Raw genomic sequence first — 144,179 nt, 5'->3', positions numbered from 1 at the left:
TAGATATTTAGGACGTGCAGAGTTTTATTCCAGCCAAGCACTAAAACACTTGTTTCAACTAAATCGAAGACTTGACGATTAGTTGAATCCGGTTATTTACCTACTAGCTCTCAACGACCAAGCTTGACCACTTTTTTTCCAGCTACTCTCATGACCAGGCAAACCCCTTGTTGATGTATTTACCCCCAATTATCTAGCTTGCCTAGTGCTGGCATGGAACAAAATCCTGCACCCATTCACCTTTGTACTGTTTCTCCAAATCCATGACCAACGCAGCCAGGTAGCCGTGGTTGGCCGACAGCAGGGCCCTGATCCAGCTCTCCTGGCTGGGCTGGTCCTCTGCGGCTAGCTTGTAGGTGCGCAGGCCCGGTTCACCGCTCCACACCAGCGAAAAGGCAAACTGCTCCTCAGACTCGCACAGCTGCACTGAGCAGCCCTCCAAAACAATGACGCCAAGCAGGTCGCGGTGGTTGGGCCGGTCCTTGTAGAAGAGCAGGTTTGCCTTCAGCATGAACCAGCGCTTCTGATAGGAAGTGTTTCTCTCACCCTGTATATAATGGTACAATGGGATGTTTTGTCAAAACATGCGGTTGTTCACAGTTCAACAGGTCTGATGTCAGTATCAAATAGTTATTGTAGTTGAATCATTCTGAATTAAAAATAAATATGTACATAATATTATTTTCCTTAAATCTAGCACAAATGAATGTGCTCTGGAGAGAACATTTTACATATCTGGCATTAGTACTGTATCAAAAAATATCTTTATCATATAGAAAATACAAATAAAAACTAGTTTGCTTTATGTGCAGGCCTTGAATAGGCACTCTTCCCGTTCCAAGCTCAGCCTACACAGTCAAATACGTGCGCCTGTGCAGTTTATTGGTCAATTGTCACTGAGGGGGTTTCGACTAGGCTGAACCGGGGTGCACTGGGTCATGGCCCGTCAAAAATTGCACTTCTGCTTTATCCCACCGCTCCTAAAACAGTGCCTTCAGAAAAGTACCTCACTTTTTCCACATTTTGTTGGGTTACAGCCTGAATTTTAAATGGATTAAATTGAGATTGTGTGTCACTGGCCTACTCATTAAAAAAAAAAAAAAAAAAAAAAAAAAAAATATTACCTTTATTTAACCAGGCAAGTCAGTTAAGAACACATTCTTATTTTCAATGACGGCCTGGGAACAGTGGGTTAACTGCCTGTTCAGGGGCAGAACGACAGATTTGTACCTTGTCAGCTTGGGGGTTTGAACTCGCAACCTTCCGGTTACTAGTCCAACGCTCTAACCACTAGTCTACGCTGCCGCCCCGAGGTCAGGAGTAAAAATGTGCTTAACAAATCACATAAGTTGCATGGTCTCACTGTGTGCAATAATAGTGTTTAACATGATTTTTTTTATGACTACCTCAGTTCTGTACCCCACACATACAGATAATTGTAAGGCACCTCAGTCAAGCAGTGAATTTTAAACACAGATTCAACCACAAAAAACAGGAAGGTTTTCCAATGCCTTCTGGTTGCCAGCTCACTTCCAGACAGATTTTTCCGGACACACCCAGGATTCGAACTGGCAACCGTCCTGTTGCCGGCTCATCTCTCTAACCGCTAGGCTGGCTACCTGCCGCCCGGTCATATTTTCTATATAAATACATGAATCTGCGCCGCCAGGTCATGTTGGGGCCATACTTGAGAACATAAGCAACCATTTAACTTAACGGTTTCTCCTTCTGAAAATGCGTTATGCCACGCACGTAAATTGCCTCCCCTCCTCCATATTTAGAAACGGGTGGCTGTGTGTTTCTATTTGACAATAACAGCTGGTGCGGGATGTCTAATATTAAGTTATTCCTCGCTTGAGGTATAGTACCTCATGATGAGCTGTAGACCACAATATCCACCAGGAGTTATCAATATTTTTGTAGCAGTCTATTTACCATCAAAAAATGATGCTAAGACCGCACTCTACGAGTTGTATAAGGCCATAAGCAAACGAGAAAATGCTCATCCAGAAGCTACGCTCCTAGCAGCCCGGGACATTAATGCAGTCAAACTTAAATCCGTTTTACCTCATTTCTATCAATATGTCACATGTGCAGCCAGAGGGGAGAAAAAAACAAAAGAAACAACTCTAGACCACCTTTACTCCACACACAGATGCAGACAAAGCTCTCCCTCACCTTCCATATGGCAAATCTGACCATAATTCTCTTTTTTATTCCTGCTTACAAGCAAAAACTAAAGCAGCTTCCAACCAGTGACTTGGTCAATACAGAAGTGGTCAGATGACACGGTTGCTACGCTACAGGACTGTTTTGCTAGCCCAGACTGGAATATGTTCCGGTATTCATCCAATGGCATTGAGGAGTACACCATATCAGTCACCGACTTCAACAGTAAGTGCATCGACAACGTCATCCCCACAGTGACCGTAGGTACAGATCCAAACCAGAAGCCATGGACTATTTGCATTGCCCCCCTTCTACACTGCTGCTACTCCCTGTTAGTATTTATGCATAGTCACTTTAATAACTCTACCTACATGTACATATTACCTCAATTACCTTGACTAACCTGTGCCCCCGCACACCGACTCTGTACCCCCTGTATATGGCCTCGCTATTGTTATTTTACTGCTGCTCTTTAAATATTTGCTACTTTTCTCTTACTTTTTAAAAAGCATTTTCTTAAAACTGCATTGTTGGTTAAGGGCTTGTAAGTAAGCATTTCACTGTAAGGTCTACCTGTTGTATTCGGCCCATGTGACAAATACCATTTGATTAGCTTGAGCCTACTGACAAGTTCATAGAAACAGCCCTTCTCCAATTCTGTAGCCTACTAGAAACCAGAAGTTTCAACGTTTATAAAATTAGCAAAGTCGTCTTTGAACTCACAAAGTCGAGCCCAATATAACCGTTACTCATTTTGAGAATTAGTGCTCACACATGCCATCTCGTCACTTCACAATAGAAACTTTATACCATTTGAAAATTCTCATGTTCTATATAATTAAAATGTGTGCTTATGAATTTACCATGCTAAAATGTGACTACTTTGTTACAAGTTCGCTCACAGAATTAAGGGTTTGTTATGAAATCATTTCCAATCCATCAAATTCATCATGGTATATTACTGGTGGAGTGAAACCCACCCCCCGCAAGTTTAATGCGCCTGTCTGATATGCATTTTGAGCAGGAGAAACTGTTTAAATGTAAAATGGTTGCTTATGTCTGCAAGTCTGAATTGTCAGCAAGGTAGAATGGTGCATCGTTCAAAAACACACATCTTTTCCATTCCTCTACTGCAGAAAGAGCCTGCAGAGTTCTGTCATACTATCCAGGTCTGTGCCCAAAGAATTTAAGCTTCTACTTTTAAAAAATCCACCTTTCCAGAAGCAATTCTCTCACCATTGCTGCTTGTTATAGACCCCCTTCAGCCCCCAGCTGAGGTGACCTACACCCCCGGCCGTCCTACAATCTAAGATAGAAGCCCTCAATCTCACGCAAATTATCAAGGAACCTACCAGGTACAACCCTAAATCCGTAACCATGTGCAGGCACCCTCTTAGATATCATCCTGACCAACTTGCCCTCTAAATACACCTCTGCTGTCTTCAACCAGGATCTCAGCGATCATTGCCTGTGTGCATAATGGGTCCGCGGTCAAACAACCACCCCTCATCACTGTCAAACACTCCAGCGAGCAGGCCTTTCTAATCGACCTGGCCTGGGTATCCTGGAAGGATAATGACCTCATCCCATCAGTAGAGGATGCCTGGTTGCTCTTTAAAAAAGTGCTTTCCTCACCATCTTAAATAAGCATGCTCCATTCAAAAAATGTTGAAGAACAGATATAGCCCTTGGTTCACCCCAGACTTGACAAGCACAAAATCATCCTGTGGCGTTCTGTATTAAGATTGAATAGCCCTGGCGATATGCAAATTTTCAGGTTCGCCAGGAACCAAAATACTCTGTCAGTTAGGACAGCTAAAGCTAGCTTTTTCAAACAGAAATTTGCATCCTGTAGCACTAATTCCAAGACGTTATGAGACACTAAAGTCCACAGCGAATAAGAGCACCTCCTCCCAGCTTCCCACTGCACTGAGGATAGGAAACATTGTCAGCACCGATAAATCTACGATAATCAATCATTTCAATAAGCATTTTTCTACGGCTGGCCATGCTTTCCACCTGGCTACCCCGGCCATAATCTCAATAACCCCTGCAGTAACTTGTCCAAGCCCCCCCCCTTGCCCAAAGATTAGAAAGCTGCCGCGGTCATCCCCCTCTAGACCCAAACTGTTAGACCCATTTCCATCCTGATCTGCCTTTCTAAAATCTTCGAAAGCCAAGTTAACAAACAGATCACCAACCATTTTGAATCCCACCGTACACTATGTAATCTTCTCCACTATGCAATCTGGTTTCCCAGCTGGTCATGGGTGCACCTCAGTGGCTCAAGGTCCTAAACGATATCATAACCGCCATCGATAAAAGACAGTACTGTGCAGCAGTCTTCATCGACCTGGCTTTCGAATCTGTCAATCACTGTATTCTTATCGGCAGACTCAACAGCCTTGGTTTCTCTAATGACTGCCTCGCCTGGTTCACAAACTACTTCTCAGATAGAGTTCAGTGTGTCAAATCGGAGGGCCTGTTGTCCGGACCTCTGGCAGTCTATGGGGGTTCCACAGGGTTCAATTCTCGGGAAGACTCTTTTCTCTGTATATACCAATGATGTCGCTCTTGCTGCTGGTGATTCTCTGATCCACCTCTACGCAGACGACACCATTCTGTATACATCTGGCCCTTCTTTGGACACTGTGCTAACAAACCTCCAAACAAGCTTCAATGCCATACAACACTCCTTCCGAGGCCTCCAACTGCTTTTAAATGCAAGTGCATGCTCTCCAACCGATTGCTGCCCGCACCCTCCCACCCGACTAGTATCACTACTCTGGACGGTTCTGACTTAGAATATGTGGACAACTACAAATACCTAGGTGTCTGGTTAGACTGTTATCTCTTCTGTCAGACTCACATTAAGCATCTCCAATCTAAAATTAAATCGAGAATTGGCTTCCTATTTTGCAACAAAGCCTCCTTCACTCATGCTGCCAAACACACCCTCATAAAACTGACTAGCCGACCGATCCTTGACTTTGGCAATGTAATTTACAAAATAGCTCCCAACACTCTACTCAGCAAACTGGATGTAGTCTATCACAGTGCCATCTGTTTTTTCACCAAAGCCCCATACACTACCCACCACTGCGACCTGTATGCTCTCATTGGCTGGCCCTCACTACATACTCATTGCCAAACCCACTGGCTCCAGGTTATCTATAAGTCTACGCGAAGTAAAACCCTATCTTACCTCAGATCACTGGTACAAATAGCAACACCCACACGTAGCATACGCTCCAGCAGGTATATTTCACTGGTCATCCCCAAAGCCAAATATCCTTTGGCCGCCTTTCCTTCCAGTTCTCTGCTGCCAATGACTGGAACCAATTGCAAAAATCACTGAAGCTGGAGTCTTATATCGCCCTCTCTAACTTTAAGCATCAGCTGCCAGAGCAGATCACCAATCACTGCACCTGTACACAGCACAGCCAACTGCCTCATCCCCATATTGTTATCTATACTCTCGCTCTTTTTCACCCCAGTATCTCTACTTGAACATCATCATCTGCACATTGATCACTGCAGTGTTAATGCTAAGTTGTAATTATTTTGCCTCTATGGCCTATTTATTGCCTTACCTCCCTACATCTGCACACACTGTACATAGATTTTTCTATTGTGTTATTGACTGTGCATGTGTTTATGTGTAACTCTGTGCTGTTGTTGTCGTCGCACTGCTTTGCTTTATCTTAGCCAGGTCACAGTTGTAAATGAGAACTTGTTCTCAACTGACCTACTTGGTTAAATAAAGGTGAATAATGGCCACTAACAATGAAAAGAAATGTCTTTAAAAATGGAAGGTTGTTGGGAGGAGGCAAGATCAGGTGGGACCATTCTAGCCAATGAGAGGGCAGACACATGTGAACAACAGGCACAACGGTTTCCACTAGCTACCACAGCCAGAAAGTCAAAATTTGCTATATTGTAAAAATATATATATATAAAAAATAAAAACATTTGCTTTTTGGTTTCAATTTAAGGTTAGGCATAACACATTTAAAAAAAAGTTAAATTGTAGAAATAGGTGGACTTTATGACTGTGGCAACTAGTGACGACCAGGCACAACTCTGATATAAAGTAGTTTTTCTCAAAGTTACCAGGATGTCAAGTGTCCGACTTAGATCAATACACTCTTAACAACCAAATCATTACGAAACTTCTATTTGATCAAATAAGCCACACGTATATATAATTCGACACTGACCTCCATACAAAAAGTCCTTGCTTCGTGAGTGAAAAAAAGCCACCTGCTGGAGAAGACAGATTGTGGACACAGTTATCCCTCTCGCTTCGCCTCTTCCTCTCTGGCATCACTGCTTGTGAAAGCGTCTCATGCAACTCCTTCCCTGATAAATATTTTAGTTCCAGGAACCACTCTGCTGCAGCCCCAGTAATGTCCATCTTCTTGGACTTTCCCTCCACTTTAGCCGTGCCAATGATCACCGTTACATAAAAAATAAAAAAAATCACAAAGTCCACCTTCTTTACATGTAACATCCTTGGAGCCTGCCGGTAGAAGCTAACGAACGCTGCAGTCTGCATTAAAGGCCTACCCAACACCATGGAGTCCTTAGGAGTACCTTGAGTTCCCTCCACCCGTTTGACAGCCTCTGCATATGAAATGCTCTGGATGACCCTGACTTTGGCAACTTCATTATTTTTCGACCTCGTCAGGCACTCCAAAAATATACTACATGCTTTCCACCACAGTTGCAACACTTCACAGCTTCGTCTTCAAAAACAAATCACCATGAGCTTCTTTTCCACAACTTCTACATCTTGGATTCCTCCACCTGCAGACACTCTACATGTTCAAACATTCTACACAGTTTACACTGCAACTGCCTGGAAATAAAAGCTCTTACAGAAAAGTGCACATACCCCAGCTTCACTCAGGTCGGGAGGGCCTCCACATCAAAAAAACAAGAATAGACAAGCTCTTCTTTCTTGCCATTGAGCCAACAATTCATCCTCCATGTATCAACCACTACAGGAACACTCATCAGCTCCTCGATGCCCACTCCCTCCGAGACTCCAGCAATTACTCCCTTGACAGTTTCTCTTCTCCTTAGCTCTGCATGGCCATCAATTTGCCTGATACCCAACACATGCTTCCTCTGTTCAGCAGAAACACACACACAAATCAAGACCAGCCCAGTCCTCGTGACCCCCACCGACTCCACACCTCTCTCTACCATCTTAAATACTTCTAAACGGATTTGACAATTCAGTCCCCAATTTTCCCAGAAACCAGACTCACAACAGATATGAGGTATTTTCAACATTAAAAGTCTTCTTTCCAATCCTAACTTCTTTTCCCATTATTTTGGACAGAGGTCCATTCTTCCTTATTTCCACTGCTATCCGATTCATATTCCACATCCCCCTCTGCCATCCTTCCTTAATCAGAGTGTGCCCTCATCTTCTCCTGATGTGCTATCATATTCCATTGTTTCCCATCTCTGAGCACACCTGCCCTAACATTTCATCATGCTTAGGGTCATGTATAGAAATGCAGGGCAGGCCATTCATTTGGCTACCATGGCTATGCTCCCATAGGATGAAAATGCCCCTATCCACAGGGCTTGAGTGGTCACTGAATGGTTTGATGAGCATGAAAGCGATGTAAACCATACGCCATGGTCGTCTCCGTCACCAGATCTCAACCCAATTGAACACTTATGGGAGATTCTGGAGTGGCGCCCGAGACGCGGTTTCCACCACCATCAACAAAACACCAAATGATGTAAGAGTTTGAGACACTTGTGGAATCTATGCCACGGTGCACTGAAGATTTTCTGGCTCATGCTGGCCCAACGCCATATTAAGTCATGGCTTTTCCTTTATTTTTGGCAGCTACCTAAAGTTAAATCGAGACTTGGTTTCCTCTATCACCCCAGCTGCCAAACTAACCTTGATTCACATGATCATCCTACCCATGCTAGATTACGGAGACATCATTTATAGATGGGCAGGTAAGGGTGCTCTCGAGCGGCTAGATGTTCTTTACCATTCGGCCATCAGATTTGCCACCAATGCTCCTTATAGGACACATCACTGCACTCTATACTCCTCTCTAAACTAGTCATCTCTGTATACCCGTCGCAAGACCCACTGGTTGATGCTTATTTATAAAAACAGATTCTGCATCACTCCCCCCTATTTGAGATGGCTACTGCAGTCCTCATCATACACCCGTTCTGCCAGTCACATTATGTTAAAGGTCCCCAAAGCACACACATCCCTGGGTCACTCCTCTTTTCAGTTTGCTGCAGCTGCGACTGGAACGAGCTGCAACAAACACTCAAACTGGACCATTTTATCTCAATCTCTTCATTCAAAGACTCAATCATGGACACTCTTACTGACAGTTGTGGCTGCTTTGTGTGATGTACTGTTGTCTCTACCTTCTTGGTCTTTGTGCTGTTGTCTGTGCCCAATAATGTTTGTACCATGTTTTGTGCTGCTAAACTGTTAAGTTGCAACCATGTTGTTGTTATGTGTTGCTGCCTTACTATGTTGTTGTCTTAGGTCTCTATGTAGTGTTGTCTCTCTTGTTGTGATGTGTGTTTTGTCCTATATTTATATTGTATTTATTTATTTGTTCTTATCCCAGGCCCCGTCGCCACAGGAGGCCTTTAGCCTTTTGGTAGGCAGTCATTGTAAATAAGAATTTGTTCTTAACTGACTTGCCTAGTTAAATAAAGGTTAAATAAAATTAAGTCACTTCGTTTTGCCCTGACTTCACCATTGGCTTTGAATGGGCATTTGATACACCTAATTTAGTCAATCTGCAATTAAAAGGCAAGGATGACAAGCAAATGATTGTGATAGCGGAAATTATAGAATATACAAGTTAGTCTGCAAGACATGAGGAAAGGCGTGTTATCGGGTTACCTTTTTATACAGGTATCCTTCTTTGTCGACGGGTGAGCTGCACGACTGAAAATGAGTGAGGATCTTCCCGGTAATCTTCATCTCAACACCATGCTTTTACCATAGGAGTAGCTGGAGTTGGGCTACATAAGAACAAGGAAGTTAGTAGGGCACCCACCACATCACTGAAGCACATTCTCTCACTGCGGAGTTTACCTTGGAAAAAAATATTTAAATGTTTTTTGATTATCAAATGATTTTGTTGTCTAATGATTTAACGCCGTATACGTTTGAACTTTGAGATAGTAATACAACGTTTGCATACTTCATTGCTGTGATGGTGAAATTACGCATCTTTACAAATATTAGGCTTATTCAATATGCGCAAATTAATTCGGTCGATTGTATAACTACCGTTCACAATCCGTAATTATTATATATTTTAATGCTTTGTTGCAGCTATGGGGAGCCGTAAAACAAAAACGCATAGGCTACTGTAGCGTTCATCATGAGAAATCCCCTTAACGTATCTGCTTCCGCATTTGTAAAATAAAGGCAAATGGAAGTTTGGTAATATCATTGGGCTAAAAAGTCGTAGGCTACTTCTCTTCATCGAGAGGTACACATGTGTGTGCCTAGTAAAATAGCATAGGGTAAATGGGGTTGTTTTTAACTCACCTCTCTGTAGAATAACGTGTGAAGGCTCACCAGGTATTGGCTAGAGAGGATACAGTTGTTGTCAAATTGATGTAAAAATAAAATGTTGCATTTTAGCTAATCCTAACCCTTTTCTTAACCTTAACCTAACTCTCATAATCTGTTACGTTAATTATCCTAACGTGCTACGAAAAGTCAATTGTGACATAAACTGTATCCCTTCTAGACAAAACCGTCCCACCAGCTCCCTGGGTGTTGTCAAACACTTCCTGGTAACTAAGGTGAGCGCTCAAATGAGCACATCGTCCACGTCAGCGCCTCATAGGTAACATGGGCCCACGCCCCTCAACTGTATGCTGATAAAGCCAGTGGTGTAAAGTTCTTAATAAGTAAAAATACTTTAAAGTCGTTTTTTGGGGTATCTATACTATATGTATTTTTTTACAACTTTTACTCCACTACATTGCTAAAGAAAATATATACTTTTTACTCCCATACAATTTCCCTTCTACCCAAAAGTACCTCTTACATTTGGAATACTCTGGCAGGACAGTAATATGGACTAATTCACACACCTATCAATATAATGTGGTCATCCATTTAACATTTACATTTAAGTCATTTAGCAGACGCTCTTATCCAGAGCGACTTACAAATTGGTGCATACACCTTATGACAACCAGTGGAACAGCCACTTGCATCTAAATCTTGTTGGGGGGTGAGAAGGATTACTTACCCTTACTTACCCTATCCTAGGTATTCCTTGAAGAGGTGGGGTTTCAGGTGTCTCCGGAAGGTGGTGATTGACTCCGCTGTCCTGGCGTCGTGAGGGAGTTTGTTCCACCATTGGGGGCCAGAGCAGCGAACAGTTTTGACTGGGCTGAGCGGGAACTGTACTTCCTCAGTGGTAGGGAGGCGAGCAGGCCAGAGGTGGATGAACGCAGTGCCCTTGTTTGGGTGTAGGGCCTGATCAGAGCCTGGAGGTACTGAGGTGCCGTTCCCCTCACAGCTCCGTGGCGAGCACCATGGTCTTGTAGCGGATGCGAGCTTCAACTGGAAGCCAGTGGAGAGAGCGGAGGAGCGGGGTGACGTGAGAGAACTTGGGAAGGTTGAACACCAGACGGGCTGCGGCGTTCTGGATGAGTTGTAGGGGTTTAATGGCACAGGCAGGGAGCCCAGCCAACAGCGAGTTGCAGTAATCAAGACGGGAGATGACAAGTGCCTGGATTAGGACCTGCGCCGCTTCCTGTGTGAGGCAGGGTCGTACTCTGCGGATGTTGTAGAGCATGAACCTACAGGAACGGGACACCGCCTTGATGTTAGTTGAGAACGTCAGGGTGTTGTCCAGGATCACGCCAAGGTTCTTAGCGCTCTGGGAGGAGGACACAATGGAGTTGTCAACCATCCCTACTGCTTCAGATCTGGCGCAATCACTAAACACAAATATTGGGCTTGTAAAGTGTGTGTTGGAAGTGTGTCCTTATCTGTCTGTAAAAAAAATTAAATGTTGCAATCTGGTTTGCTTAAATTTGATGTATTACTTTTACTTAAGTGTGACAATTGAGTACTTTTTCCACCACCACACATAAGTACATTTTAAAACCAGATACTTTTACTCAAGTAGTATTTTACTGGGTGACTCACTTTACTTGAGTAATTTTATTTTATTAAGGCATCTTTACTTTCACTCAAGTATGACCATTGGGTCATTTTTTCTCCACTGAAGCCAGCATTGGATTGAATGAACTGTATTCACAATGTCAGGTCACACTAGATCTGAGGTCATGTTGATAAGGGACTCCTTTGTCATGGAGATGTATACCCCATTGTCTTCTCTGTTGGTTTATGCAAATCTCATCAACCCCCATGCAATCTTGTTGTAGCCTATGAAATCATACTAGGTGTTTATCCTTTGAACTGTACAATTAAGTTAATGATTTGTGATAGTTTCTGAATGTGTTGCAATTGCCTCAAATGCACACAATGGAAGTTACTTAGATGAAACTGCTTATGTTAATGTTGATTGCAGAAACAGTCATGGGAATTAATTCCATGCGGTGTTAAATGCCATGTACTATCCTCACGAGTTTGTAATAAAGTAAAGGCACATGCTTGTCATGTGTCCATTTCATTGTCTGAGTAGTGACTGACCACCAAACACCATAAGGCTGTGTTTACACAGGCAGTCCGATGTTGATTTTTTCCCCCCACTATTTGAGTAAAATAACATAATTGGGCTGCCTGTGTAAACACAGCCTAAGAGTTGCACAATTCCCCACTCTAAGACTAGTGCTATTTTGTAACATGAGGTAGGCCTATCTTTATGACGACTATAACGTTAGAGTATGACATTCTGAGACGAACACTAAAATAACCCTGTTCGTGTTTTGTCCCAACTAGCCACCAGACCAACTGAGCTAATTGATCAGTTCAATGCTTGACTCAACTCAACACACCTGAGCCCTATACTAGCCTGCTCCGGGTCAGGCGAACGCAATTTATTCTGAAAGGTTGCGCTCATCATCCCCTTCATTTGAGGAAAATTACGGATTAAATATTCTAAATCCAATGTTTGTGTTAAATGGTTGTTAATACCTATCAAATGTAGTAATGACAGAATGCATTTAAAATGTCACACGGTAGAACCTTTTGTATTAATTAATACAATTATTGTATCGCATTGTATCGATAGGAGAGGGGAGAAAGGTGCTCATGCATTAATAATACGCACACCAAAACCGGCATTAACGATAATAAAATAAAGACCGCACTTCTAAGACTTCTCACACCATATCCTGCTGAATTTGCAAGCTAACCTTCATTTAATTTCGGCACAAATGAAAATGTATCTGTTTCGGCATTCTCAATGAAGAGTTCGACATGCACACGCAGTTATAACCCGTATAGAGTTAACAGTAGGCAGGCGATCAATATCCACCGTCATTACGGAAACCATCTAGCGTAAGAACCAAACGGAAGCAAACAAAACGGGGCGGGACCTACCGGAATTGGTTGAATGGGAAGTCTTGAGTTTTCCGTTTGCAAAACAGAAACAGCGTAATGATTACACCCCTGACTAGTTTAAGAAAACCATGAGTCGATCCAGCTTCATTCGTAGTTATATCCGAAGAGGAAGAGACGCCCAAATCGGAGGAAAATCTCTCTCTCTCTAGCAGGAGTTGTTTTTTAGCCCACCAAGCAAGAAGTTTCATAATACTGACATGTTTTTAATCAAGCATATTCATGTCATGAGGCTAGTAGCATAGCATCTCTCTCCATTGAATACTGGCCGTTGATATCAAACCAAATCGAATATTAAAAAATAGATTACAATAATGAGCTGTATCCACCAATTCAAAAGGATAGGCAGGAGCTAGACAGCCCACCGTGCTGCTTTGTGAACGACTTCCATTGTTAGGGTGGAAAGACATGTCAGTATATCCATACATTTTGGTATATCACTCTGGGCTTCCAGGTAGGTTAAAACAAAAATATTACATGCCATAGGCACTACAGGACCAGGGTTGCCTACTCCTCTGCATTAGAGGTCGCAAGCCTGTTCAATTAATTATATTTACTTGTTCTGACACGTAGAAAGAGAGTCCTGACCCAAGTCCTCAGTTTGCTCACTTCTCTCTTTAATCATCATGAACACAATGTTGTAATGCTCGATTTGTCACACAACATCCAAGTCTTTCCTGTATGTGTACAGAGGAGATACATGTTTCAGTGTACAAAACATTATTTTGTTGCTTACACCGCACTCTCTTATTCAAAAGCCAGTGATAAGAGGTTTGCCTATTGAATAATGAACACTCCAGTGGATCAAAGGTATGCCATCCACTTATGGTCAAAATACATGTTACCCATTGACTAAATCGATAACCTGAATAATACAGCCAATCCACCCATGAGTATGACCCAGTCACTTTACTTTTTCAGCACTGCAGATCTCATGTTAATTTCAGTACCACGCACTGCATGTGCATTCATTCATATGCACTGTATGTGCATTTATATAGTTTTTTCTCAAAAGATTGCTTTGAACACCTAGTTTGACTGTTGATCTCTCCATGCCTGCTGCAGGTGTAAGGTCTCTCCGATGTGGATCTTCTGATGCCTCTTTAGGTTCTCCCCACGGCTGAAGCTCTTGCCGCACTGGCCGCAATAGTATGGCTTCTCCCCTGTGTGGACCCTTTTGTGCTTTTTGAGGTCCCCGGCCTGACTGAAACACCGGCCGCACTGAAGGCAGCAGTAGGGTTTCTCGCCCGTGTGACAGCGCTGGTGGATACGCAGGTTCCCCACCCGGCTGAACGTCTTGCCGCACACAAAGCAGCTGTGCGGCTCATCCCTCCTGAAGTGTTGCCTATGGTGTTTCCTCCCGTCCCTACTGTTTTTCCCAAACCCAAACCTCCTCCCGACGCTGTTGTGACTCGAGTGGACGAATACGAGTTCGTTATATGGTCCAGTGCTCACATGAGACTTGTGAGCATTCATTGTTGGGTCGTAGCGTGTGGAATTGCAGCTTAAATCGACACAATCAAAGGTCTCCGGGATAGTCAACGGTTCGGGTGCTGAGCACTCGGTGGGCTCGGGTTCCGTCTTGATAACAGTCAGATTGATGCCAAGCTGGGTGTTTCCCTGTGAAGTGCTATTCAAGTCTGAGTGCGAGTCATTTTTCACACCCTGAGGCATGTGGACCGAAACGGCTTCATCTGATTGCCGTGCCACCTCCTCGTGATGCCCGGGTAAGGTTAAGGTAAAGTTACACTCTGTCTCATAGTGTGCTGTTTGATCCAGCTCCAGTGCATTGTACTCCTCCTCCTCCTGCCTTAGTCTCACAGTCTGTTCGAAAGTGAGCGCTGGTTTCTCATCTACCTGTGTGGGCTCTGGGCTGTCCTGCCTCAGACTAGGGCTCCAACCCTGCTCTGACGGTTTCTCGATGGCCACTCTTCCACGGCCACCAGTCGCAGGAAATGTTGCAAGTTGAGCAGCTGCAAAACAAAACAGTGAAAGGGTGAACTTGAGCAAGCGGCAGAAAATGCCATCTTATTGATTTGATTATGTTGGCCAGCGACCCACCACCACCACTGAGACACTATCCTGACTCACCTGTGTTCTCTCTCTTCATCTTGTCCTGCATTTCCTGCAGTCTTCTCCTCAGACTCTCATTCTCTCTCTGAGTTCTGGCTGTTTTCTCCTGGTACTCTGACACAGTCTCTTTCACCACCTCCAGAACCTCATGCACTGCCACCGTCAGCAGCTTCGCCACACGGGCATTCAGACGCTCAATTTTGGACATCCTGAAAGGAACATAAACAGAGGAGTCTGCTGGTCTGGACCAAAAACTATTGCATTACTTTCATGATAAGCAAACAGTGCAGTGTCAATTCACCTGCCGCTAGATATTGATAGGAGGGATTGACTGTTATTGAATGAAATATTGAGCAGCTTACCCAATTCGAACAGAATGCTCAACCAATGAGAATGCTCATTGGTTGGTCACCCTCTTTGGTTGTACTTCTGTAGTGTAGTGTTGCACAGTATACTGAAACTTCAATACTAGAACATGGAAAAACGGTTCGGTACTAGAATTGGTTACTTTCTGTACTTCTGTCAAATGTGTCTCAAGTCGTATAATGATTGAGAGGATGAAGTCTATCAGCGCAGCAGATGTCCCATTCTGCAGTGAGCGCACCGTTCATGCCTCTTACCTGCTCCATTTACTCATTGCTAGCTCCTCACTCATGCTGCACAGAAGTTACCACACTTGAATAATGCAACACGGCATGTAGAAATGTTGAAACTGTTCACGAAACAATGTCCATACAGGCTAGAATCCTAATAATGCAAGATGATACCGGTAGCTTCCAGTGGTAATTGTAGGTTAACTTTCATTGCTAGCTTACAGCTGAAGCTAACATCAAACAATTCACAACCCTAGCACTTTGTTTGTGATATAATGCAAATCATTGTGCAAAATATGCTGATTTCAAAGCTGTGTCACCAAAAACGTTATTAATTCACTTAATCGTCTCTGCATCACATCCAAAGATACTTTCCCACCGTCTGTAACGTCTCCCTCAGACTATATGGACATTTTTTCTCCACCTTTATTCAACCAGGTAGGCCAGGTGAGAACAAGTTCTCATTTACAACTGCGACCTGGCCAAGATAAAGCAAAGCAGTGCGACACACAACAGAGTTGCACATGGAATAAACAAACGTACGGTCAATAACACAATAGGAAAAAAAATCTATGTACAGTGTGTGCAAATTAGGTAAGACATGAGAGGTAAGCAATAAATAGGCCATAGTGGCAAAGTAATAACAATTTAGTAATTAAACACTGGAGTGATAGATGTGCAGTAGATGAATGTGCAAGTAGAGATACTGGGGTGCAAAGGAGCAAAAATATTAATAAATAGCAATATGGGGATGAGGTAGATGGATGGGCTACTTACAGATGGCCTATATGCCTCGTCATGAATGACTTAATTAATGGATTTTATAAAAGAAGAGATTGTAAATGTTGATCAGTACAATAAAATAAGTCCCAATTGGGAGGGAAACAAATTGTCATCTGTAGCCACATTAAATATTTTTGAAAGTATTTTCTTAAAACTGCATTGTTGGTTATGGGCTTATAAGTAAAGGTCTACGCTTGTATTCGGCACATGTGACAAATAATATAATATAATAATAATATATGCCATTTAGCAGACGCTTTTATCCAAAGCGACTTACAGTCATGTGTGCATACATTCTATGTATGGGTGGTCCCGGGAATCGAACCCACTACCCTGGCGTTACAAGCGCCATGCTCTACCAACTGAGCTACAGAAGGACCACTACAATTGGATTTGAATAGTGAAAACAAGCACAATAACTCAATGTATACACTTACTCATTGAATATGCTTACACCTGTATTGTGAATAGGCCGCCTAGGCCATCTTGATTTACCATGTTTACCAATAGAGGTTTACCATTCAAATAAATGATTACCGTTATGTAGTTACATTGGTAAAAACAGTCAAATTAATCATGATTGTACAATTTATTAATTGATGCATACATGGCTGTCTCTGAAAAATGTTGACATAAAATTTCAAATGTAATGATATTGAACTCAAAAGATATCCAACGATAAAACAGCAGTAACGTTAGCTGAGTTATACGTCTGGATCAAGTGCCATGGTATCGAGTTACTAAACCTGGTATCGAAAGAAATTCTGATATCGTGACAACACACTCTAGTGTTGAAAACCCAGCCAGTGAGTGGGATACACTTTGTGTATGACACTCAAGTTTACACAAAAAAGTCAAACAATAGATACCTCTCTTTGTTGACCCTTATCCGCCGACTCGGTGTCCAAAACAACAGACAAGTTTGTATGGGGAATGGGCTAGCCAGCTAGCGCGTTAGTTAGCACAGTACACCACAGTCGCCAGAAAAAAAACGTGTCCAACCTTTGGCTTACAACTTTTTAAAGTAATGTTGATAAAATGTACATTGTAAACGAAATAATCCTCGTATGAATACAGGTTAACTAATTGAACTAAGGTTCATGTTTTGGTAGAAAAAAAACACGCAGCAGCCTCTAAGTGTGACGCCCGCTGTGAAGCAGGCAGGAATAAAGAAGTACTTCCAGGTCACGGATATTCTTCGATGAGGTTGAAAAGCGATTGTCATCCAAAAAAGGTTGCATTACCACCACCTACTAGACTGGAGTACAACTCCCTTATTAAACTTGGTTTATTTTTAATTTCTTAAATAATAAAATAAACAAATTCTCTACACTTACTAAAAACCCACTCCACTATTTAAATCTATTTAGTCCTACCCCAGGCCAACAGCCTGAAAGGATGAGAAACTACCACTCAATACACCCTGTAACTCTTCTGACATCACATTTCTCTTCTGTTTCACCACTCACACCACCCTGTCTGCGTCGCACCAAATAACGAGCGTCACAAAACCTGGTCACAGATTTTCTTCTTCTTTAAATTTGTATTGGTGGATCGCAACTAAATGAAAGGTGCATACACCACCACCTACTGTACGGGAGTGTGAGGATGATCACAGACTCCCAATTCATCTGTTTCGTCTATTGTTCTGGAAAGTGAATTCATTACACTTTGTGACACAAAAAGGGAAGGGAAGAAAAATTCCCCTACCATCTAACCTTACAACCAATAAAACCTCACCACTATTCCACTACCTGACCCTATCTGATCCTACACCAGGCCGGCATTCTGGGAGGCCGAGACATTATCGTTCAACACACTTTGTTACTCCTCTGCAGTAAAATATCAATAACCCAAGTACTTCTCTGCTGCTGCCACAACAACATCTATTTTCTGTTATTTACATTCCATTTCTGTGTTACAGTTGATAACCATGGCTATGAACGATAAGAAGCCAACCATACTGAAGCACATGTTATTCCGATCATTCCCTGCCTCAGCAGAGAACGTAGAACCTCTTACATGCCGACCAGACCGGAAATGTCACGTGCGCGAGCATAGCAAAATAAGTGTCCACATACATGATATTCAATCATTGCACCCACGCTGCTCGCACGTATTAGCAAGCATCAGCGTGGTCAGGCACTAAAATAGAACTTGGTTCTATTTGTGACGCTCAGCACGCTGCAAGTCCTGCCTCTCCCATCTCCTCATTGGTTTTTAGGAGCAAATACCCATGTGCCATCTGCTCATTGGTTTTTAGGAGCATATACCCACATGGGTGATTGAAAGATGAACTGAGGTCCACACTCCAGATGGTTGTGGTAATGCACCTTTTAAAGTTGTTTGCCAACCGCCACATAAATTCCAAAGAAGAAGAAGCCTGAAGGAGGAAAGATTACTAGAAACAAATGTTTACCCTTTTATCTGTGGATTAATTGTCAGAGTAGAGGACTTTGAGCATTTCAGGTAAAATAACAACCCAATGTTTATATCCCAGGATAAATTAGCTAGCAACAGCTAGCTAGCTAAATGCCCATAAATGTTTAATGCTTTTCAACCTGTCCCCAAATGAATATAATTGATTCAGAGTTTCTTTAGATGTTTCAACCTGTGTGTCCTGATCAGTTTTGGTGTGGGGACAAAATCAACATGCATGCGATGGAGTGTGCGATCAGCATGTTAGGATCCCTAGCCCTGGACCCATATTCCTCTACTTCTTCACTGTTTCCAGAAGGGTTTAACATTAAAAAATGTTTTTCAAAACATACACGTAAAAACGACAGCATTACTAAATAAACTAAAGTAAATAAAGTAACACAATAAAATAACAATAACGAGGCTATATACAGGGGCTACCAGTACCGAGTCAATGTGCAGGGGTACAGGCTAGTCGAGGTAATGGAAATAATTTGTACATGTAGGTAGGGGTAAAGTGACTATACATATATAATAAACAGCGAGCAGCAGCAGTGTAAAAACAAAGGGGGGCTAGAAGCTATTGTTCAGCAGTCTTATGGCTTGGGGGTAGAAGCTGCTATGGAGCCTTTTGGACCTAGACTTGGTGCTCCGGTACCCCTTGCCATGTGGTAGCAGAGAGAACAGTCTATGACTTGGGTGACTGGAGTCATAGATTTTTTGGGGGACCTTCCTCTGACACCGCCTAATATAGAGGTCCTGGATGGCAGGAAGATTGCCCCCAGTGATGTACTGGGCCGTACGCACTACCCTCTGTAGCACTTTACGGTCAGATGCCGAACAGTTACCATACCAGGTGGTGATGCAACCAGTGCTCTGACAGTGTAACTGTAGAACTTTTTGAGGATCTAGGGACCCGTGACAAATCTTTTCAGTCTCCTGAGGGGGAATAGGCTTTGTCGTGCCTTCTTTGCAACTGCCTTGCTGTGTTTGGACCATGATAGTTTGTTGGTGATGTGGACACTAATGAACTTGAAGCTCTCAACCCGCTCCACTGCAGCCCCGTCGATTTGAATGGGGGTGTGTTTGTCCCTCATTTTCCTATAGTCCAAGATCAGCTCCTTTGTCTTGCTCACGTTGAGGGAGACGTTATTGTCCTGGCACCACACTGCCAGGTCTCTGACCTCCTCCTTATAGGCTGTCTCATCGTTGTCTGTGACACTGTTGTGTCGTCAGCAAACTTAATGATGGTGTTGGAGTCGTGCTTGACCATACAGTCGTGGGTGAAAAGGGAGTACAGGAGGGGAATAAGCACTCACCCCTGAGGGGCCCGCGTTTTGAGGATCAGCATGGCAGAAGTGTTGTTGGGGGGCAGCCAATCAGGAAGTCCAGGATCCAGTTGCAGAGGGTTGTGTTTCGCCCCAGGATCCTTAGCTTAGTGATGAGCTTTGTGTGCACTATGGTGTTGAACGCTGACTACAGTCAAGTAACTTTTTTTAAACCTTTATTTCACTAGGCAAGTCAGATAAGAACAAATTCTTATTTACAATGACAGCCTATAGCGGGAAAACCCGGACAACACTGGGCCAATTGTGCGCTGCCCTTTGGGAGTCCCAATCACAGCCGGTTGTGTTACAGCCTGGATTCGAACCAGGGTGTCTGTAGTGACACCTCTAGCACTGAGATGCAGTGCATTAGACTGCTACGCCACTCGGGAGCCCAACCATATAGGTGTTCCTTTTCTCCAGGTGGGAAAGGGCAGTGTGGAGTGCAATTGAGATTCTGTCATCTGTGGATCTGTTCAGGCGGTATGCGAATTGGAGTGGGTCTAGGGTTTCCGGGATGTTGTTGATGTGAGCCATGACCAGCCTTTCAAAGCACTTCATGGCTACTGACGTGAGTGCTACGGGGCGGTAGTCATTTAGGCATGTTACCTTCACATTCTTGAGCACAAGGACTATGGTGGTCTGCTTGAAACATGTAGGAATTACAGACTCGGTCAGATAAAGGTTGAAAATGTCAGTGAAGACACTTGCCAGTTGGTCCGCGCATGCTTCGAGTACATGGTAATCCGCCTGGCCCAGCGGTGAATTTTAAAGGTTTAAAGGTCTTGCTCACATCGGCTACGGAGAACGTGATCACACAGTAATCTGGAACCGCTGGTGCTCTCATGTATGCTTCAGGGTTGCTTGCCTCGAAGCAAGCATTAAAAGGCATTTAGCCCATCTGGTAGGCTTGTGTCACTGGGCAGCTCACGGCTGGGTTTCCCTTTGTAGTCCGTAATAGTTTGCAAGCCCTGCCACATCCGACGAGCGTCAGAGCCGGTGTAGTAGGATTCAACCTTAGTCCTGTATTCACGCTTGCCTGTTTGATGATTCTTCTGAGAGCATAGCAGAGTTTATTATAAGTGTCCGGGTTAGTGTCCCACTCCTTGAAAGCGACGGCTCTAGCCTTTAGCTCGGTGTGGATGTTGCCTGTAATCCATGACTTCTGGTTTGGATCTATACGTTCGGTCACTTTGGGGACTTGAGGAAGCTGGTGGCTGAGGTGGTATACTCCACAATGCCATTGGATGAATCCTGGAACACACTTGTTTTCTCAATCTAAGTAATATAGATGTATGTATGAGCATACAGTATATTTCCATTCACAAGGATACACTGTGTAGTAATGAACATTTTAAGCAAAAACAATGCGCCAGAGTTAATGCAGGAGCTAGAATGCTTTTTAGACCACCACTACCATGCACCGTTGGACATGAAACATGAAACATGTCAAAGGCAGCAGCTGCGCTTGCTCCGTCATATGCCTACCGCGCAAAAAGTAACAACCAGGGCCTTCTTCATCCAAAACCACTGGCGAAGGAGAGTCTTTCAGCACGGAGGCTATGGACATGTCAGGGACTGCTGGAGGCTATCAACAAAAAGCTGACGAAACTGGAGATGCTAGAGACAATCCAACAGAGCATCTCAGAACTGACACCTAGTTTGGAGTTCAGCTAAAAGGAAAAAAGACAAACTGAAGAAGGAGAACAAATCTTTGAAAGGTGCTGTACAAAACATTTAGAATGCAGTTGAGACAATTCATCGGGAGAATAGAACACTGAAGGAGTCACTGCTTGATGTACAATCTCAAGGAATGTTTCATGGATTCCTGAGATAGACTAAATCTAACCAGATGATAATGTGAAGGAATTTATGACTGAAAAGCTGAAACTGCCCTCCAATGTCGTGGAGAAAATCACATTCTCCAGGGTGCATAGAATGGGGAAACCCTTCAGAGCCATACCTCACGCAATTATTGCGCTCTTTAAACATTTCCAACAGAAGGGAATGGTCAAAACCAGGGGCAGAGAATTAAAAGGAGCCAACTATGGGATGAATGACCACTTTCCCCATGACATAAACCAGAGATGCAATGTACTCTATCCTGTCATGTGAGAACACAGGGGGCCGGAGTGACAGAGTTGCAATGGTTGTGGATAAACTGTACATACCGTTGAAGTCAGACGTTTACATACACCTTAGCCAAATACATTTAAACTCAGTTTTTCACAATTCCTGACATTTAATCCTAGTAAAAACTCTCTGTTTAGGTCAGTTAGGTTCACCACTTTATTTTAAGAATGTGAAATGTAAGATTAATAGTAGAGAGAATTATTTATTTCAGCTTTTATTTATTTAATCACTTACCTAGTGGATCAGAAGTTTACATACACTCAATTAGTATTTGGTGGCATTGCCTTTAAATTGTTTAATTTGGGTCAAACATTTCAGGTAGCCTTCCACAAGCTTCCCACAATTAGTTGGGTGAATTTTGTCCCATTGTTCCTGACAGAGCTGGTGTAATGGAGTCAGGTTTGTAGGCCTCCTTGCTCGCACACACCTTTTCAGTTCTGACCACAAATTTTCTATAGGATTGAAGTCAGGGCTTTGTGATGGCCACTCCAACACCTTGACTTTGTTGTCCTTAAGCCATTTTGTCACAACTTTGGAAGTATGCCTGGGGTCATTGTCCATTTGGAAGACCCATTTGCGACCAAGCTTTAACTTCCTGACTAATGTCTTGAGATGTTGCTTCAATATAGCCACGTAATTTTCCGCCCTCATGATGCCATCTATTTTGTGAAGTGCACCAGTCCCTCCTGCAGCAAAGCACCCCTACAACATGATGCTGCCACCACCTTACATCCGGTTAAAATTAACCTTACTAAAATAAAAACACAGAATCTGGGAATAATTTGTATATCACTGGTTAGAGGATGACTTGTAGAAGACAGCCAGCTACAGTTTGGATTGTTGCATTTTGTTTCAAGTGGGTCGCCAACGTGGAAAGGTAAACGCAACAAACACTATTTTGTTAATCACTCATATCGATATCAATTTGAAATCAGTAGAGCGGGGGGCAAACATTTGAGGTGTATGAAATGTTTAAACAAACACTATTCAAAGGCCACAATGAATCTGAGAATAATTTACATGGTTAGAAGAGAATTTGCTAAAAGACAGTAATCTAAATTCTAGAACAGGGGTTTTAAACTAATTCCAATGAGGGCCGAGTGTCTGCGGTTTTTGTTTTTTCCTTTCAATTAAGACCAAGACAACCAGGTGAGAGGAGTTCCTTACTAATTCATTCTTTACTAACCCACAGACTCTCAGCCTTAGGTGGAATGAGCTTGACACGTGTTCTAGAATGTCGGATGGAAGGCTGCCAAAACAGAGAAGGAAACAAATCAATTGCTTTGTTATTTCATTTCAACAAATCACGACCCGCCATAGGATATCAACAGTGACAAGGATTGGTTGTTATTTGAGTGATAGTTTAACTCTCAAATCCATGAATTGGTACGAGGCCAGCGTCTTTTATACAGGGAGCTTTCAAATTTTCCACGCCATTTGAGTTAGAAAATTTAAAGTAGAAGACCACCAGTCCATACCATAAAATCAACAGTGCAAAACCAATGATATTGCTCTGTTTTGAGCAATCGATTTTGTGTCATTGTGTTGACTATGAATGTGTATCACTAATGAGTTAAAAAGGATGTGCAAATACACACTCATTCAATGTGGTCAAAACGTGAGGTTGTGTAATGTAGTAAAACATTCTGTCCAAGTACAGGAAATTAGAGTAACAGGGTTGGTTATGTTTCCACTTGACACTGCAGAAATATGTATTAGATGTTTATGTATTCTCATTGGTTGGTTGAATTTACATATTAATATTATGACATTGGTCATGCTTGCAGATAGGGGGGAGATCGCAAACTTAAATTCTTCCCAGTCTGATATTGACGTTCAAGCGGTAGGTCATGTTCTGAAATACTGTATTCTATTTTTCATATTTACAATGTGTGTGCGAGTTGACAGATGGTATCAAGCATTCCTCCAGCATCTTTATTTTTTTTCTGCGTCTCACAAATGTTCTTTATGATCCGAACACCTCAAACTTATATTTGTCTGTCCATAACACTTTTTTCCAATCTTCCTCTGTCCAGTGTCTGTGTTTTTTTGCCAATCTTAATCTTTTCCTTTTATTGGCCAATCTGCGACATGGCTTTTTCTTTGAAACTCTTCCTAGAATGTCAGCATCCCGGAGTCGCCTCCACTATTGATGTTGAGACTGGTATTTTGCAGCTACTGTTTAATAAAGCTGCCAGTTGAGGACTTGTGAGGCGCCTGTTTCTCAAACTAGACACTAATGAACTTGTCCTCTTGCTCAGTTGTACAACGGGCCTTTCCACTCCTCTTCTATTCTGGTTTGAGACAGTTTGCGCTGTTCTGTGAAGGGAGTAGTACACAGTGCTGTAAGAGATCTTCCGTTTCTTGGCAATTTCTCACATGGAATAGCCTTCATTTCTCAGAACAAGAATAGACTGACGAGTTTCAGAAGAAAGTTCTTTGTTTCTGGCCATTTTAAGCCTGTAATTGAACCCACAAATGCTGATGCTCCAGATACTCAACTAGTCTAAAGAAGGACAGTTTTATTGCTTCTTTAATCAACACAACAGTTTTCAGCTGTGCTAACATAATCGCAAAAGGGTTTTCTAATGATCAATTAGCCTTTTAAAATGACAAACTTGGATTCGCTAACACAAAGTGCCATTGGAACACAGGAGTGATGGTTGCTGATAATGGGCCTATGAAGATATTCCATTACATTTTTTTTTTAAATTATCTGCAGGTTCCAGCACAATAGTCATTTACAACATTAATGTCTACACTGCATTTCGGATCAATTTGATTTCATTTTAAAATGGACAAATACAGTGCTTTTCCTTCAAAAACGAGGACATTTCTAAGTGACCACAAACTTTTGAACAGTACCTGTTAGATATTTGATGCATCCTGGGATGTGTTTTGTATGTTATTGCTGTAAGAGCGAGTTAGCTAGCATGCTCTAATTGTAATGGTCACATTAGCTCCCAGTTATTCCCATGTTAAAAGAGACAAAATCACAAACCTACAGCCATCAACATACTGTTGTCCTGTACATCTATTGTGCTTCCTTGTGTCTATCGTCAGGTACTTACATTTATTGTACTATTTTTGTCATTGTATAAATAAACATTTCAATTTAGGCAGAGAGCATTCATACACTGAGCACACAAAACATTAAGAACACCTGCTCTTTCCATGACAGACTAACCAGGTGAAAGCTATGCTAACAATATTTACATTCAGCTTTTTGATACCTTCTAATCCATGAGCATGTAAGCCCTTCACACTCATACCCGTATATATGGGTTGAAAATGGCATATTTGGACACTAATAAGCACCTAAATTGGAACGTAGTGTACAGCAACATGCTATACATGGCAATTCACAGCATTGTGTATTTTGACTGACAAGACATTCTGAATTTGAGCACCGCACGCAACAAGAAGTTGCCCCCATCCCTCCCGATAATTGGGCAACTTCTGCAATTTTGTTGTTGTCTGTTATGTCATCATACACTGGGTTGTTCTGAACACAATGAACCTGTTCGTTTATGGGGAAGAAAATTTGCTGTGGCACACGCACCTGAATGTACTCGTGTCTCCTTTCTATGTGAACCAAAATTACAATCTGTTTCTCTGAATTGCCTTGTGAAAGCCTAACACTGTCAGATCATATAGGTAAAATAAATGTACCTAGTTGAAGACTTCTTTGAGTCATAAAAGTGCATTGAAATGGATTAGGAACTGTAGACACTTGAGAGGCGTGTGGTCACTTGGGAGACCAGTTAGTCCTTTCACCCTTGTCATTTTTGTCTTCCACAATTTTCCAGTAATAGTCTTGTTACTAAATGTATCCAGAGTAGTTTCTGATTTCATTATCAACAAATGCGGCGAAAAGTACAGTAAATATAAAATACACATTTAAAATCAATGTAATGTTTGGATTAAGACTTGTGCCTGGTGAACTGTTGTGTACTCACCTTTGGTCTAATAATATCCCCATTAACTCCAAAATCATGGTTATGCATCTGCTTTTCGTATTTATTCTGTAACAAACATGTGCATTTAGCCCTATCCATGTAGACCATTTCCCACACGTGAAGGGTTTGCATGAATTAAGATGGGTTTCAATGCATTCTTACTTCAGCTGCTTCAATGATAACCATTTTTAAACTTAGCATTTGAAGGTATTGTTTTTTTAAATGATTATTAACCTTTATATAACTAGGCAAGTAAGTTAAGAACAAATTCTTATTTTCAATGACAGCCGAGTGGGTTAACTGACTTGTTCAGAGGCAGAACAACAGGATTTTACCTTGTCAGCTCGGGGATTCGATCTTGCAACCTTTTGGTTACTAGTCCAACACTCTAACCACTAGGCTACCTGCCACCCCCATCTTTTCTTGGAAGATATCTCAATATGTGAACTTTTTCCACTATTAATAATAATACTTTGAGCCAGCTGAGCAAGTGCACAAAGTTTCTACTAAAACGTCCTTTTCTAGTTGACATACGCTGTGTCCAATCAATCAATGTCTGGTTGTGTGAGAGTGTTTGGCTGTGGGATCGCCTAAGCCAGTGGAGGCAAAGCTCTACAAAACTTAATTGTACAAAGCCTATTATTTGGCAGGGAATACTATTATCTACTATGTAGATCAGTGATTCTACACCTCACTTTGCTCAAGCTGATCCACTCCGATGAATTAGGGTCATTTTAAGGGGAGAATCAATGAAACAAACCACAGGACGTTATGCTTACAGGGTAAGGAAACCCATATGTGATTTTGTCATTTGGGTGAATTATCCAATGAGCCTGTAAGTATCCAATGCTGTCACACATCAACCAATTATACATTTATTTGAACAGCTTATCTATGAAACACATGCTGCATACACACGGTCAGTCCATATAGTGTGTATTGATCCATGCTTGATTATGTCAATTAAGATAACTCACATTGTAATGATCTTACAAACACTTCCATGAGTTGACTATAGGGAATGCAATTAGTGCAGTCACAGTCACGTTGTTGGCTCTACAGGCCAGTTGCTGGTTTGATCCCAGTGTAACCGATGTGAAATGGCTAGCTAGTTAGCGGTGCGCACTAGTAGACCCGCTCTGAGACTTTGAAGTAGAGGTTTCCCTTGCTCTGCAAAAACCGGAGCTTTTATGGAGTGACCGGTAACAATGCTTTGTGGGTGACAGTTTGTTGGTGTGTTCATAGGGTCCCTGGTTCAAGAAAGGAGAGGGACGGAAGCAACACTGTTACATGAATGCTTTTGACCGGGATCACTCAGTTGGGCTTTGTCCAGAGGAGGTCAAAGTAGGTTGAGTGCAGCCAATGTAAAAATTTGGCTAGCTAGTTAGCGGCGTGCACCAGTAGCGTTCAAATCGGTGAGATCACCTGCTCCGAGACCTTGAAGTAGTTGTTTACCATGCTTTGCAAGGTCTGCAGCTTTTGTGGAGCAATAGTTAATGATACTTTGGAGACAGTTGTTGTGTTCAGAGGGTCCCTGGTTCGAGCATGGAGAGGGACAGACAACGCTGTTACACAAACTAGCTCCAATTTCACTCTCAAAAAGTGTGGTCTACGTTATACCTTGTGACCATGTAGTAAGTGGCACACTATGCGTCGGGGGTGCAGCACAAAAATCACCCCAACATCCATACAAACAGGCCAAAGTTCAACAAATGCACTTCACTTTTGATTCAAGGACGATTAAATCTGAAAGTCTGAAACTTTATTCAACACTAAGATGCCGGACAACGTGAATTCTCTGATGCTTCTTAAGGTGACTGGACTGACTGAAAGTCTTGCCGCACTGTTGGCAGCCATACGGTCTTTCCCCAGTGTGAACCCTCTTGTGTTTCTGCAGGTTCCCAGCGTGACTGAAGCGTCTCCCACAGTGCAGGCAGCAGTAGGGTTTCTCCCCTGTGTGACAGCGCTGGTGGATTCGAAGATTCCCGATCCGGCTGAACGTCTTCCCGCACAGGATGCAGCTGTGGCTCTCTTCACGCCTAAGCAGAGGCCTATTTTGTCGCCTGGCGTCCTGGACCAACTCTGGGTGACATGTGAAGGGAAACGTGTCCACAAAGGTGTTTAGACCTTCTGCGTTGATGTAGTGCACTACACCGTGCATTTCCGGGTTGTTCTGCATGGGTTCCGGGGCACTGTGATTATGTGTTGCACTACTATTGGAGTCTTCGCACTCAAAAAATGGGTTCTGGTCTGGTGTCTCTTGGGGGGCAGAGGAATATTCCAAGTGCTCAGGTTCGGTTTTGATTTCACCCGAGAACAGAGCTGGGTGAGGAGGAGAGCTGGGATGGCTTAGGGGTAACATGTTGGAGGACATATGTCCAGTGTGCATGGAGTCTAGGTCGGCGTCACACAGAGAATGAGGCATGTATACAGTCAGGGCTGCCTCTGTCACCTGTGACAACCTCTCGGGAGGCTCTCCGCTACGCTCGGCTAACGTTAGTGTGACATTACACTCAGTCTCGGAGTCCTCCAAGTGGTCTAGCTCCAGTGAGTTGTTGTACTCGATCTCCAGTCTCCTCCACGGTTTCTGGGTGAGCAATGGTTTGTCCTCGTACTGTGTAGACTCTGGGTCCTGCGGCCAGGGGCTGCCCTCGCTTCCCTCCTCCTGCTCGGTTTTACCTGAAATGGCTGTGGGAGCAGGGGCAGACTGTTGAGCTGCCAATGACAAAGATGGTATCAGAAAACCACACCAAACACCACAGAGGGTAACAATTGTTGATTGTATTAATTTGATCAGGCATATCACAACAGCGTTTCTCATCTGTCCTCACAGATGAATAACTAAAGGACTATCTAAACATCAGAATTTACCTAGTTTCTGCTACATGTGCTTTTGAGGAAAACTACCCCCAACAACTTGATAGCAGTCTCATCTGAGCAACCCAACATAATAGACTCAGAGCAGAAACAGAGTCAGGCCCTCCTCATTTTTACAGTCAACTAGGTCTATTACTTCAACAACAAGCATTGAATCTCACCTGTGTTTTCTCTCTTCATCTTTTCCTGAAGTTCCTGTAGTCTCCTCCTCAGACTCAAGTTCTCTCTCTGAGTTCTGGCTGTTTTCTCCTGGTACTCAGACACCGTCTCTTTCACCACCTCCAGAACCTCATGCACCGCCACCGTCAGCAGTTTCGCCACACGGGCGTTCAGACGCTCAATTTTCGACATGATTTACAAATTAGGTTACAGGACTACAAAGTGCAGTGAATGACTGTGAGAACGTCCAAGTTTCATGTAAAAAGGCAGGGCAGGGCTTACTTTGAAGCCATCGATGACCGTCCAATGGTAGCTGTTGTAAGCTAACTAGCTGCTAAGGTTACAGATATTAACACGTAGAGGCTCTGACATGCTAACGTTAGCTTCCGACTACATCAATGTCTGTTTTGGCTCCGATGTTTTTTTCTTCTTCGTCGTCGTCTGAGCGATCAAAATGCAAGTTCAACATAAAATGTCTCACCTGTATCCATTTGTGGACAACGGCTGAACTGTTTTGTTGTAGCACAGGGCTCGTCACTTCCGCAAGTCACGTAAAGGGGCGGTTGCCAGAACGGACGCGCCCTCAAATTCGTGTTTCACTTTGACAGTGATTTTCATTATCATTATATGTAGTCCCAACAGTGTAATATATTTTATTAAACACATACATGTAATGTACGTACATTTTGTTTTGGATAAAAATATTTGTTTATTCAAAATTACAAGAATTACACATTCTAATCAAATTTAGAGGTTTACTAGTAGTAAATATCAAATAGGAAGATTCCCAGACCCACACCACCATTGTCACGAATAATACAGTAATTTGTGGTCTTGCTCATTAATTCTGAGTGAGATTTGGTGCTGAAAATGTCAATACCAGCTTTTCACAATACTGTCCACATCAGAAAACTCTACCAAAGATTAGTAATTATGTCAAGTTAAACACAAAGTAAGCAATTCTCTCCTGTTAGATATTATCCTTTCACTTTCCTGAACATTTCCCCCATACACTTAATCTGACCAACTAAATTAACGGAATGCCATAGTTCTCAGTCAAAGATCCCTTATGTTCTCATACATTATGGCACTGATCCTAGGTGAGTGAGCTGGTGCTTCTTGAAATTACTAGAATGACTGAAGCGTTTCCCACACTGGGTACAGCCATACGGTCGCTCTCCAGTGTGGTACCTTTGGTGTATTTTTAGGTAGCCTGACTGACTGAAACGCTTTCCACACACAGAACAACAGTATGGCTTCTCACCAGTGTGGACCCTCTTGTGTTTTTTAAAATCACCAGCGTGACTGAAGCACCGGCCACACAGAGGACAGCAGTAGCGCTTCTCACTACCGAGATGTCGCTGGAGTATTCTCAACCCTCCTGCTCCACCAAAAGATTTCCTAAACGGGAGGGTATTGTGCTGTTCCTCAAATCTGTCCAATGCCGATTCAGCATTGTTTCCCAATGCAAATGATTCCCCTGAGCAGTTTTGGTTAGGCTGGAAGTACACAAGTTCATAAGACCCTGAGTTAGGTTGAAGAGGCTCTCGATTGAGTTGTGTTTGGGGTAAAATGTGGCTTGAGCCTGCACAGTCATAAAAATGCTTTGGTGTTGAATATGTGACATACGCTTCCACTTCGGGTTCTGGTTTGATCTCCTCAAAAGTCAGCAGTGGTTGAGAGGCCTGAGGGGAATCGTTTGGGAAAAGTGAGTTTGAAACAGTGTGAGTGGAGTTCATATGACTCAATAGTGTTTCTGACAGCGCAGTATCAGTCACCAGAGTGTGGTGTTCCTTTACATGTGTATCATGTCCTATCTCAGATTTAAGATCCAACTCTCTGCTCTGTGTGGTCGTTTCTGGTCGTTCCTCGGCCAGCAAGCTCCTTGGGCCACACGCTGAATGGAACGACCTGCTCTTCTTTTTCAAACTGATAGGAGGAAAGCCAAATGTTTGGACTCCAAAGGGTTTTTCGCTGGTAAGCCCATCATGTGGCTCTGGAGAGAGAATCTCTGTCAACTCCTCTTCAGACGGGAAAAGTTCAGTGTCCTCCCCCAGAGAAAGTTCCTGCTTACAATTCTGCAGCTCAAGTTGGACAGTCACAGTCTGCACAGCACCTGTGAACATGAACAAGATGCATATTGGCTTATAGCAAGGAAATAGGCAATTGACTGGGGGAGGGTAGCTGATGGTGGTCATAAGCAATACCATTTTATTTGTCCATTGTGAAATGTAAATGTGTCTTTCTGTATTTAGTTTGTTCTCAATCTCCTGGAGACCAAACAAGAGGCTAGTCCCTGGAGCTTGTTAGGGTTGGGTCATTCCATGTCATTTCAGCAAGAGATTGTGTAACTGGCCTGCACAAAATACCCCATAATGTCAAAGTGTAATTATGTTTTTAGAAATTTTTACAAATTCATAAATAAATGAAAAACTGAAATCGAGTCAATAAGTATTCAACCCCTTTCTTATGGCAAGCCTAAATACATTCAGGAATATAACATTTGCTGAACAAGTAACATAAGTTGCTTGGACTCACTGTGTGCAATAATGGTGTTTAACATGATTTTTTAAAGACTACCTCATCTCTGTACCCAAACACATACAGATAATTGTACGGTCCCTTAGTCAAGCAGTGTATTTCAACCACAAAGAGCTGGGAGGTTTTCCAATGCCTCAACAAAGAAAGGCACCTATTGGTAGATGGGTAAAAAAAAAAAAAGTAGACAGTGAATATCCCTTTGAACATGGTGAAGTTATTAATTACACTTTGGGATGGGCGTATCAGCACACCCAGTCACTACAAAGACACAGGCAGGCGTCCTTCATAATTCAGATGCCGGAGGGGAATGAAACCGCTCAGGGATTTCACCATGAGGCCAAAGGTGACTTTAAAACAGTTACAGAGATTAATGGCTGTGATGGGAGAAAACTGAGGATGGATCAACAACATTGTAGTCACTCCACAATACTAACCTAAATGACAGAGTGAAAAGAAGGAAGCCTGTTCAGATTTTTTTTTTATATATTCCAAAACATGCACCCTGCTTGCAATAAGGCACTAAAGTAGTACTACAAAAAAAAAAAAAAGCGTGCAACAAAATATCCAGAATACAAAGTGTTATGTTAGGTGCAAATCCAACACAAAACATCAGAGTACCACTCTTCATATTTTCAAGCATGGTGATGGCTAAATCATGTTATTGGTATGCAACATTTTCAAAGTAAGACACTTTACCAAATTACTGTTTTGGTGTATATTTTATTCTAAGACTATGGAGTTTTTTCAGGATAAAAATAAACTGAATAAAGCTAAGCACAGGCAAAATCTGCCAAAGTAGAACGCTCTTAGACTTACACAAAGACAGAATCACCTTTGGCAGCTCTACTTTGGCAGATTACTGCTCTAACATGTATTGACTTAGGGGTGTGAACACTTATCTAAATGAAACATTTCTGTATTTAAGTTGGAAATAAATGTACAAACATTTTCTGAAAACATGCTTTCACTTTGTCATTATAGGGTATTGTGTGTAGATGGGTGAGAGAGAAAAGCATTTAATCCATTTTGAATTCAGGCTGTAACACAATGACTAGGTATCCCCCTTTCCCCAATGTGTAATAAGTCAAGGAGTGTGTGAATTCTTTCTGAAGGCACTGTAAAAAGTCAATAAATATAGTACCTAACGTCCTATTTGGACCCAACTTTCTTCTAACAATGAGTAAGACATGAGGAATGCAAAGAAATGGTCAAAAGCCACCCACGGTCACACCACACCAATCCCACCCCCAAAACGAGTCTACAGTTTCAGTTCTCTACGGCTGACAAATAGTATGGAACTGCAGCTCGGAGTATTGTTTCTTCATTCTATGTAATGTATTCTCAGTGAATTTGGTGATTTCTTCCCCCCAATTCAGATAAATTAGTAATTGAAATTGTTAGGCTTATGTCCCATTTTACATCCTGATATTACCAGTTTCTAACCACTAGATAGTGCTGTTTCTGCTATTATGTGATTTTTGTTAAATGGATAGCTCACCCAAATTACATATTGGTTTTAGAACAGTATGACAGCAACCCTTGCTTTGGTTGTTTACCTGGCCACCATTTCAAATGCTAACTTTTTAGCATTTGTGGCACAAATCCAATGCAAGTAAATGGTACCTACAGTTGAAGTCGGAAGTTTACATACACCTTAGCCAAATACATTTAAACTCAGTTTTTCACAATTCCTGACATTTAATCCGAGTAAAAAGTCCCTGCCTTAGGACAGTTAGGACCACCACCTTATTTTAAGAATGTGAAATGTCAGAATAATAGTAAAGAGAATGATTTATTTCAGCTTTAATTATTTAATCACATTCCCAGTGGGTCAGAAGTTTACATACACATGTTTAACTTGGGTCAAATGTTTCAGGTAGCCTTCCACAAGCTTCCCACAATAAGCTGGGTGAATTTGGCCCATTCCTCCTGACAGAGCTGGTGTAACCGAGTCAGGTTTGTAGGCCTCCTTGCTCACACACGCTTTATCAGTTCTGCCCACACATTTTCTAAAGGATTGAGATCAGGGCATTGTGATGGCCACTCCAATACCTTGACTTTGTTGTCCTTAAGCCATTTTGCAACATCTTTTGAGGTATGCTTGGGGGTCATTGTCCATTTGGAAGACCCATTTGCGACCAAGCATGTCTTGAGATGTTGCTTCAATGTATCCACATCATTTTCCATCCTGTGAAGTGCACCAGTCCCCCCTGCAGCAAAGCACCCCCACAACATGATGCTGCCACCCTCGTACTTCACGGTTGGGATGGAGTTCTTTCGGCTTGCAAGCCTCCCCCTTTTTCCTCCAAACATAACAATGGTCATTTTGGCCAAACGGTTCAATTTTTGTTACATCAGACCAGAGAGTACGATAAGAAAAAAGGTACAATCTTTGTCACCATGCGCAATTGCAAACCGGAGTCTGGCTTTTTTTAATGGTGGTTTTGGAGCAGTGGCTTCTTCCTTGCTGAGCGGCCTTTCAGGTTATGTCGATAAAGGACTTGTTTTACTGTGAATATAGATACTTTTGTACCCGTTTCCTACAGCATCTTCACAAGGTATTTTGCTGTTGTTCTGGGATTGATTTGGTCCCATGGTGTTTATACTTGCATACTATTGTTTGTACAGATGAATGTGGTACCTTCAGGCATTTGGAAATTGCTCCCAAGGATGAGCCAGACTTGTGGAGGTCTACAATTGCTTTTCTGTAGTCTTGGCTGATTTCTTTTGATTTTCCCCTGATGTCAAGCAAATAGGCACTGTGTTTGAAGGTAGGCCTTGAAATACATCCACAGGTACACCTCTAATTGACTCAAATGATGTCAAATAGCCAATCAGAAGCTTCTAAAGCCATGACATAATTTTCTGGAATTTTCCAAGCCGTTTAAAAGGCACAGTCAACTTAGTGCATGTAAACTTCTGACCTACGGGAATTGTGATACAGTGAATTATAAGTAAAATAATCTGTAAACAATTGTTGGAAAAATTACTTGTGTCATGCACAAAGTAGATGTCCTATCCGACTTGCCAAAACTATAGTTTGTTAACAAGAACTTTGTGGAGTGGTTGAAAAACGAGTTTCAATATCTCCAACATAAGCATATGTAAACTTTCAACTTCAACTATATATTCGCATTTTCATACTTCATTATTTTGCATTATTTAAACCAAATTGAACATGTTTCATTATTTATTTGAGGTTAAATTGATTTTATTGATGTATTATATTGAGTTGAAATACGTGTTCATTCAGTATTGTTGTAATTGTCATTATTACAAATAAATAAATCAGATGATTAATTGTTATCGGATATTTTAGGCCCTCCAACAAACGTTATCGGCGCTGAAAAATCATAATCAGTCGACCTCTAATATGAATCCTATACATTTAAATGGACAATTTGGGTGCCATCAATTTGCTTAATTTCAAAGAGCTCAAAAGTATATTTCAACAAAATAATGTTGTAGGAATGCTAATATTATCTGTTTAACAACAGAAACCATTTCATAATCTGAGATGGTGGGTGTCAAAATCCTCTTGTGCTTTGAGGTGGAAGACCTAGTTTAGAGTACAATGCGCAAGGGAACATCGCCTAGCATACACTCACTACTCGGACTCACCTGTGTTCTCTCTCTTCATTTTATCCTGGAGTTCCTGCAGAATTTTCCTCAGACTCGCATTCTCTCTTTGAGTTCTGGCCGTGTTCTCCTGATACTCTGACACCGTCTCTTTAACCACCTGCAGAACCTCATGCACCGCCACCGTCAGCAGTTTCGCCACACGGGCGTTCAGACGCTCAATTTTAGACATCTTTCGAAGGCTTCCATCTGCTTAATAGATGAGGTGCAAAACTTTTAAAAATCAACACTAGAAATACAGTTAAAACGTGGTGTAAAATGTATCACATGAATGAAACAATGCAACTGCATTGAGTGCAAGACTTCCAAGGCAGTGGCTAGGTTTTCATCCAAATGGCGACAGATTTTCGTGCGAATATTCTTGAAAATATGCCATTTTTTCCCACCAAATGGATTTATTGCGGATTTTTTTTTTAAATCAGTGCGTATTACACAACATTTACACTTACATTTTCATGTACCGAATAATAATCTAAATTTCAATATGTTTCAATCGCATTTTCAACTCTTAGCGATAGTTTTGTCACAATAGCAAATGTGCCTACTCTGGTCTTGGCACCTGAGCTCTATAGCCAACAGCTTGCAGATACATTGCGGGTAGGCTGTGCGGGTTGTCTATTCTACATGTTGAGATTATTATGGATAAAAGCGATACTATTTGTATTTGTCAAGCATCATGTCCCTAGACTAATACCCTCGATATTAATTGGAAAGCAGCATCAAGCTCAACACCGTGCACTTTCACCACCATGTGAAGTTAATCGTAACGTATTTCATATGCATTTTAATAAACTGTATGGTTTCCCGAGTCGTACTAGTGGGATGACCACACACCATATCATCGCGTGCCTCCAAATGTACTTCGATTTGATGGTTATATCAACATTTGCGCATAAAGGCGTTTCCACCGCCATTTCCATCATAATGAATTTTACCGACACAAAAAGATACAATGTCAAAAAAACTAAATATCTGTCGGCATTTATAACATTACACCAACACTTCCACAGCTGTCGCGAAGGGACTTTTCTCGCATAAAAACTGTGGATGGAAACGTGGTTAATGACAGATATTTACATTACATTTTCACGACAAATAACGTACAGGGATAAATACTATTAATGGAACCTTACCCATTTGGCTTCTCCTCTCACTCCTTCGAGCATGGAATCCGCCTGAAATGCAAGTTAATCACAAACCGACTTTTGTGCTGGGGTGTCCGCCAGATTCTCGATTCGATAGCTCTAGACGGGGACATTTAACAACATATTAGAGAAAGATTGGACATAAACAACATTTGTCAGATCATCGTCTCGTCAGAACCACAAATGAAATACTTCCGGGTCATAGAATTTCAAAAGAGTTCAAAATAAAAGTCACTTTCGACATATTCAAATCAAAATGTATTTCTCAAACGCACCGAATACAACTGACAGTGAAATGCTTACTTTACAAGCCCTTAACCAACAATGCAGTTTTAAGACAAAGTAAAGAAGAACAATTAAAGGGCAGCAGTAAAATAACAGTAGCGAAGCTATTTACAGGGGGTACCGGCACAGAGTCAATGTGTGGGGGCACAGGTTGGTCGAGGTAATTGAGGTAACATGTAGGTAGAGTTAGTGACTACAGTATGCATAGATAATAAACAGAGAGTAGCAGCAGAGTAAGGGGGGGGGATGCAAATAGTATGGGTAGCCATCTGATTAGATGTTCAGGAGACTTATGGCTTGTGGGTAGAAACTGTTAAGAAGCCTCTTGGACCTAGACTTGGTGCTCCGGTACCGCTTGCCGTGCGGTAGCAGATAGAACAGTCTATGACTAGGGTGGCTGGGGTCTTTGACAATTTCTAGGGCCTTCCTCTGACACCGCCTGGTATAGAGGTCCTGGATGACAGGAAGCTTGGCCCCAGTGATGTACTGGGCCGTACGCACTACCCTCTGTAGTGCCTTGTGGTTGGAGGCTGAGCAATTGCCAAACCAGGCAGTGATGCAACGAGTTAGGATGCTCTCGATGGTGCAGCTATTGAACCTTTTGAGCATCTGAGGACGCATGCCAAATCTTTTCAGTCTCCTGCACTCTTCACGACTGTCTTGGTGTGTTTGGACCATGATAGTTTGTTGGTGATGTAGACACCCAGGAACTTGATGCTCTCAACCTGCTTCACTACAGCACCATCGATGAGAATGGTGCTCAGTCCTCCTTTTCTTGTAGTCCACAATCATCTCCTTTGTCTTGATCACGTTGAGGGAGAGGTTATTGTCCTGGCATCACACGGCCAGGTCTCTGACCTCCTCCCTATAGGCTGTCTCATTGTTGTCAGTGATCAGGCCTACCACTGTTGTGTCATCTGCAAACTTAATGATGGTGTTGGAGTCGTGCCTGGTCATGCAGTCATGAGTGCACAGGGAGTACAGGAGGGGACAGGGCACGCACCCGAGGGGCCCCCATGTTAAGGATCAGCATTGCGGATGTATTGTTACCTACCCTTACCACCTGGGGGCGGCCCGTCAGGAAGTCCAGGATCCAGTTGCAGAGGGAGGTGTTTAGTCCCAGGGTCCTTAGCTTTGTGATGAGTTTTGAGGGACTATGGTGTTGAGCGCTGAGTGGTAGCATTCTCACTTAGGTGTTCCTTTTGTCTAGGTGGGAAATGGCAGTGTGGAGTGCAATAGAGAATGCATCATCTGTGGATCTGTTAGGGCAGTATACACATTTGAGTGGGTCTAGGATTTCTGGGATTATGGTGTTGATGTAAGCCATGACCAGCCTTTCAAAGCACTTCATGGCTACAGACGTGAGTGCTTCGAGTTGGTAGTCATTTCGGCAGGTTACCTTAGTGTACTTTGGCACAGGAACTATGGTGGTCTGCTTGAAACATGTTGGTATTACAGAATCAGTCAGGAACAGATTGAAAATGTCAGTGAAGACACTTGCCAGTTGGTCAGCGCATGCTCGGAGTACACGTCCTGGTAATCCGTTTGGCCCTGCGGCCTTGTGAATGTTGACCTGTTTAAAGGTCTTACATCGGCTACGGAGAGTGTGATCACACAATCGTCCGGAACAGCTGATGCTTTCATGCATGCTTCAGTGTTGCTTGCCTCGAAGCGAGCATAGAGGTAATTTAGCTCGTCTGGTAGGCTCATGTCAATGGGCAGCTTGCGGCTGTGCTTCCCTTTGTAGTCCATAATAGTTTGCGAGCCCTGACACATCCGCCGAGCATCGGAGCCGGTGTAGTACGATTCAATCTTAGTCATGTATTGACGCTTTGCCTGTTTGATGGTTCATTGGAGGGCATAGCAGGATTTCTTATAAGCTTCCGGGTTAGAGTCCCACTCCTTGATAGCGATAGCTCTACACTCTAGCTCAGTCACATATTCCAGTCTGTGCTAAAAAACAGTTCTGTAGCTTATCATCTAAGTCATTTGATTACTTCTTTATTGACCTAGTCACTGGTGCTTCCTGCTTTAGTTTTTGCTTGTACGCAGGAATGAGGAGGATATAATTATGGTCAGATTTGCCAAATGGAGGGCAAGCGAGAGCTTAGTACACATCTCTGTGTGTGGAGTAAAGGATGGTCTAGATTGTCTTTCCCTCTGGTTGCACATTGACCATGCTGGTAGAAAGGACGTAAAACGGATTTAAGTTTCCCTGCATTAAAGTCCCCGGCCACTAGGAGCGCCGCATCTGGATGAGCATTTTCCTGTTTGCTGATGGCCGTATTCAGCTCATTGAGTGCGGTCTTAGTGCCAGCATCAGTTTGTGGTGGTAAATAGACAGCAATGAAGAATATAGATGAAAACTCTCTTGGTAAATAGTGTGGTCTACAGCTTATCATGAGATACTCTACCTCAGGCGAGCAAAACCTCGAGACCTTCTTACTATTAGATGTCGGGCACCAGCTGTTGTTTACAAATTTAAACAGACCGCCACCTCTTGTCTTACCGGAGGCGCCTGTTCTATCTTGCCGATGCAGTGTAAAACCCACCAGCTGTATGTTATTCATGTCATCGTTCAGCCACGACTCGGTGAAACTTAAGATACTACCGTTTTTAAAGTCCCGTTGGTAAGATATATACGTGATCGTAGTTCGTCTATTTTGTTATCCAATGATTGTACGTTGGCTAATAGGACTGATGGTAAAGGCAGTCTAAACATAAAAAATGGTTACAATTGTTTTATATTTAAGTGACATTTGCATTAAATGTGGGTTTAAAACATGTTTGATGGTCAAATAAATGGTCTATAAGCAAAAATGTATTCCATATTGATTGATTTGCATTGTGGAATGGGCGGAGTAAAAGGCCAGAAACACTCTGTATTATTCAGAGCCACATGAAATAACACCATATATACATTCTACAGACCCTACTGAGCACAGGAGGTTGGTGGCACTTTAATTGGGGAGGACATGCTCGTGGTAATGGCTGGAGCGGAATAGTATAAAATACAGCAAACACTTGGTTTCCATTTGTTTGATGACATTCCATTCGCTCCGTTACAGACATTATTATGAGCCATCCTCCCCTGAGCACCCTCCACTACTACTGAGTATTCCTTACAATGCTTTTACTGTGGCACCCAGAATAGTTTTCTCTCTATAAGCCAATGTGTATTCCATATAGTGATTCACATTGTGACCAATGGAATGGGTGGAGTAAAAGGCCAACAACACTCTGTAAAAGCCCCATAAAATAAGAGCCCCATAAAATAATACAATATACAGTACCAGTCAAAAGACTGGACACAGCTACTCCTTCCTGGGTTTTTCTTTATTTGTACTAATTTCTACATTGTAGAATAGTGAAGACTTCAAAACTATGACATAACACATATGGAATCATGTAGTAACCAAAAAAGTGTTAAAGTATATTTTATATTTGAGATTCTTCAAAGGAGCCACCCATTGCCTTGATGACAGCTTTGCACACTCTTAGCATTCTCTCAACCAGCTTCATGAGGTAGTCACCTGGAATGCATTTCAATTAACAGGTGTGTCTTGTTAACCTTTTCACAGGTACCAACACACGAGTGTGTTCATTCTACAGTGTTCCCTGTAGAGTATGACCAAACCAGTGTGATTAGAATGCGTATTTAGAACGTCCAGTTTCGAATGACGCCACAATCAGCATTTGCGCTGGCCACTGTTTTTTCAGAAACATTTTGCACAAACACAGTCCTTACAAAGTTATGTCCAGAATGTGAGCAGTTTATTTTTGGATGCAATGTTTACACATTCACAGCAGTAGCTACAGCATAACACAATCATCCAAACCCGAGTAATGTAGGCTATATTTATCCTAGCACTAACTGAGGAAAGATTGACATAACACAAGCGGTCATATTAACTCTCAGCTGACATAAACTACAATATGAATTATCTAATAGAAATTGCTATTTATAATTAATGACATCACGGGTGAGCTCACCATTGATCGAAATAATTGAGTAAAACACTTTCTAGAAATCGAAAGTAATCAGGTGATGGGTAGTTTGTGCTCACCGTCATGCTTGTTTTTGTCGCATCAACCAAAGATAATAAGAGGAGACAAGATGAGTTTGGTTTGGTTGTAGTATGCATGTTGAAGGGGGTGTGTCATATACGATCATCCACTTCCCTTCATTCACTTCCGAAGTTTACCCGAAAATGAGTGAACCATTCCTTCACCTCATTATAACATCTTTGGTCTACCATATTACGTAACACCCAGAATACATCATATAATATCAACAAACATGGCACCACACATAGCTGGCAAATAGCTTAGCTCAATATAATCCGTACAACCTTCAAAAAAGTATTTTACACACATCATAGGTGTCCATTACAATATATGCAATAATCGGAATGCATTATTTGTCACAAGTAATTGAAAACAACATATACATACATACATACATACATACATACATACATACATACATACATACATACATACATACATACATACATACATACATACATACTGTATGCGCCTACAGTAGAAACGACAACATGATATACAGAAAATAAGGAACTTACTTTGATAGGAACGTACACATGTCCAAAGTTATTATGTATAGTAAAACAACAAGGAAGGCAAAGTGAGCACCAGCAAGAACATTTTCCAATTCGTGCAAGACTGCGCAAATATTTGCATACTTGATCTGCGCAAACATGAGTGAAGTGTGGTGGCTTCTCCTGGAAGAGAGAAGTTTACCCAACTCGGTAAAGCTTCAAACATAAATAGTCCGCAGCGCTGAAATGGACAACTTCTATATGAATTAATGAGGAGGGGGAACACACCTCAATTCAAACTGTTGTTAGAAAATACAACTTGATAGAAAATTATTAGAAATTGGCAAGTTGAAACATAGCCTATAGATAATTAGCAGGTAGTGCGCGTTAATCTCCTGTTGCGTAATAATACCATTTTGGAAAAGTGGGTGCATTCTGACATCACGTGCATAAAACAACTCACGCTGGGGCGACCGTTAGAAATATTTGGAACTCACATGTGAAAAGGTTAAAAGTTCATTTGTGAAATGTCTTTCCTTCTTAATGCGTTTAAGTCAAACAATTGTGTTGTGACAAGGTAGGGGTAGGGGACCAAGTCCATATTTAGGCAAGAACAGCTCAAATAAGCAAAGAGAAATGACAGTGACATGAAGGTCAGTCAATACGGAACATTTCAAGAACTTTGACATTTTCTTCAAGTGCAGTCACAAAAACCAGAGGATACGTTCATTAGAGTTAAACTGCATCTCCGAGCCCAAATAAATGTTTCACAGTGTTCAAGTAACAGACACATGTCAACATCAACTGTTCAGAGGAGACGGCGTGAATCAGGCCTTGGTGGTCGCATTGCTGCAAAGAAACCACTACTAATGGACACCAATAACAAGAGACTTTCTTGAGCCAAGAAACACAAGCAGTTGACATTAGACCGGTGGAAATATGTCCTCTAGGCAGAGGTCCTCTGTCCAGTGTCTGTGTTCTTTTGCCCATCTTAATCTTTTGTTTTTATTGACCAGTCTGAGATATGGCATTTTATTTGCAACTCTGCCTAGAAGGCCAGCATCCCGGAGTCGCCTCTTCACTATTGACTTTGAGACTGGTGTTTTGTGGGTACTATTTAATGAATCTGCCAGTTGAGGACTTGTGAGGTGTCTTTCTCAAACTAGACACTCTAATGTACTTGTCCTCTTGCTCAGTTGTGCACCGGGGCCTCCCACTCTTTCTATTCTGGTTAGTGACAGTTTAAGCTGTTTTGTGAAGGGAGTAGTACACGTCGTTGTACGACATCTTCAGTTTCTTGGCAATATCTCGCACTGAATAGTTTTCATTTCTCAGAACAAGAATAGACTGACAAATTTCAGAAGAAAGTCTTTGTGTCTGGCCATTTTGAGCCTGTAATGGAACCCACAAATGCTGATGCTCCAGATACTCAACTAGTGTAAAGGCCAGTTTTATTGCTTATTTAATCAGAACTAAAGTTTTCAGCTGTGCTAACATAATTGCAAAAGGGTTTTCTAATGATCAATTAGCCTTTTAAAATTATAAACTTGGATTAGCTAACACAACATGCCATTGGAACACAGGAGTGATGTTGCTGATTTACATTTACATTTACATTTAAGTCATTTAGCAGACGCTCTTATCCAGAGCGACTTACAAATTGGTGCATTCACCTTATGACATCCAGTGGAACAGCCACTTTACAATAGTGCATCTAAATCTTTTAAGGGGGGTGAGAAGGATTACTTTATCCTATCCTAGGTATTCCTTAAAGAGGTGGGGTTTCAGGTGTCTCCGGAAGGTGGTGATTGACTCCGCTGTCCTGGCGTCGTGAGGGAGTTTGTTCCACCATTGGGGAGCCAGAGCAGCGAACAGTTTTGACTGGGCTGAGCGGGAACTGTACTTCCTCAGTGGTAGGGAGGCGAGCAGGCCAGAGGTGGATGAACGCAGTGCCCTTGTTTGGGTGTAGGGCCTGATCAGAGCCTGGAGGTACTGAGGTGCCGTTCCCCTCACAGCTCCGTAGGCAAGCACCATGGTCTTGTAGCGGATGCGAGCTTCAACTGGAAGCCAGTGGAGAGAGCGGAGGAGCGGGGTGACGTGAGAGAACTTGGGAAGGTTGAACACCAGACAGGCTGCGGCGTTCTGGATGAGTTGTAGGGGTTTAATGGCACAGGCAGGGAGCCCAGCCAACAGTGAGTTGCAGTAATCCAGACGGGAGATGACAAGTGCCTGGATTAGGACCTGCGCCGCTTCCTGTGTGAGGCAGGGTCGTACTCTGCGGATGTTGTAGAGCATGAACCTACAGGAACGGGCCACCGCCTGATAATGGGCCTCTGTACGCCTGTGTAGACATTCCATAAAAAAATCTGCCGTTTCCAGCTACAAAAGTCATTTACAACATTAACAACGTCTACACTGTATTTCTGATCAATTTGATGGTATTTTAATGGACAAAACATTTAGCTTTTCTTTCTAAAACAAGGACATTTCTAAGTGACCCCAAACTTTTGAACGGTAGTGTATGTCCCCATTAACAGTAAAACATAATCAAAAGCTATTTCTTTCACATACTTGCTTTGCTGTTTCATTGTTAATTTGTTCAGTCTCAACGAGGATTTCATCATATATGTCAAGCAGTGAAGTTTCAGCTCTGTCTGTCCGTGGCCTCTCTTCCTCGGTTCGCACTGTCACTGTGTCCGTTTCCATCTTATCCAGCTGTGTCTGTAACATTTCACGTAAACCCTGTTTGTCTGCATCAAAGTAGCGGTCCTTGTACCTAGCATTGAGCACTGTACCTAGCACAGTGACACTGTAAAGAAGCTCAGAAAGAATGCCTCCGAATCACTTGTTCACTGCCCTTGTAGAGTACTTTTACTTTAACCCCACATTTACATTTACATTTAAGTCATTTAGCAGACGCTCTTATCCAGAGCGACTTACAAATTGGTGCATACACCTTATGACAACCAGTGGAACAGCCACTTGCATCTAAATCTTGTTGGGGGAGAAGGGGGGTGAGAAGGATTACTTACCCTTACTTACCCTATCCTAGGTATTCCCACGGTCTGTGTCGGCAGTTTTGTTGTGCAGGCGTTCAATGCTACGACAGAAGGTATCACGTCTGCTGCAGATGCAGTTGATTATCTTATTTCTCAAGTCAGTTGTTCGAATGGAACTAGGAGTATATTCATGTTTCCAAGTTTCAAACATGTTATCAAATGCCATTGAAATGGCAGCAGCGGTATGAGAACCAGCACATTCTTGAGCATGCAATATGTCTTTCCTCAGTACGAAATCCTCGTCGACCCACTGTGCTGTCAGACTCGGGATGCTCATGGGGCTGACATCTGAGTGGGTTGATTCACTGATGTGGTCATCCTGTCTGGGTTGCCCCCCTTGGGTTGTGCCATGGCGGAGATCTTTGTGGGCTATACTCAGCCTTGTCTCAGGATGGTAAGTTATATATATATAATATAATAATAATAAGTAAGTTGGTGGTTGAAGATATCCCTCTAGTGGTGTGGGGGCTGTGCTTTGGCAAAGTGGGTGGGGTTATATCCTTCCTTTTTGGCCCTGTCCAGGGGTGTCCTCGGATGGGGCCTCAGTGTCTCCTGACCCCTCCTGTCTCAGCTTCCAGTATTCATGCTGCAGTGGTTTATGTGTCGGAGGGCTAGGGTCAGTTTGTTATATCTGGAGTACTTCTCCTGTCCTATTCGGTGTCCTGTGTGAATCTAAGTGTGCGTTCTCTAATTCTCTCCTTCTCTCTTTCTTTCTCTCTCTCGGAGGACCTGAGCCCTAGGACCATGCCCCGGGACTACCTGACATGATGACTCCTTGCTGTCCCCAGTCCACCTGGCCGTGCTGCTGCTCCAGTTTCAACTGTTCTGCCTTATTATTATTTGACCATGCTGGTAATTTATGAACATTTGAACATATTGGCCATGTTCTGTTATAATCTTCACCCGGCACAGCCAGAAGAGGACTGGCCACCCCACATATGCTTTCTCTAATTCTCTCTTTCTTTCTCTCTCTCGGAGGACCTGAGCCCTAGGACCATGCCCCAGGACTACCTGACATGATGACTCCTTGCTGTCCCCAGTCCACCTGACCGTGCTGCTGCTCCAATTTCAACTGTTCTGCCTAATTATTATTTGACCATGCTGGTCATTTATGAACATTTGAACATCTTGGCCATGTTCTGTTATAATCTCCACCCGGCAGATTAGAAGAGGACTGGCCACCCCACATAGCCTGGTTCCTCTCTAGGTTTCTTCCTAGGTTTTGGCCTTTCTAGGGAGTTTTTCCTAGCCACTGTGCTAGGCTGGGTTTCTGTACAGCACTTTGAGATATCAGCTGATGTACGAAGGGCTTTATAAATACATTTGATTTATTTGATTTGACATCGCTGGTCCAAATGTCAGTCGTGAATCTAATAGCAGTGACGCCCATAGCAAGTAGCTGTGTTACTGTGTAACTCCGGTAGGGCAACATCTGAAAAATAGCGCCTACTTGGTAGTGTGTACCGGTGCTCTGGGTGCTCGACCAAACGGTGAAAGCTAACATCATCCATGACAGAGAACTGTTGACTGCCAAGGGCAATGAATCCCATTATCTTGGCATTAACTGCCTGTTCAGGGGCAGAACGACAGATTTGTACCTTGTCAGCTCGGGGATTTGAACTTGCAACCTTTCGGTTACTAGTCCAACGCTCTAACCACTAGGCTACCCTGCCGCGTGTATTATTATTACAATTTCAATTAGAGGAAATAAATGGTACATTTTACAGGTTATGATCAAAACAACAACAAACTCTCTGACATATAAAGGGACAGAGAGAATGATAGAAGAGGGAGAATGTTAAACAGGGACTTCGAACAGATATCTCTGTGTTGTCTTTGACAATATAGCCAATTTTGACATTGTGGCTGTGTCATATGTGGCTATATACAGAACCAGTCAAAAGTTTGGACACGCCTACTCAATCCAGGGTATTTCTTTATTTGTACTATTTTCTACATTGTAGAATAATAGTGAAGACATCAAAACTATTAAATAACACATATCATGTCGTAACCAAAAAAATGTTAAACAAATCAAGATATATTTTGTTTGAGATCCTTCAAAGCAGCCACCCTTTGCCTTGATGACAGCTTTGCACACACTTGGCATTCTCTCAACCAGCTTCATGAGGTAGTCACCTGGAATGCATTTCAATTAACAGGTGTACCTTGTTAAAAGTTCATTTGTGGAATTTCTTAATGCGTTTGAGCCAATCAGTTGTGTTGTGACAAGCAAGGTAAGTGTGTGATGGATTCTGTTAAAATGTAACATGTTTCAAGTTAAACTGTGGTTTGTTTGTATCCTGATTAGTGAATGATTACTGTGAGTATTAATGGAGTTTAGGCCATGAAACTGTGTGTATGCTAATTTGAAATGGTTGACCTAATCAGATAAGAGAAAATTGCCTAGTATCAGAGAGCAGGGTCAGGCCCAGGACAGTGAAGATGGACGGGGTGTGATTCTGACGTTGTAAAAGAGAACTTGTTCTCAACTAGCTTACCTGGTTAAATAAAATAAAGGTGATGTTTTATTTATTTTTTAAACATCTAGCAAAACAAAGAGAGGACCATGGACATTCCACAGGGGAGATATGGGAAACTCCTTGGGGTCATAAAATGTATACAAAAGTGTGGTGACCAAAAGGAGGGAAGAGTATAAGATGTGTTGTGAACTTTCTAAATGTATGTACTCAGCTCACAGCATCCTTGGTAATAAACACTTGAAACTTCTCTGGAGCTTTTGGTCTCAATCAATCTTTGCAATCAAAGAGGTTGCAATAGCAATTTTCTTTTTAACAGGTGGTATACAGAAGATAGCCCTATTTGGTAAAAGACCAAGTCCATATTATGGCAAGAACAGCTCAAATAAGTAAAGAGAAACGACAGTCCATCATTACTTTAAGACACTTTGAAAGCATCTTCAAGTGCAGTCTCAAAACCATCAAGCGCTATGATGAAACTGGCTCTCATGAGGAAAAGGAAGACCCAGAGTTATCTCTGCTGCAGAGGATAAGTTTATTAGAGTTACCAGCCTCAGAAATTGCAGCCCAAATAAATGCTTCACAGAGTAACAGACACATCTCAACATCAACTGTACAGAGGAGACTGCGTGAATCAGGCCTTCATGGTCGAATTGCTGCAACAAAAAAACAACTACTAAAGGACACCAATAACATGAAGAGACTTGCTTGGGCCAGGAAACGTGAGCGATGGATATTAGACCAGTGGAAATCTTTCCTTTTGTCTGATGAGTCCAAATTTGAGATCGTTGGTTCCAACCGCTGTGTCTTTGTGAGACACAGAGTAAGTAAATGGATAATCTCCGCATGTGTGGTTCCCACCTGAATCATGGAAGATGAGGTGTGATGGTGTGGGGGTGCTTTGCTGGTGACACCGTCTGTGATTTATTTAGAATTCAAGGCACACTTAACCAGCATGGCTACCACAGCATTCTGCAGCGATACACCATCCCATCTGGTTTGCGCTTAGTGAGACTATAATTTGTTTTTCAACAGGACCCAAAATACACCTCCAGGCTGTGTAAGGGCTATTTGACCAAGGAAATGGAGTGCTGCATCAGATGACCTGGCCATCACGATCACCCGACCTCAAACCAATTGAGATGGTTTGGGATGAGTTGGACCGCAGAGTAAAGGAAACGCAGCCAACATCTGCTTTTCAAATTATAGTCCCATGTGTCCGGTACAGTTGAAACTGGGATTCATCCGTGAAGAGCACACTTCTCTGTCTTGCCAGTGGCCATCGAAGGTGAGCATTTGTCCATTGAAGATGGTTACGACGCCAAACTGCAGTCAGGTCAAGACCCTGATGAGGACAACAAGCACACAGATGAGCTTCATTGAGATGTGTGCTTCCCTGAGATGGTTTCTGACAGTTTTTGCAGACCCACAGTTTCATCAGCTGTCCAGGTGGCTGGTCTCAGACTATGGTGAAAAAGCCGAATGTGGAGGTCCTGGGCTGGCGTGGTTACACGGGGTCTGCGGGTGTGAGGCCATTTGAACGTACTGCCCAATTCTCTAAAACAACACTTATGGTAGAGAAATTAACATTCAATTCACTGGCAACAGTTCTGGACATGCCTGCAGTCAGCATGCCAATTACACTCTCCCTCAAAACTTGATGAATCTGTGGCATTGTGTTGTGTGACAAAACTGCACATTTTAGAGTGGACTTATTGTCCACAGCACAAGGTGCACCTGTGTATTGATCATGCTGTTTAATCAGCTTCTTGATATGCCACACCTGTCATTTAGATGGATTATCTTGGAAAAAATGAGAAATGCTCACTAACAGGAAGATAAACACATTTTTCCCAAAAATGTGAGTGAAATTAGCTTTTAGTGCGTATGCAACATCTTTTATTTCAGCTCATGAAGCATGGGACCAGGACCAACACTTTACATATTATGTTTATATTTTTGTTCAGTATATATATACATTGTAAAAATTTATGAAAACAAAAATGTTATCCTAATTTAAGATTATAGTTAAGCATGAGGTTAGAAGTGTGGTTAAGGGTAGGGTTAGGTTAAAAATCTCATTTTAAAAAGATACATTGTAGAAATCAGCTGGGTTTATGACTTTGTGGCTGTGGTAACTAGTGACCACAGTGGCGCTTCCAGAACGGTTATGTCGCGTGACCTGACATATTGATACTTCCTGTAGGTATCATGTTTCCTGTCAAATTTGTATTATACTTTTTGATACGTTTGCTTATGCAATATTAGTTTAAAAATAAAATAACGTAGCCTATTTAAAAACAAAAAAAGACATACAATTTGTTCCCTAAACCAGAAGTTGTGAACTACAAATATGGCGTATTTTGTAGTTTTCCACCTAATCCTAGGGTTAGGAATGTCAATTATATCTTCACCAATTTCATTCTAATTGACATGTAAAATGATATGTACATTCATTAATAACTCAATAAAGTTGTACTGCATCACCATATGCCAATTCAATGTTTGAAGTTGTGCACTTTTTGAAATGTGTTTTTCAGTCCTTGATATTCAAGCATGGAATGTGGGTCCGACATTATTTTAAAAGGATCCCTTAAGGAACTGCATGTCAAGTAATGTTTGGATATGTTTATCTATTGTTGATTTACAAATCATCAAAGTTTGGAGAAATTGCACCTGTGGGGGACGCTACTGAGCACTCCAAGGCCACCAGGGGTAGGGTATTGAACAAATATGTCTGATTCATCCCAAAGACAAAAAACTAAAACTAAAAATTGGGGGGGATTCCATGACCAGACTTGGCTTGTTACACTATGTTTTCTAGGGGTGTTTTTAGCTTCATGGTGTGAAAACAAGTGTATGTACGTAAATGTTTATAAAACTATGTTATATCAATATTGGAGCATTGATAATATCATATACTATTTAAACATTCTAAACGTTTGATGTGGCAATTCAACCCCTATACCAATTATGGCCTAAAGGCCATAACCGCATCTGGAATGCCATGGTGTCCGGCACAGCATGTTTCTGATAAGCAAGACGATGCACTGAATTTCTCACCGCCCTATCCAAATAGAGCAGCTGTGCCATGATTTGGCATTCACCTTCTGAAAATATATGCAGCCAGAAATATATAGTAGCCAACAGAATCCATGCAGAAAAACACACCTGCTGTCTCCATGCGCAAAACATTTTGGATGTCAATGATACAGAGGTAGCCTACAGAAAGAATGCAGGTAGGTAATAAACATTATAGCATGGTATACATAGCCCTATAAGTTCAATCTATAGCTACTCCTAGCCTATTATGCCTATAATAAAATCCCATATGAAGATGCATTTATTATTGCATAGGCCTATATTGCGCAGGCCTAACTGAAGGTCAGTCGGTCATATAATAACCTCGACTGTTGTTCCGTTACAAATCGATAAAACCGTCTGACCCACAGAACCAACAAGTGTGAGTGATGTTTTCACATGTGTGTGTATCTGACTCTCCTACCTGGGTCTGCCGTAACTATTTTACGTGAGTGAGTGAGATGTTAGACAAATTGCTGAACTAAGTGTTTTCATCATTCAAGATTGCAGCCGGAAGCAACAAGAAGCACTGCGATGTGTGTGGACCCAAGGACAGGAAGACACAGTACACATGCATCAAGTGCAAGAAATACAGTTCCTCATGTGGTTTGTAGACCGGCCTTAATTTGTGTTTAACGGGGCTCATTTATCATTTCCATTAAATACTGTATGTAAAATCTGTCCTTCCAATTTGTTCAGTTCAAAGCAATAAACATCAATAGTGATGAAAACCTTGTTTCATTTATATTTGTTCAAGATAAACAATAATTCCACCCATGTCTTAATTTAAATAGATTTGTTTACAAAAATCACATTCTCTAAAAAATAAAAGTGCTTTCATTGATAAATGTATTCTAGCAGAGGTAAATGGCAAATATTAACCATGTACGCTGTCTCTCTCTTGTGATTGATATAAGTCAACATGAAGTATTTTTTACGTAAATTGTTACGGCTGTACTGTTTTAAAAACCCAATAATGCAGTAGGTCCATCAGACCCACGTTCTTTGGGTGAATAACAAAAACATGAACACCACAAGGGTTAAGCTTACACGCAGGTGTTCAGAGCATGCTAATTAGCACAGGTGGTCACCTTTGTCTTCAGTAAACAAGTCCTGTAACATGGAGATATGGACGTGTGGGAACACTAACCTTATGTCTAGATGTGTGTAAACTGCAATTATATTATTTTCAGTCAATCTTTGGGATGATCCCCCCCATCTATGGATCACATGTAATCAATTGAGTATAAATAGACAGGATAAGCTTCCAACATCTCTTTAATTGGCTTTGAGTCATGGATTATAGAAGTAAATATGAGCTATTAAACATTCTTGCCATCACCAAAATAGTTGATTGTGAATATACAAAGACATGAAAAGTTCATAACGGAATACGGTATATAATCACTTGACCCATTCTTTTAATGCAATCAATTACAAATTGAAGTAAGAACTTGTTAACTCATAAAAGCAGAACAAAATGGACAAATTTCAAGCAAAACAATTGTTTGAAACAGGCATTTTAAAAACAGAAACTGAGAACTATATAATACACATGGCAATTCAGTCCAGTGGTTCTCCATCTATTACAATGTAAAGCCGGAGTTAGTACGTCGTTGTTCAACACAATTTACAGTCTCGTTCTCAGGGTTGTCCTTCCAACGTAGTTGTCGTCTCATCGAACAGACTGAGCAGGTTCTTTGGTTCAAAGCTGGGTCGAGGGAGGGGCTCTGAGCGGACCCAGTTCCGGACGGGCCATTGGGAAGTGTGTGTAGATGTGTTGTGCTGATTGTGTGCGTCCATGGACCGGTCTATCTGGCTGAGTCTGTGAGAGCCTGTGCCTTTGGGGGACCCTGTGAGTGCTGTCATTGTGTGGCAGGATCTGTCTGAGTGGATGCTGGAGGGTGTGTGTGCGAGGTTGAGGTTAGGTGAAGGTGTGTGGATGTGACCAGAGTGTGTAGGGGTGTGGGCAGGACTGAGTTGATGAAATACTGGAGGTGATTTCGGCAGAGGGGTGGATGTGCTTCCCATGGATAGCCGGGATTTGATTCTGTTGAATGAGAAAATTGTGTGAATTTCAAAGGGCAATAATAAGTGAAATATAAGTTAAGCCTTTTTCTATTGAGTAACTGTGGCTAAAAGGATGGACAAAATATTGATCTCCCTATACTTTTTCAGCAGCAGTGGTAACATTGCATTTTATTTTAATATATTTTTTATTATGCCTATGTTATGTTGTGAATTTGAACAAGAAATATGTGTCTCTTGTAGATTATTCTGATGTTTTTCGTATGATGTACCCTATGACTAATGAAAACTTTCTATGTCCCCATTGAGATTTAAAAGTAGTGTTTAATACACCTTATTTATACACTTTTGTAATATTTATGAAATACATATTGTTATATTTGGTAGCACTTATTTGTTTTTCCTTTGCCTCCAACCCCCTTCGATGTGTAGAACGGATGTGGGTGGGGCCAGGTCCACGTAATGGTGCAACTTTCAAAAAATCTGACGAAATTTCAAAAGCTCTGACGAAGGCAGTGTGGCCGATACGTAAGCTTATTAAAGATCGGTGATACTATCAAGAGCAGTGTGCGGTTTCCTTTTTCCTTCATCTTGTTCAATTGTTGCCATGCACCTGCAAATTAGATTGCTCAGATGTGCGAGTGCCTTTTGAATAACCATTTTTCACTCTGCACTCTGAAATCTTGTAAGTATACACAGAAGTAAAAGACGTACCAAGTATACAATGGATCCACTACGAGAGATTAACTCACTTACCACACGTTGTGAGAGTACCCTTTCATTCACACAAGAAGTCGCCAATAAGATTATTTTTCCTACCTCCAACATGAACAACCCAGTTCCACGCTCGACTGTCGAACTCAAAATCCAACTACAGAGACTCCGAGAGAAAGAAACACGTTTGTTCCTGCATGGCACCACTCTTAGCGAGTATTGGCGCAACAGGCGCATTCCAAGAGGACTGAGAATACAGAAGGAGCCTACAATAGGGGAAAACAATACAACTTTCGTTCAGCAATGGGGTGAAATACTCAACAAATGCTCATTAGATTTAATGCTATTAAATCGTGGAACATGTGTCGAAGGAAGTGAAATAAGTTCAAGTTAAGATTAGCGAACATGAGGCTATAATGAAGGAGATTTTAGGCCTTAATTTTACAGCCATAGACGATACGATCAAGCAGTCCATTGGGAAATACAGAGACTCTCTACAAGCAACAAAGATCAAGAAATACCAGCGAGACAGAGGACTACCAACTCAGCCGGGTGTACGCATGGGAAGACCCAAGAACAGGAGCACGGAGAGGCCGACGGAGGGACGCACTGCTGATCAGGGGACACAGATACGCAGCAGCGGGAGGACATGGAAACTTAGACACAGAGGCATCCACAGAACGAATTCCCTACAGACAGTGACTCCAGCTACCATGGGCACACAGTCTGTTGTTTTTTAGTCCGGAAGCAACAGAGGACTCCACGAAAGAAAATAAATGATGCAGGAGAGGCAAGCGGTTGAAGAGGAGACCAGGAACACAGACCGTGGACATGGAGCTACAGCGGGACACGGTAATCAACCTCTCCAAAAAAGACATTACTGACGCTCAAGTCTCTCTCTTTTGTACCTACATGAACAGATAAACCATTCGATACGAAAGTAGATCTGTTTAAATTCATTCGCAAGATTAAATTTAAGCATGTGTTTTCGCAAAACACTGATTCGGGCCTAGAAACAGATCAAAGAGGTACCCATTTTAAGCCCAAAAGCTAATTCTGTCCCATGGTTAACAACTCCGATTAATACCTATTGTAGGTTAGTCGAACAAGAAGCCATGTCAGTATATGAGACAAACAAACCATATTCAGAAGAATCTCACTAGAACAGAAGAACTGGCACTCAATGAATTAATGAAAGATTAATATTTGGTTATAAAACCTGCAGACAAGGGTGGTGCTGTGGTTGTTTTAGACTATGAAAAACATAAAAAGAAATTCAGAGACAACTCAGCAATGAACGTTTCTATAGAAAACTGAGTGTTGATCCCACACAGGTGTTCCAAAGGGATATATGCTCGAATCTGGAGCAAGCCCTATTAAACAACCTGATCTCAAAACCTGAATACCTTTGCTGCAACTGTGCCATACGTCCATGCATATATATTTTAAGGAAATTACACAAACCTAAAACACAAGGCAACTATCAAGGCAGACCAGTGGTTGCAGGAATAGGCTCAATGCTAGAGCCTTTGTCGAACTTTGTAGACTCTTTTATTAAATCTCATGGGCAATCATTTCCATCATATGTAAAATACTCTATAAACAAGATCTCACCAATAACGGGTTTAAAAGAAGACTGTATTTTGGTCACATTAGATGTCGAGAGTCTATATACCAGCATTCCCCATGTGGGGGGGCTGGCAGCACTAGCACACTATTTGGGAGACAGAGATACTAATGAATATCCACCAACAAACTTCATTCTAGAATTGGCTGAATATGTTTCAGGTTTGATGATGAATACTACCTCCAAACTAATGGAACAGAGCGAAGCGAATGTAGAGACCATCGAGTTATGCTAACCTCTATATAAGTCTTTTTGAAGAACGTTTTGTTTATAATGTAAACGAGAATCCATTTTTGAATAAAGTCCTGAAGTGGTATCGATATATTGACGACATTTTTTGTATATGGGAAGGAACTGAAGAAGAATTGTCAGATTTTATGGCATTACTCAATGACACTGACCCGAATCTCAAATTCACTATTGAACGTGACACTCAACGTGTTCACTATCTCGATATGTGGATTGAGAAATCAAATGGAACCCTATTTACAATACGTGGTGGATATTTAAATTCAGCCGGCAAAGCTGGGTCCGATAAAATATTCCAGTGTTTCTTGACCACACCTCCCACTTTTCTCGAATTCAAAGTATATGTAGTTGTGAACATTAAAGAGTGTTCTTTGGCTTTAGCGGGTCTTTTTTTGTAGCAGTTCCTTTTGTGTTTTTTTCCCCAATGCCAAATTATGAGCTTCATCCACACATTGTGAGGGATAGCCTTTTTTTAGAAACCGTCATGTGCATCTCCGCTGTTTTTTCTAGATAATCCTCTGTGGAGTGTAATATACTGCGCAGTCTAAAAAACTGGTTTCTTGGAAGTCTCAAGTCTTTGTAATGGCTCAGGGTGGAAGCTGTCAATCTGTAGTAGAGTATTTCTGTCCGTTTCTTTTCTGTACAGAGTTGTGTATAGGAGAGGTCGCAATTTACGCAATAAATTGGTTCATGCCAACTGCCAGCCACATAAAATTAGCCAAGCTCTTTTACACCCTCTACCAAATGGTAGCTATAAATGCAGAGGATGCGCACAGTGCAACAACATGATAAAGTGTGAATATTTTCGTATGATGTAACCTATGACTAATGAAAACTTTTTATGTCCCCATTGAGATTTAAAATAAGTGTTTAATACACCTTATTTATACACATTTGTAATATTTATGAAATGCATATTGTTATATTTGGAAACACTTATGTTTTTCCTTTGCCTCCAACCCCCTTCGATGTGTTGAACGGATGTGGGTGGGGCCAGGTCCACGTAATGGTGCAACTTTCAAAAAATCCCAAAAGCTCTGAGGAAGGCCGTGTGGCCGATACGTAAGCTTATTAAAGATCGGTGATACTATCAAGAGCAGTGTGCGGTTTCCTTTTTCCTTCAATATATTTTTTATTGTTGACTCTTTTCGCTTAACAGGTACAGTGGCGGACAAATAAATTGCCACCCTTGCACTTTTCTTAACTTAAGGCACACCTGTTAATTGAAACGCATCTTCAGTGCTCGGTTGTCTCCGCCAAGTCTGTCCCTAAACAATTTGATTTGCTGGTTTTACACATTAAAAACTTTCAAATAACCCTTTGTTGACTGTGTCTGGGTGTTATCAGCCACCACCAGCACCGGCCTGTACTCTAAATGCCCTAAGCTCTCTTCTGGCCCCTTCCACCAGCTGCCAAACTAACCCTGATTCAGATGACCACTCTACCCATGCTAGACTACGGAGACTAAATTTATAGATGGGAAGGTAAGGGTGCCCTCAAGAGGCTAGATGTTCTTTACCATTCGGCCATCAGATTTGCCACCAATGCTCCTTACAGGACAGATCACTGCACTCTATACTCCTCTGTAAACTGGTCATCTCTGTATACCCGTTGCAAGACCCACTGGTTGATGCTTATTTATAAAAACCCTCTTAGGCCTCACTCCGCCCTATCTGAGATATCTACTGCAGCCCTCATCCTCTACATACACCCGTTCTGCCAGTCACATTCTGTTAAAGGTCCCCAAAGCACACATCCCAGCGACTGGAACGAGCTGCAATAAAACTGTCAATTTTGAGTGTTTATCTAAATCATGGACACTCTTACTGACAGTTGTGGCTGCCTCGCGTGATGTATTGTTGCGTCTACCGTCTTGCCCGTTGTGCTGTTGTCTGTGCCCAATAATGTTTGTACCATGTTTTGTGCTGCTGCCATGTTGTGTTGTGTCTTAGGTCTCTCTTTATGTAGTGTTGTCTCTTGTCGTGATGTATAATTTTTTTTTTTTTTCAGCCCCCGTAGCCCTTTTGGTAGGCCGTCCTTGTAAATAAGAATTTGTTCCAATGTTTTGGGACTGGGGGGGGGGCAGTATTGAGTAGCTTGGATAATAAGGTGCCCAGAGTAAACTGCCTGCTACTCAGGCCCAAAAGCTAGAATATGCATATAATTAGTAGATTTGGATAGAAAACACAAGTTTCTAAAACTGTTTGAATGATGTCTGTGAGTAACAGAACTCATATGGCAGGCAAAAACCTGAGAAAAAAATCCAACCAGGAAGTGGGAAATCTGAGGTTTGTAGTTTTTACAAGCCATTGACTATCGAATATACAGTGTCTATGGGGTCATATTGCACTTCCTAAGGCTCCCACTTGATGTCAACAGTCTTTAGAACCTTGTGAAGAAGGAGAGAATAAGAGCTGATTGAGTCAGGGGTCTGGCAGAGTGCCATGAGCTCAGTCTCGGCGGTGCCCGTGAGGGTTAGCTGCGTTCCATTGCATTTCTAAAGACAAAAGGAAATGTCCGGTTGAAACATTATTGAAGATGTATGATAAAAACATCCTAAAGATTGATTCTATACATCATTTGACATGTTTCTACAACCTGTTATATAACTTTTTGGACTTTGTCTGAACTTTCGCCTGGACTTGCCCGTGCCTCGTGAGAAACAAAAAGAAGGTGTTTGGACAAATTATGGACTTTATCAAACAAAACAAACATTTATTGTGGAACTGGGATTCCTGGGAGTGCATTCTGATGAAGATCAAAGGTAAGTGAATATTTATAATGCTATTTCTGACACCTCTCCTTCTTTGGAAAATGGCTGTATGTTTTTCTGTGGCTAGGTGCTGACCTAACATAATCGTTTGATGTGCTTTCGCCGTAAAGCCTATTTGAAATTGGACACTGTGGCTGGATTTACAAGAAATGTATCTTTAAAATGGTGTAGAATACATGTATGTTTGAGGAATTTTAATTATGGGATTTCTGTTGTTTTGAATTTGGCGCCCTGCAATTTCACTGGCTGTTGGCGAGGTGGGACGCTACCGTTCCACATATCCCAGAGAGGTTAACCGACTTGCCTAATAAGATATATATATATATATATATATTTTTTTAAAGCTGGTTGAGAGCGTGCCAAGTGTGCAAAGCTGTCATCAAGGCAAAGGGTGGATACTTTGAATAATCTCAAAAATAAAATAAATGTTGATTTGTTTAACATTTTTTTGGTTACTATGATTCCATGTGTGTTATTTGGTCTTCACTATTATTCTACAACATAGAAAATAATACAAATAAAGAAAAACCATTGAATGAATAGGTGTCCAAACTTTTGACTGGTACTGTACATTATCCAGTGACAGTAAAGTAGTCTGAGTGTACAAAACATTAGGAACACCTTCCTAATATTGACTTGCACCCACTTTTGCCTCAGAACAGCCTCACTTCATTGGGCATGGATTCTAAACGGTGTCGAAAGCGTTCCCTACGGATGCTAGCCAATGTTGACTCCAATGCATCCCACAGTTGTGTCAAGATGGCTGGTAGTGGATCACTACTCTAAATAGCTCGCTCCATCTCATCCCACAGATGCTCAACTGGATTGAGATCTTGTGACTGGGCAGGCCACTGCAGTAAGCTGAATTCAAAGACATGTTCATGGAACCATTCCTGGACAATTCTAGCCTGCTGAAAAAAACTGAGTTGCAGATGGATACACTACCGCCATGAAGGGATGCACCTGATTAGCAATGATGTTCAGATATCCTGTGGCATTCAAACATTGCTCCACTTTCATCAAGGGGCCCAATGTGTGTCATGAAAACATCCCACATCACCAGCCTGCAATGTTGATAACCACTTGAGTAAATGCTTTTCTCCATACCCTAGTCCACCCATCAGCAGGAACCCAGATTCTGACCAGGCAATGTTTTTCCAATTCTCCAGGGGCAACTGTTTTCATTCCTTAGCCCACTGCAATCGCAGTTTCTTGTTTTTTTGCTGAAAGAAGTGGAACTCTAAGGTCCAGCAGTGTTGTGGTTCTTGACAAGACTCAAACCGGTGCGCATTGCATCTACTACCATACCCCGTTCAAAGACAGTAAAATCTTTTGTCTTGCCCATTCACACTGAATGGCAAACATACATCACTGTCTCAAATACTTTTTAACCCCTTCATCTACACCGATTGAAGAGTATTTAACAATAAGGGATCATAGCTTTCACTTGGCCAGTCTCATGGAAAACGCAGGTGTCCTAATGTTTTGTACACTCAGTGTATAAGAATATGCAGAAAAAGGGACAATGAGGTTGCATTAAATGGAGAACTCCCAATCAATATCTCAAATGCTCCCTCTCATTTGGATGTTATCTGGTCTCGTGTCAGTTCAGAGTTTGTCATTTACCTGTGAGAGAAGGTGGGGGAGTGCTCCGGGCCCAGGGCGTCGGGCAGAAACACCACGTCCTCGAGGCTGCCTGAGTCAGTGTGCATCATGGCACTGGGGGGCAGCATGAACTCCAGCTCCGAACTCTCCTTTGGAGGGGTGCACGGTGAAGGGGGCGTCCAGCGTGGAAGGAACGGGAGGTTGAGAGAGGAGAAGAGCCCCCAACCAGAGTATAAAATAGACTAAGAGAGAAAGGTAGAAGATACACAAGTTTATTTGAATAGAAGTACAAATCAAACAGGTCCATCTTGAACAACATTGAGAGTCTATTCACAGGGATGCAAACTGGTGAGGGCCCAAAAAGGAGACACTTATTTTGTGAAAAAATTAATTCCCTGCTTAGCGTGAAATGCAGGTTAACTAATTAAACAACAAATAATATGATTTACATGATCAGTCTGAGTGTAAAATAAAAGGGGTTAATGTGAACCTAACTCATCTAAAAAAAAAAAAAACTTAAAAGAAAGCAATCCAATGCTATTTGTTGCCCAGACTTTACAGCAAACGACACTGAAGTCTTGAGGAAAAAAAAAAAACAATACACCAATATTGCAGTTAGCCATGACAGCCTTTATAATAGAACGTTTGTGACCACACATCTAAAATATTGCACTTGGGGAAAAACATCTTAAAAGTAGAAATAGAATGAAACTAACTGCCACTCTTTTTGCTCTATTATAGTGGCCACTATAGAAGATATCGATCAAGTGCACAAGGCTACATGTGCAAAAATAATGTTCACTGAGTAAAATAAAACATAACAATCCACCTCACTCACACACAAGTGATACTGTCAAGTTCAACAACAAAAGCGATATTTTTGGACTACACTGCACATTACTACATTATACAATTTCTGCCTGTGGACATGAGTTCCACAATGTGCCAGCAGAGCATGATACCCTTTGTTGGCATAATTGATATCTTTCAGGCAGAGAGTACACCTGGCATACCCCTTTTAATCCACTATATTGAAAAAGAGAGAGAGGGAAAGTGTGTTGTGTTCCTTTCACCTCCATAGTGGCATCCAGCTTAAGCCAGGCCCAGCTTCAGCTACACTTGATCCCTGAATCCACTTGTTTAACAAGCAATGCCTCATGTTCAACTAATTCTCTCATTCTGAAAATAAACCACATACTGTAGATGGAAAACATTTCAGATAGTAGTTAGTTAGCTAGTTAAAATTTCACACAGATTGCCAGGGTCCTAGTAAACAACTAAAGCGTTATAAATTGAGGAACGGAAAGGAGTCAAATACCAGTTAATACTATAGCGAATTGGTTAGGTTACTAACGTTAGCTCATCTGATGTTGTAACATTAGCTAGATAACGTTAGTTGTCTGACTTCATTAACCAACTAATTTTCACACCATAAACTAAATGATTTGATCAGTTAAGTTGGCTAATGTTGCTCAACATTTCTCTGGCTAGCTAACGGAGAATTCGATCCAGCTAGCAAGATACTTAACAATGCTAACAATACTTGTTCCACCACACTTTCTCCCTCACCTCAAACTTTCCAAATGCCAGTTGTTTTTCAAGTACGCTCCATCATCTTCTCACACCTGTCCCCGTGGTCAGGCTTCTCACCTACCTCTTCGTTATCGTCCAGGGAACGTGCTGCTGTAACCGGCAAACTGCGTTTCTACTCTCTGCTGTCTTTCCAGAGCGCACGCTGATGCTGTAACTAGCAAATTGGTTGTTCCTTCTCTCTTCAGTCACGTGCTGCATTATGTTGTTATGTAAACAATTAGCTGAGCCTTGGATAAGGCCAGTATTGCTCCAAAAGCACATTACTCGTTTGCTTACAGCCAGTTATGATCCAAAGCCACCCCCCACCCAAAATTTTCTCAATGGATCTACACGAATCATGTAGGTCACCTATTTTGGATTCAAAACGGCAAATTTTGCCGAAAGGTGACTAGTTTGCATCCCTGTATATCATAGCTACTTTAGAATATATTTTCTTATACTGGTTAGCAGTTGAGTTTGAACAAAATGTATTATTCAAAATAGTTAAATCGCAGTTTAGAGGGAGGTGGAAAGTTATGGCGGCTGGGTTTACCAACCTGGCAGAAGGCGACTAGTGTGAGCAGGGTTTCGCGGAGGAAGAGGGATACATGGCGCCTCCACCTGTGTCTCCTGACCACTGGCAGGGTGAGGAGCTCGGGCACGGTGGCCCTCACAGACAGCTCCGGGGCCAGCATCATCCGCAGCACAGTCTGCAGCTCCACTGACAGGCCTGGAAGTACACAGACAATAACGGGAAACAGAAAATTAAGATAAAAAGGGATGACCCTAATAGGCATAAAATGTGAATGTCCAGACTCGAGACAAATTTGCCAGGTGCAAACCATATGAACAAAATTATTCCCTTACACTGATGCTCCCGCGATTGCTTTTCAATATTAGACAAAAATGGAAGGACATGACAGTGTGCAGGTTCATTTCACTGCTGAAAAGGAGGAGTACAAATCAAACGGGCAAATCTTGTATAACATTGAAAGTCAATCCAACATGCATATCATATATATTTTCTTAAGACCTGGGGTCGTAGCCACAAAGCATTTCAGAGTAGAAAATTGGTTGTAAGTGCTAAGAGAAATTTTACTCTACCCTATTTGGTTAAAAAAATAATAATTAGAAAAAGAAGTTGTGCATGAGCTGTCCTAACCAGTTAAGTTACCAGCAGGTGTCTTGATAATTTAAAAAAGGCAGTGAGTCAGTGGTTCCTGTGTCACATGCAATTGCTTTGGGGGCTGTGCTTTGGCCAAGTGGGTGGGGTTATATCCTTCCTGTTTGGCCCTGTCCGGGGGTGTCCTCGGATGGGGCCACAGTGTCTCCTGACCCCTCCTGTCTCAGCCTCCAGTATTTATGCTGCAGTAGTTTATGTGTCGGGGGGCTAGGGTCAGTTTGTTATATCTGGAGTACTTCTCCTGTCCTATTCGGTGTCCTGTGTGAATCTAAGTGTGCGTTCTCTAATTCTCTCCTTCTTTCTTTCTCTCTCTCGGAGGACCTGAGCCCGAGGACCATGCCCCAGGACTACCTGACATGATGGCTCCTTGCTGTCCCCAGTCCACCTGGCCATGCTGCTGCTCCAGTTTCAACTGTTCTGCCTTACTATTATTTGACCATGCTGGTCATTTATGAACATTTGAACATCTTGGCCATGTTCTGTTATAACTCCACCTGGCACAGCCAGAAGAGGACTGGCCACCCCACATAGCCTGGTTCCTCTCTAGGTTTCTTTGGCCTTTCTAGGGAGTTTTTCCTAGCCACCGTGCTTCTACACCTGCATTGCTTGCTGTTTGGGGTTTTAGGCTGGGTTTCTGTACAGCACTTTGAGATATCAGCTGATGTACGAAGGGCTATATAAATAAAATTTGATTGATTGATTTGTTGAAAGAATTGGATATTTCTAGGATATGATCAATCCATAAATAATCTAAAACTACATGCATCTCTTGGGCTTTTGACAATGATTTCACGAGGCCCATTTCACTAGGCAGAGATGGTGTCAGGCAAAAACTAGAAGCATAGAAGCATTTAACCATTGCAACATTTGTGTCAGGCAAAAATTATATTAAGCGTTTTATCATTGCAACATTTGATGTACAGTTACATTCAACGTGGTTGTCCGAAACGTGTTCACAGCTGGCGATGCCTTACCGCAATTGGGGATTTCCCATCATTTGGTAGAATATCAATGAGAGTCATCACCATCTTTCCTTTGCGGTACCTCAAACTGTTGTGATTAGCACCTGAGAAACTTTTGAGGAGTTTTACTCCTGGCTCAGAGTTTGAGCAGTGTCTGAACATCATCCTAAAACCTACTCCGAGTTTAGTTTTTTTGTCTTAAAAACAGGTTAACAGGATTCCAAGCACCTTCTCTGAGATGCTTTGTGGATACGGTCTCAGATGTGTAAAAGCTGCCATTACCCATTATCTGTGTCATATTTAGAAGATTGTTAAATTGTAAAAAAAAGCCAATAAATATATTGTACAAAAAAACAACAACCTGCCATTACCATTGGTAAACTCCGCAGGTAGACGGCCTTGCCTGAGCTGCTGCCATCCCTCTCCCCCTTTTGGCACCTCCATATTGCAAGCCAGCTCCAAGATGGACACGCCAAGACTGAGAGAAACAGGAAAGTCTCATTATTACTAATTGATTAGATATAAATCATGTTTTTTCCCCACCAGGTGCTCAAAGCACTTCACATCATAAAGGGGAATCACTTCATTATTAATGAGTATAGGGAGCACCGGCATCATCACCTGAAAACATCAGCAGCAAGGCCATACTCGCCCCTCAGCAGCTCTGGGGCCATGTATCGGGGATCACCCTCCTGGACATCCTCCTTCTCCCTCCCCTTCCCCTCCGGCAGGCCAGCGGCGACTCCCTCCCCTCGGAGCTCCAGTGCTAGCCCAAAGTCTCCTAATTTGAGGCGGCCAGAGCGCGTCAGGAACACGTTGGCCGGCTTGAGATCCAGGTGGGCAAAGCCACGGGCGTGAAGATGGTGCAGCGCCGAGAGGAGGTCGCACAGGTATGCCCACGCTGCAGGCTCATCTGTTGAGTAATGGGAGAAAAAAAATGGTCATTATGGACACACAGGGTTACATTCCTCAGGTATTGTTAGCACTGGCGTTTTGTGTATCAGTGGCGGTCAGACAAAGTGTATCAACAGAAATCATCACACCCCAAATGACAGAAATAGGTGACAAGAACTATAAACAAATACAAAGAAACTCACATTAACAACATTTAATTTCACTGCCATTCACAAATCACATCCATAGAACAGTAGTATGCAACATATGATGTGTCACACAGTGCACCTTTCCAATTTTTACTGACTGACCTGGGCTGGAAGGTTGGGCCTCGGCGTGCAGCAGCAGGCTGGTGCAGCACAGCTCCATCTGGATGTACAAGCGGCACCCCTCCTCCCAGGCTGCCACAAAGCCCAGGATGTGTGGGTGGGGGCACAGGCGCTCGTGGTTCTGGGCCTCCCGCATGCTCCTGTTGCGCTCACTGTTGCCCCTGAAGCGCTGGACTGAACGCTTGACAGCGTAGTGGTGCCCGTCCTGGAGGCTCAGCACCTGGGAAGCGGTCAAGTGGAGCTCTGAGATCTTGTTCTTGTGTTATTTAGGCTCTCCACATTAAAGATGTTGATAGATAAAATGTATCATGTCAATGATATTTTAATTTCCTGTGCATCAGTTTTGGACAGTTCCCACTCACCTTGTACACCTCACCGAAGGACCCTCTCCCCAGCAGGCCCAGGTTGGTGAAGCACTGGTTGAAGTAGGACTGCTGTCTGCCGGGGTCGTACAGCGACAGCGGAGGGGGAGATTTGATGAGGGAGTGGGAGAGGGGAGACCAGGGGGACGGGGGGCGCTGGGGGAAGACCCGGCTCAGAGGGGGGCAGCCCTTGGACGGGGGGCGCGGGGGTAGTGAGTGCGAGACATGGGCAGGAGTCGAGAGAGATGAGGTGGAGGATGAAGAGAAGGGGAGGCGGCGTTTCTTAAGGGAGAAGGACTGCTCAGCCTTGGAGAAGTGGGTGGGGAGGGGGAGAGGTGTGGTGGCAACTTTGGTTTCCAAGTACACAGACATGGCTTGGAGAAGTTGAGGGATCAATTAAAGGTGCATTGGGAAGGTAAGGTGACCGTAGGATCCTGAGTTTCTGAGCACAAGTTCTGAGATTCAGCGCTGAGAAAATAGAAAGGTCAACATTAGTGTGCTTTCAACATAGTCAAGACAAGATGATGTTGACATTGGGTGCAAAACGGATAACAAATCTGTAAAAGACAACCTAATCAAAGCCACTTTAGGTAGCTAACAATAATAGCCTGAACCACATGGGTGACGTGCCAGTCAAATACCCATTGACCAACTAAGCTGGCACAAATGTCATTGATTTTGTTTCTGGTAAATAAATTAAAGTTGTCAGCTAATAACTGTAGCCTTGCCATCGAGTTGGGTAATCTTAACGTTAACATTACATGGACATTGCATTATTCAATGTAAACAACAGCAAGCCAGCTCTCCAAAAGGAGTTTACTTACCAGACTGGACGAATTCTATCAAAATGAACAGCTTAATTCCAAGTGGCAGTCATCAACGTAGCTAATAGTAGCATTCTTATGACCAGAGAAACACGAAAGTCATCTTTAGATTAAAATATACTGGTTAACGTTCGATAGTTGGCAAATAGAGCTGGCTAGCTCCTATCCAAGTCAAGCACATTGTATTTCATGGAAAATATATGTTCCTGAACCAAAGGAGAACGACTTCCCCGCCTCAACCAAGTATGGTTAGCTGCAGCCCAATATGGCGACCGGAGGACTTCTTCTTCAATGAGGTTTAACGGCGGTTGGCATCCAATATATGTTGCATTACCGCCACCTACTAGACTGGAGTACAACTCCCTTATGCTTTGCTTGAAAAAAACAAATACCCTACCATCGAACACTACACTCACACATTTAAAAAATAATAATAATAATTTAAAAAAAAACACACCCTACTCCACTATTTAGTCCTACCTCATGCCAACAACATGAAAGGATGTGACACCGTCACGTAACACACCCTGTAACTCTTCTGATGTCAAGTCTCGCACTGTAAATACTGCACGGCCAATTCAGACATCAGATTGACCATGCAACGCCTTTAAAGCAATTCTGCACCCATACTCCCATACTTCTCTGCCTCTAACCCTATTGCAGGGGCTGAGTCACTGGCTTACTGGGGCTCTCTCATGCTGTCCCTGGAAGGGGTGCGTCACCTGAGTGGGTTGATTCACTGATGTGGTCATCCTGTCTGGGTTGGCACCCCCCCCTTGGGTTGTGCCGTGGCGGAGATCTTTGTGGGCTATACTCAGCCTTGTCTCAGGATGGTAAGTTGGTGGGTGAAGATATCCCTCTAGTGGTGTGGGGGCTGTGCTTTGGCCAAGTGGGTGGGGTTATATCCTTCCTGTTTGGCCCTGTCCGGGGGTGTCCTCGGATGGGGCCACAGTGTCTCCTGACCCCTCCTGTCTCAACCTCCAGTATTTATGCTGCAGTAGTTTATGTGTCGGGGGGCTAGGGTCAGTTTGTTATATCTGGAGTACTTCTCCTGTCCTATTTGGTGTCCTGTGTGAATCTAAGTGTGCGTTCTCTAATTCTCCCCTTCTCTCTTTCTTTCTCTCTCTCGGAGGACCATATAAATACTATATATACATTTGATTTGATGACTCCAACACCATCATTAAGTTCACTGATGACACAACAGTGATCACCGAAACAAGGAGTTCAGAGACCTGACCATGTGGTGCAAGGACAACAACATCTCCCTCATTGTGATCAAGACAAATGAGATCATTGTGGACTACAGAAAAAGGAGGACCGAGCACCCCCCATTCTCATCGACGGGGCTGTAGAGGAGCAGGTTGAGAGCTTCAAGTTCCTTGGCGTCATCAACAAACTAACATGGTCCAAGCACATCAAGACAGTGAAGAGGGCACGACAAAACCTATTCCCCCTCAGGAGACTAAAAAGATTTGGCATGGGTCATCAGATCCTCAAAAGGTTTTACAGCTGCACCATCGAGAGCAGCCGACGGGTTGCATCACTGCCTGGTATGGCTACTGCCCGACCTTCCACCGCAAGGCACTCGAGAGGGTAGTGCGTACGGCTGTTAGGGTTGCGTCAATTCAAATCTGGTATCAGGATAAGTATGACACTGAGTCACCGATTGTATGCTATGTATTTTTGATTAGCTAAGCAATAAGTGGTAAATGCAATTTTCAAATATACGGGCTCTCTGTCCCACCTCGCAGGGCAAACAGAGAACTGACTTGTTCCTGACAAAGATATTATAATATACTCTTGACAGAAGTAGTTCCTGCTTCCGAGCCGGCCTGTCAGAGTAGAGACTGGGCGTGGTTTAGACTCACCCAGCCTATCGTTGATTGTTGGCGCAGAGCTGGTCCCAGCCCCTGGGCGCTCCAGCGGTCAGTCGTTGTAGTTGTGTAGAATATACAGTTATTCGGCACCTGGCTCCTGTTATCTAACAAAAGACCGTTTGTTCTCGCAACACTACGTTCTGAATGTGCCCCCCCCCAACTCATTGCACAGTTCCTATCTTCATGTTATTCTTTATTTTTCCATCACGAGAAAGGCCCATGGCCCTGAAACTGTTAACAATGTCTCAAGTCAGCTATGTTGCATAACACATATACCCACACAAGCCAACAGCAAATAATATTCCATCACATATGATATGGTAAGGGCTATAGTGTATAACACAGAACCTCACACGGCTCAGTCCATCACCGGGGCCAAGCTTCCTGCCATCCAGGACCTCTATACTAGGCATTGTCAGAGGAAGGCCCTAAAAATTGTCAAAGACTCCAGCCACCCTAGACATAGACCGTTCTCTCTGCAACCGCACGGCAAGCAGTACCGGAGCACCAAGACTAGGTCCAAGAGGCTTCTAAACAGCTTCTGCCCCCAAGCCATAAGACTCCTGAACAGCTAATCAAATGGCTACCCAGACAATATGCATTGCCCCCCCTCCACTGCTGCTACTCTCTGTTATTATCTATGCATTACCACTTTAATAACTCTACCTACATGAACATAATTACCTCAACACCGATGCCCCCGCACATTGACACATTGACTCTGTACCTGTACCCCCTGTATATAGCCCTGCTATTGTTATTTACTGCTTCTCTTTAATTATTCTTATACTTTTTTTGGGGGGGGGGTTTTCTTAAAACTGCATTGTTGCTTAAGGGCTTGTAAGTAAGCATTTCACTCTAAGGTTATATTTGGCGGCTGTGACAAATCAAATTGGATTTGATTTGATACATACACCGCGTGTGAGTTTCAAGTTTGGGGAAAATAATTTTCACCTTAAAAATGCACCTTTATAATAAAAGCATTACATACATAATCACATTTGTGGTCACTTTTGAGAATGGTGTTATGCTGCTAATGGAACATTTGCGCTTATATTCTACTGCTGTGTGCACATTGCTCCACTTATATGTGAAGAAATAGCCTAATAGCCCAGCTAACAAAATTACGTTCCAGGACGTGACCACAAAGTTATTTTATTCCCCACATAAGTCATAATAACGTGATTGTGAAATGTGCCTTCTACGTAGCTGTGTTGTCCACTGACAAAACCTACGTCCGACTTAAGTCTTTTCAGGACGTAGAAATGTGGGGGATTTTAAACAGCTAAATCAAATCAAATAAAATAAAATGTATTTATATAGCCCTTCGTACATCAGCTGATATCTCAAAGTGCTGTACAGAAACCCAGCCTAAAACCCCAAACAGCAAGCAATGCAGGTGTAGAAGCACGTTATTCAGTAACATTTATAAGAGACGTCCCTGAATCTTCCTTGAACGTGCACACTTACGTGCCTTGTTGGTACTGTAGGTACCCACTGGCGAAAGTTAAGTTACCAGAAACTGTATTTTGTGGGCTTTCAATGTACTTTCTGACATTTAGCAACATTATGAGGTTGACCTAAAAATAATGTTTTGATAAAACGTCTCCTAGATGTACCTGTGGTGTCAGTTGACACAAGTTACGTCCCAAGTCACTTCAGGACGTTGAAATGAGGGGGCCCCTGAATATCTAATGACATAAGACACGTAATTTAATCTACCCTGAACATATACACAGTATCCTGTCGGTAGGTGTCCACTGACGAAATATATATATATATATATATATATATATATATACAATTGAAGTCAGAAGATTACATACACCTTAGCCAAATACATCTAAACTCAGTTTCTCACAATTCCTGACTGTCAGGGTTTTCGCTGCTGGTCTTTCGAGTCAAGTGCAGGAGAGCAGAGAATAGGTGATCAAGCAACTTTATTAGCCAAGAGCAACAAACAGACAGGCGCAAACAGCTACAACTCAAGCCAACCGGCAAAAGTGACAATCGCAAAATACTGTCAATAATATAAGAATAAGGTTCACCAATAATTCCCCAAATAGGGTACAGGCAATGCCCAGGGTGAAAACCAGACTGGCGCGATACAACAAACACAAAACAAAACAATTGACATGGGGGGAACAGAGGAATATATATATGCAGTGTGATTAGGGAATGTAAACCAGGTGTGCGGGGAACAAGACAAAACAAATGGAACAATGAAAAGTGGAGTGGCAATGGCTAGAAGGCCGGTGACGTCGACCTCCGAACGCCGCCCGAATAAGGAGGGGATGCGACTTCGGCGGAAGTCGTGACACTGACATTTAATCCTCGTAACAATTCCCTGTCTTAGGTCAGTTAGGATCACTACTTTATTTTAATGTCAAATGTCAGAATAATAGTAGAGAGAACGATTTATTTCAGCTTTTATTTATTTTATCACATTCCCAGTGGGTCAGAAGTTTACATATACTCAATTATTATTTGGTAGCATTGCCTTTAAATTGTTTAACTTGGGTCAAACGTTTTGGGTAGCCTTCCACAAGCTTCCCACAATAAGTTGGGTGAATTTTGGCCCATTCCTCCTGACAGAGCTGGTGTAACTGAGTCAGGTTTGTAGGCCTCCTTGCTTGCACACACTTTTCCAGTTCTGCCCACAAATGTTCTATGGGATTGAGTTCAGGGCTTTGTGATGGCCACTCCAATACCTTGACTTAGTTGTCCTTAAGCCATTTTGCCACAACTTTAGAAGTATGCTTGGGGTCATTGTCCATTTGGAAGACCCATTTGCGACCAAGCTTTAACTTCCTGACTGATGTCGTGAGATGTTGCCTCAATATAACCACATCATTTTCCTACCTCATGATGCCATCTATTTTGTGAAGTGCACCAGTCCCTCCTTCAAGCAAAGCACCCTCACAACATGATGCTGCTACCCCCGTGCTTCACAGTTGGGATGGTGTTCTTTGGCTTACAAGCCTCCTGTCACGCCTTGGTCTTAGTATTTTGTGTTTTCGTTATATATTTGGTCAGGCCAGGGTGTGACATGGGTTTATTTTGTTGTGTTTCGTATTGGGGTTTTGTAGGCATTGGGATTGCGGCTGAGTAGGGGTGTCGAGCATAGGCTTGGCTGCCTGAGGCGGTTCTCAATCAGAGTCAGGTGATTGTCATTGTCTCTGATTGGGAACCATATTTAGGGAGCCTAGGTTTCACTGTGTGTTTTGTGGGTGATTGTTCCTGTCTCTGTGTTTGTTTTCACTAGATAGGCTGTATAGGTTTTCGCGTTCCGTTTGTTGTTTTGTTACTTAGTTATTTCATGTATCGTTCTATTTTATTAAAGAACATGAGTAACCACCACGCTGCATTTTGGTCCGACTCTCTTTCAACAGACGAACGCCGTTACACCTCCCCCTTTTTCCTCCAAACATAATGATGGTCATTATGGCCAAACAGTTCTATTTTTGTTTCATCAGACCAGAGGACATTTCTCGAAAAAGTATGATCTTTGTCCCCATGTGCAGTTGCAAACCGTAGTCTGGCTTTTTATGGCGGTTTTGGAGCAGTGGCATCTTATTTGCTGAGCGGCCTTTCAGGTTCTGGGACTCGTTTTACTGTGGATATAGATACTTTTGTACCTGTTTCCTAGAGCATCTTCACAAGGTCCTTTGCTGTTGTTCTGGGATTGATTTGCACTTTTCGCACCAAAGTAAGTTAATCTCTAGGAGACAGAACATGTCTCTGAGAGGCACTGAGTTTGAAGGTAGGCCTTGAAATACATCCACAGGTACACCTCCAATTGAGAAGCTTCTAAAGCCATGACATCATTTTCTGGAATTTTCCAAGCTGCTTAAAGGCACAGTCAACTTAGTGTATGTAAACTTCTGACCCACTGGAATTGTGATACAGTGAATTATAAGTGAAATAATCTGTCTGTAAACAATTGTTGGACAAATTACTTGTGTCATGCGCAAAGTAGATGTCCTAATCGACTTGCCAAAACTATCGTTTGTTAACAAGAAATTTGTAGAGTGGTTGAAAAACGAGTTTTAATAACTCCAACCTAAGTGTATGTAAACTTCCGACTTCAACTGTATATACATTTGCACTATTTACGCCCATCTCAGTGAACTAATCCATTGCGGAGGCCTAGACTAAAAGCCAATTAATGCTTGATTCTAAAATGTGGTGGGAGGCTCCATATGGAGGGTGTGACACAATTGCGGAGCCTCCAGAGGCCAAATCCAGCTCGCATCGCCAATGCGCCTCCCAAATTTTGCAACAATGCATAGAGCTCTGTATAGCTCCGCATTGACATGATTGGTTGACAGTAGGTGGGGGCGGTACATCCTATTTACAGCTCTGCTCCGTGAAGCGCAAGAAGCATGAATGCCCTGACTTATGCTGAGGCCATTCTTGTCCTGACTTCTACTGAGACCATACCACCATAAATGCTGCATGGCCAATGCAGACTTCTGATTGACCATGTGCCCAGATGCACAATGCACATCTCTCTCCAGAATGTGCTCTCTTCCCCCAATTTGTGCACATTCATTGTTTCATAACTTTATTGAGTAAATTATTTGTGTTCAGTTAGTGTATATCAATTTCCCATTACATATATCACCAGTAGTACAGTCGTGGCCAAAAGTTTTGAGAATGACACAAATATAAATTTTCACAAAGTCTGCTGCCTCAGTTTGTATAATGGCAATTTGCATATACTCCAGAATGTTATGAAGAGTGATCAGATGATTTGCAATTAATTGCAAAGTCCCTCTTTGAGTGAAGCGTCTGAATATTTATGTAAATGTAATATTTTATTATTATTTTATTATAAAATCAGCAAAAAAGAAATCTAAAAACCTGTTTTTGCTTTGACATTATCGTGTGTAGATTGATGAGGGGGGAAAAACCTATTGATTACATTTTAGAATAAGGCTGTAACATAACAAATTGTGGGAAAAGTTATGGGGTCTGAATCATTTCCAAAGCCATTGTAAATGTGCCCAGTTGGTGATCTGATAAAATTTCTGATTTGCTTAATGCACATGTGGAACTTCTCAAAGTAATGTTTCCCTTTGATAACCACTCAGCGTGAAAGGGAAAAATGCCATGCTCTGATCCAGTGGAAACTTCATAAAATAGGCTTATCAGTGCTAGACTTGGACTGAAATAGGTTCCGCTACTCATTTTGGGTGCTGGTACTGTTTATATTTAGGTGCAGGAGCTACACAATCCTTTTGAGCTAATATTCTATAAGAGGAACAGGAGCTCAAGCAGTGGAAAATTTCAGGTACCGGTACTCAGCTCTGGTAAGCTCCTGCCCAAGTCAAGCATTGATTTTTATCCCTTGTGCAAATAGCCTACAGCTGTGTCTGTCCGAGCTCACTGGCATGGAACCTCTGAGAGCACAGAATATTTTATGCAATGTTGCAAGTTCGCTAGAGCAAGCTAGACCCAAGTTAATAGTTGATACGATGTTTCAAGTTCGTTGCAGACAGGCCATGTGTAGCCAATGTGATTTATAGGATATTTATTTTTATCAGGATATTTTCTACCTGCAGGCTGCAATGTTTACATTTGTTGGCTTTATGTAGGCTATCTTTACATAGTTGGCAAAAGAAGTTACTTTTTAGGGTTGTAATCATTTTCATTTAGATTTGGATAAAAAATGATTTTGAGATATGAAGACGTTATTATAAATTAAATGAAACTGTTTCACAAAAATGTGTATTTGAAAACCATAACTGGCACACAGATCGGTAGAAATTGTAAGATAAATTGACATTCCACATGAGAAAGGTTGCCGACTGCTCATGTAGCCTATTACCGGCAACTTCAGGAGAGTAATTGCAGAATCTCTGAAAGCAAGCAGGAGCAGGGGGAGAACAGTTGGGTCATGTTAAGGTTTTTTTCTTCTGGTTATCTAGATCTCTGGCATCAAACTGTAAGCTTAAAGCACCAGACAAGCTCAATGCATATAGTTGATTTGACTAAAACGCATAGGTTGTGTCTATATATGGAAAAATACACATTTAAAAATGTAGAGTAATCGAGTGGTCGAAAGAACACAACTTTCGGTTGACCAAGATTTGATTTAGTTGGGTCCAGCCCTATTATATTCAGATGTGTCTCCTTGCCTACCATCTTTATACATCAATGGCTGTTGTTTGCGGTATAAGAAGTGTAACAATAAACATGTCAGACAAGTTATTTCTAAAGAAATCTTCCCAGAACAGTTAAAAAATTATTATGTATCTGTAACCAAGAAAATAAGAAAAAAACATTTGTCTTTCCCTATACCACCCAAGGCCAAAGAGAACCATTTAAAAATGATAAATAATATTTATTCATCAAATTAATTTTTAAGATTGAAATTCAGTGTAGAGTGTAATTACTGTACATTTAGTCAGAATTACATTGACACTACTGAACATATTCTATTTTGCTGTGATTATATGACCACTTCCTGGGTGGAGTTACATGATTTATTACTTTCAAAGAATATTAATATTGCCAATTTTACAAACAATGTCATCAAATGTGGTTTATTCCAAGATAATAATTTCAATTTCATGGTCAATAATGTAATTATTGTAATGTAATAATGTAATGAAATGACAAAAAGAGGATATGGGAACTCTGGATCGATGAGGCAAAATTGTCTGTTTGATGTCCCATTCAAACCACAGAAGGACTTCATGAATTTACCCCAGGGAACCTGAGGTTCTAACCCGAGGAGACAAGTTGCTGGTCCGTTGGAAAGACAATAACATTGTCACAGTTGTCACGAAACGGCTCAAAGTTTGTAACAAAAGGGAGACAACGTGGAGACAAGGAATAACAAAATATATTTATTAAATAAAGCAAACTAAATACAATTAACAATGTTGTGTATAATCAGTAGTGTAAGTCAGTGTTTGCATGCATAAATATGATAATGCAGGGTGTTGAAAGGTGCCAAAGCAAACAAACAGCCACATAAACTCCACAACAAAATCTATAAAGGTGTCTGCATGGAGAGAGTCTCCTCCATGAATGGGGAAGTGGTGTATTTATCCTGGGACACAACCGGGCCCAGGTGTGTCCCATGTCGCTGATGACCCTCCCAGCTCCGCCCACCGGCATCCTAATAATGAATACAAGAGCAAAGAGAAAGAATATGGCAGACAGAGTGGGAGGATCGTCACACAGTGGCAACAAACATGGAAGTGAAATACAGTGAGACCTCTGTCAAGAGATGGAACAAGGAGCGACGTGCCTTTGACAAAGTCCCACAACCAAAATGCATTAACTGATACAATGAGCACATGGGTGGTGTTGACCTTCATGACCAATAGGTTTCAAGATACCATATCTCCATCAGGTCTAAGAAGTGGTGGTGGCCCATCTTTGCATGGTTTGTCTTATGCAAAAGTTTGGCCCGAAACCACTGAGTCACGGAAGGAGATCTCTACTGGCTGCTAGTGTTGAAGATCAGACAAGATATGACAAAGCTTCTCACTGGCAAATCAACACAATGCACTGGTTCCAGAGATGTGACAAATGGTGACAAACGCACTACCTATGCATGTCAGAAATGCAAAGCGCCACTGCACATTGAGTGCTTCAAGATATACCACGGACAGTGGAAAAGAAGATAAGAGTGAATGAAAAAGCCAATAAAAGAAGAATGGAAAAGTCAATAAAGGGTGAGGATAAGCAGTACAACGGACTCTAGGAAGAAAAGAAAAGTCAACAACAAAAAAAATCAGAATGACTGAAATGTTTTTGGGAAAAAAAGGTATATTGATTCAAGACGTACTGTATGACAGTAGGTCTGAATGATCGTAGTTCAAAATAGTGATGCACAAACTAATCATGCACTTGGTTCTGAAGCCTACCTCTGATATATTATTTTATTTTGCTCAGTGTAGGCCTCTACTTGAATGCATGTTCTACAGGCTACCGCGATCCTAAATGTTACCTGTATGTTGAATGTGAATGAATCACACGACTGCTATACAGTTGTTTGTGAATGTTGCACTAAAATGTCACAATGACAATGTTATAATGAATATTGCACTAAAGTACAACTTCAAATGTTACAATAAAGTTACAATATTAATGTTTCAGTACATGTTGTAGTACTAAAGTAACAATGTTACAATAAAGTAACAATGTTGAAATGTGTTGATGGTTGTTTTTTGTCTTTGCTCTCAGTATTCCTATCGGTGTTGCATAAGGGTTTTTGATATGTAAAATAGTCACACGAGAATGTGATGGGGCATTCCAGTAGCAATGCTGGGGACTGCCAGTGAGAGAGTTTTACATATGTTAATAACTGGGCTGGGTTATTTAAGAATTTTGATGACTGCATAGGAGAAATGTTAATTCATTATACATTACATTATCCCATGACTGACCATAAAACACACTTTTTCACCTACTTTTCCATGAAAATGTAAAAAAAAAATATATATATAGGATATATTATTTCAAAGGATTACTAATGACACAGGATTTGGATATGTTCATGTATGGGAAAAATCGGGATTAAATGGGTTAATATCGGAGATGGCTATGCATATGAAAGCAGGTAGCATAGCATCTCTCGCCATTTTATACAGGGGGTTGACGTCAACAACCCTAATTAAATATTATTAAAATAATTAGACAACCACCAATCCAAAGAGAGAAATGGGCGGAGCCCAACATGCCTCTTTGTGGACAATGACTCCCATTGTTAGGGCGGAGAGAGTAGTATCTTGTCAGTATATCCTAAATCTTTGTTTATACCTTAACGTTTGAATACGCCCCGGCCGCGCAGTGCAGTCTGGGGCAACGGGCGGTGTTATCAGGGATCCTCGGGACGTCCCTACCTAATTGATGTTGACATTTCAAATGGTTAATGTAAGGCTAGGGACGACTCAAGCATTCTGCATAGAACTGACCGTGAGGCGACTGTCGCAACAATCTACTTGAAATGGTGAGTTTTCAAGAAAGCTTGCATGTAGTTTCTAGGAAAAATGTTGTGTTTAAGGAGACGAACGTTTTTGGGAATGTGGTATTATTGAATCAGCAGCCTTATTTTTGGTTTAGTTTTCCGAATAACTTGACAGCTAGCTTTTGCTAGGCTAACGCTTTTAGTTAAAGCTAGCTAGCCAAAATTAAGTCAGTATTGTGGCAAACAGAAAATAATATTGCAAATGCATAGTTAACTACTTTAAGTGGTCTTGGTTATGGCAAGTCTGTGGCTAGGCGAGATGCTAACCAGCTAGTTGCATCCGGCTCAGGCTTTTAAATGACGGGAAACAAGGCTTTTGCCAGGCTTGTTGACCAAACAAACCAACTAGACTATCAACTAGAGAACGACTGCCCCCTCGCCTTGAGGATTTCAAGTTGAAGGCCGACGGTTGAACTGCACGCATTCTTTCCAAAAACAGAATCCCCATTATAGTGAATGGAGAAATGACGATCTTCGTGGATATATACAAGAACATTTAACATGATCATTTTTCCAGAAATCGCTTGTATTTCACCAGATGTAATTCATTAACTTTCTGTGTGATTTTAAAAGTAAGTATAATTTAGTTGCTAATTGCAGCCTGTAGTACCTTGTTCGGCCTTCAACGAGATCAAATCAATGTTATGTCACATGCTCCGAATACCTTACCGTTAAATATTTACTTACAAACCCTTAACCGACAATGCAGTTACGAAAATATTTACTAAATAAAATAGTGTATATACAGGGGGTACCGAGTCAATTAATTAACAGGTTAGTCGAGGTCATTTGTCCATGTAGGTAGGGGTAAAGTGACTCAATGAGGGGGCAGCACTGGGCTAGCTTGCAACATCACTTCCTATAATAGTTCAAAAAATTGCATATGATGTGACCAAGAACTGAGAAGAGGGTGCATCCTAATTGAATACCACAGTATGAGTCATAACCTGGAAATGGTTCCAATAGTTTTTCGTTAAGTGTTTTTAGAAATACTTAATATACGGTGTGTTTCGTGTAAGCTTACCCTGGCGTGACTCTAACGGTGCAAATCTCAGACAAGGTCATTAACAAAAATATTCGCATGTAATTACCCCCCCAAAAAACCATATAAGCATTTCGTTAACACACTACACAATCTTGTCGCAAGCTTTGACGTCAACCCCAAGGAACATTTCTCCATACATACTCATTAAGTAGCAAGTAACCTAACAAATAACGTACACATTGTAGCATTTTTAGTTTCTCGTGTAAATAATTTATATTGTGCGTATTTAAAAAAAAAATCTAGTTAACTCCGCAGCATTTTAAAATTACTATAATTTATTAATTACTCTCTTTTTTGTAGCAAACCTTTGGTCTCTCCGTTGATCAGAAGCATATGTGCTATGTACCGGATTGTAACCACAACTCCAATAAGCATACGTGCATTTTTAAAAATCTTTTACATTTTCGACCTCTAAGTGAAAGGCGTCGCTGGAGCCATGTGATAAGGTAAGCCCTGTTTGCTAGCTGCTAACAAGCAATTTTGGTTAGATCAAAGATCTGTTTAGCTAGGTGCTTATGAAAATGTTAGTTACTTGTACAATTCCTTTAGTGAGCTAGCCAGCTACTTTTTTTTTCAAGTGGTGACATGCAAGCTAGCGTTAGCCCACAAGGGAGGGGTAATTGAGCTAGCTGAGTCTTTCAACTCACCGTTCAGGGAGTCAGACTTTCTAGTTAATGTTAGGCCGGCACCGCGGCAAGAATAGTTGCTTAGCTAGCATGTCACCACTTAAAACACTGACTACACGAACAGTAAACTATCTAGCTAAATATCGCCTGGTGGGCTAGCTAGTTAGGCACATTGGTTGGCTACAGTGTAAAGTAACTTTTGGGTCCATCAGCCACTGTGGCAGGTAGATTAAACATGATTTTTGTTGCCATAATTACATTTTTTAGAAAGGATGACCATGCTATTTAATATTTCCCCAAAATATATATTAGTAAGAAGTAATGTGGTATATTGCTCAATTTCATTTTTTGTCACGAATCAAAATGGCACACAATGTTATGCTACCCTTTTTAAGGGCGGGAGGTCACCGTGGTAACGAGGCCATTCAACCTGTCACGTGTGAGTTTTGGGTTCTTAACTCTGTTGAAGCAACAGATTCAAACTAATGTTGAAAAACAACCAACCAGGCTTGTGAACAAAATAATGTAATTAACCAAGAAACACGAGGACAAAGTGAGACTTCGTCCTCGTGTTTCTTGGTTAATTACCCCAGGAGAAGCAGTGCATGATCAACGCCACTCTCGGCAAAGGGATCTGCTTGGAGTGACGTACTCTCTCACTCTGGGTGTAAGACATAATTTATGTCTTACATGTCTTTATGTCTTTATGTCAGCTATTAAAGAAAACAGCAGAAATACTTAAACATATGCCTCAGCGTTTTTATAACCCTAAAACTCACACGTGCTCATACTTGACCATTTTAAAAAATTCAGCTAATGTAAGGTTTTCACTGTAGAGACCTGCAAATTGAACACGCCCTAACGTGGATGGTGAAATAGATATTCTTACCTGCCAATACTTAACTTTACCCGCATTTGGTGGGTGGCCAGTTTTAATTTTATGCTCTATTAGGCAAGTTAGCTCCATTGGCTGGCTCACAAATTACTTGTGACCTCAATGTTTTCCCCATATGAAACACGCACTGTTTTGTTCAACGAGTGCATCTGCTGTGCATGACTAATCATAGTACCTGTGAAGTCAGTTAGAAATGTCAGCAGGGATGGAATTTAAGCTAGCCCGATGCAATTACTTTTCAGACTGGGCAGTAGACAATGTGCCAAACTAGCCTGACACAGCAGTGACATTTTTCCTTTATAAACATCACATGCCACAGATTTAGGATGTGAATGTAGAAATCACGGTCAGCTGGCCAGTGCACAAAATCGTTATCTTCCATCCCTGAATGTCAGTCTCTTTCAGCTGATCCCCCTATCACTGTTAGTCCTCCTCAGTGACTGTATGTATGGCTCAGACATACAGCTGTATAACTCATCGCAATACTTCACCTCTTTGGGCAAATAGTACCATCGACTGTCCTGATCATCTAGTTGAGCATTCCAGATTCCTCCATCCCAGTAGAAATGTCCCATCTACATAGTAGGATTTTAGATGTGCAGATAGACCAAAGCCCAGTCTATTTACTGTAACTATAGTCAAGTCTTGGTTATGGTATTTTAATATGCACTACATCACCAAAAGCATGTGGACACCTACTCGTCGAACATCTCATTCCAAAGTCATCAGGCTATAACAGCCTCCACTCTTCTGGGAAGGCTTCCCCCTAGATGTTGGAACATTGCTGTAGGGACTTGCTTCTGTTCAGCCATGAGCATTAGTGCAGTCTGGCACTGATGTTAGGCGATTAGGCCTGGCTCGCAGTCAGCGTTCCAATTCATTCCAAAGGCCTTCGATAGGGTTGAGGGCGGGGAGGTCAGATCCTTTTTTAAACTGTTGCCATAAAGTTGGAAGCACAGAGTCGTATAGAATGTCATTGTATGCTCTAGCGTTAATATTTCCCTTCACTGAAACTAAGGGGCCAAGCCCGAACCATGATAAACAGTCCCAGGCCTTTATTCTCCCTCCACTAAACTTTACAGTTGGAATTATGTATTCGGGCAGGTAGTGTTCTCCAGATTCGTCCGTCAGACTGCCAGATGGAGAAGTGTGATTCATCACTTCAGAGAAGGCTTTACAGCACCCCAGCTGATACTTGGCATTGCACATGGTGATCTTAGGCTTGTGTGCTGCTGTTCGGCCATTGAAACACATTTCATGAAGCTCTCAAGGTTGCTTTCAGAGGCAGTTTGGAACTTGGTAGTGAGTGTTGCAACCAAGGACCGATTGTTATGTGCTTCAGCACTCTGCAGTCCCGTTCTGTTAGCTTGTGTGGCCTACCACTTTGCTGCTTAGCTGTTGCTCCTAAGGGTTTCCACTTCAAAATAACAGCACTTACAGTTGACCAGGGCAGCTCTAGCAGGGCAGAAATGTGGTGAACTGACCTGTTGGAGAAATGGCATCCCATGACGGTGCCACGTTGAACGTCACTGAGCTCTTCAGTAAGGCCATTCTACTGTCAATGTTGTCTATGGTGATTGCATGGCTGTGTGCACGATTTTATACACCTGTCAGAAACAGGTTTGGCTGAAATAGCGGAATCCACTCATTTGAAGGGATGTCCACATACTTTTGTGTGTATATATAGTGTAGATATGATTTTAGTAATCAACCTAGCGAGTAAAAGTAACTTAACCTGTATTGTTTTTGTCTTTCAGATGGATGGACTGAAAACCCAGTGACAACACTCCGGTATGTAGCTGTCATTTTCTTTTGGGAAAAAGAAATGGCCCTGTAATTACCAGAAAGGGTAGCACATCCACCATGGCAGAAGAGGAAGATTCAGACTGTTGATTGGGAAACAAGAACAAACGATGATGAATGAGTATTATAAACAATACGTTTTCTGTCCAGATAAAGATGGTAATACAGCATTGAAAAAGACCTCCCACTGAACAAATGTCTCTTTGTTTTTCAGTCCAACAGGAGTGCATCCCTCAGGCCATCCGGTGCATGGACATCCTGTGCCAGTGTGATCCGGTTGTGGAGACTCCAGTAAATCAAGCCTGTGGCCGGACAGGTCTGTAACGCATCAAATATGATACAATATTGTGTGAAACATTGAATTTGTAGATGCATCAGAATGTTGACTTTGTACCCATTTTTAAACATAAGGCGTGGCATGCAGAACGTCAGACTCACCCCACGAGAAGCAGTGCATGATCAACGCCACCCTTCGGCAAGGGGATCTGCTGGGAGTGATGTACTCTCTCACTCTGGGTGTAAGACATAATTTAAACATCATAGATATAAATTCTGACTGTGCCCATGATAAAATGTAATGCGAGTTGTGAGACTGGGAGATGCATTCAGACCATCCGTTGTGATTTGAACTTATGATAACTACATTACTTTAGTTGGCTGCTTTGAGGAAAACTTGAATGTAATATAAACCATTCTAGTTGTTTGAATGATCTTTATTCATTTTTCACTGTTTCAAAAATATCAGATAGTCAAGGATGATCGAGGTCTTCAGCAAGTAAGACACAGGATAAGAAATAATTTGAACATCACAGAAACAGTATAAATTCCCACTGTGCCCATGATAAAGTTAACCACTACTTGCCCTCCATGACACCTACAACACCTGATGTCACAGGAAGGCAAAAAAGATCCAAGGACAATAACCACCCGGGCCATGACCTGTTCACCCTGCTTCTATCCAGAAGGCGAGGTCAGTACAGGTGCATCAGAGCTGGGACAGAGCGATAGAAGCTGTTTTTCAATTTCAAGGCCATCAGATTTTTCAACAGCCACTATCACAGAGAGGGTCGGCTGCCTACCTACAGACTTGATATCATTGGCTTTAATAAATGGAACACTAGTCACTTTAATAATGCTACTTTAAGCATGTGGCAGGGGAGCCTAGTGGTCAGTGATGGACTAGTAACCGAAAGGTTGCAAGTTCAAATCACCGAGCTGACAAGGTACAAATCTGTCGTTCTGCCCCTGAACAAGGCAGTTAACCCACTGTTCCTAGGCTGTCATTGAAAGTAAGAATTTGTTCTTAACTGACCTGCCTAGATAAAGGTTAAAAATAAATAAATGTTAACATATCTCGCATTACTCATCACAGTAGTGGTGTGTATATACTGTATCTTTCAGCATCTTAGCTGCTCTCACTGCTCATCCATATTTTATACTTACTTATTCTCTTTACTTACTTACTTATTCTCATCCCATTCTTTTACTAGATTGTGTGTATTAGGTTTTGTTGTGGAATTGTTAGATACTGCTGTACTGTCGGCTCAAGAAGCATAAGCATTTCTCTACACTCGCAATAACATCTGCTAACCATGTGTATGTGACCAATAACATTTTATTTTACATTACTTTCATTGGCTGCTTTGAGCAAAACTTGTAATGGAACTTGTTTTGTGAGCTGTGTGTGTGTATGAACTATGTGAAATATTTTTGTTGAAAACAGGTACTGGCAGGAGGAGCAATATGAGTCTGCCAGAGTTTGTCATGTTATGGAGGCTTTGGTGGTCCACACAATGAAGCAGGTGTCCCTTCCAGTGATGTGGAGCTTGACCTTGGACCTGATGCTAGTAAGGATGGTGTTCAGAGGCTGAAAGATCCTCCTTGATATAGAAATCCTTCGACTTCACTGCCTCAATGGTAAGGTCCCTTGCACCATTGGGAAACTTTACCTACACCACTACTGTGGTGCCCACCAGACCATCCTGTGAGGATCCCAGACCCTGTGACCCATAGCCCTGACTCCTGCACTTCCATCCCTGTGGCCATTTTTAATGCATTGATGTGCTCTTTGTTATCTGTGGCCCACTGTAGATGACACCCCATCCAATGACTGTGAACACATTGAAATGCATTTGTTGTAAAGAATGTGCTTTATAAATAAAGTATGATTTGATTGACATTACAGCTGTAGAATATTTAATAAACTAACTTTCACATGAGGACAAGTTAAGTTTATCGATAACATTTTTTTAATGTCATATAGTGGGAAGGATCCTATAAATCAAGATTGTTAATGCATGTACCACTACTAATAAATCAAGTGTGCCCGTTTGTAGATTTGTCTCTGGTCATGAAAATAGAGGCTAGATGTCTAAACAAAGCCCATTTGAATGTCAATAGGACTTTTAGATATTTATATTGAGTTATTACTTAGTCTGGTATCTGGGGTAATCTGGTTAATGATTATATAATTAAATGGCTCTTTCCTTGAATGTTAACAGCTGTAGAGAACACATTGTATTGCTAAGATGCACTTCTCCACATGGCAAGCCTTTATATTGGTCTTATGCTCATCCTCAAACATGCTATAAGGGCTGAAATAGACAAGTCGACATACCGTATAAACAATTATCTAGGCTAAGTAAAACAATTGTTTAATCTACTGCTGTGCTAACTAGCTATCTGAAGTGTAGTCCGTGGCTAGCTAAAACAGAAAGGGGACAAATTAATGGATTGGACACAGGTCTCTGATCTTTCTGGTGAACGGTAGCTGACCGTGTCGGCTAGAGAAGACGTGCAGGAATTTGTGGTCTTGCTCAGGTCTTCTCTTTTGGTAATTGGCGTTTCACATGTAAAAAAAAAAAAATTAAGAGGCGAATATATTGATACAACTCACCTTGTCAAAGATTTTTTTAAATTTATTTTTTAAATGAAGTAGTTCTAAAATCCCAAACGCATAAACGATTGGAACCATTACCGGATTTTACCGCTAGGTTTTGTGTGTGTTGGACTATATTGTAACCGGAGTATGGGCGAATGTGTGTCAAGGAAAGTATTTGGCGTGTGGGTGTGTCGAAGCACTTTGCTGCAATAGGTTAGGACGGTTTTCATTAAGTTTTTAATTCTTCAGTTTCTTAGCGTGCAACTACAGCACATTGAGCTACCGTACCACGAGAGTTTGGCCTTTTAAACTAGAGGATGTTTTGAGTCATATTTCACAGTTTTACACTAATTTGTAAATAGTTATAAAACTGAAGATTGTTAATTTTTTTATTTGTTTGGTGTACTCTTGTTTCATGCGTTGTGTGTGTGTGCTTACTGTAACCCTGATATTGGTTACTTGGGATCACACCATTGCAGGACAGTAGTGCTTGTCAAGTGGGAGTGAAGGGCACTGTGTCCCGGTGTTGGTATTCATGACCTCCCCATTGAGTAGTCGACTGTATGTTGGCGATTTATCAAGGTGACATCTAGATAGTAATCAATATTAGTTATTGCTTGTGTAGGTTGCTATCCTACTTGAAATAACACAACGTGTGAGAACACAATCGCCACATTAGCTACTGCCGGCGATACGACCGTGATACCAAGTAGTAAAGGACGGTCTATTTGCCATATGTAAATTCTCACCGATCATACGGGAAATGCCGCAGACTTCCCGACAGGTAAGGAAGCACTTCAAGTCGCCGGCGTATCTACTCGTCGTGCAACCAATCAGCCACGCAAAACATTGAGTGGCAACAAATCTGCCCAGTTAGCTGATAAGCTTTCCATACACCCACTCCGTTCGACACGCCGATACTCTGGTTGCCATATTGGGCTTACAGCTACCCATACTTGAAAGCTCTGCCATGTAGCAAGATGGTGACACGCTGAAATGACACTTCCTGATCTTCAAACGCGCCACTGAGAATTAGCATAGGAAACAATGGGGTGATGACATCAATGGCTTCCTCCATATGTTTTACAGAGTTAAGTGGCAAGCCAGCCAGCGTGATAGACTTGACACTTGGCTAGTATTGTCAATTATTAAAGAATGATCAAACATCTTCAGTGTAGGCAGGGCAAACTCGTTTTGGTGATTTCTGGTATATCATGCAAATATATCAATCACAGCATGTTGTTGGACTGATACAGCTATTTTCACCTGATTAAGTACTATACCATTGGAAATTAATGTTGGAAGTTCAATTTTATATTTCAAAAACTTAGGTTGAAAATTATGCTGTTTCTACTTCCTGTTGACAAGACATTTTGAAAAATAGCTCAATGTCAAAACACAGTTTTAAAGTGTCCAAATCATTAACTAATATGTATCTACACAGTGCATACAGAAAGTATTCAGACCCCTTGACCTTTTCCACATTTTGTGGAAAGCCCTATTTAAAAAAATATTTGGAAATGCACACACCTGTCTATAAAAGGTCCCACAGCTGAGTGCATATCAGAGCAAAAACCAAGCCATGAGATCAAAGGAATTGTCTGTAGAGCTCTGAGACAGGATTGTGTCGAGGCACATATCTGGGGAAGGGTCCCAAAACATTTCTGTGGCATTGAAGGTGCCCAACACAACAGTGGGGGACCTTCGGAGCTCTATGGATAATTAGAAAGACAGGTGTGTGCCTTTCTGTATCATGTCCAATCAATTGAATTTACAACAGGTGGACTCCAATCACGTTGTAGAAATAATTCTAGGATGATCAATGAAAACAGGATGCACCTGAACTAAATTTCGAGTCTCATAGCAAAGGCTCTGAATACTTTTGTATATGTGTTTTTTATTTTTAATACATTAGCAAAAAAAATCTATACCCTGTTTTCTCTTTGTCATTATGAGGCATTGTGTGTAGATTGAGTATTTTTTATTAAATCCATTTTAGAATACGGTTGTAATGTAACAAAATTTGGAAAAAATCAAGGGGTATGAATACTTTCCAAATGCACTGTGTGTGTGCATCCCGGAGTCGCCTCTTCACTGTTGACTTTGAGACTGGTGTTTTGCGGGTACCATTTAATGAAGCTGCAAGTTGAGGACTTGTGAGGTGTTTGTTTCTCAAACTAGACACTCTAATGTACTTGTCCTCTTGCTCAGTTGTGCACTGGGGCCTTACACTCCTCTTTCTATTCTGGTTAGAGACAGTTTGTGCTGTTCTGTGAAGGGGGTAGTACACAGCGTTGTACGAGATCTTCAGTTTCTTGGCAATTTCCCGCATGGAATAGCCTTCATTTCTCAGAACAAGAATAGACTGACAAGTTTCAGAACAAGGTTCTTTGTTTCTGGCCATTTTGAGCCTGTAATCGAACCCACAAATGCTGATGCTCCACATACTCAACTAGTCTAAAGAAGGACAGTTTTATTGCTTTTTCAATCAGAACCGGTTTCAGCTGTGCTAACAATTGCAAAAGGGTTTTCTAATGATCAATTAGCCTTTTAAAATGATGAACTTGGATTAACTAACACAAAGTGCCATTGGAACACAAGAGTGATGGTTGCTGATAATGGGCCACTGTAAGTTCTATGTAGATATTCCATAAAAAATCTACTGTTTCCAGCTACAATAGTCATTTGCAACATTGACAATATCTACACTATGTTTCTGATCAAGTTTATGTTATTTAAATGGACAAAAAAGTACTTTTCTTTAAAAAACAAGGACATTTCTAAGTGATCCCAAACCTTTCAACGGTAGTGTATATACACTGCTCAAAAAAATAAAGGGAACACTTAAACAACACAATGTAACTCCCAAGTCAATCACATTTCTGTGAAATCAAACTGTCCACTTAGGAAGCAACACTGATTGACAATAAATTTCACATGCTGTTGTGCAAATGGAATAGACAACAGGTGGAAATTATAGGCAATTAGCAAGACACCCCCAATGAAGGAGTGGTTCTGCAGGTGGTGACCACAGACCACTTCTCAGTTCCTATGCATCCTGGCTGATGTTTTGGTCACTTTTGAATGCTGGCGGTGCTTTCACTCTAGTGGTAGCATGAGACGGAGTCTACTACCCACACAAGTGGCTCAGGTAGTGCAGCTCATCCAGGATGGCACATCAATGCGAGCTGTGGCAAGATGTTTTGCTGTGTCTGTCAGCGTAGTGTCCAGAGCATGGAGGCGCTACCACCGTGCAGGACGTTTGGCATTTGCCAGAGAACACCAAGATTGGCAAATTCGCCACTGGCGCCCTGTGCTCTTCAGAGATGAAAGCAGGTTCACGCTGAGCACATGTGACAGACGTGACAGAGTCTGGAGACGCCGTGGAGAACGTTCTGCTACCTGCAACATCCTCCAGCATGACCGGTTTGGCGGTTGGTGTGGGGTGGCATTTCTTTCGGGGGCCGCACAGCCCTCCATGTGCTCGTCAGAAGTAGCCTGACTGCCATTAGGTACCGAGATGAGATCCTCAGACCCCTTGTGAGACCATATGCTGGTGCGGTTGGCCCTGGGTTCCTCCTAATGCAAGACAATGCTAGACCTCATGTGGCTGGAGTGTGTCATACATAAAAGATGTAGTCAGCTGTATGGTCTCTTGGGTAAATAACTTACACTTGCTCTAGTATGCTAATCTTTTTGAGTGTGAACTGTATTACTGTTCTGTATTGTATCATACTGTATTATATGGAGGGGAATTACACATGTTCTGTGGTTTAATCATTGTTGTGGACTTAGAACCAATTTTGTTGTTTCTCTATAAAAAAAAGTGTGAAACTTGAAAAACAATCCAAATCTGAAACCTAGAAAGAAATAACGGAATTAGGCCAAAAATGAAACCCATTTTATATGTTCCTGGGTTAGTTTATATATTTTGCCAAAATAAAAATGAACTACAGTAACTGTTGGCATTTCATTTTTCCCACTGTACTGAAACGGAACCTTGACCCCAAAACAACAATACAAACCGAACCATGGGTTCGGCGATCCATTACATCCCTAGACCTACTGCACTAACCTCATTCCTACAGAACTGTTCTTATTTGGTTAATGTTGCATGGCATACATTTTTTAAGTCACGTTAAAAAAATTCTCTGATTGGTAGATCTCGGCTTGCTTTTTGACTGCTAAAGTGATCTTCACTCAGAAAAGGTTGTTGACTGTAATGAACACGATGGTAGACAGAGAGCTGGTTTCAAGCGCAGGGCGCAGAAGGTGTTTATTTGTAAAGGACCAAAGGAGGAGGCAGGTAGTTGGGTCCAGGGGCAGGCAGAAGGTCATACACAGGGGTCCAAAAAAGATGACAGTACAGGCAGGGAAAAGGCTAGTAACGTCATCCGGGAGATCAGGCAATAGGTTGATAACAGAAAATCTGATAGGCTAATGTACAGGCAGGGAATAGGGAAAAGGCATCGTTAGTGTGGAAGGCAAAAACTATCATACACGGGAGGATTAAATTACTGGGGAAAAACAGAGCTCCATTGCCATCGATAAACACACAGTTTCATCAGCAGTCCGGGTGGCTGGTCTCAGACGATCACGCAGGTGAAGAAGCTAGATTTGGAGGTCCTGGGCTGGCATGGTTACATGTGGTTTGCGGTTGTGAGGCCGATTGGACCTACTGCCAAATTCTCTAAAACGACGTTGGAGGCGGCTTATGGTAGAGAAATTAACATTCAATTCTCTGGCAACAGCTCTGGTGGACATTTCTGCAGTCAGCATGCCAATTGCACACACCCTTAAAACTTGAGACATTTGTGGTATTGTGTTGTGTCACAAAACTGCACAATTTATAGTAGCCTTTTTTATTGTCCCCAGCACAAGGTGCACCTGTTTAATGATCATACTGTTTAATCAGCTTCTTTTTGTTGTTGTTGAATATTACATTTTTGCATTTTCCAATTAAGAACATTCAAAACTAAAATGAGAAGACAGACAACAATATAACAAAGTTATAATAGCATTAAAGACAACAAATACAAATGTAAATGCAAAAAATATATATTAAAAGAAGAGACATAGTCACCTTTCGTAGGCTACATATTATACATTAAGAGTGAAACATTACATGAGGATTATACAGAGATGCAATCAATGTGATGTGAGGGGAGACTCCATAAAATCCATAAAGGTCGTTGCCAAATTCTGTAAAATGTCTCTGACTTATTCTTCAAGCACTAAGTACATTTCTCCAGTGGGATACAACTATTAACAACTATTAACTTCAGATAGCACATTGCAACTGGCAGGGGGGTATCTGATATCCATTTCAAGGCAATACATTTCAAGGCAGTCGCTTGCTAAATTTCTGTTAGCTTTATAGTATCACTTTGCCTAAGATTGGAATTAGTAAAGTTACCCAGTAGACAGACTTCAGGGTCTGAAGGGAATGCAGCCCCATGAATTGAGTATATGGTATCGCATACCCCTTGCCAGAAATTGTGTAGTTTTGAACACTGCCAAGTGGAATGGAGGAATGTTCCTTCATCTGAGCCACATCTAAAACATAGGGAGGAGATACCAGGATTGAACTTGTGCAATCTAGATGGGGTGACATAGAGCGGATGGAGGAAATTAAACTGCATCTTTCTGTATCTGGAGTTCAATGTGGATGTAACACCGTCCCTGCATAGGTCACTCCATAGTCCCTCTTCAAAATTAAGACCCATATCTTTTCCCATCTAAGATGTTTATCTAGCTCAGCCAGTGGTAATCCTGACATGAGAGCATCATAAACCAGGGAAATGGCAACTGCTCAGCATCCGACCGTAAGGCGCAACAGAGGGAAGTGCGTACGGCCCAGTACATCACTGGGGCCAAGCTTCCTGCCATCCAGGACCTATTTATTAGGCGGTGTCAGAGGAAGGCCCGAAAAATTGTCAAAGACTCCAGTCACCCAAGTCATAAACTGTTCTCTCTGCTACCACATGGCAAGCGGTACCAGAGCGCCAAGTCTAGGTCCAAAAGACTCCTTAACAGCTTCTACCCCCAAGCCATAAGACTGCTGAACAGCTAATAAAATGGCCACCCGGACTATTTGCATTGCCCCCCTTTGTTTTTACACTGCTGCTACTCACTGTTTATTATCTATGTATAGTCACTTTACCCCTACCTTCATGTACAAATTACCTCAACTAACCTGTACCTCCACACATTGACTCGGTGACCGTAATCAAAGGTCAGTTTGTCCATGCTAACCCTAGGAGTTTTGCCGTGCCAGATAAACCATCTGGTCAGCTTGTCGAGAGAGTAAAAAATTGCTGCAAGCACAGGGATTGGGGAGAGATTGAAATCTGGGCAGAACATTCGTTTTAATTACATGAATTCTACCCAGTGGAGTGAGAGGCAAGTCAATCCATTTACACATGTCACCCGCCACCTTTTGCAACAAGCCGGACAGATTGAGTTTATAGAGGTTCTTCAGGTTATTATGTGAAGCCCATAGGCGACCATCTAAAATAAATCTTTTGCTTGATGGTCAAAGACAGACAACGGTAAGATTTCGCTTATATAAAACACAGTTCTCAATCATTGGTCATTAACATGATCGACAGTGGCTTTGCGAAAGTATTCACCCTCCTTGGCATTTTTCCTATTTTGTTGCCTTACAACCTGGAATTAAAATAGATTTTTTTGGGGGGCGGGGTTTGTATGATTTCATTAACACAACATGCCTACCACTTTGATGAAGCAAAATCTTTTTTCTTGTGAAACAGACAAGACAAAAAAACAGAAAACTTGAGCATGCATAACTATTCACCCCCCCAAAAAGTCAATACTTTGCAGAGCCACCTTTTTCAGCAATTACAGCTGCAAGTCTCTTGGGGTATGTCTCTATAAGCTTGGCACATCTAGCCACTGGGATTTTTGCCCATTCTTCAAGGCAAAACTGCTCTCCTTCAAGTTGGATGGGTTCCACTTGTGTAACAGCAATCTTTAAGTCATACCACAGATTCTCAATTGGATTAAGGTCTGGGCTTTGACTAGGCCATTCCAAGACATTTAAATGTTTCCCCTTAAACCACTCGAGTGTTGCTTTAGCAGTATGCTTAGAGTCATTATCCTGTTGGAAGTTGAACCTCTGTCCCAGTCTCAAATCTCTGGAAGAGATTAATTTCTCTGTATTTAACACCATCCATCACTCCTTCAATTCTGACCAGTTTCCCAGTCCCTTTCGATGAAAAACACCCCCACAGCATGATGCTGTTTTATTGCTTCTTTAATCAGGACAACAGTTCTCAGCCGTGCTAACATAATTGCAAAAGGCTTTTCTAATGATCAATTAGCCTTTTAAAATTATAAACTTGGATTAGCTAACACAACGTGCCATCGGAACACAAGAGTAATGGTTGCAGATTGTGGGCCACTGTACAACTATGTAGATATTCCATAAAAAAGTATCAGTTCCCAGCTACAATAGTCATTTACAACATTAACAATGCCTACACTGTATTTCTGACCTATTTTATGTTATTTTAATGGACAATTTATTTATTTTTTTATCAAAAATATGGAAATGTCTAAGTGACCCAAACCTTTTAACCGTAGTGTATATACAGTACTATTCAAAAGTTTGGACACACCTACTCATTCAAGGGACCTCAAAGTGAAGGAAAAGCAGCCAACAAGTGCTCAGCATATGTGGGAACTCCATCAAGATTGTTGGTTAAGCATTCCAGGTGAAGCTTGTTGAGAGAATGCAAAGAGTGTGCAAAGCTGTCAAGGCAAAGGGTGGCTACTTTGAAGAATCTAAAATATAAAATATTTTTTGATTTGTTTAACACTTTTTTACTTATCTATTTTCTACTTAACACTTTTTTTTTTAATACATTGTTTGTTAAGGGCTACCCCAGTTGTATTCGGTGCATGTGACAAATACGTTTGATTTGACTTACAATGTAGAACATAGTAAAATAAATACATAATAATAATAAATAAAAACCCTTGAATGAGTAGGTGTGTCCAAACTTTTGACTGGTACTGTGTATATATAATATAGATAGATAATCCATCCAGCTGACAGGTGGCATATCAAGAAGCTAATTAAACAGGAGAAAATTATGCCGCGGAGTTGAGCAGATGTTAACAAACAACTATATATATATATAGTATAGGATAACTTTGAAGAGCTCGGTTTGTTAACATCTGCTCAACTCCTCGGCATAATTTGCTCCTGTTTATTTAGCTTCTTGATATGCCACTAGTCAGCTGGATGGATTATCTTGGCAAAGAAGAAATGCTCATTAACAAGGATGTAACAAAATGTGTGCACAACATTTGAGATAAATACATTTTTTGTGCATGTGGAACATTTCTGGGATCTTTTATTTCAGCTCATGAAACATGGGAAAAACACTTTAAATGTTGCATTCATTTTTCTGTTCAGTGTAGTATTGAAAAAGTACAGAAGTTTAGGTATAACCTTTAGAGTCTTCAAAGTAGACTAGAGCCTCCATAGTTTCTGTGCAGCAGCCTGAACGTTTTACATCCCTACTGAGTGTAGTTAGTCAATAACAGTAGACATAAGACAATATTGTGTTTGTCAGCCTAAAATGTATTTTATGGGCTGTATCATGTATCATGAGTCATAATTGGGTCACTCATAATGCTGAAATAACTCTCCAGGCTTACTAAATGCTAACTTGTTGATGTGCACTATATTTGTGTGTATACTTAACAAACACCTTCTCCTGTGGTGTATTAATTACTCAGAGTCTGTTGCAAAACGTTTTGCAACAGAAACCATTTACTCCAAACATTTTTTTTTTTAATTGGACAAATTCAGGTAGGTCCCTCACAGTTTCGTTCTGTTTGCTTCCGTTTGTAAACGGTTTGCATTGCAAGATGTAATTAATAATGAATGAATACACCCCTATTCTTTCCTCTCTCTCAGGATGTTTTCCTTATGATCCGGCGTCAGAAGACCACCATTTTCACAGACGCCAAAGAGTCCACCACCGTCTACGAGCTGAAGCGCATTGTAGAGGGAATTCTCAAGAGAGAGCCTGAGGAACAGAGGCTCTTCAAGGTATCACAGGTTCTACCTTAGTAGTGAGTTGGGTTGAGGTGGAGTTACGCGATTATTAATACACTACACCTGCTCGTCCAACATCTCATTCCAAAATCATGGACATTAATATGGAGTTGGTCCCCCCTTTACTGCGATAACAGCCTCCACTCTTCTGGGAAGGCTTTACACTAGATGTTGGAACATTGCTGCAGGGACTTGCTTCAATTGAGCCTCTTGAACATTAGTGAGGTCGGACACTGATGTTGGGCGATTAGGCCAGGCTCACAGTCGGCATTCCATTTTATCCCAAAGGTGTTCAATGGGGTTTAGGTCAGGGCTCTGTAGGCAGTGGTGTAAAGTATTTCAGTAAAAAGTCTTTAAAATACTACTCAAGTAGTTTTTTGGGGTATCTGTACTTTACTTCACTATTTATATATATATTTATTTTTTATTTTTTTCATTTACCCCTTCTTCTCCCCAATTTCATGGTAACCAATTGTTGTAGTAGCTACCATCTTGCCTCATAGCTACAACTCCCGTACGGGCTCGGGAGAGACGAAGGTTGAAAGTCATGCGTCCTACGATACACAACCCAACCAGCCGTACTGCTTCTTAACACAGCACGCATCCAACCCGGAAGCCAGCCGCACCAATGTGTCGGAGGATACACCGTGCACCTGGCAACCTTGGTTAGCGCGCACTGCGCCCGGCCGCCACAGGAGTCGCTGGTGCGCGATGAGACAAGGACATCCCTACCGACCAAGCCCTCCCTAACCCGGACGACGCTACGCCAATTGTGCGTCGCCCCACGGACCTCCCGGTCGCGGCCGGTTACGACAGAGCCTGGGCACAAATTGTTGGTCGGGAGCTTCATGAAAAGCATTTTCATTTCATGAAGCTCCCGACAAAAAATTATTGTACTGACGTTGCTTCCAGAGGCAGTTTGGAACACGGTAGTCAGTGTTGCAACCAAGGAAAGGCGATTTTTATGCTCTACACGTTACAGCACTCGGCGGTCCTGTTCTGTGAGCTTGTGTGGCCTACCACTTCTTGGCTGAGCCGTTGTTGCTCCTAGACATTTCCACTTCACAATAACAGCACTTACATTTGACAAGGGAAGCTCCAGCAGGGCAGAAATTTGACGAACTGACTTGTTGGAAAGGTGGCATCCTATGATGGTGCTACGTTGAAAGTCACTGAGCTCTTTAGTATGGTCCTGCCAATACTGCCAATGTTTGTCTATGGAGATTGCATGGCTGTGTGCTTGATTTTATACACATGTCAGCAATGGGTGTGTCTGAAATAGTCGAATCCACTAATTTTGGCCATGTAATGTGTTTTTGTTAGCTATATTATTTTTCAAGAGGGATCTCCATCTCACCAGAAAGTTAACTTCTCTAACTTATATCAAATGTGAGCTAGCCTCAGTTTAAACAGTCAAGTAACTGTTAAAGAAAATAAAAATCTGTTAGTTGTCACTTTACAACATAATTTAGTGTCTCATGACTTTCAGTAACATTAGCAAATGTAATCATCACTTTCTTTCCCCAGGATGACCAGTTGCTAGAAGACAGTAAAACTCTTGGCGATTGCGGCTTCACCAACCAGACTGCAAGACCTCAGGCCCCAGGCACTGTTGGACTGGCTTTCCGAATGGGTGGTACATTCATTTACACTAACTACTCCTCCAGCTACTTTACTGTCACCAGTCCCAGTGTAGTCCCCCTCTATTGGATTTGGATTAGTTATGCAAGTTTTGAGAGCTTCAGGCTCCTCTGAATTTTAAATATTCTTATCTAACAAGGTACAGACTTACAGGGTGCTTCCGAACAAAATGCGTTTAAAAAACAGCAACTCGATTGTTTTCAATGAGAGCAGTACGTTTGGGGGGTGCCTAGGATTTTGTTGTGCTGTCCTTCAGGAAAGTTGGGGACATTAAGGATCTTCCAATTGAAAACGAAGATTAGATATATACAGACGTGCTATGACTGTTTGATTAGTCAGTTGACCAGGGAATGAACTTTTTTTTTTTTTTTACCTTTATTTAACCAGGCAAGTCAGTTAAGAACAAATTCTTATTTTCAATGACGGTCTAGGAACAGTGGGTCTGTTCAGGGGCAGAACGACAGATTTGTTTGTACCTTGTCAGCTCGGGGGTTTGAACTTGCATCCTTCCGGTTACTAGTCCAACGCTCTAACCACTAGGCTACCCTGCCGCCCAGCTACTACTGACCACCGTTTCAGTCTGTTGTCCTCTGTTGTCCTCAGTAGGCTGTAATGTTAGTACGCTGTGTTATTGAGCCCCCTTTCTTTCTCCCCTCTTCAGATGAGATGTTTGAGCAGCTGCAGGTGGGGGCATTCTCCAGCCCTCCAGAGCTCCCTGACGTCATGAAGCCCCAAGACTCTGGCAGCACTGCCAACGAACAGACTGTGCAGTGATGGAGGGAGGCATGGAGGGATCGGGGATGGGAGAGGGCTGTCTACAAAAACAGCCAAGGAGGTGGCAGGGTAGAGGATATGTACCATAATTTTGGGTTAAGATGGGATGGGGCATGTGTAACCAAACCAGGTTACTACCAACCACCTTCACCTTAACCGAACACTCCTGGATCCCTGTGAATGCTTTTGCAAACAGCAGTTACTTTATGATAAGAACCCCCCTTCCTTGTTCCCCAGCCTTCTTGTCAGGTGTACCATTCTGTTCAAACACTTTGGGAATGAGTCTGACACATGAGTGTCAGGCTCAAATGCTCTCATTTGAATGAATAACTCTGTGTTGGTTTTGAGTGTGACTCTGTGTGTGTGTGTGCAGGGTGTGAAATTAACTTTTTGGTCCACCAGACGTAGTGGTTGGTGGATGCCCGAATTTTACCAGCCACTCACATTTTTCATCAGCCACATTTCCCCCTGAAAAAATGTAAATCACAGAAAAGACTGTACCCCATCATGCTTTCACCACTGTAGCGTTGAGATTCTATTTTCCAGAATTGACACGCATATTCACACTTAAATGTTTTTTTACATGTGGGCTTTGGATTTAGAAAAGAAAAATGCACTCAAATGCTCTGCATGACCACCCGCCAATGTGTCTGGTAAGAATAGACACTATTCCAGGCAATGCCAAACTACCAGCATGTGGTTGGTGTTAATTTTACCACCCTGTATAAGTGTTAGATAATTATTGTTCTTACTATTACTATTCTTAAAGGAAAAATCTACCCAAAACCGCTCATTCTTATAATTTACAGTGTTAAAAGAACACTATGTGAGAACAATATTTCTAATTTTGTCATTATAATAAGGTTGGTAGCAACAGGTGGAAATCGTTGTGGAAATCTGTTGTAGCTCAAGTCGATTACAAAACCCCCAATGGAATGGTCTCTATGGGCTGGCTACAGTTGCTAGGTAGGTAGGTAGCTAGCAAGCAAGCAAACGTAGCTACATACAATAATACCAAAGTCAATATCAGCATGTGAAGTAGCTAGTTATCTGTAAATTTGCCTAAAGAAACTGCACTAGCAATTTAGGAGTCTACAATCTCACCATGTTCAACATGCAGGTCGATGTGCCTCACAGAGGTCTGACATTCGCAACGGCACCATGCAATGCTCCCTGGATTGAAGAGGCAGACAAATATGAGAAATGTGCTGGACCCTTTGAAATTACACATTTCTCGAGGTAGGATTTTTGCTAAATTATGATCAGTGGTTGATTTAAGAGAAGACTACCCCTTGCGTTATGACATCGGGAAGTATTGAAATCTGACGAATGATAGATGTTTTCGCGATCTGAAAGTCATATTCCTATTAACTTCCAGTGTAATGAGAGCGGCTTTATTGCAATGCTATGTCTTACCGGCCAAATTCCTGCCTGCTTGAACGGAAATAGCTCAGATACACAAGATAACATGAAAAGACCCTGGTAATCGATAGAACATCGCTCAGAGATGCACAAAAACATTATAACATTCAAAATGGGTGAAACTTTCCTTTAAAATGGCAAAGTGGCATTTGTGTGTAACAAACAATGTACTGGGAAAAAATGTGCATGGGTTAGGAGTCAAACGTTAAAACGTGCAAACATGCGTGAGAGAATCCCATTGTAAAGAACAAGAAAAAAGACTAACGCTGAAATCTCCACCATCTTATAGTCTTTCCTCATAAATTATCTTCGTATTCCCCAGTTCTCTTCTCTGAGCCACATTCAAAATAGTCGTGGATGTTGTGGAACGGTTGCAGATAGAATTGTCATGAATAGATCTGACGTGATGGCTTATTTTACACAAAGAGCAGCATGTTTGTTCCACATCATATATTCTTATCTGAACACACAGTTCCAGTGTGCTTTTCTGAATAGATGTCTTTTTACACTTAGACCTGGAAGGAAAACTAATTTACACTGTAAGGTAAATGCTGTTCTACTTAATTATAGCATGGTTATAGTTTATTTTATGTATTGTGGAAATTCTTACATTTTCAGCCCCTTCACTCTTGTTTGTTTGAACTGAGACCAAATGCTTGGAACTCCTGTACTAAGCAGGAGAATCGGTTGGTTGAGGACATCTTTTTGTGACATTTAAAGCAAAACTTGGCAAAAGATGTTATCAGCATTGGACTGGTCTTTGGGGTGGCCTGCCATACATCAGGTCATGTGACATCAGTTTCCGCCCCAAATTAAAAAACATAGACTGTAACTGTGAGTTTAAATAAACATTTGTTTATTTTTTAAAACATGTTGGTTGCTCTATTCAATTGACAGTATTTCAATGTTTATATAACTTACTAGTGGCATACCTAATACATGACTAACATTTAGTTGAGGAATGTCATTGTAAACCATAGTCAGTCATGCTCATTGCTTAGTCAATTCAGAATTGAAATATTGCTTTTTCAATGTTTTTGGTCACATCCACTTTTGAGGAGAGGAGTGAAATTCTCAGTTCCTTAGCAACAATTCCCGTACTTATTCCTTGTGAATGAAGCTTGACATCTCTAACCAGGTGTGTTTTCTAGATTACATTAAATGGGTGTAACTGTCACAATTTTTTATCCTGGCAGACACGATGTGAAGGACACCAATTGGAAATAGATAGTGCAAATGCTCAACAACACCACTTCACAGCTACATCATTACCGTTAGTTTGGCGCTTGCCAAAAATCAAAAATGTTCTATCCCAAATATGGACTAGGAATGTAAAAAGTGACCTCATTTGTCAAGGAAATGGGGGGGTTGTAACAAGTGGTGTATATAAAACCTGGATTGCTAATACTATGTATTTGCCAATGAGAGGTTTTGAAGGCACCGGTCGGCCATATTGGCACTCCCCAGAAGAAGGAATTGTCCATTATTTAAATAAAATTGACAAAATAACATGTATTTAAGTAAAACATAATAATAATTGTAGTGGGGACAATAACATAACTTTTTTTTAAGTATACTTTAAGGTAATTGTTTTTATATTTGTTAATTTTTTATTTATATGTTTAGCTCAGAGAATATACTTTGAAAGTATGCATTAAGGTGTCTATAATGTAATAAACGTGTCAAAAACAAATGTTCATTTTAATTCATGCATTTCTATTGCTTCCAAAATATGTTTTACGCCGTTAAGGGGAGTGCCAAGATGGAGGCGTGGTGGCTTCAAAGCATCGCCCTTGGCATGTCATCTAGTGTGTATATATAACGCATTGGTTGTAACCGCAGTAATTTAACTACGCCTTCTCCAGTCTGTGGTACCAGTAGGCATAATACAGGAAGAGAGTCGTGGAGGAAAAGAAACGGGACGCCCTTTTTTTTTTATACTTGCATAGTTAGTAGATAACGGAATCCAAAAAGTTATTCGGGGCCAACGCAGACAATAGCCCTATTACAGAGATAATATATCCAGCCATACCATGGACGTTTGACGAACAAGGTTGAATAGAATAAACCATCCACCACAAGCTGATGTTGATCATATTCATCTTTTCTCACATCAAGAGGAAAAAAAGCTAATTTCAGAATTCACCATGGATGATTTGGGTATGTATTGATAATTTAGCCTATTTGAAACATTGTAGCTACGTGCTCCGCTATCTAATGGAATTGAAGAACGATGGTTGGAGTACTGAGGCAATGAAAAAAGTAACATTTTTGTTTTCTTGAAAGAGATCCATCTTTGCTGGAATTCGGAGCAAAGGTAAATGCACATTGAAAGGGAATAGTTTAGAAAACAATGTTTTCTTATAATCTATGATAATAGATAGGAACATGATTAGGCATAAAATATTACCTATAAATAGTACGAGGTTTAAAAATGCATCTGGGGTCCTATTCCTATTAATCAAGCAACATTTTACTTATAGCAGGTCATTTTAGACTTGAAAGTAACAGCCCTTATCCTCAAGTCTTTGTTATTGTGCCTATAGAGTAAGCTTTTGAATTGATCAGTATATCGACTACATTAGATGTAGGCCTAGCTAGTAGCTACTGTATGGGTGGTCTCTTATAATCCATGTTTACGAGAGATTGTTATCTAGTGAAAATCTGCTGGTCTCAATTGAATAACCTTTTTAACCATAGAACAACTAAAATATTATCTTCCAACTCAAATCTTGCTTTCTCTACATTGTGCTCCTCTTTTTCAAGGGAGGAAAGAAGATCAGGAAAAGCTTAATTTTGTGACATTTTTCTTTGACAACTCCAGCAATGTAAAACAGCATGCTCTCTTTAACTCTATGCCAGGAAAACAAGGAGTATACTAATGTAACTGTATCCTATGTCAACATGCAGTGCTTCTAGCTCTAACCACAAATTCAATCTAAATTAGATCTTGGACGTCCTCTGTAGGCCCTCTCTGTCTATAATGCTATCGATGAGTCAGAGATGGACTTTAGTGAGCTTCATAACATAATAAAGATCTCAATGTATTTCATTCAGCCATCAGGGGAAAAGAGTGTGACTATCATTAGTGTTAGTGAACTACCGGGTGGATTTAATAGTTAGAAGAGCCCCTTTCGAATGACTATTGATACAGAGGTTGAGGAATACATATATCCCTCTTTTCTTAAAAATGGTGGCAACTTTCAGAATGGAAAGCAATGTCCCAGCCCTCTTCAACTAGCACTGAAATAGCCTAGGGCCGCGATGGCTCACCAAGACTCATGAAGTTCAGTGAAAATAGGAGGGTTGTGTGCTGCACCAGACCAGAGAACAAAGCATTTGCTCTTGTGGCCTACTCGCTCGAAGAGTAGTGTGTGCAACATATTTCAAAACGGAGGGATTTTATGCTTAGCAAGCACGAGGAAGAATGTCTGCATCTGGTTCAACACATCTGGATAGGATTGCACTTCAAGGTTCAGTTGTTGCCGGGTGACTGGCGACGTGTTTCTCAAATAGGGGGACAGTGTTTATGTCAGTGTGTTTATGCTGTAGTGTTGTGTGTTATGTTGTAAGTTGATGTCTTTGGTTGGTGTGACTTGTGGGGTTTTTCAGCGAGACCACTTGTTAAGAGAGGCTATGGCCAAGTCAAACAGTCGGCAGGCAGAGCTCTAAATATGGTCATATTTCACATTGAGAGAATTTCAACTCCTTATATGAGCAGTCCAGTCTGTAAGTGTGTGTGTGTATAAGAGAGGGAGAGAGTGAGAAAGAATGTGTGTGTGTGTGTGTGTGTGTGTGTGTGTGTGTGTGTGTGTGTGTGTGTGTGTGTGTGTGTGTGTGTGTGTGTGTGTGTGTGTGTGTGTGTGTGTGTGTGTGTGTGTGTGTGTGTGTGTGTGTGTGTGTGTGTGAGCGAACAACATTCTCTCCACATGTTTGTACCAGTGTGAATCATCAGTGGGAGAAATGACCACAGACTGTGATGATAAAAGGCAGTCTCACCAGCCCCAGTCATATGTAGGTTTAATATGTCTAACTCTTATCAAGAAATTATGAATGTGACGTGCATATAAATACCAAATTAGCTCTAAAATAAATACACTGACCTCAACTAAATATTCCGTTTTGAAAATGTAAAGCAGTCATTTTCTGAAATATCCTTATTTTGCTCTGAAGTTGCTTCAAAAGTTGCTCAAAAGTTGTATGAAGTGATGCTCTGTGCATCTTCCACAAATATTATTATCAAAATAGATTTTCCTGGAAATATGGTTTGATAATTCGTGTATTGTTTCAGATTCTGCATGGTTTGCAAAAGTAAACCATGTAAGTTAGGAGAAAAGCTTGTCTAATAATCCAATAAGACACATTGTCCTGGTTTTGGCCATAAAAGGGATACATCCATGATGTCAGTCATGTGTTATAAAATACAGTATGCCATGGAGTAATACTAAAATGGCTTGTACTTCTCGTGAAAATTAGGTTTGAGTTCGATATCAGTTGACAAACACCCTTCCTCCACTGCTTCCTTATCACTTTGGCATGTCCAGAAAGGTCTACAGAAATGTTATATTTTTCATGTGACTTTAGCTTGTTTGCTCATTTGATGTCCCTTGCTTTTTTGATTGGTCAATGTGTTATTCTCGCTCTAAAAAGTGATAAATTGGCCCGCCTCTCTGTGTCCTCTCTGCTGCCTGCGTCTGATTTGCATCTCTCTGATTGGTCACTGAGTCCGTCTGTCTACCCTCAGGAGTTCCTGACTCACCTAACTACCCTCTCAGTCCTCGTATTGTTGTGTTTGGTACGTAACTGTCTGTATGTATGTTTGTTTGTGTGTTTCACCCTCTTTCTGTAGTATCTCAGTGTGTCAAAATACTTTGCTTCTATGTCCTCACCTCCTCCATGTGTCCCTTTGTTATTTTGTCTTTTTTACCTCCTATTTTCCTTCTATAATTTCCATTCCCATTCCCATTTCTCCAATTTCTTGTATTTAACCAGCATTAACCATCAACATAGGTATCAGCCAATACCTGTGTACTAACCACCCCCCGAGGCAAAATGAATGACTGCACAGTATGAGTGACAGCATCTTGAATTCCTCTACAAAGACTCCCATTGAAATAGAATCTCAAAAAATCTATAGATTATATTTCTATGCACACTCCCATCCTCTCTGACTCTGTAGACGCCCTCCTCGCTGACCTAGAGAGCACCAGCTCTCCCCTGGCCAGGTGCCCAGTCCTGCTTACCTCTGATCCCCCGGTGACATCTGACCCCGCGCCTGCCAGCCCTCAGGAAAACGCCCAGACCAGGCCACCGCCTCCAGCTTACACACCCCAGCAGGTAAGAGGTTTGAGATAAGAAACATTTGAAGAGTTTTGAGGTAGACTTAACAACTTGGATCAGATTACCTTTGCCCCAAATCTTAACCATTAGGAGGGGTGGAAATATACCTGAGCCTGAATGAGTGGCGAGGGCCAACTTCTGCCTACTCCAGGTGAGGTAATAGAGAGAAGTCAACATAGAACAGGCTGTTGGAAGTGTCTTATACTGTAGATAATTATACAATGCTAAAAGAGGATAGGTAGTAAGGAGGGATCAGACTCTGCTTAGAAACTCAACTTGTCAAAGTTAAGTGTTTTTATCGAATAGTTATGAAGTACCGTAACTCTTATTGTGTTGATGGGTGAGCGTTGACTTCAGAGCAAAAGTGAAGATTGACTTTCTGGTTGAAAAACAGGTGAATTATGTTTATAATGTGCAAACATTTCTTTTAGACGGTGTCTGCTGCAATGAAGTCCAATGGTTCTCAGAACCCAAACCCAGACAAACAACTGTACAGGTACTATTTTCCTTTATTATTAGTTACTTTACTAAGTAAAACAGAGTGGTCAAAGCTGCAGAAATAAAGCTGGTTCCACCAGGCTATTATTTTACAGCCCTATATGAAATAATGTTTATGGCCCTGACTTTTTTTTTGTGAATTCTACTTTCTTATGCAGTGGGGGGGATATGGTCGGGGTTCTAAATTCTTTTGTAGAAGGACTAGCTCAGTTCTGGACAAAAAGGACATTCTACTCCAAAATGAATGAAAATAAGTACCGTAATTTCCGGACTATAAGCCGCTACTTTATTCCCACGCTTTGAACCTCGCGGTTTATACAATGACGCGGCTAATTTATGGATTTTTTCCCGCTTTCACAAGATTCATGCCGCCAAAAAACTGAGCACCCTCACATAATGTGACGTAAATCTAGTGCGCTCAAACTTCCCATCATTCTGATTACGGTAGTCATTTTGTCACCCTCATGGCAAAGACACAGAGAAATGCATATGATGCAGCTTTCAAGTTGAAGGTGATCGATCTGGCTGTTGGAAAAGGAAATAGAGCTGCTGCACGGGAGCTTGGCTTTAATGAGTCGATGATAAGACGTTGGAAAACAGCGTGAGGAACTGACTCAGTGCAAAAAGACAACAACAGCTTTCAGAGGGAAGAAAAGCAGATGGCCCAAAGTATTTGCAGCCACTCGACATCAGTGTAAATCGTGCATTTAAGGTGGCGCTCCTTGTTCAGTGGGAGGCTTGGATGACAAGTGGGGAGAAATCCTTCACTAAAACGGGCCGCATGCGAAGAGAAACTTATGGTCAAGTCTGCCAGTGGGTCCTGACAGCGTGGAGTATTGTCAAAAAATCCACTATCATCAACAGGTTTCGAAAGGCTGGACTGCTGTGTGTTGAAGGGGCAGCATGAGCTCAGCGGGGTATTTGCCTCCGGATGAAAGTGACGAGAGCGACAATGAAAACGATCCAACATCGGATGAAGCAATTCTGAGGCTATTCAACTCCGACACCGAAGGAGATGGCTTCAGTGGTTTCAGTGCACAGGAGGAGGAAGATAGTGACCAATGACTTTCTTGGTAGGCCACTGTTTCATTTTTGTTACAAGCCATGTTTCGTTTAAAGGCTGTGTAAAGTTAATTTGTTTCAATGTACCGGTAGGCACCTGCGGCTTATAGACATGTGCGGCTTATTTATGTACAAAATACATATTTTTTAATAATTCAGTAGGTGCGGTTTATATTCAGGTGCGCTTAATAGTCCAGCAATTACGGTATGCTGACACCATCTAAAATAGGATTTCCTCCTCCAGAAATTAGCCCAATAACACATTGGTAAAATTATTTGCTAAAATGATTTCAACATATTGGGCCATGTACAATATGCCTATGCATGGTCCATAGTATCAGGTATGCTATTAGCAATAAACATGATCACCTTTAGCCCAACTGATGCAGCAAAGTGCAAATAAATAGGCTGACGCATTGGGTTGCCTATCTGCATTTACCCTATTGGGCTAATCATTAGCCGGATCTCAAATGTGATCTTTTAACTAGATATTTTCATTTCAATTAATGTTATGTCCCAAAAACACTTGCATAAAGCTGAATATAATGTAGGCCTGCCTACCTGTTAGGGTAACTCGGGGTAACTCGCCACCCGGGTTCTCACAGAAACCACTTTGTCACAATTTTTCCACCAACACTTTCCCTGTTTATCTGTCTCATCACAATTTTTTAAGTCATTCCAAATAAATTATTTTGAGGTAGAGAGGCATTGTACCATACAAGTGACCGGTGTTACGTTTTGTCTCACTCTCCCCTACACACTCACTGCGAATTGCGGAGCGGTAATGTGCTTGAAAACATGCTTCTGCTAAAATCCCGGGTTTAAAATGGTGCAGTTCGCGCATATTTAGGAGTTGAGAAATAAATAAAGTAGGAATGGAAAGCTGGGAGTCCCCTCTTTTCAACAAAAGCCATTAAACTGTGTTCAATGTTTTCAAAATGTTCGCTGCTGGCCCCCAGTTTGCGCCAGGACAGCGGAGTATTTAGGAGTTGAGAAATAAATAAAGTTTAGATGAATGGAAAGCTGTTCCACTGGAGTCCCCTTTGTAAGTCGCTCTGGATAAGAGCGTCTGCTAAATGACTTAAATGTAATGTAAATGTAAAACGAATGTTTTTGCGATTACAAGAATTGTTGTGCATTGTCCTGCTTGTCAGAATGCATGTTTCCATCCCTATGGCACTTATTACATGAATGCGCCACGAGAGGAATATTTATCTAGCATAGAACACAACAACAAGCCTACTAGGTAAATATATCAACTATTCTACTATGGGGTTGTTAGATTTTTCTATAATAATTTCTTGTTTTGTTTGCAGAGGAAAAATACATGTGGAATGTTCTAGCATATTCAAAATGCGCCTCAGCAGAAATATTTGTTCATGTTCCATATATTTTGTTGTTGCGTGGCGTCAATGATTTTGCCGTGGTGCACCTTGAGGGCAGCGGAAACACTGGATGATTTTACAAGAAAGATTGACAGACAGCAATATTGGTGATACATTTTTGCTCTCTCAGAGTCCAAGTTGTAACAGTCAAGAGAAGAAGTTGTAACAGTCAAGAATTGAGTGAACGATATTCATTTAATTTACTTTACTGTAAAGAAATATCCAACTATCCCTCCCTTACTGTCTTTTAAAAACATCCTTATCTGTTTTACACCACAGATTAAATCTTAATGATTTACTTCTGTAGATTATTGTCAAAAAGGCTGCGGCCAAACCTTTGGTGATGTACTGAGCGTGTGCCACAGCGAAAGCACTGATGGGAGTCTGAACGTTACCAATAAATATGTGTTAAAAAAAGAGGGAGCTTTCCTTAGCTCAACAGCCCATTATGTTCTAGTTTTTTTTTATTAGCTTTGGTGCTATTTTCACCAATAGTGTGCAGCTGCAGCCTGCATTTCGGGGCGTTCCTTCGTTCCTTCCGCCCCCGCCCGAGCATCCCATTGCTTCTTTCATTGTCAACAATCTACACAAAATACTGTAATGTCAAAGTGGAAGAAATATTCTACCATTTGTAAAAAAATATATATATTTAAAAAATATGACGAATAAATCACGAATATAGCTTGATTAGATAAGTATTCAACCTCGTGAGTCAATACACATTAGAATCACCTTTGGCAGCGATAACATCTGTGAGTCTTTCTGGGTAAGTCTCTAAGAGCTTTCCACACCTAGATTTTGCAACATTTGCCCATTATTCTTTTCAAAATTCTGTTGCTGATAATTTTCAGGTCTTGCCATAGATTTTCAAGTAGTTTTTGTTTATTTTTTATTTATTTAACCCATATACTTAAACAAAGTATTGACTCAGGGGTGTGAATACTTATGTAAATGAGTTGTTTCTGTATTTAATTTTCAATATTTTGCAAACACTTATCAAAAACATGTTTTCACTTTTGTCATTATGGGGTATGGCAGGATTCCCAAGCTGGCAGCCCTTGGGTGGTTAATATATATATATATATATATATATATATATATATATATATATATTAAGACGCAGAAGAAATGAAAAGAAATTAAAAGATGCTGGAAAAAAGATGCTGGAGGAGTGCTTGAAGCCATCTGTCGTGCTTCTACACCTGCATTGCTTGCTGTTTGGGGTTTTAGGCTGGGTTTCTGTACAGCACTTTGAGATATCAGCTGATGTAAGAAGGGCTATATAAATGAATTTGATTTGATCTGTCAAGCATGGTGGAGGCAATGTGATGCATTGGGGGTGGGAAAGTGGGATATTTGTACAGGGTAAAAGCGATCTTGGAAGGCTATCACTCCATTTTGCAACACCATGCCATACCCTGTATGCCAATTTCCTCCTATAACAGGACAATGACCCAAAGCACAGCTCCAAACTATGCAAGAACTATTTAGGGTAGAAGCAGTCAGCTGGTATTCTGTCTATAATGGAGTGGCCAGCACAGTCACCGGATCTCAACCCTATTGAGCTGTTGTGGTAGCAGCTTGACTGTATGGTACGTAAGAAGTGCCCTTCAAACAATCCAATTTGTGGGAGGTACTTCAGGAAGCATGGGGTGAAATATCTTCAGATTACCTCAACAAATTGACAACTAGAATGCCAAAGGTCTGCAAGGCTGTAATTGCTGCAAATTGAGGATTCTTTGACAAAAGCAAAGTTTGAAGGACACAATTATTAGAAATCATTATGTATAACCTTGTCAACGTCTTGACTATATTTCCTATTCATTTCGCAATTAATTTCATGTATGTTTTGATGCAAAACAAGGACATTTCTCAGTGACCCCAAACTTTTGAATGGTAGTGTATGAATGTTGGTTCAGTCCCCCATTAATTTGTTTGAGTTATACCATTCTTTCCCCATCTCCCGCTCTCTCCTTTTCACTCTCTCTTTCTCTCACCCTCTCTCACCCTATCTCCCCTCCAGCACAGTGAATAAGCCTCGCTCCCCCGCACGGCCGACCCTCCTCCCCCCCCCGCCTTCTCCTCCTCCTCTGTGTTAGGAGGGGTCTCAGCGAACTGGACCACCTTCTGCAGGAGCTCAACGCCACCCAGTTCAACATCACAGGTCAGTATAGGCTTGCCCTCACAAGCCTCCACTGGACAGTGTTTGCTCAATGTTTGATGATGTAAACAAGGTCATCTTCATACCGTGTATGTGTGTTGTGTGCGAGCAGCATTTTCTCAACATGTGGTATTCATGCTTTGTGCTCATCTTTGTCTGTTGGTAGATGAGATTCTGGCCCAGTTTCCCACCACTAAAAAGGATGAGAGGGACAAGATAAAAGAGTTCCAGGGGTCCAAGGACAAGGTCACAACACCCTACCCCAGGTATCCATATACACCCTTCATATACCCTAAAGCAGGGATCGTCAACTAGATTCAGCCGCAATTTTTTTCTTGATCAGATGGTCGGGGGAGCCGAACATAATTTGTAGACTGCAAATTGACCTTAAGATTCTCAAACAGATATAATATTTGACTAAACGATAATTTCGGACCTTGCTGACATTTGTATATGATCATGTCTCTCTATTATGCATTCAATACTTGGGAACAGATTTTCATAATTAAAATGACTGGTAGCTGATTTTCTGGTGTTTTTAGAGTATTTTATGAGATAAAAAATATATACAGTACCAGTCAAAAGTTTGAACACACCTACTCATTCTAGGGTATTTCTTTATTTGTATTATTTTCTACAATGTAGAATAATAGTGAAGACATCAAAACTATGAAATAACACACATGGAATCATGTAGTAACCAAAAAGTGTTAAACAAATCAAAATATATTTTATATTTGAGATTCTTCAAAGTAGCCACCCTTTGTTCATTGATGACAGCTTTGCACACTCTTGGCATTCTCTCAACCAGCTTCATGAGGTAGTCACCTGGAATGCATTTCAATTAACACGTGTGCCTTGTTAAAAGTTCATTTGTGGAATTTCTTTCCTTATTAATGCATTTGAGCCGATCAGTTGTGTTGTGACAAGGTAGGGGTGGTATACAGAAGATAACCCTATTTTGTTAAATACCAAGTACATATTATGGCAAGAACAGCTCAAATAAGAAAAGAGAAATGTCAGTCCATTATTACTTTAAGACATGAAGGTCGGTTTCTTCAAGTGCAGTCCCAAAAACCATCAGGTGCTTTGATGAAACTGGTTCTCAACATCAACTGTTCAGAGGAGACTGAATCAGGCCTTGATGGTCGAATTGCTGCAAAGAAACCACTACTAAAGGACACCAATAAGAAAAGAGACTTGCTTGGGCCAAGTAACACGAGCAATGGACATTAGACCGGTGGAAATCTGTCCTTTGGTCTGATGAGTCCAAATGTTCGATTTTTGGTCTTTATGAGATGCACAGTAGGTGAACGGATGATCTCCACATGTGTGGTTCCCACTGTGAAGCACGGAGGGGCAGGTATGATGGTGTGGGGGTGCTTTGTTGGTGACAATGTCTGTGATTTATTTAGAATTCAAGGCACACTTAACCAGCATGGCTACCACAGTATTTTGCAGCGATACACCATTCCATCTGGTTTGTGCTTAGTGGGAATATAATTTGTTTTTCAACAGTGACCCAACAGTGACCCAACATACCCCCAGGCTGTGTAGGGGCTATTTGACCAAGAAAGAGTGATGGAGTGCTGCATCAGATTAAATGGACTCCACAATCACCTAACCTCAACCCAATTGAGATGGTTTGGAATAAGTTGGACCTCAAAGTGAAGGAAAAGCAGCCCAGCATATGTGCTCAGCATATGTGGGAGCACCTTCAAGACAGTTGGAAAAGCATTCTTCATGATGCTTGTTGAGAGAATTCTGTCATCAAGGCAAAGGGTGGCTACTTTGAAGAATCTAAAATATATTTTGATTTGGTTATTACGTGATTCCATATGTGTTATTTCATAGTTTTGATGTCTTCACTATTATCCAACAATGTAGAAAATAGTAAAAATAAAGGAATACCCTTGAATAAGTAGGTTTGTCCAAACTTTTGACTGGTACTGTATACAGTGCCCTGAGTTAATCAGAGAGGCAACAAAGAGACCAAAGATAACCCTGAAGGAGCTTGAAAGCTCCACAGCAGAGATTGGAGTATCTGTCCATAGGACCCCTTTAAGCCATACACTCCACAGAGCTGGGCTTTACGGAAGAGTGGCCAGGAAAAAGCCATTGCATAAAGAAAAAAATTATCAAGCACGTTTGGTGTTCGCCAAAAGGCATGTGGGAGCCTCCACAAACATATGAAAGAATGTACTCTGGTTAGATTAGACAAAAAAATTAGCTTTTTGGCCATTAAGGAAAACGCTATGTCTGGCGCAAACCCAACACCTCGCATCACCCTGAGAACATCCTCATTTCATCGGCAGGGACTGGGAAACTGGTCAGAATTGAAGGAGTGGTGGATGGTGTTAAATAAATAAATTCTTGGGGGAAACCTGTTTCACTCTTCCAGAGATTTGAGACTGGGACAGAGGTTCACCTTCCAGCAGGACAATGACCCTAAGCATACTGTTAAAGCAACACTTGAGTGGTTTAAGGGGAAACATTTACATGTTTTGGAATGACCTAGCCAAAGCCCAGACCTAAATCCAATTGAGAATCTGTGGTATGACTTAAAGATTGCTGTATACCAGTGGAACCCATCCAACTGGAGCAGTTTTGCCTTGAAAAATGGGCAAAATCCCAGTGGCTAGATGTGCCAAGCTTATAGAGATGTACAACAAGAGACTTGCAGATGTAATTGCTGCAAAAGGTGGCTCTACAAAGTATTGATTTTGGAGGGGTGAATAGTTATGCACGATCAAGTTTTCTGTTTTTTTTGTCTTAATTTTTGTTTGTCTCACAGGAAAAAATATTTTGCATCTTCAAAGTGTTGTGTTGTGTAAATCCAATGATTACAAACCCCCCAAAAATTAATTCCAGGTTGTAAGGCAACAAAATCTGAAAAATGCCAAGGGGGTGAATACTTTCGCACGCCACTGTACTTATACAAAAGTGTTCGTAAAACTTGGGGAACCAAGTAAAATCTCCCTTGGGCCGCCAGTTGGTGAACCCTGCCCCGAAGGCGTAAATACTGGGTTGGCGTCCCAAATGGCACACTATTCCCTTTATAGTACATTGCTTTTAACCAGGGACCCTAGGGCTCTTGTAAAAAGTAGTGCACTATATAGGGAACAGCATGCCATTTGGAATGCATTCTATTTTGTTCCAGGATACTGTCTTTTTAGTGCTCCTACTATAGTTGAAGTGTCTATAGTGCTATGTGTTCAGTTAAACGACCAATCAGCAGTTGAAGCAATAACAAAGTTGTGGTAAAAAGCTGAAGGATGGGCCTGAAGAAATGTAATCATTCTCAAATTCTTAGACCGAGCTATGGATGCAATCACTGACCATCCAAGATATAAAAATTATAGTTTTAAGCATGTTTTGAAGCTCTATAGCAGGGGTGTCAAACTCATTTCGCATCGTGGGCCACATACGGCCTAGGGAGATGTCAAGTGGGCCGGACCATTAAAATTATACCATACTCTGCTATAAATAACCAAAATATCATGTCTTTCCTTTGTTTTGGTGTAAAGAAGCACAAGAACATTAGGAAAATATTGAAATTTAATGAACTATCCTTTTACAAAACATTTCATGAAACACCTCATATTTCCTTAGACAAATGTGCAATTTACTTTTATCATTCACAAATATGCATTGCAACTGATCCCACTGATTGTACAAAGGCACAAAACTTTAATTGGTACTGAAAAATATAGTAATGCACTTTAAGATTAAATGAGACTTTTAAAGAAAGGAATTTTAAACCACTTACACATACGCATATAAAATCTAAATGTAATCCCTGCGTACACCTTACAAACTAAGGAGAGTGATTTTAAATGTGTAATGAAGAAAGTGTTCGCCTGTCCTGTAAATCTGTAAACTTCATACATGAAACATACATACACATACAATACATACTGAAAATGTATGGAGTTGTATGAACAGTAGAATTCCATCACACAACTTTTGTTTTGAAGCTGCTGACTAACATTAAAGTGCACATTTTTTAAATCACCACAGTAAGGATTCATCTTCACAGAGCTGTATTCTTTCAATGCAAACAGTATCTAAGGCAGCATTTTAAAGGTGTTAGTCTAGTCTGGACTTGTATTTGTACCTGAAACTTGGCATCTTTTGGCCTGTACAAGTGCATCAACACCAGGTGTCATGTCCTGACTAGCTGTCACTTTCAGAATGTCATTTAAGTGCTTGTTTGTGAGCCTTGAACGCATTTTTGTTTTATTGATATTCATCACTGAGACAATTTGTTCACAAAGGTAGGTTGTCCCAAACATGCACAAAATTTTAGCAGCCAGGGCTGTTAATTTGGGGTACCCTGGTAGTAGATACTGATAAAATCAGGGCAGGGTTGCCATTTGCCAGTTGCATCTCCCACAAAGTCAGCTTCAACTTAAATGCATGTATGTTGTCAGAAAACTGTGTGACAACTTTTTGCGGCCTTGCAACATTTTGTTCAGATTGTTCAAGTGTTCAGTAATATCAACCAAGAATGCAAGGTCCCGTAGCCATTCCTGAGATTGTAATTCCAACACCGGTTTTCCTTTTTCTCCATGAACTGTCCGATTTCCTCTCGTAGATCAAAGAAATGCCTCAGCACAGCGCCTCGGCTTAACCATCTCACTTCAGTGTGGTATGGCAGGCTGTGGGTAATGTTGCTGTCGCTGAGAAGTTTGTCAAACTGACGATGGTTCAGACCTCTGGACCGGATGAAATTTACAGTGCGAACAACCACCTCCATGACGTGGTCCATTTTCAGCGACTTGCAACACAATGCCTCCTGGTGCAAAATACAGTGAAATGTCCAGAAACGATCTCCTCCATTAAGGGCTTGTACTTTGTCTTTGAACTTTGTCGCGACACCTGCTTTCTTTCCGACCATGGATGGCGCGCCGTCTGTAGCCAGGCTGACAGCGCGGGACCAGTCCACTCCAACTCTGTCCAATGCAGCAAGGACAGAGCCGAAAATGTCCTCGGCTGTTGTGGTGTCCATCATTGGCACCAACTCAAGAAACTCTTCAGTAACAGTCAATGTCTCATCAACTCCTCGAATAAATATGGCCAGTTGGGCCACGTCTGTGATGTCAGTGCTATCGTCAATTGCCACGGAAAATGCAATAAATGACTTGACTCTCTGTTTCAATTGACTGTCTAAATCTGCCGATAGTTCCGAAATCCTCTCTGCTATAGTATTCCTCGTCATGCTAATATTGGCAAAAGCTTGTCGCTTCTCGGGACATACAAGTTCAGCCGCCTTCATCATGCATCGTTTAACAAAGTCACCGTCGGAATACGGCTTCGATGCTAATGCTATTTCGCTAGCAATTAGGTAGCTGGCTTTTACCGCTGCTTCACTGACTTCTCGGCTCTGGATGAAAGTTGACTGCTGTTTCCTCAGACCCGCCAGCAATTCGTTAATCTTATCTCTTCTCAGTTGTCCTTGCAAGCCGTCATATTTTTCGCTGTGATGAGTCTCGTAGTGGCGTCGAATATTATATTCCTTCAATACCGAAACTTGTTGCAAACACACCAAGCACAAAGGTTTTCCGTGCATCTCTGTAAATAAATAGGACGTGGTCCATTTTTCTTTGAAAATTCTACACTCCTTATCTACTTTTCTCCGTTTGGATAACGACATTTTGGCTAATGAGGGTGTAGTGGAGAGGTAGAGACATTAACAATCTTAACAACGTCGTAACAAGCAGCAGATGGCGCATTGATACCGTCTGCTGTTTTCAGTCTGTCTCAGTGATGCGGCTTGTCTTAAAAAAAAAAAAAAAATTAATTCCATGTCTTTTATGCATTTTTTCCACTTTCAAATTATCCTGCGGGCCTGATCGAACCTCCTTGGGGGCCGGTTCCGGCCCGCGGGCCTATGTTTGACACCCCTGCTCTATAGTATTTGTTTTCATTTACAATGTATTCAGACATTGGAGTAACACAAGCTTATATTTTGGGTACTTATGGGGTACAACAATTGAAATAAGCTCATGAGGCATTTATAAATGAGATTCTCTTCAAGAATCAATGGGTATACATAATTAATGTATAAGTCCAAATATGGATGTAGCAACTGCAGATTGCTCCTTTAACTCCTTCCAAAGTTGTGTTCATTAAGGGAGTGAAAAATGTATGTTTATTATTTTCTTAAGTCAAGGTAGTCTCTCCCTGTTTCAGTCCATTTTTTTCCGTTTGACTAATGAATACGATCCTGTACTCTAGTTGTGTTCATCCGTTATAATTTTTTATGTCTGAAATGTTGTCTCTCCAACTGGAAAAGCTTAACCTGTGTTTTAAATGATAAAATAAATGTATTAATTCATTCAGTTCGGTGAAGCCGTCAGCCACCTCAGCTACACTTGAGCTGGACAAACTCATGGCCTCTCTGTCTGACTTCAGAGTCCAGAGCACAGTAAGAGCCCCACTACCAACCTGTATACTTCACATTAAACACTACAGCCTGTACGCTACTGCACAGTTTAGTTCACTACGGGCAACATTTTTGTGACGCAAAAGAGAACATATTTGTGTAATTGAACTTTAAACTTTCCTTCAACAAAGTGTGTGATCAGGTGACATCTCTTTATGCATTGGGGGGAAAGGGAGGTACCTAGTCAGTTCTACAACTGAATGCTTTCAACTGAAATGTGTCTTCTGCATTTAACCCAACCCCTCTGAATCAGAGAGGTGCATGGGGCTGCCTTAATTGACAGCCACATCTTCGGCGCCTGGAGGACAGTGGGTTATAACTGCCTTGCTCAGGGGCAGAACGACAGATTTTTACCTTGTTAGCTCGGGGATTAGATCCAGCAACCTTTCGGTTACTGTCCCAACACTAACCACTAGGCTACCGCTCAGTTTGCCGAATACACATTGTTGTAGAAGAGTAAAAAAATGAAATCCCGCTGCCAGATTATAATGTTTACTGTATTTTTTTTCCATAGATCTATGCTCTTTTGCACCACAAAAATATTGCAGATCATCTTATAATACTGTGTATACAGTACAATGTTCTTGATGCATTGCATTTATATATAGTCCTCTTTCTCTCTCTGCTTGTCTATCGTTATCCACTCATGCTCTACGCATTAAGAACGCTACAGAGTTCAAAACTGCGGAGCCGCAGAGCCATGCGGTCTATTGTGACGTACGTCGCCCGCGACTTGATAACAGCCAGTTAAATGAGGTTCGTAAATGGGCCGCGCGGACTGTCGCGTCTCTGCGGCTGTGCACTCTGAATTGAGCTTTACTCTCTGTTTACAAGTATATGCTTGTCTGTCTCTGTCCTTCCCTGTCTGCTTGCCAGTGTCAACGGTTGTGTTCCAGGTCGTCTCTATTGCAGTCGATGAGCCGGAATGACTCAGACGATTGCCATATCATATTAATTTAGTTCCCTGAGATGTTACTGGTCTCAGCGCAGTATTCACAAAGCTTCCCAGAGTAGGAGTGTTGATCTAGGATCAGGTCCCCCCTCTTATTCATTTCTATTTAAAAGGCTAAACTGATCGGAGATCAGTGCTCATACTCTGAGATGCTATGTGAATATGGGTTCAGATCTCACAATGCCTGATGACTTCACCGGGTATTGTGAGGTCTAATAATCAGTGCAGTGCGACTGCAACATAGACAACTTGGAACGCCCGTTCAGTTCAACTAATTCAAAAGCATGACAAAAATCACCATGCACTCTCTGGTCCTAATGCATCCTAATCACATTGACATTTGTGTCACAGGTGATCATTGGTATGTTATCTAACTCTCCTTCTCTCTTATTAGCCAGCTCCAGCTGTCACACCAGTGATCACATTACCACAGCATCCGGTCCCGCCCCCACAAGCCTCTTCCGGCGGCTCATTGGACAGCATGCTGGGGCTCCTCCAATCGGATTTAACCAGGCAGGGAGTCCCCACATCCTCCAAGGGTAGCTGCTCGGCCTGTCAAAAACCGGTTGTAGGACAGGTGATCGATCGCTCAACACTGTCCCATTGTGGAGATACTTCCTGTACCTTGTAGAACATAACAATTTTTGCTAAGAAAGTTCTTAACTTTGTTCTGTTTCACATGAAATGCATCACATTTGTGCTTGATCTATGGTCAAGCCAGTACCGTTTTCACACTTGTGCCAACCCAAACCCCACTGTGCTGGCTTGAATGTTTTCTTTTAACACTGTCCTGTCCAGCATGGTTCCAGTAACTATGGTGGATGCGTAACCAGGCCAGCTCAGTACAGTTTGGCTTGGCTCGATTCGGTTCAGTAGTGCGAATAGCCATTAAATGACTGACCATTCACCTTTGACCCTCCAGGTGGTGACTGCTCTGGGGCGGGTATGGCACCCGGAACACTTTGTGTGCTCGGAGTGTGAGACAGAACTGGGCAGCCGGAACTTCTTCGAAAAGGATGGTCAGCCGTACTGCGAGTCGGACTACTTTACCCTCTACTCTCCCCACTGCGCACACTGCAACAAGCCCATACTCAATGTAAAACCTCCACCTGACACTGTGTGTGTGCGTGCATGTGTGTGTGTATACTGTCTACTTCACCACAAATGTCTATGTACTTACATAAAATGGTGTCAAAATTAATACATTGTGTTTACCTACTGTATATAACTAATTTCCTCCATTACACTGTTTCATTAACATGTCCAGTGATATTAGCCTTAGTTATACAGCCCTTACAAAGTGTGTATGTCACCTGAAGCCATAAAAAACTGTTTTCTGTGTTGCCTGTGTAGAAAATGGTCACCGCCCTGGACAAGAATTGGCACCCGGAGTGTTTCTGTTGCGTCAAGTGCAGCCGGGCATTCGGAGAGGAAGGTAATAAACCCACGCTTCCTGCCAAGGGCCACACTGGGATGTAGACAATAATGAACTATAGGTTGTTTTGTTCCATGGTCCTCAGCAATACAACACCAGAAAACACACTTACTATGTTGTTCCACAAATAGAGCCCTTTGATATTTGAAAAAAAAAATTGTGCACCAATATTGAATTTTAAAAGCCCGTTATATTAGTGTCTTTTAATAATATGAATATATTTTCCCGTTTTTCTTGACTTAAGGAAGATTTTGACCCACTTAACCCCTACATTTCCCCAAGTATTCACCATCTTCTTTTGTTCTCATCTTCTTTTTGCCCTAGTTCTTTTGTCGCTTTGACAAAGTCATTTTTTAAGATGATTATTTATTTTACATGATAAGTGATTCATTTACATTTGTCCCTCATTTTAAGGTCAATCCTGTTTTGTGAACTGAACTCTCGTTTTAATATAGGGAAACCATTCCTTTAAAAAAAAATATTCAAAAGAAACATTGAACAGGTAAGAGTCAAATCATGGTGTAAAAAGCAGGTGAGCTGGTTCTACTCGTTTTGGACATTTGCTGGTGTTTTGTGGTAGAAAGCGTTGAGCATAACTTGTCAACGCTATTACCCATAGATAGACGGGATAGAAATGTTTGAACAACTTTTGTCTTTTTGTTAAGCTTGCTTTCTATCACTACAATGGAAATGACAAAGCATCTGCATGCTCCCATACGGAAAACTATCGCTCAAGTCCACCAAAATGGAATATAACATTACGGATAAAGTTCGGAATGACACAATTTCATGTGTACAACATCTAAAGACCTGCATCACTATTCTAAGAGCGTTGCCATTTCTAAAATGATGTATTTGGGTGATTTTAGAGCATTTGTTTTTTTTTTAAAGTTTACCATTTTTATAACAAAATGTTAAAATTACGTGAAATAAAAAAAATATGACACAAATTACACTATGCAAAGGCCCTCTTCATGGAATGACCATACTACTGAGGCTAACACACGTATTACTTCATTACTTCCAATTTTGGCATATATTTCAATGAGTGAATGTAAATGTACAACCATGTATTTGGAATACATTTTTTATATGTTTCTTGATTTGTTTTACATAATACTTAACTGCCTGTGTCTCCTTCCCTCTCTGTAGGTTTCCATGACCGCGAGGGTCAGCAGTACTGCCAGCAGTGCTTCTTGTCCCTCTTCGCCTCCCGTTGCCAAGGATGTACCCAGCCAATCCTGGAGAACTACATCTCTGCCCTCAACTCCCTGTGGCACCCGCAGTGCTTTGTGTGCAGGGTAAGTGTGTGTGTGTGTCGGGGGGTGGGGTCTGTGTCTTCATGTCAATAAGGACAAAGATTGGCCAAACATGGACACGTTACGAATGTGAATTGAACACCACACAAACCAGGCACCACACATTTTTTGTATCACATGTTCACCTCCAACTCAACTCCCTTTGCCTTTTGTCGTGTCTGCAGGAGTGCTACTGCCCCTTCGTCAACGGCAGCTTCTTCGAGCACGAGGGCCAGCCGCTGTGCGAGGCCCACTACCACCAGTCGCGCGGCAGCATGTGCCAGGCGTGCCAACAGCCCATCCTGGGCCGCTGCGTCACTGCCATGGGTGCCAAATTCCACCCGCACCACCTGGTGTGCCACTTCTGCCTCAAGCCACTCAGCAAGGGCTGCTTCAAAGAGCAGGAGAACAAGCCCTACTGCCATCCCTGCTTCATCAAACTCTTCGGCTGAGCACCGAGAAGGACGCTGCCCATCCTATGTTTTCTTCTTCCATAACTCCCATACCAGGTGTATGTCGTGTTCATTAGGGCACATAACAATTTAAAATGTTTTGCAACAGAAAACGTAAATGAGAATTTCTTATTGGACAAGTCCAGGTCCGTCCCTGTTTCAATGCGTTTGGTGCCTAATGAATACGACCCAGCTCTTTTCTAGTTACGAAGTTGAACAAATATCTGTCAGCCATTTTGTTTTGTCGCAGAGAATGAGAGAGAGATCAGAGCTGGACTCTTTCTGGGTTATAAGACAACATTGGCGACTAGAAAGAGAAAGGGATAGAGAGAAAAGTCTAAGACAATCCAATTCTCTATTAGACTGGTACCATGCAGGCAAAACTAGTTGAAATGATGTCATAATGAACATTTCAACTAGTTATGTCCGCAGGGTACACAGAGGCCAACAAAAATATTTGAGTGAGAAGGGAGCATAGATCTCCAAGACACATAGATGACCAACGCAGAAGCCATAGCTAAACTTTTGAGGAAGTTTTCCAAAGAGAAAATAATAGAAAGTTGTTATCACATGGTATATGTAAATCCATGACCTATCAAATGGAATATTGACCACTGAATTATTTGAAATTGACATTTTTGATGGTATCGAATGGAACCTTTTTATGAACATTTTGATGAAGGATCTTTAATAAAAACCCATTTAATATATTTGCTTTACATTGCAAAGTATAATTATCACTGCTATTGCATTTCTATACTGATATATTGTCTATTTTAAATTTGAGGCTACCATGTATCGCAATTGTAGTGCCAAAGATTTTACAATGTTTTTTTCCACCATTGTGCTATGCAATTATGTATAAAGAATACCAAAGAGTAAAATAAACACAATTTTGTTCTGCCCTGACTTTGGTGTTGAGGGAATTTATTCTGTTTCAAGAAATAAACAGCCATTCTAATTTGCACGTAGAAACAAGCAATGGACGTGATTGTAATTTTGTTCTGACTGTTGTTAAGATCCTTATTACCAGTAATATTTTAGACTGTACCATAATTATGGATATTGCGTGCAAACAGGCATTTTCTAATTCACAGAGGGAATGCGCATGTATAGTTTTTTCCCAGAGGCCCCGCCCCCGACAGGTGTGGTCATTTAAAACGCTAATGGCCATACAAAGATGTCTAAAAAGATAAAGGTAGCAGAAAGGTAAACCGACGAATAGAAGTGTAATATTTTCAGAAACTATTCAAATGAGTGACTCAGAACAACCAGTAAGTTGACCGTTGTTGCGCTTCTTCGTGTGCCAAGCTGAGATACACATGTGTTGTTTAAAGTACATTCGGCTAAACCTCTCATCATTCTCAAAATAACCAGCCTATGTACACGTGCCGCATCACATCACATGCGTCGAATACACGCGACTGTTCATACATCAAAGTTGTAGTAGCCATCGAGGCTAGTTCTTTCTAAATTGTATGGCAAGTTAGTCAATGGCGGTACTATCGACAGCAGATGTCACCCTTGTATTTTCCTCCCTCTGCACTTTCTTTCAGGAGACTGAAACCGCAGTCTCTCAACCTCAGTGGCCAGAGAACGGAGGCCAATGGAGCGATGAAGAAGGGGGGGCAGGCATGGACGAGTGTGGATTGGCAGAGATGGCAGAGGAGGATGAGGAAATAGATATCTACAACAATGAGACGTTTGGAATGGGTATGTTTTAAAAAAACATTTTTAAAAACGTTTTAATGATGCACCAATGCATCAATATAAGTAACATTTAAAAAATCCCCATCAAAGCTGTCAATTTAAGCTAGAAATATTTGTTATTTTTCATGGGCTGCCCCCCAGTGACCGCAAGTGCCAAGAATAAAACTAAATGGGTTCAGTTACTACGTAAATTATTCTATTTAAATGTTTTACAATGGGCCTCTAGATATGGATACAGAAGTCGGGGACACGGAAGGGGATCCCACTAACCCTCTGCTCCAATTTGGAGAGAAGCCACCTGCCCCACCTGCCTTGCCATCCCTCTCCCCTAGCTCCCCCTCCTTCTCTCCCAGGGCCCGGCCACAACTCCGTGTCCAGGGCCCTCCGGGCCGACGAGGAAGGGGACAGAGGGGATGTCAGGCCATGGCGCAGATGTTTGAAGACCCAGCTGTGGTGAGGACTGTGGAGGGGCGACCAAGTTTGCAGGTGATTACTACTCTTGCGAGGTCAGTTGTATCCAGTAGGAAGAAAATGTTTTGAAACTGGATGTAGTACCTGAACTTGTCCAATAAAACACGTTTTCTTTTGCAAAACATGTCCTCATTCAACCATTTTATTCTACGGTCTCTAGTTTGCAAATTACCATTTGTTATTTCCTCAGAGCTTAGACAGCGCTATAGTGGACGTTGGGAGCGTCTCCTACTGGGATGATCTAGATCCAGATGCTGTGAGTCATTTGTCACAACCCAGTTCTGATGACAAAATATATTTACTGTCATTTGACCTACTCTGCTCCTCTTTTCTCTCACAGTGGATGTTATCATCTTATGAGAGAACCAGACACGCCTCTGGATCAGTATTGCAGGTAGTGGGCGTTACATGTGGAAGACTACCAACACAGGAAAATACCACTTTTTCAAAGAAATCTGATAATGAAAATGAAGGGGATTATGCCACGTTTAGTAGTATTAGACCCTAATGGTTAGTTTAGCACATTTGGGTGTTCTCTTTCGACAGGACCCGGCCATTGTGTGTGTGATGGACAGTCATGCCCCTGGCAGAGGACCGAACTACCTGGACTCTCACTACCCGTTCTCCAACTCAAGTGGGAGGAGAGGGGGCCTAAGAGGGTCATACTCAAATAGACCATTTGGGCAAAGATGCCCATCTCAGGTAATTGACTGGTAGAGTAGTTGTCTGAAGACTAGGGCACAAGGGAGAGATGGCCAAAGATAGTCTGTCGCTGGGTAGTTGACCTGAATCTTTGGTAAATATTTGTTGAAAGACTATGGAACACACTGCCCAGTCTACGGCCAATGGCAAATGTACATGTATTTGTTTACATGTTTCTGTTTAACTTCCCTTGCAGATTAATACCATGTTGCCCAGCTCTCCCATCATCTCCCGGCGACCTTTCACCACACAACAGCCATATAACCAGGTTCCTGCCTTCCCATCAATAGTTCCCCTGTTGTGTACATTTAGAAATGATCTTCTCACAATTTGTATGAATTTGTTAATGTATCTGCATACCAGAAGCATGTAGGGAGATGTTATTCTCTAGTTATGTTGGTGTGAGTTGTAATGGAGATGTTCTGTTCACTCAGGTGGGGGGCTTCCTCTCGCCCTCGCCACGTCCCTGCCCCTCCACCCCTCAACCTTTAACTCCGAAAATGATGCAGCTTCGCTTTGGTGCAAACTCCCCAAGACCCTCTCCCTTCTACAGCCCCTCGTCAAATCGTGTGCAGCGATTCAGGTCTGTGTCGTAATTAGATTTTGTTCCGTACCTTTCTGAGTGAAGAACCTACAAGGACAAGAGTTGGGGACACCTGCTCTCGTTCTTTTGTCTCTGACTACAATCTGATGAGCGACTGTATCTCACTATTCTATCAAATGGTTTATAATTGTACTGCGTTTTCGTAGAGATGAATAGGGTTTGACCTATAATCACATATGTATCTCCCCAACAGGTTCCCTGGTCCAGTGACACAGCTTCACCCCCAACACAGACGACTGTTGAGTCAAAGACAACAGAGATCCCAAAGGTTTGGCACGTGATTCTACTTATTTTAAATGGACTTATATTTGATATTATTACCCTATGTCTAAAATGTGGTTGCTTGAGCAGTCCTAGAGTGAGTTATGTCCAGAGATCAAAGAAACTCTTATCATATTCAGCATGGTTGCGCTTAATATTTCTGCAAATGTGTTGCTTCTTGGATGCATTAGTTTAAAAACTAACCTATTTCCCAGTCCCTATTCCTGGAATAAAGCGCTTTTCTCTATTGTACTAGCTTTTTAGGACAGGATATGCTTGAGTGAGCCCTATTCGGACGGTATTCATTTTACTGGGGAGGTCGGGTCTGCATGAGCATAAAACACAACATTTGAATTTCAATCCATGTCAGTCATTTTTACATGGCGGAATAGAAGCAGGTCCAGCCAGAATAACCTACTGTTTTTCAGTGACCTCAAGTCCTCTAATAATACTAGGCCTGTGTGCATCAAACTCCCTCTATTTTCTGAGACATTTGAGTTTGACAGGTGCTGCTAGCAGTTTTTTTTATTGTAATTTTTTACCTTTATTTAACTAGGCAAGTCAGTTAAGAACAAATTCTTATTTTCAATGACTGCCTGGCATGTATTATAAACTTGCACAGTGAATACTTTTGATTATACATTTTGTGCCAATGTATTGAAATTCAACATTGCCAATTTGTCAGTTTAAGGCCTAGATGTGCAATAAAGTATTGTACCCATGCCTATTTAATAAAACCCTGACGGTTGATGTAAACAAAGCAGGTCATCCCTGACTCCCCACTGATAAACATTTTGGAAATGTCAATTTCTCTTTCTCATCCTTAAATGCATCTCATGTGCTTCTGAACAGTGAATTTGCACATCAGCAGGATGGAGGGACTACTACCATGGATCACTAAAATGGCCCTAATAATTATGATCACAAAATGTAAATATTATGGACACCTTTACATTTGACAGCCAAGCCAAGCCAAGTTATCAGTGTAGCCCATTATCGTCTAAACCCAGCTAGAATAATAACCTTCATGCTTCTGTCTTGAGTCAAAATTAAAAATTACAAGGGGAAGTTTGGAAAAACAAGTCCTGTGTGAATCGTCCTCTGGAATAACGCGCGTGCTGGGGTAACAATTATGTAACCACTGTTGTCTAGTAATACTAGTCCTGTCCAAATGGGGCTTTAGTCTGTCAGCGTTGCGGTCATTTCGGAACTTTATTAAATTCCATGCATGAATTGAAATTCAAATTGGACACACCCTACAGGAAGCGGAATTTAATTAGAATGATGTAGAATGTAATTAAACTGAGACATGATTCATGAAAGTCTCATTCCTTTGACAATTATTTTACCAAAAGCATCTGTCCCTTATTAATGCAAAAAATACAGATGGCGCTTCAAATATATTAGCTTGATTGCAACTCGATGTCAGTGTTTTTGTCATGGTATTAGATTTGATACATTCTGGGAATTGTTCTTTCCTTCGTATTTAACATCTGTTATTATTATTGATCATTATAGAGGTCTTAGAATATTTCCAGACTACTGTAATGATTTAACTTGTTTATGGAGAATGTCTATAAATAAAATTACATAGTATTGGTCACCAAATGTCAAAATACAAATGTTTTTAGTGATGTATTGACTAAATTAGCCTGTTTGAATTTCATTGAATTAAATTCTACCTCATTTAATTCCAATTCTCCTTCCTGTGGGGTGTGGTAAATTCAAGAATTGAATCAGAATTAGAGCAATTTGCGACTTTAATTCATAATTGGCCTAAACCCTGCTCGGTCTCCCGTAAACCTGCCCCAAAGGAATTTGAAGGTGCTTTGCTTTGATAATTGAAGCTTACAATGACTTGTTGATCACCCTCTATTTATTTTTTATTTTATTTTACCTTTATTTAACCAAGTCAGTTAAGAACATATTCTTATTTTCAATGACGGCCTGGGAACAGTGGGTTAACTGCCTGTTCAGGGGCAGAACGACAGATTTGTACCTTGTCAGCGCGGGGGTTTGAACTCGCAACCTTCCGTCCAACGCTCTAACCACTAGGCTACGCTGCCGCCCCTCTAGAAAACCAGACAGCTGGGACCCCTACTGTAACCTCATGTCGGCTAAAGAGAAAGAGTGGATCATTAGACTACAGATGATTCAGCTCCAGAGCGAGAATCCCCACCTGGACGACTACTACTACCAGGTACTGTAGGTTGGCTGGCACTTCTCACTCCTCTCATTCTTTGTTCTTTAACCTTCAATCCTCCGAAATAGGATTTTAGTTCCACATTCTCCTCCAATAACTTGGTACCCAATTCTCTACTAAAACCCCCACAGCTATGTTCTTTCTTTTATACCATAACCACAGTTTATTTTTGGAATGATTTCCAGATGCATGATGGCTCTCCTCTCACATTGTCCTGTAGGAGTACTATCGGCGAATGGAGGCCAAGCTGGCAGAGGAGGAGTTGGGCATGCGGGGCAAGAGGGAGCCACCCAAACTCACCACCCCCTATGTCACCAAGATGGACTCTTACACCCCAGGTTTCTCCATATACCCCACATGCACTTGTCCTTATCTGTGCATGGTGCTGAAGTGTACTTTGGAAGTGGGCATTGTTTGTATACGGCTGAATGTTTTTTTTCAACCGGAGTGATGCTGTTGCTCTTTCAGTGGTGCACATCGAGGGTTCCCTAGGCCAGGTCGCCGTGTCGACGTGTTTCTCTCCTCGACGAGCGATCAATGCAGTTGCAGCCCACTGTCCACATGAGGTGAGGACATGCTTTGGGCACTTTTTGAAACCCTTTTTGAAGAAAGTACAACGGTTAAACTGAAAGTGTGCGTTCTCTGAATGGTCTCTTCCCGCAGGAACTGAAAGACATCAGGCAACAGCGATTGGATGTCCTAAAGAAAATAGAAAAGGTAAAGTACAGAAAATGGCATCTTAAAGGAGTGTTCCACTTTATTTTCATCCCAAAAATGTATGTATACACAACCTTTCAAAAGTTTGCGGTCACTTAGAAATGTCCCTGTTTTTGAAAGAAAAGCATTTTTTAACATTTTAAAACATTTTAAAATAACCTGAAATACAGTGTAGACATTAATGTTGTAACCGACTATTGTAGCTGGTAAAGGCAGGTTTTTAACGGAATATCTACATAGGCGTACAGAGGCCCATTTTCAGCAACCATCACGCCTGTGTTCCAATGGCACGTTGTGTTAGCTAATCCAAGTTTATCATTTTTAAAAGGCTACTGAAAACCCTTTTTCAATTATGTTTGCACAGCTGAAAACTGTTCTGGTTAAAGAAGCAATAAAACTGGCCTCCTTCAGACTAGTTGAGTATCTGGAGCATCAGCATTTGTGGGTTCGATTACAGGCTCAAAATGAACAGAAACGAATAACTTTCTTCTGAAACTCGTCAGTCTATTCTTGTTCTGAGAAATGAAGGCTATTCCATGTGAGAAATTGCCAAGAAAACGGTTCTGTATTCCCTTCACAGAACCACGCAAACTGGCTCTAACCAGAATAGAAAGTGGGAGGCCCCGGTGCACAACTGAGCAAGAGGACAAGTACATTAGCGTGTGTAGTTTGTTTCTCAAACGCCTCACAAGTCCTCAACTGGCAGCTTCATTAAATAGTACCCGCAAAACACCAGTCTCAAAGTCAACTGTGAAGAGGTGACTCCGGGATCCTGGCCTTCAGCCACTTCAGTGTTGACGTTGAGACTGGTGTTTTGCGGCTACTATTTAATGAAGCTTCCAGTTGAGGATTTGAAGCGCCTGTTTCTCAGTATACCGGCAACATCTCTCTCATGAGTATGACAGGAGTCCACAGGGAGAGAAGACATGCGAGAAGAAATTGTTGATAGCTTTGATTGGATGCTGTAAGTGGTTACTGGATCTGACTCGGGTCTCGGTAGAAGTGGTGCTGACAGGGCCATATTGAAAGCCTTTGTCACTTTTCTTCAGCCAGTTACACCGGGTTTTGCGGTTCACACACTGTCCTCGTAGTCAAATTATCCCTTCCATGCATTAAGACACCAACTGTGACCTCGAGAAGAAAGATCAGAATAACAGTTAATTTCCGATTCAGGAAATCCAGACAAGCGTCGACTTTAAATTATTACTTTAACCAATTCTTAATACCAGTGTCTAAACATGTGTCAAAGAGAATAACACATTCTATTGAAACTATTTTTTTCAAATGGGCTTATCCTCCCCATCACACTTAACTTCATCACAGAGCCACAGGATCAGGAAGTTAGACCTCTAACCCATCGGGAGAAATCTCAACAATCCAGCAGTCCCAATCTGATAAGATTTGTATAAAAACACAATAAGCAACACAACAGTACACTCCTTCGCATCACTTAATACATTCCTTACATTTCACTCTGTGTGAGAACTTCAATCCAAAACTTGTACCTCCCCCATTTTGACAACTCCCAATTTGAGTAAAAAAAATGGAACAATAAACACTACCCTCAATAATTCCATGAATGTGTGTGGTTGCAGTCGGACATTTACATTCACTTAGGTTGGAGTTATTAACTCGTTTTTCAACTACTCCACACATTTCTTGTTAATTAACAAACTATAGTTTTGGCAAGTCGGTTAGGGCATTTACTTTGATTGACAAAGTCATTTTTCCAACAATTGTTTACAGACAGATTATTCCACTTATCATTCACTTTTTCACAACTCCAGTAAGTCTGAAGTTTAGGAGACCTCAGGAAAACAAAATGGAGACACACCCCCCCATGTCTAGCTGATCCTTGGGAGCAATTTCAAAATGCCTGAAGGTACCACATTCATCTGTACAAACAATAGTACGCAAGTATAAACACCATGGGACCTCGCAGTCGTCATACCGCTCAGGAAGGAGATGTGTTCTGTCTCCTAGAGATGAACGTATTTTGGTGCGAAAAGTGCAAATCAATGACGGAACAACAGCAAAGGACCTTGTGAAGATGCTGGAGGAAATGGGTACAGAAGTATGTCTCCACAGTAAAACAAGTCCTATATCGACATAACCTGAGAGGCCGCTCAGCAAGGAAGAAGCCGCTGCTCCAAAATCGCCATTAAAAAAGACAGACCACGGTTTGCAACTGCACATAGAGACAAAGATCGTACTTTTTGGAGAAGTGTCTTCTGGTCTGATGAAACAAAAATAGAACTGTTTGGCCATAATGACCATCGTTATGTTTGGAGAAAAAAGGGGGATGCTTGCCTGCTGAGGAACACCATCCCAACCGTGAAGCACGGGGGTGGCATCATGTTGTGGGGGTGCTTTGCTACACGGGGGACAGGTGCACTTTACAAAATGGATGGCATCCTGAGGATGGAAATGTAGCTGGCTAAATTGAAGCAACATCTGAAGACGACAGTCAGGAAGTTAAAGCTTGGTTGCAAATGGGTCTTCCAAATGGACAATGGCCCCAAGCATACTTCCAAAGTTGTGGCAAAATGGCTTAAGGACAACAAGTGACGATATTGGAGTGGCCATCACAAAGCCCTGACCTCAATCCTATAGAAAATGTGTGCATTTTTTACTAAGATTAAATGTCAGGAATTGTGCAACTGCGTTTTTAAATTAATTTGGGTAATGTGTATGTAAACTTCTGACTTCAACTGTATATATTTATACCCATATGGTCATAGGAAAATAGACTTAATTCAGCCTAACCCTAACCTTAACACCCTATCCTTCTTCCTGTTGGTCCAAATCACGCATATGGCTAAGAACTATGAACTTCATCCATAATGATCAATATTACAAATGACCTACATTATCCAAATGGCTTTCCAGTGAGGGTGATCAAACCACACTGGAATGTCATGTCAGAGGTCATACAAACCCTTCAAAGAAGTGTTTCTTACTATATTAGGCAAATTAATGTTAAACAGTCAAACATTTCATACATTTTCGTATCCTACATGTCTTAACGAAAGAATTTACACGTGTTTAACTCGGAACAAAACAACTTCAGAAAATTCGATGCGTCTGCACCTTTTTAAGATGACTTTGCATGAGGACAAATGGAAAAATCACTAAACCCAAATGAAATACAACACTCACAATAAATCAAACAGTATTTTTTTTTTTTTATAATGCAACAAATAGTCCTAACAGATTGTGTGTGTGTGGGTATTTGCAAACCTTATGGTAAAAACCAAAATGGCCAGGCTTTATTTAATTTGGTAGTTTACTGCCTCAATCTCACCCGCTGCTCTCTCCAAGACCAGTCTCGGGAAACATTCCAAAGAGATAATGAAACTTATTCTGGAAAAGAAAGTGTACATGTTGTTAGCATTCACTATGCTACATCTTAATCAGCAATCCATGATAATGGATTACTCCATTCATTAAATGTTTGTTTTAATCCACCCCTTTATTTAGCATGTACTACCCTTAGACATGGCAAATATCTTGTCACCGAATTTAACGATTTACTGGTCCCTCTTCCCCATGATTCTCCATAACCACCGCACCTCAATGTTCATGAACAAATAAATATTAAATTAATTTGAGTTTTGGTAACCAATGCTAATTCCTCGTGACCGCTCACATTCGTCCATTTATATAAATCTATTTCACAATAAAATGATGTAAAATGTCTCACGAGATTAAAACCCCCCCAAGGTTTTCTGAGTTTGCGAGGAGTGTTTGGCCAAATAATTCTAATTTGTTACCTCTTTAGAATCCATTCCGCTGGCATTTCGCATAGATTCTCCAAGCCAAAATACTTTTTCCTGTGGCAAATTTAGCCAATTTCTCGTAAGGAATCTGATATTTGATCCTTGGCATCTATTAAAAAGTTGTGTAAAACGTGGTCTCCTACTTCTCCATTCACATGAAGACCGTTATCTCTATGAACCAGTACGGATCTAACCAAGGCCATAGACTGCTATGTCAAAGTTCCAGAGACCGTTCCACAGGTGCATGTTCATTAATTGTTTATTGTTCAATGAACCATAAACAATGGGAAACTGTTTAAACCCTTTACAATGAAGATCTTTGAAGTTATTTGGATTTTTACGAATTACCTGGAAAATTATGTTTTTTGTCGAGTTTACATACACACTGCATATATACATACCATATACATTTTTAAAAAGTCACTTGAACCCAGTGACACAAGATTCATATGGTAGACAAGCCTATACACACCATTAACCACAGAAGTAATGTTTTGTTTTTACAATTATAGGTAGCCCTTTAAAAAAAAAATGTATTCCAGGCTTTATCTAAATATTGTGTAAATGGAAATACACAATGGACAAAAGCAATTTCAATTTCTCCTCCTCACTCAACCACACAATGTCAGGGTATATCTGGTGTGCTTTCTAGAGCAAGAGTATATCGTGGTAGAAAGAGGAATGGAGGATAAATTAGTTTCATTCTTCCAAGTCATAATTACGTAGTCTTTCCTCTTCCGTTTCACCACAACACCAACCTGTTTCAATACGCAATATCCCTGCTCTTACCTGTGCACATAGTGATCTCTTTTTAGGTAGGTTATACATAATATATATATCTCACACGAATTCACCCGTAATCAAACAAAAGGTTCTAAATTAATTTGTGCTATCTCCGAGGCCCACTTTCAGTCCGCACAGAGTGAAGAACCCTCTTCTTGTTGCATGAAACATAGATTTTGATGCAATTACAGTATTATGACAGTGCAATTTTCTCCATAACTTCTATAAAATCTATTTCTATATATGTATTAAAAAAATCTAAGTAATTTCAATATGCCACTGTCTCCTGTAGCTGTTCATGGTGCTGCTGGAGGTAGAAGAGGGGCAGAGGATGAAGGCACAGGTGCTGGGGGAGGGTGAGGAGAAGGGGATGATGGAGAAAACTGAGATAAAAGTGGAGTACATCTACTCCCAGCTACAGCATCCCGACCTGTGAGTCCTGCTCTCTGCCGGTTGTATCAAGTCACCTTGAGCTAAAGTTCCTTCAAAGTATTCATACCTCTTGACTTATTCCACATTTTGTTACACCCTGAATTATTGATTAAATTTAATTCTCATTCATCTATACAGAATACCCCATAGTGACAGTGAAAAAACATGTTTTTAGAAATGTTTTCAGCATTTAATTTTCAATAAATCTGCTCTCATTTACATAAGTATTTACACCCCTGGGACGAGTACAGATTTGAGTCGTCTTGGGTATGCTTCTTTCAGCTTTGTTTCATCTGGATTTGGGTATTTTATCATTATTTTTTGAACAGCAATCAAGTCTTAACACAGCTTTTCAATGGGATTCAAGTCGGTCTTTGGCTGGGCAACTTAAGGACTCTTGTTCTAAAGCCATTCCAGTGGCTTTATTCTTGGTCATTGCTTTTGTACTGTAAATCTTTACCCTAGTCTGTCATTTGCACTCTGAAGCAGGTTTTCATCAAGGATTTGGTTCCATTCATTGTTCCTTCTATCTTTACCAGGCTCTCAGTCCCTGCTGCTCTAAAGCATCCCCAGAGCATGATGCTGCCGTCACCATGCTTCACGGTAGGGATGGTGTTAGATGGGAGATGAGCTGTGCCTGGTTTTCTCCAGACATGGCGCTTTGCATTCAGGCCAAAGAGTTCATTTTGTCTCATCAGACCAGTCGTTTGCCTTATGATCTGTCTTTCATGCACCTTTTGAACTCCAGGCATATTGTCATGTGCCTTTTTCTCAGGAGTGGCTTCAGTCTGGCCACTCTCCCATAAAGCCCAGATTGAAGTGCTGTAGAGACTGCTGCCCTTCTGGCAGGTTTTACGATATCAGCCAAGGAACTCTGTTCTGTCACCTCCTTGACCAAGGTCCTTCTTGCCTGGTTGCTTAGTTTGGTCGGACAGCCAGCTCTAGGCAGTCTGGGTAGTTCCACATATTTTCTTTCACTTTTCCCTTGCTGGAGACCACTGCTTTTGGAAACTTTCAACACTCAAGAAATTGTTTTATACCCTTCCCCAGATATACACTATGGGTCAAGTTTTAGAACACCTACTCATTCAAGGGTTTTTCTTTTATTTTTAATATTTTCTAAATTGTAGAATAATAGTGACAAACTATGAAATGACACATGGAATCGTGTGTTAAACAAATCAAAATATATTTGAGATTCTTCAAATAGCCACCCTTTGCCTTGATAGCTTTGCACACTCTTGGCATTCTCTCAACCAGCTTAACCAATAATACTTTTCCAACAATCTTGAAGGACTTCCCACATGTGCTGTGCACCTGTTGGCTGCTTTTCCTTCACTCTGTAGTCCGGCTCATGCCAAACCATCTCAATTTGGTTGAGGCCGGGTGATTGTGGAGGCCAGATCATCTGATGCAGCACTCCACTTCTTGATCAAATACTCCTTACCCAGCCTGGATGTGTGTTTTGGGTCTTTGTCTTGTAGAAAAACAAATGAGTCCCACCAAACCCAAACCAGATGGAATGGTGTATTGCTGCAGAATGCTGTGATAGCCATGCTGGTTAAGTGTGCCTTGAAATACAAATCCATCAGTGTCACCAGCAAAGCACCACCACACCATAACGCCTCCATGATTTACGGTGGGAAATACACATGCAGAGATCATCTGTTCACCCACACCGTGCCTCAGACACAGCAGGTGGAACCAAAAATCTAATTTGGACTACAGAACAAAGGACAAATTCCCACCGGTCTAATGTCCATTGCTGGTGTTTCTTGGCTCAAGCAAGTCTTCTTATTGGTGTCCTTTTTAGTAGTGGTTTCTTTGCGGCAATTTCACTATGAAGGCCTGATTTCACGCAGTCTCCTCTGAACGGTTGATGTTGAGATGTCTGTTACTTGAACTCTGAAGCATTTATTTGGAATGCAAATTCTGAGCAGCGGTAACGGTCTCCCATTTCTGTGGTGGTCCTCATGCATGACAGCCAGTTTCATCATAGAGTTTGATGGTTTTTGCGACTGCACTTAACTTCAAGAACTTATGGATTGACTGACCTTCATGCATTAAAGTAATGGACTGTTTTTCTTTGCTTATTTGAGCTGTTCTTACCATAATAGTATACCACTCCTATCTTATCACTACACAACTGATTGGTTCAAATGCTTTAAGAAGGTAAGAAATTCCACAAATTAACTTTTTAACAAGGCACACCTGTTAATTGAAATGCATTCCAGGTGACCTCATGAAGCTGGTTGAGAGAATGCCAAATGTGCAAAGCTGCCATCAAGGTAAAGGGTCGCTATTTTGAAAAATCTCTATTTTGATTTGTTTAGAGCTTTTTTTTGTTGGTTACTACATGATTCCATTTGTTATTCTGTATTTTTGATGTCTATTTTACAATGTAGAAAAGAGTAAAAATAACCAGTTGAATGAGTAGGTGTTCAAAAGTTTTAGAACTGTAGTATATGCCTCGTCATAATTCTCGGAGATCTACAGAGATATAGTTATGGTAATGTTTCTGACATGCACTGTCAACTGTAACCTTATACACTGATTGTATAAAACATTTAGAACACCTGCTCTCTTTATGACTTAGGCTGACCAGGTGAAAGCTACAGTATGATCCCTTATTGATGTCACTTGTTAAATCCACTTCAATCAGTGGAGATGAAGGGGAGGAGACAAGTTGAATGATATTTTAAGCCTTGACTTGGCTTGTGTATGTGTGCCATTCAGAGGGTGAATGGGCAAGACAAAAGATTAGTGCCTTTGAACGGGGTATGGTAGCAAGTGCCAGGCGCACCGGTTTGTGTCAAGAACTGCAACGCTGGTGGGTTTTTCACGCTCAACAGTTTCAACAGAGTAGTTCACCACCAAAGGACATCCAGCCAACTTGAGTCAACATGAGCCAGCATCCTTGTAGACTCCATGCCCAGATGAATTTAGGCTGTTCTGATGGCAGGGAGTCCAACTGTGGCCAATTGTTTGGACATGATTTAGAAACACCGGTCTACACAGTGTACAAAACATTAAGAACACCTTACTAATATTGTGTTGCGCCCCCCTTCCAAAAACTTTGCCATTATGAGTTTTTTTTCCCACACCCATCTGTTTAATCTGTTTTTGAATTCATGCTGGAACACAACAAAATGTGGAGTAAGTCCAGGGGTATGAACACTTTCTGGAGGCACTGGTCTACTTTAAACACCAAATTGAACAAGTAATCCCTGCATCCGTTTAGAAATTCTTAACTTTCAGATTTTCTCAGAAATTATTGTTATACAGTGATTCAGTATTTGACAAATATTTCACCCTAGAGAGGCAGGGGAAGAATTTCTGCCATGTCTCCTGGTGTCCAAAGGAAAGCAGCTACTGGCTCGACTCCTCCCCTTCCTTTCCCATGACGCCGCGTTGAAAGTCTTAAGCATGGTGACATCTCACCTGCCTGTACTCATGAGCAGAGACGCAGATGAGGTCAGTTAAAAAATGTAAAAGTAATGTTCCGTTGTGGAACGCTTAAATACATATTATGTAGAACAAACATGCCTCTGACTTGTAGAGTAAGGAATCAAGTCAGTTATTTTAGTTTTGCCTAATGAACATGGCACTGTTTATGTATGAAATGCTGCTTGCTTGACTGAAGAATAATCCATACTCTCACTTCCACACATCCCTGCAGTCTCTTCCGGTTTTGTACCCGTCTCTTCGACTTGTGATCGGAGGCATGACCTTCAGTCAGCTTATTGGGGTCCTTAAAGACTTTACGGCATCACTTCCCGATGGCAGCGTGTGCCTCTCACTTGTCTGCCAAAGCAAGGTTTGTTGCGCTTTTCACTTTCTCACATACAAAGAATGGTATGCTACGCTACAATATTTGACTATCCAATATTTTACTATTGTGTTGCGCTGCCCTGTTGTCTTGGTCGTCATTCTCCCGTTTTACCTTTCAGTTTGGGCTCTCCTTACTCTACGCTCTGCTGTCCCAAGGAGAGAGGCTACTGTCCTCTGATGTTCCTCTGGAGCCCAGCATTGGTGACTTTGAAACCTGGTACAACTGCCTTCATTCCTAGCAATATCTTTGTCCACATGCAACACTGTCCCTAAGTTGTAAATAGACATACTCCTAGGCTACAGTTAAGCGTGTCTGTACATGGTCCTTGGCCCTTGTTGTTCATATTGACCATTTTTGTCATCTTTATCTCCAGGACAGACACAGTCTTCCTGGTGGCATCGCAGCTATCCCAGAGTGCTCTGGTGGAGCCCCTTCTCCTACCCTCAAACCTTCTCACACTCTTCTGCCGCTACCTGGACAAGCGTACCATCCACCAGCTGAAGAGCAATATGGAGTGAGTGTCAGAATTGACAGCACATTCTATTTTTATTTTATTTAAGAGATGTTCTATGCATGCATTGAAAAAAACAATAGTTAATCGTAACCAATCCCAAGGTGTATTCATTCAAAAACATTGTCTCATCTAGATCTGCGACTGGATACCTGGCTCCTCCGTCGTAGTAGGCAAGGACATCTGAAGCAGAGACTGTTTTGGCTAATGTACAGAATGTGTTATGAGCACCAAAATGAAAACGAGTGGGCATGTATACCCTGAGGTATTCCCTCGGCCTAGACGTACCACAGTATGGCTGTGTTTACACAGACAGCCCAATTCTGATTTTTCAGCGCTGAAAAATATTTGATGTGAAAAGATCTGTGATTTGTCAAAAGTCCAATTACTGGAAAAAAATATCAGATTTGGCCTACCTGAGTAAACTCAACCTATGCTACCCATGCATTGTCTCCTTGTATGCAAAATGTGTCTTAGAACACATGAATGCCATTCTTCTTATTCCTTCCTTTTTTCTTCCCTCATTCCCTCACTTTTTTTGCACCATTCCGTTGTCTCGATCTGTTTCCTTTATCTGCTCCTTTTTTATTTCCTACTTTCCTCCTCTTAGTCTCCAGTCCAGCAACTCAGATTTTCTCTAGTCACCAAAATTATCTTAATTTTTTAACCTCTATAATCCAGTCCATAGTTTTAACTGCTACAGTACCATAGTACCACAATGTGGTGTAATTGGCACCAGTTAGTCCTATGATGTAACACAGCCAGTAGATGGGGCTGAGCGATTTGATACGTCAGCTCTCACACTCCAGCTAACCTGCCTAACATTCAAGTCAAAATGAAAATATCAATCGATGTGTAATATCATTTCGGGAAGAGTAAGCTATCATTTTCATGATTTAAACGGTCTACTCCAAAGAAATTGGTGTCTGAATCATGGAGGATTGTGCAGTTGCACTTTGTTAGTACGTGCGTAGGTTACATTTTGTCATGGAAAAATGTGTTTTCGTAAAATCAAATTGACTTAAAAAAAATATTTGGTAGTTTGGTTTCTTTCTAAAAGATACATGTATATGGTTTTCTAAAATGTACCCTCTATGCATGTGCCATATGCTTTCTTCAATATTTATTTGAATATATAAGTTGAAACTTGATCAAATTGAATCAGTTTAGTTGGAAACAGAATAATCACTCTTGTATAGCACTTGCAACATAAGAAATAAAATTCTTTAAAAATAATTTGTCTTTAGTTTGAACTGTGTACACACCCCAAAACCTGCTCTGCAAGAGTAGACTTGGGTTGATGACCCGTGTGTTGTCTGTTAGATATGGATCTCTTTGTGTAGGCTACTGGACAATTTTCTGTGAATATATTTTCAACGTGTGTGTATACCCCTTCAAATGAGTGGCTTTGGTTATTTCAGCCACATCTATTGCTGACAGGTGTACAATTGAGCACACAGCCATGCAATCTCCATAGACAGACACTGGCAGTAGAATGGCCGTACTGAAGAGCTTTCTTTCCACGTGGCACTGTCAGATGCCAACTTTCCAACAAGTCGGTGTCAAATTTCTGCCCTGCTAGAGCTGCCTCTGTCAACTAAGTGCTGTTAGTGTGAAGGGAAACCTCCTAGGAGCAACAACTGCTCAGCCGTGAAGGGGTAGGCCACACAAGCTCACAGAGCGGGACCACAGAATGCTGTTGCGTGTAAAAAAAAAAAATGAAATAAATAAATAATAATAATTCTGTCCTCAGTTGCAACACTCACGACAGTTCCAAACAGTATCTGGAAGCAACATCGGCTCAAACTGTTCGTCAGGAGCTTCATGAAATGAGTTTCCGTGGGCAAGCAGCTTAAGAGCACCATGTGTAATACCAAGCGTCAGCTGGAGTGGTGTAAAGCTCGCCGTCATTAGTCTTTGGAGCAGTGGAAATGCGTTCTCTAGGAAGATGAATCACACTTCACCTGCGAACGCTACCTGCAGAGTTTGGTGAAGGAATAATTGTCTGGAGCTGTTATCATGGTTCTGGCTAGACCCCTTAGATCCAGTGAAGGGAAATATTAATGCTACAGCATAAAATGACATTCTAGACTATGTTCCAACTTTGCAGCAACAGTTTGGGGAAGGCCTGCCCTTGTTTCAGTGTGACAATGCCCCCATGCACAAAGTGAGGTCCATACAGAAATGGTCTGTCGAGATCTGTGTGGAAGAACTTGACTGGCCTGCACAGAGCCCTGACTTTAATTCCACTGAACACCAAATCAAACTGCCAGGTCCTCTGGTTGCTTTTGACAAGCACAACCTTTTTAGTGTTTTCTCACGCCCCTCAGGTGACCATCATGGACACATACTCTTAGGTACTTTCACTGACGCCATATTGGTGTTGAACAAGTGCAATGAGGAGTATCACAAAGCTACTTTCGGAACGTCTGCCGATGGATGTTGAAGGACACATTGGCAAGTTATGACAATATTCAAGACTGGATAAACAGTGAAAGTGAAGGCTTTACATGAGGACATTACAATCTGTTAAGCCCTTCAAAGTATTTATTTGAGAAATAACCCATTGCATACTACCATTCTGTGTAGTTCCTGGTAAATTCCTTGTGAAGAGTTTTTAAACTCAGCAAATAAGCGTCCCTTTTTTAGCACCCTGTCTTTCAAAGAAAGTTTGTAAAAATCCAAATAACTTAACAGATCTTCATTGTAAAGGCTTTATACACAGTTTCCCATGCTTGTTCAACGAACCATAAACAATTAATGAACATGCACCTGTGGAATGGTCGTTAATTTCCTACCGTCTGCAAGCTGTTAGTGTCTTAAGGTCACAGTATTGAAAACTTAGGACACTAAAGAGGCCTTTCTACTGATTCTGGAAAAACACCAACAGAAAGATGCCCAGGGTCCCTGCTCATCTGTGTGAACGTGCCTTCGGTATGCTGCAAGGAGGCATGAAGACTGCAGATGTGGCCAGGGCAATAAATTGCAATGTCCGTACTGTGAGACACCGGAGACAGGATGGACAGCTGATTGTCCTAGCAGTGCAGACCACGTGTAACAACACCTGCACAGGATCGGTACATCCCAACATCTCACCTGTGGGACAGGTACAGGATGGCAACAACTGCTTGAGTTACAACAGGAATACACAATCCCTCCATCAGTGCTCAGACTGTCCGCAATAGGCTGAGAGAGGCTGGACTGAGGGCTTGAAGGCCTGTTTTAAGGCAGGTCCTCACCAGACATCACCGGCAACAACGTCGCCTATTGGCACAAACCCACCGTCGCTGGACCAGACAGGACTGTCAAAAAGTGCTCTTCACTGACGAGTCGCAGTTTTGTCTCACCAGGGCTGATGGTTGGATATGTGTTTTATCATCAAAGGAATGAGCCTTAAACTGAGGCCTGTACTCTGGAGTACACCATAATTTGCAAATAAATTCATTAAAAATCCTACAATGTGATTTTCTGTATTTTTTTCCCTCATTTTGTCTGCCATAGTTGAAGTCTACCTATGATAAATTACAGGCCTCTTATTATTAAGTGGGAGAACTTGCACAATTGGTGGCTGACTAAATACTTTTTTGCCCCACTGTATATATACAGTTGAAGTCGGAAGTTACATACACTTAGGTTGGAGTCATTAAAACTCGTTTTCCACCACTCCACAAATTTCTTGTTAACAAACTATAGTTTTGGCAAGTCAGTTCGGATATCTACTTTGTGCATGACACAAGTCATTTTTCCAACAATTGTTTACAGACAGATTATTTCACTTAATTCACTGTATCACAATTCCAGTGGGTCAGAAGTTTACATACACTAAATTGACTGTGCCTTTAAACAGATTGGAAAATCCCAGAAGATTATGTCATGGCTTTAGAAGCTTCTGATAGGCAAATTGACATAATTTGAGTCAATTGGAGGTGTACCTGTGGATGTATTTCAAGGCCATCCTTCAAACTCAGTGCCTCTTTGTTTGACATCATGGGAAAATCAAAAGAAATCAGCTGAGACCTCAGGAAAAAAAATTGTAGACCTCCACAAGTCTGGTTCATTCTTGGGAGCAATTTACAAACGCCGGACGGTAACACGTTCATCTGTACAAACAATAGTAAGCAAGTATAAACACCATGGGACCACGCAGTCGTCATACCGCTCAGGAAGGAGACGTGTTCTGTCTCCTCGAAATGAACGTACTTTGGTGCGAAAAGTGCAAATCAATCCCAGAACAACAGCAAAGGACCTTGTGAAGATGCTGGAGGAAACCGGTACAAAAGTATCTGTATCCACAGTAAAACAAGTCCTGTATCGACATAACCTGAAAGGCTGCTCAGCAAGGAAGAAGCCATTGCTCCAAACCCGCCATAAAAAAGCCAGACTACGGAATGCAACTGCACATGGGGACAAAGATCATACTTTTTGGAGAAATGTCCTCTGGTCTGATGAAACAAAAATAGAACTGTTTGGCCATAATGACCATCGTTATGTTTGGAGGAAAAAGGGGGAGGCTTGCAAGCCGAAGAACTCCATCCCAACCCTGAATCACGGGGGTGGCAGCATCATGCTGTATGGGGTGCTTTGCTGCAGGAGGGACTTGGTGCACTTTACAAAATAGATGGCATGAGGATGGAAAAAATAGGTGAATATATTGAACATCAACATTTCAAGACATCAGTCAGGAAGTTAAAATTTGGTCATAAATGGGTCTTCCAAATGGACAATGGCCCCAAGCATACTTCCAAAGTTGTGACAAAATGGCTTAAGGACAACAAAGTCAAGGTATTGGAGTGGCCATCACAAAACCCTGACCTCAATCCTATAGAAAATTTGTGGGCAGAACTGAAAAGGCGTGTTTGCGAGCAAGGAGGCCTACAAACCTGACTCAGTTACACCAGCTCTGTCAGGAGGAATGGGCTACAATTCACCCAAGTTATTGTGGGAAGCTTGTGGAAGGCTACCTGAAACATTTGACCCAAGTTAAACAATTGAAAGGCAATGCTACTAAATACTAATTGAGTGTATGTAAACTTCTGAAAACTTTACATTTTTACTAGGATTAAATGTCAGGAATGATGAGAAACTGATTTTAAATGTATTTGACTAAGGTGTTTCACAATTCCTGACATTTAATCCCAGTAAAAATGTAAAGTTTTCAGAAGTTTGGGGGGTTCTAACCAAAGTGATAAGCCTGCACTGTGCAGAAACGCCACTGTGTGAAATTCCTACTGGGGGAACCGGTGATTGGCAGGACATGATGTTGCCCTAGGATGGGATATGAAAGGGCCAGGGTAATCCATGGGAAAGATGCGTAGACTGAAGTAGGTACATGGCAGCTTTTTACTGGCCACATGGTTGAGCCATGTCTGATCAGTGAAGTGGGCTCCTGTGTTACCACACTCCTCGCTTTTCTTGTAAGAAATACCCGTTGAGATTGCTCAGGACATAAGAATGTACATAATGTCTCTCCCATTTTGGTGTGTGTGTGTGTTTGTTACATCTACAGACAGTCTAGATCAATTCCAAAGTTGGCAGACAGAGACAATATTGTCCCATTGTCTGGGAATGAGTTGGAATGTGGGACCGGGGGACAAACTGTGTGGGTATCCGTGTGGAATGTTTAAATTGAACAGATGGGAGAAACTGGAATGGTGGGGGATAAGCAGGTACAGCAGAGAGGCAATGAACATTTCAAGGTATCACATTTTTGATATTCTCTTAATCCCTGCTCTGCCATGATTGAAAGGTATTGTGTGTTTGCTGTTGTCCCAATTTCTCTTGTAGATGCACAAAGTCTCCTCTGACGGTTATCATGGGAACAAATTGTGTTAATACCAACTGTTTGACAGATGTATAGCGTGAGGGTTCTGCTAAATGGTTCAAATGTCATATGTACAGTATGCTTGGCCGTCATGGCATTACGGTCACTGGTCTTTGATGTAAGAATTTCCCTATCAATCTATCATATTTATTGACCAGAGCTATCAATCATGGCTGCTCTCACCCCTGGATCTCTGTGTTTAGCTAGCTATCCCATCATCTCACACCACCCTGTCTGGACGATCCTATAGGATTGTTTGTTCATGGAGGCCCTCTGGCCCCAAATATGACCCTTCACTGAAGAGGGCACTCTGGGTGAGTGACAAATAGTTGTGCCTATATCACCAACTTGAAATGACTATAATGTGACATGACTGTACTGTAATGGATGGATCGAGATACCCAAGCTCTGGTGTTTTTAAAGCAAGGTTTAGACAAAATGTACAAATGTCTTTTAAAATATGATATGCGAATCTGCATAAGGGACGATGAAATGTAAAGTTTGTACAAGAAAAAGGATTCCTTTACATGATTTGTTGAGCAAGTAAGTTACAGGGATAACATGATCTGGACTTATTTTGTACTTCTCAAAGCACGTCCGCAGATCATCATCCGTGCAACAGAACTTAAAGGTATAGTCAGTGATGCATAAACAACAATATTGGGCAACAACTAAAAATGAATCGCCAGGCTAAACCTCTCTGCTGTTTTTGGGCCTGCAGCTATCACATTGTGGCTGCGTGACACACGCCCCTGCACATGCAGTGATATTTGTTTGCGATTGCAACGTCTTGCATCGTGCTCATCTGCAATATCTGCTGTTCATCCTGCTGCTTGCGCCAATGTCATAACGCTGAGTCGTTTGTCTATTGACGCACCCGTTTTACAATTGAAGTAACGTAATAAGATAATCCCCATCAAAATCTGTCAGTTAAATATGTAAACTAGAAATGTTTTTTTTTTTTGTTGCATGGGCCTGCGTCTCCATCCACTGCATCCCTCTATGTCAGCCTCCCTACATCTGCGGTGGAAAGGTGGCCGAGCTACAGCAGTGTTTGTCAGGCCATGACACATCCCGAAAATCGGTCATCTCATGAAAATGTCTGTATGGTTTGGCCTAAAAACTAATACCACGCTATAGAATGATGAGATTCTTGCGAACATGATGGTGTTCTCCGATTTGCTCTATGACCTTTACAAGCCCCATGGACTCGTCTGAAGTCGGTAACGCAGATGTGCCAACTTCTGGCTGTAGCTCTCAAACCGTTTGAGCTATAAACTAATATGACCTCATTGTGGAAAGGGGAGACTCTCACGAACACGATAGTATTCTCCATTGCTCTAGGACCCCCACAAGTGTTACGGGACTTGTCTGAAGGTAACCCATAAAAATGAATGGACATATGGAGGTAGTTTAATGTGTCAAAATATTTATAATCCTGAGCTTTCTTGTACAGCATCTCCTAGATATAGGACAGACACTTCAAAACATTATTCCTTATAATTAACTGTTTGACCTTTTTTGTTTTGCCATTTATGAATGTGTTGTTTCTACGGACTAAGTATTAAAGGCCAAATTCAATATTTTATCCCCTGTTAAAAAAAAATGTATACCTAAATAAAAAAGCTAAATGACCCATGGTATGACCATCTTAACCCCCCTCCCCGAGGTTCACTTTTAAGGGAAATACCATGGAAGCCATACTGACTTTGTTTCCAAATGCTCGCCAGATCTCCTACGGCGCTTTCAAAGCCATTCCTGCAGGCTTGTTTGCAATTAATTGTAAAGGATCACAGGCTAGTTCAACTGATTCTGCAATGCCATTTAGCGTCAGTCTCAAAGAGCTGGCAGACTGGACTGGCCCAGAACCAAAGGTTTCCGGGATCAGAGCTTAGTCGGCAACCCCACCACCAGTGCCATACAAGCCCTACACCTGGCTATATATACAGAGCGAAGAGACCGGAGTGGAGAGTTGGAGAATCCCTTTCCAAACTATGGTAACATTGTGTTCTCTGGAACAATTTTTTTTGTACGATACACAGAGCGGTACATTAACATCCTGTCACCCACAGCCTAAACCCACCACACACTGTAGTTCAGTGTAGAGAGGGTATGTCAGGGAGAAGGAATTTGGCTATGATTATTTGTCTTTACTGAGCCTGAAAAGTTTCCATACTGACAACACGTGTCTGTCTGTGTCTGAGGTCTGCATAAATGTTCATGATATGTTTATGTATATGCATACCTTATTGGAGATGTATGTATGCAACCTGTATTCAGTGGTAGACGTAACATAGTAACGGTAAATCCGGGATACTCCAATTAGTATGATATGCTACGTTTCGTATGGTGTGTTCATTTATTTTGTATGATATGTTACGAATTGCAATTGTCAAAAGGAGATAATTCAGGGAGGATTTCACGCCGTCAATGGAAGAATGTAGTTCAGACAATTTCTTGTCAATTTTCAGTGAAAGACCTTTTTACATCTTGAATTTCTAGGAGGAGAGTAACAAGTATGCCAGAAGACTCGAAAGGGGCTGCTAAGAGGAACAGTATGGAACTGTTACAGTGCCTTGCGAAAGTATTCGGCCCCCTTGAACTTTGCGACCTTTTGCCACATTTCAGGCTTCAAACATAAAGATATAAAACTGTATTTTTTTGTGAAGAATCAACAACAATCATGAAGTGGAACGACATTTATTAGTTAAAAGCGCAGAGAGCATCATGAAGAACAAGGAACACACCAGGCAGGTCCGAGATACTGTTGTGAAGAAGTTTAAAGCCGGATTTGGATATAAAAAGATTTCCCAAGCTTTAAACATCCCAAGGAGCACTGTGCAAGCGATAATATTGAAATGGAAGGAGTATCAGACCACTGCAAATCTACCAGGACCTGGCCGTCCCTCTAAACTTTCAGCTCATACAAGGAGAAGACTGATCAGAGATGCAGCCAAGAGGCCCATGATCACTCTGGATGAACTGCAGAGATCTACAGCTGAGGTGGGAGACTCTGTCCATAGGACAACAATCGTATATTGCACAAATCTGGCCTTTATGGAAGAGTGGCAAGAAGAAAGCCATTTCTTAAAGATATCCATAAAAAGTGTTGTTTAAAGTTTGCCACAAGCCACCTGGGAGACACACCAAACATGTGGAAGAAGGTGCTCTGGTCAGATGAAACCAAAATTGTACTTTTTGGCAACAATGCAAAATGTTATGTTTGGCGTAAAAGCAACACAGCTCATCACCCTGAACACACCATCCCCACTGTCAAACATGGTGGTGGCAGCATCATGGTTTGGGCCTGTTTTTCTTCAGCAGGGACAGGGAAGATGGTTAAAATGGATGGGAAGATGGATGGAGCCAAATACAGGACCATACTGGAAGAAAACCTGATGGAGTCTGCAAAAGACCTGAGACTGGGACGGAGATTTGTCTTCCAACAAGACAATGATCCAAAACATAAAGCAAAATCTACAATGGAATGGTTCAAAAATAAACATATACAGGTGTTAGAATGGCCAAGTCAAAGTCCAGACCTGAATCCAATCGAGAATCTGTGGAAAGAACTGAAAACTGCTGTTCACAAATGCTCTCCATCCAACCTCACTGAGCTTGAGCTGTTTTGCAAGGAGGAATGGGAAAAAAATTCAGTCTCTCGATGTGCAAAACTGATAGAGACATACCCCAAGCGACTTACAGCTGTAATCGCAGCAAAAGGTGGCGCTACAAAGTATTAACTTAAGGGGGCTGAATAATTTTGCACGCCCAATTTTTCAGTTTTTGATTTGTAAAAAAAAGTCTGAAATATCCAATAAATGTCGTTCCACTTCATGATTGTGTCCCACTTGTTGCTGATTCTTCACAAAAAAATACAGTTTTATATCTTTATGTTTGAAGCCTGAAATGTGGCAAAAGGTCGCAAAGTTCAAGGGGGCCGAATACTTTCGCAAGGCACTGTATCTGAGTTATCGGGGCTAATGATAATCTTGCTAGCTGTAGTGTAATCATTATCTTGGGATTCAACAAAGTTTTGGTCATCCTTCTTGCCTCTCGGCCAGAGGTCCATGGCTCTTTGGGAAGGTAAGTACTTAACAGTTGATCAGCCGGTGTTAGAATATTGTTTCAACGTTGTTATTTAGGATAATATATATATACTGTACCAGTCAAATGTTTGGACACACCTACTCATGCAAATCAAATCAAATCATATGTATTTATATAGCCCTTCATACATCAGCTGATATCTCAAAGTGCTGTACAGAAACCCAGCCTAAAACCCCAAACAGCAAGCAATGCAGGTGTAGAAGCACGGTGGCTAGGAAAAACTCCCTAGAAAGGCCAAAACCTAGGAAGAAACCTAGAGAGGAACCAGGCTATGTGGGGTGTCCAGTCCTCTTCTGGCTGTGCCGGGTGGAGTTATAACAGAACATGGCCAAGATGTTCAAATGTTCATAAATGACCAGCATGGTCAAATAATAATAAGGCAGAACAGTTGAAACTGGAGCAGCAGCACGGCCAGGTGGACTGGGGACAGCAAGGAGTCATCATGTCAGGTAGTCCTGAGGCATGGTCCTAGGGCTCAGGTCCTCCGAGAGAGAGAAAGAAAGAAAGAGAATTAGAGAGAACACACTTAAATTCACACAGGACACCGAATAGGACAGGAGAAGTACTCCAGATATAACAAACTGACCCTAGCCCCCCGACACATAAACTACTGCAGCATAAATACTGGAGGCTGAGACAGGAGGGGTCAGGAGACACTGTGGCCCCATCCGAGGACACCCCCGGACAGGGCCAAACAGGAAGGATATAACCCCACCCACTTTGCCAAAGCACAGCCCCCACACCACTAGAGGGATATCTTCAACCACCAACTTACCATCCTGAGACAAGGCTGAGTATAGCCCACAAAGATCTCTGCCACGGCACAACCCAAGGGGGGGCGCCAACCCAGACAGCAAGATCACATCAGTGACTCAACCCACTCAAGTGACGCACCCCTCCTAGGGACGGTATGAAAGAGCCCCAGTAAGCCAGTGACTCAGCCCCTGTAATAGGGTTAGAGGCAGAGAATCCCAGTGGAAAGAGGGGAACCGGCCAGGCAGAGATAGCAAGGGTGGTTCGTTGCTCCAGAGCCTTTCCGTTCACCTTCCCACTCCTAGGCCAGACTACACTCAATCATATGACCCACTGAGTCTTCAGTAAAGAGTTAAAGGTTGAGACCGAGTTTGCGTCTCTCACATGGGTAGGCAGACCATTCCATAAAAATGGAGCTCTATAGGAGAAAGCCCTGCCT

At 41.6% G+C, this 144,179-nt stretch overlaps 8 protein-coding genes across 23 annotated transcripts in view; 3 read left to right on the top strand and 5 right to left on the bottom strand.

Moving 5' to 3' along the window:
- Positions 1-10,030, bottom strand: part of LOC118364247 (sesquipedalian-1-like) — a 10,823-nt gene extending 793 nt beyond the window's left edge. Inside the window, exons 1-3 of one of the 3 annotated variants that reach the window (XM_035745632.2) lie at positions 9,740-10,030; positions 9,083-9,204; positions 241-547 (exon numbers count right to left, since the gene is read on the bottom strand). In XM_035745632.2, the coding sequence (XP_035601525.1) occupies positions 241-547; positions 9,083-9,163 (388 nt within the window). In that variant the 5' untranslated portion in view covers positions 9,164-9,204; positions 9,740-10,030. Of the gene's footprint in view, positions 1-240; positions 548-9,082; positions 9,205-9,277; positions 9,689-9,739 lie in introns of those variants that run through there. The other 2 variants (XM_035745641.2, XM_035745650.2) reach the window with 2 other exon arrangements.
- A 3,305-nt stretch (positions 10,031-13,335) lies between these two features.
- On the bottom strand, positions 13,336-17,665 carry LOC118364238 (zinc finger protein 184-like). Of its 2 annotated transcripts, XM_035745608.2 has the most exons (3): positions 17,058-17,665; positions 14,831-15,021; positions 13,336-14,712 (listed from the first exon to the last, which is right to left on the bottom strand). In XM_035745608.2, the coding sequence occupies exons 2-3, from the start codon at positions 15,018-15,020 to the stop codon at positions 13,769-13,771; spliced, it is 1,134 nt and encodes a 377-aa protein (XP_035601501.1). In that variant the 5' UTR covers position 15,021; positions 17,058-17,665; the 3' UTR covers positions 13,336-13,768. The 2 variants fall into 2 exon arrangements, with proteins under 2 accessions (XP_035601501.1, XP_035601511.1); XM_035745618.2 differs by lacking the exon at positions 17,058-17,665 and having other exon boundaries at positions 14,831-17,038.
- A 6,901-nt stretch (positions 17,666-24,566) lies between these two features.
- On the bottom strand, positions 24,567-29,660 carry LOC118364229 (RB-associated KRAB zinc finger protein-like). 2 transcript variants are annotated; one of them, XM_035745589.2, is made up of 2 exons: positions 29,062-29,660; positions 24,567-28,738 (listed from the first exon to the last, which is right to left on the bottom strand). In XM_035745589.2, exons 1-2 carry the CDS (start codon positions 29,249-29,251, stop codon positions 27,786-27,788), a joined length of 1,143 nt encoding a protein of 380 aa, XP_035601482.1. In that variant the 5' UTR covers positions 29,252-29,660; the 3' UTR covers positions 24,567-27,785. The 2 variants fall into 2 exon arrangements, with proteins under 2 accessions (XP_035601482.1, XP_035601490.1); XM_035745597.2 differs by having other exon boundaries at positions 24,567-28,711.
- Positions 29,661-29,757: 97 nt separating this feature from the next.
- Positions 29,758-36,587, bottom strand: LOC118364218 (zinc finger and SCAN domain-containing protein 2-like). Of its 3 annotated transcripts, none has more exons than XM_035745557.2 (3): positions 36,373-36,587; positions 35,222-35,431; positions 29,758-31,175 (listed from the first exon to the last, which is right to left on the bottom strand). In XM_035745557.2, exons 1-3 carry the CDS (start codon positions 36,374-36,376, stop codon positions 30,142-30,144), a joined length of 1,248 nt encoding a protein of 415 aa, XP_035601450.1. In that variant the 5' UTR covers positions 36,377-36,587; the 3' UTR covers positions 29,758-30,141. The 3 variants fall into 3 exon arrangements, with proteins under 3 accessions (XP_035601450.1, XP_035601461.1, XP_035601470.1); XM_035745568.2 differs by having other exon boundaries at positions 35,222-35,428; XM_035745577.2 differs by lacking the exon at positions 36,373-36,587 and adding an exon at positions 35,689-36,102 and having other exon boundaries at positions 35,222-35,428.
- A 14,524-nt stretch (positions 36,588-51,111) lies between these two features.
- On the bottom strand, positions 51,112-65,257 carry pkmyt1 (protein kinase, membrane associated tyrosine/threonine 1). Its single transcript, XM_035745545.2, has 8 exons — positions 64,974-65,257; positions 64,150-64,617; positions 63,770-64,007; positions 63,186-63,477; positions 62,936-63,042; positions 60,977-61,149; positions 58,869-59,089; positions 51,112-51,901 (listed from the first exon to the last, which is right to left on the bottom strand). Exons 2-8 carry the CDS (start codon positions 64,519-64,521, stop codon positions 51,496-51,498), a joined length of 1,809 nt encoding a protein of 602 aa, XP_035601438.1. The 5' UTR covers positions 64,522-64,617; positions 64,974-65,257; the 3' UTR covers positions 51,112-51,495.
- Positions 65,258-73,756: 8,499 nt separating this feature from the next.
- Positions 73,757-96,889, top strand: LOC118364168 (elongin-B-like). Of its 10 annotated transcripts, none has more exons than XM_035745496.2 (8): positions 73,769-75,824; positions 77,188-77,333; positions 80,166-80,199; positions 80,426-80,527; positions 80,623-80,729; positions 92,043-92,177; positions 93,711-93,819; positions 94,486-96,889. In XM_035745496.2, the coding sequence occupies exons 4-8, from the start codon at positions 80,461-80,463 to the stop codon at positions 94,596-94,598; spliced, it is 531 nt and encodes a 176-aa protein (XP_035601389.1). In that variant the 5' UTR covers positions 73,769-75,824; positions 77,188-77,333; positions 80,166-80,199; positions 80,426-80,460; the 3' UTR covers positions 94,599-96,889. The 10 variants fall into 10 exon arrangements, 8 of the variants coding, with proteins under 8 accessions (XP_035601389.1, XP_035601398.1, XP_035601335.1 ...); XM_035745522.2 differs by lacking the exon at positions 73,769-75,824 and adding an exon at positions 75,835-76,414 and having other exon boundaries at positions 77,304-77,333; XM_035745505.2 differs by lacking the exon at positions 77,188-77,333.
- Positions 96,890-97,882: 993 nt separating this feature from the next.
- LOC118364151 (transforming growth factor beta-1-induced transcript 1 protein-like) lies at positions 97,883-117,960 on the top strand. The gene is given in 15 exon segments (XM_035745384.2): positions 97,883-98,180; positions 100,765-100,815; positions 101,200-101,357; positions 101,792-101,856; positions 106,329-106,345; positions 106,348-106,404; positions 106,407-106,469; positions 106,633-106,732; positions 112,812-112,896; positions 113,578-113,670; positions 114,261-114,443; positions 114,789-114,962; positions 115,220-115,301; positions 116,454-116,602; positions 116,785-117,960. Coding segments are annotated over 15 exon segments (1,557 nt in total). The 5' UTR covers positions 97,883-98,167; the 3' UTR covers positions 117,052-117,960.
- Positions 117,961-118,189: 229 nt separating this feature from the next.
- patl2 (PAT1 homolog 2) lies at positions 118,190-134,292 on the top strand. The gene is made up of 19 exons (XM_035745366.2): positions 118,190-118,325; positions 118,608-118,764; positions 118,988-119,247; positions 119,423-119,488; positions 119,573-119,626; positions 119,779-119,934; positions 120,131-120,202; positions 120,369-120,517; positions 120,732-120,806; positions 122,876-122,999; positions 123,223-123,340; positions 123,471-123,568; positions 123,666-123,719; positions 128,574-128,713; positions 132,031-132,187; positions 132,393-132,530; positions 132,664-132,761; positions 132,919-133,059; positions 133,193-134,292. The coding sequence occupies exons 1-19, from the start codon at positions 118,305-118,307 to the stop codon at positions 133,224-133,226; spliced, it is 2,112 nt and encodes a 703-aa protein (XP_035601259.1). The 5' UTR covers positions 118,190-118,304; the 3' UTR covers positions 133,227-134,292.
- The last annotated feature ends 9,887 nt before the right edge of the window (positions 134,293-144,179 follow it).

The sequence above is a fragment of the Oncorhynchus keta genome, chromosome 3 (genome assembly GCF_023373465.1).
Source record: "Oncorhynchus keta strain PuntledgeMale-10-30-2019 chromosome 3, Oket_V2, whole genome shotgun sequence".
Taxonomy (NCBI): Eukaryota; Metazoa; Chordata; class Actinopteri; order Salmoniformes; family Salmonidae; genus Oncorhynchus; species Oncorhynchus keta.
The sequence above is the reverse complement of the archived record's forward strand: the minus strand, read 5'-3'. Positions and strand labels throughout refer to the sequence as shown.

Excerpts from the sequence above, each read along its gene's own strand:
- LOC118364168 (XM_035745432.2), top strand. The coding sequence starts at position 80,407 with ATGTCTCTTTGTTTTTCAGTCCAACAGGAGTGCATCCCTCAGGCCATC. Across the intron at positions 80,528-80,622 it reads TCAAGCCTGTGGCCGGACAG|GCGTGGCATGCAGAACGTCA; the intron begins GTCTGTAACGCA and ends TTTAAACATAAG. Across the intron at positions 92,178-93,710 it reads AGGAACAGAGGCTCTTCAAG|GATGACCAGTTGCTAGAAGA; the intron begins GTATCACAGGTT and ends TTCTTTCCCCAG.
- LOC118364229 (XM_035745589.2), bottom strand. The coding sequence starts at position 29,251 with ATGTCGAAAATTGAGCGTCTGAACGCCCGTGTGGCGAAACTGCTGACG. Across the intron at positions 28,739-29,061 it reads GATGAAGAGAGAAAACACAG|CTCAACAGTCTGCCCCTGCT; the intron begins GTGAGATTCAAT and ends TGTCATTGGCAG.
- pkmyt1 (XM_035745545.2), bottom strand. The coding sequence starts at position 64,521 with ATGTCTGTGTACTTGGAAACCAAAGTTGCCACCACACCTCTCCCCCTC. Across the intron at positions 61,150-62,935 it reads ACCTGCGGAGTTTACCAATG|GCCTGTCAGTGGAGCTGCAG; the intron begins GTAATGGCAGGT and ends GTGTACTTCCAG. Across the intron at positions 59,090-60,976 it reads CACTAGTCGCCTTCTGCCAG|TCTATTTTATACTCTGGTTG; the intron begins GTTGGTAAACCC and ends TTTCTCTCTTAG.
- LOC118364218 (XM_035745557.2), bottom strand. Across the intron at positions 31,176-35,221 it reads AATGAAGAGAGAGAACACAG|GTGCTGTGCAGACTGTGACT; the intron begins GTGAGTCCGAGT and ends TCATGTTCACAG.
- patl2 (XM_035745366.2), top strand. The coding sequence starts at position 118,305 with ATGAGTGACTCAGAACAACCA. Across the intron at positions 119,489-119,572 it reads ATGATCTAGATCCAGATGCT|TGGATGTTATCATCTTATGA; the intron begins GTGAGTCATTTG and ends TTTCTCTCACAG. Across the intron at positions 119,627-119,778 it reads CCTCTGGATCAGTATTGCAG|GACCCGGCCATTGTGTGTGT; the intron begins GTAGTGGGCGTT and ends CTCTTTCGACAG.
- LOC118364238 (XM_035745608.2), bottom strand. The coding sequence starts at position 15,020 with ATGTCCAAAATTGAGCGTCTGAATGCCCGTGTGGCGAAGCTGCTGACG. Across the intron at positions 14,713-14,830 it reads GATGAAGAGAGAGAACACAG|CTGCTCAACTTGCAACATTT; the intron begins GTGAGTCAGGAT and ends TTTGTTTTGCAG.